Source organism: Artemia franciscana, unplaced genomic scaffold (assembly GCF_032884065.1).
Source record: "Artemia franciscana unplaced genomic scaffold, ASM3288406v1 Scaffold_1179, whole genome shotgun sequence".
NCBI classification, from domain to species: Eukaryota; Metazoa; Arthropoda; class Branchiopoda; order Anostraca; family Artemiidae; genus Artemia; species Artemia franciscana.
Window position 1 is genome coordinate 1 of NW_027062756.1, and position 139,764 is coordinate 139,764.

A 139,764-nucleotide genomic window follows, 5' to 3' on the forward strand; every position below is an offset into this window, starting at 1 on the left:
AACTTCAAAATAATGCAGCAATGCAATAACGTTGTTTTGCAACTATTATTACAATGTTTTGCGGTAATGGGAATGGTATACATAGAACCAAATGGGTCTTGCCACCAATATGTTTTATGAACTAATAAAAGATGCCATGTTTAGAGGCAAATTAGTGTAGGCTTAGCCTTTGTGTGTTCCCTTAAAAACAAAAACATCATAGATTAAATTAGGATTTATGTTTTAAGGGAAAGGTGACGCAGCATTAGCTTGTCTGATTGGGGAATTTCTGAAATAAAGCAGAAATTTAGCAAAACAGCATATTTGGAGACCACCTTTAACAAACTTGATAGTATTTTGAAGAAAAAATGATTCTTTAAACATATCATTTTGAAAGTTTCGAACTCTTTTGTGAGTAAAGCCAGCCAAACGTAGCTTAAAAAAAAAAAACATTACCCAGGCATGGTTTTACCAAAGTCCACCAATCGCAAAATTTCGAGTAGTCTTTTTGTTGTTGACATCTTTGGATCATTGATTTAGAGGTTGTTTTTATTTTAGATAGTCAAGAAAAACTAAACACGATATCTCAACAAAATAGTGAAGAAGATAAAGATAATGAAAACGACGCCACGGAAGAAGAAGAAAACGAAGGAGACGAAGAAAAGGAAAAACATAGACTCTCTTCAAAACATTCATTCTTCGCATTCAACGATCTTCCTTTAGCATGAACCTTACGATGGATCCCACAGCGTCCTGTTCGGGAAGCATTTATAAAATCTTCCAGACAAAGGTTTGGGTACCTACAACCAAAGGATGATATTCTCCGAAGATATAAGAGAAGAAGAGGCATATATCCATACGTTGAAGAGGTATTAGTTAAGTACGAGCGTTAGTGAAAACACACAAAAACAAAAAAATTTTAGAAGTGTTTTAAGTTCAATATTATATTTTTAGATTCGTGCCTATTAACCTTCTATTCAGAGAAATAAACCGACTGGTTTTCAGGGCTAGCCTCCCTCGGGAGACCAATCAAGCTGGAGGCTGCTCCTCGTAAAGCTATTCTACAAGTACTCTATGAGGGGTGTCTTCTCTTGCAGGTAGTCTAACGGTACCGTGCTTCTACCTGCTCGTCATATTATTTTAGCAAGCGACGATACTAGTCGAGATAGTTGATCAGTGGAAGGGAGATAGATGCACTTGTAGAAAACAGCCATAGGCACCACACTAAAATCTCACTTAGAGGTTGTAATGGTACCCAATCGCTGTTACAGTTTAGCCTTTACGTCTTCTGGAGGGGTGCCAACAGGGCTTTAAAGAGCCCTTGTAAAAATTGGACAGCTATATTTGACAAAAAGGCTGTACAGGACTTGCACAAACTCATCTTAGATTACTTTTGCGAAGAGTTTATCAGCCACAATATTTGTCTATATTTCACCATACGTTATTTTATTCTTCTCAATCGCTCTCTCATTATTAATATATATTAGCTCCATAAATCTTACATCGTTTTTTGTGGCCCATTACAAATCAATTTCCCCTATTTTCTTTTAAAATATTTTTTCCTTCTGTTTTTCTCTTCTTCTTGCACCTAAACTATTCTCTCTTGATTTTGTCTTGTTCACTTTACAGCTAAAACTGACCAGTTATTCTTTTAGTGTTATTGTTCATTTACTACTAAACTGGAGACAACTCTTTCTTCTCCATATGAATACCCTTTCTATGGCTATTCCTTTTGCATGCATTCAGATCCTCTTATTTTGCATCAATTTTCACTCCTCTTACTTGATTAGTTTAGCCTATTTTCTAACTTAAAGGAAAAAGTGCACACACACACTAACACGAACGCTTGGTTTGATACAGGGTGCCACCATAAATAAGAACTTTTGAACAATTCTATAAAACCAAGAGTAACGGAAGTAGTATTTAAAGTTGCGCCTTTTTCATTAGATAGATGGTCATTGGTGTCCAACATGCTATATGGAATGTATGGGAAAACTGGAATGAACGACGAGATCTTGAGATGCCAGGGTATCCCACAGAAACCAAGATCCGTTGTTAAATCGTACCCCTTTGTTGTTGTGTGGATCAAGGCTTCTCCCTCTGCTTTTTGTTTTGTATATTTATGCTAGCTACTAAAATATGCATGAAGCTCAAAGAAACAAAATCAAAAGAAATCAAAGACTTTGATTCCAAATGACACAACAGCTAAACACGCAAAAACCTGTTTTTAGGTCGCGGGTGGGGTGGGGGGGGGATTAAAGTATAAATAAACGCAACAAATAGACGAATTATGTTAAAATGTGGGACAATTTATAATTCATGTTATATTTTATATTTATAATTCATTATATTTTAGGAAGACAGGGGCCCAAAGATGTCCTTGCTCTCTTTTTTAGATCTGGCAATAATTATCACATAAAAACAAACTGTGGTAATCAAGAGGAGCTATGTTACACCCCTCTGTCTCACCTGATTGTCCCATATGAATTTGGATTAATTCAATGCATTCACTCGTTTTCAGACGTTGACTTTATGACCCAGAGTCAGTTTAGAAAAAAATTCGCTGTTACTTAGATTTTTGTTGTAAATGCTGCTAACTTCCGCGTAATTTAAAAGTGAATGTAATATTTTTATTTCCCTGCTATACGAAATAAAATTTTGCTCAGCTCAGCCTTTGAAGAGAGCTTAGCAACAACGGCAAAATTGATTCTGAGCCTGATCTCCTTTTGATTCTTTTTTTTAACTCTGAAGCTGTTACTTTATTTTGCTCAAACAATTTGGTTGCCCGAACATTCTTAAATATTTGAACTTTCAGAGAATCATCAGGTTTCTCCTAAACTGAAAAAGTTCGATCTTTGGTGACTTCCCAGTACTATAGTTTTTTCCCTATAGTTATATTATTTACATATAGTTTTCCCAGTACTCATTTGACGGGCAAAATCTATGAGTGGTTTTCAATCAGAAGTGAAAGTTCTTTTATTGTGCTCACTCATTATCACTCTTTATGTTAAAAACTTTATTTAAATGTTCCAAATTGATATTTGATTTACACTATAGGCACACCTGTCATTAAAAAAAAAAAGCAAGATTTACTAATGACGTGTGATTTTTATAAATTTTATTGTAATAAAGAAGAGAAAAGTCGAAATGACAAGATATTGGTTTCAAAGCTTGCATCAACACTAATTTTAAATATTGCCCACTAACACTGTGTTTTTATACTTTGCCAGTAAAAACTGTTGTTCTAAGCTCCAATCGCTTCTAATTTCAAGTATTGCTCCTTAAATCTTGACCGTGATTGGTCAATCATATAGTTTTACTAGGCAGCTTAATACTGATCATTTGAGAGAAATATATAGGGGATACATAATTGGTATCATACTCATGGGTAGTTTGGATTTTTATCGACTAGCATAACCATATTATGGCCGAGGTATAAAAATTTTGACAAAAAATGAGAGACGTAGACTATTTTTCGGATTATTTCAAGTAATTTCAGTCATGTTTCAGGGCAGCAAAACATCTTCAGGACGCCGTTTTTTCAACCTTCAAGAGAAAGCTAAAAAGTCTATTGCAAAACCTAATGAACCTATGGATTGGTCAGACTATTTTGGCATCGATAAAAGAGATGTCATTGATGATAATGCAAATGAGAGATTGAAACAAATCACATTTCGGTTAGCCTCAAATTCTTATTCATCAAGGAGGCACACTCGTGCCTCTATAAAGAGGCGACACACGACAATGTTAAGCGATCTTCGGTTCCAGTGGTCGCAGACGGATGGGGAGGGATGCATTTCGTAGCCCGAGCTCCAACTAAGAAACCTGCAAAATTTCATCCCCCTCCAACTTTTTCTTCATGGGGAAAATCTGGCCGAAAGTTTCGACCTGTCAACCCAAGCCCCCCTTTAACGTTGTCCGATCGGGCTGAAATTCACAAGTTAAGGTCCCCTAGGGCCCAGGAGCTTATCCGCGAAATTTCAGTTTGATCCGATAACTCCTTCCCGGTTTTCCAGAAACCACGCATAGCCACTTAAAATTCATTTACTTTTTTTTCTAGACGCCTACAGGTCACATCCGACATCGGATCTGGGTGTACGAAGACTCATTCGATGCGGAATTCTCCGAGTAAGTGCCCATGAAAGTTTCGTAGGAAAATCTTAACCCCCCGAAAGTTTCGACCCTCCAACCCCCCCACCCCTTTTAACGTTGTCCGATCGGGCTGAAATTCACAAGTTAAGGTCCCCTACGGCCCAGGAGCTTATCCGCGAAATTCTCTCCATAAGAGCCCATGTTAATTTGAAATTTTTAAAAGCTATTGAGAAGTTATATTTACACACATGCAAGTTATTAGCTCAGTTGGTAGAGCGTGAGACTTTTAATCCTCGGGTCAAGGGTTCAAGTCCCTTACGGGCGGTTTTTTTAACAACATCAAAAAATTTTGATAACACCTGGACAGCTTATCATTTGAGAGACGAGGAGTACAGGAATTATTAAATTACATCCACCATGGATTGTAGAAAAACGTACAGAAATAATATGAAAAAAACTTCGTTTTCTTAAAGAGTTAAAGAGGCTGCGTCCCAAAGTCGAACCTTAAAACGTACAGGAATTAGAAGAGGCAGTTGGGGGGCTGCCGCCCCCCAAACCCCCAGCTTTTAAAGACTCTTTTGTACAGGTTTTTTGTTTTTTTGCTAACCCCCAGCTCTTGGCTTTGGAAAGGCCCTCTTTTAATTAACAAAAAATTGAAATGAATGAATAATGGAATAACTTCGAAAAATGTTAAACACAAGAGGACAGGAGAACCATTGCGCCGAAACTAGTAATTAGTAACAATGAAGTCCCCCCCCCCAAAAAAAAAACCTGTACAAAAGAGTCTTTAAAAGCTGGGGGTTTGGGGGGCGGCAGCCCCCCAACTGCCTCTTCTAATTCCTGTACGTTTTAAGGTTCGACTTTGGGACGCAGCCTCTTTAACTCTTTAAGAAAACGAAGTTTTTTTTCATATTATTTTCAAATAAGTTGGTGCCACAGCCGCTCACATGCATACGCATTTAACACATAGGCTTGAAAAAAGTTAAATGGAACAGAAGTGTTCGCCAGTGTGTTGGCCTTAGGGGACTTAACGCTGTAACTTAATGTGTTTCGTGGGGGAAGTAATGGTTGAAAAAAATTTAGGTAGAGATCAGTTGCAACGATCTTTTTTTTGCTTAACTAAAAAAAAACTTTCTCCACAAAATAAGCTTTTCAAAGAAAAGTAAAGAACTCTGTTAAGCCAAAAATGAGCAAAAATAAAATCAAATAATCTGCCAAGCGCAAAACTACCACAAATCATCATCGACAAATAAATGAAACCCAAAAGGAACAGAAATTATAATAAATAACCGAGTCAAACTAAGAACGAGCAGAAATTAACATGAGTAGGGCTCAAAAGCCCTATGCCTTCCCAAGGCCAGAACATAATTTACACTTTACTGAAAAAGTACAAATGACCGTTTATTGTCAGTTTAGTACAAATATGCTGATATTTATTGCTTAGAATGTTAATCATACTTGATTTATGGAAATTATAAAAGTGGTGTTTTCAAAGAAAAGTAAAGAACTCTATCAAGCCAAAAATGAGCTAAAATAAAATAAAACAATCTACCAAGCACAAAACTACCACAAATCAACATCGACAAATAAATGAAACCTAAAACAAACAGAAATTTTAATAAATAACCGAGTCAAACTATGAACGAGTAGAAATTAACATGAGTAGGGCTCAAAAGCCCTATGCCTTCCCAAGGCCAGAACATAATTTACACTTTACTGAAAAAGTACAAATGGATGTCCATTGTCAGTTTAGTACAAATAAGCTGATTTTTCTTGCTTTAAAAAAACTGAAAAAAAAATCAGTTAAGTGCAAATTATGTTCTGGCCTTGGGAAGGCATAAGGGTTTTGAGCCCTACTCATGTTTATTTCTAATCGTTTTGAGTTTGACTCGGTTATTTATTGTAATTTCTGTTCGTTTTGGGTTTCGTTTATTTATCGATACTCATCTACTAGTTGTCCTAAAAAATAAAACTTGGTACAATTTGCAAAAAAATCTTGGAAAATAATGAGCTAAAGAAGAGGGCTGATCGCCCTCCAATCACTCTTGACTCTTGAAAAAGGTACTAGAACTTTGATTTGCAATCAAAATAGCTCCGTCAAAATTTCAATGATATTACTAGCCATGATACAGCAGAGCAGCGCTGCCTGTGATATTGCTTATATGTCCTATTAATTCTTACATAATCAGTTTTTTCGTTTAATTGAAACTCTTCCTGAGCATTTCAACTTTAAGCCCTTAATGTCATTAGTTACACTAACCGTAAAAGTAGTGTCAAAAGTTTACACATTGTGTCTTCTGGCTAGTTCAATATCTGTCACAACTTACCCTGAAGGGTCTAACTTAAAAATGTAAGCCGTTATTGCGATATTGCTTTGTCGCCTCATTGAAATTCTACATGATCATAGTTCGTTTTGATTTAGTTCAACTTCCGCCCAAATATTCCTTGAAAGCTTCACCTTAGTACCCTTGGCTTGTTTAGTAGTAGTAGTAGTAGCATTAGTAGCAGTATACACATGGCAGCATTTTTCAACATCCCCTTAAACACAGGATGAAATTTTTAACTTAATACCATCAACCGGTCCTGAAGCATTGCTGATACGTCCGCTTGACAACTTATGTGGGCATAGTGAGTTGCGATTTATTTCAACACAATTACAATATTGCCCAAAACTTTCGCCTTAATACCATTAGGTTTATTAGTCAAAGTAGTAGTAGCACCATTAGTTATAGTACTATAGGTACTCAACTAAATGCAATTAACCATTGGTATGATATTGTCGATTTGCTCTTTTGATAACCTGTATATTCATATATTTCTTGAAATTTTCATCTTAATGCTTTTAATTAACTATCTTAATTGTAGAAGGTGACTTACGACCCTGTTTGCAGATATTAAGCGCGGTAAGTGCTGTAACATACCGCTTGCCGATCGTTTTTTTAGTTATCGCCTTTGTTAAAGACGGGTGTCAGGAACGACTCGTAGTTATAAGCCAATTGGGCCTCATTAGAATTTATATTTGTTGTATATGTGAACCACTAACTTTGATATTGATCATGGCTTCATTGGTAGCTTGACCGTTCTTGCGTAAAAACTTATAGCCTCAACATTCAGGGTGACACTACTGGAGGCATTAAATCCAGCACCTATGGACTTGCAAGGGTTGTGAGAAAATATAAGAAATTCAGGAGAACAATTTACAACGAGATAAGCAAGAATACAAAACAAATATTTAGGAAATTCCAAAGCCTGGAAGTAATTTAGAAAAATCTGTAATAGAAATAGTTTAGAGATAGACGAAATCCAATCAGTTTCCTTCACATTTCTGTCACATACAGAATAAAAAAAAATTTGATTTCGTTATAAAAGCCATCTGTCACTCTTTACCATAACGTTTATCGTGTCTTGTTATCTTTATTCGTCCAATCTATTTTATTCTTTTTAATTGTCATGCGTATTGTGTTTTGTTTTTCGTTTAACGACTTCCATAACACGAGTTTTAATTGTATTTTTTTTTAAATAAAAAAGTTATTTATGATTGTGTAATACATATTAAATAGTTTAAACAATATTCATAACGCCGTATTTGTAAGTACAGTGTTTGAAAATGAAGCTTAGCTTTATAGTTATTCTAAAATTGAATCCTTGGTAATAATGTATATGTATAATATACATTATATGTATAATATGCATAATGTATAAGCTTTTAATTGTTTTAAAAAGCATAATTGTGGCAAAGAGTCAAACTTTAGCGTAAAGAGCGAGGGATTGCGGAGGGGACAACCCGTTTCATATATGGAGTAATTTCTGTTCGTTTTAAGTTTTAATGTCGCTCCTTACTTTCAGTTAAAAAAACTAGTTTTTTTATGTAATTTCTGAACGTTTTTGAATTAATGCATGTTTGATTTTGGCTCTCCACACATAAATTATTAAAATGAAATTTGCATATTAATTCCTTTTTTGGCTAAATGACTTCCTCTTAGTTTTGATCAGACGATTTTGAGAAATAAGGAATGGGGAAGGAGGCCCAGTTGCCATACAATTTTTCGGTTACATAAAGAGGCAACTATAAATTTTAATTTTTAACGAATCTTTTTATTAGTAAAAAATATACGTAACTTAAGAATTAACTTACGTAACAAACTTTTATATTCTTTAATTTTATTATGTATATGAGGGGGTTTGTACCCTCGTTAATACCTCGTTCTTTACACTAAATCGTGAGTTTTGTCCCAATTCTTTAAGAATGACCCCTGAATCAGAAAGGCCGTAGAATAAATAGTTGAAATTACTAAAAATACTATAGCATAAAGAGTGAGGTATTTATCTCCTCCTAAATACCTCACTCTTTATGCTAAAGTATTTTTAGAACCCCTCATATACGTAATAATCTCTGTTCGTTTTAAGTTTCAATGCTACTCTTTACTTTCAATTGAAAAAACTTTTCCATCTTTATTTTTTCATTGTTTTTTTATAGTAATTTTAGAAAATCCTTCGCCCTTTTCATTGAATTTCTGTTCCCCCATGACATATTTCTCCAAGAAAAGATCCTCCCTCATAGACCCCTCCCCTCAAACCCACCCCCACAACCAAAAAAATCCACTGAAAACGACTGTACACTTCCCAATAACCATTATTATATGTAAACACTGCTCGAAGTTTGTAACTTGAAGTCCCTCCCCCAGGGACTGTGGGGGAGTAAATCATTCCCAAAGACATAGTTATTATGGTTTTTGACTATGCGGAAAAATAACGGCTATCTCAAAATTTTGATCTGTTGACTTTGGAGAAAAACTGAGCGTGGGAGGGGGCCTAGATGCCCTCCAATTTTTTTGGTCATTAAAAAGGGCACTAGAACTTCTCATTTTCGTTAAAATGAGCCCTCTTGTGACATTCTAGGACCACTTGGTCGATACGATGACCCCTGGGAAAAAAAAAACAAAAAACAAATAAACACGCATCCGTGATTTGTCTTCTGGCAAAAAATACAAAATTCCACATTTTTGTAGATAGGAGCTTGAAAACTTTGCCGTAGGGTTCTCTGATACGCCGAATGCGCTAGTGTGATTTTCGTTAAGATTATGTGACTTTTATGGGGTGTTTTCCCCTATTTGCTAAAATAAGGCAAATTTTTTCAGGCTCCTAACTTTTGATGACAAAGACTAAATTTGATGAAACTTATATATTTAAAATCAGCATGAAAATCTGATTCTTTTGATGTATATTTTAGCATCAAAATTCCATTTTTTAGAGTTTCGTTTACTATTGAGCCGGGTCGCTCCTTACTACAGTTCGTTACCACGAACTGTTTGATATTATATCAATCCTGTCGTATCTTTTTAATATTTAAAAAAATAATTGGATTAAGACGCTTCTTGACTACTAAGGGCCCTGCGTCGGCCCTATAGTGTGTGTTACATAGGAGTTCGACCGAAGGCTCCCGTACGACCAAGCTAAAGTCAAACTGTCTTGTTTGAGAATTCATACAGTAAACACCTTTATTGGATACAATCTGGATATAATCTCATTATACAGTAAGACTCAATCGTGATTCCCTATAGAATTTTCTTAGTCAACTTTGAACTTGAAATTTTCTGAACTTGGATTATTTAGTTATTTGATCTTCCTATGGAATTTTACTGAAAATATTTCCATAATCAGAACTTGAATTATTTGACAACTAATTATTAATTGGATAAGAACCTTGTGAAAACATCTAAGTGACTGAGGTGTGATTTAATTGCATTCAAGATTCCGCATGTGCCTTACTTTAACCAAAATTGAGTAATTATTTCATTCCTTCAGTGTTGCCACTGCTTGACTCTCCCTGTCTAGTGTTGCTACTGCTTGACTCGAGTCCCAAAGCAACTATTATGATACGTCGAAACCAATAACTATTATCCCGAGTGCTGACTGCTGGTAACCACAAATTGTGTTCAATGCGTGTCAGGATGCGGCCGCTGGTACCACGCAGGCGTTAATAAATGCGCCCAAATCAGGCTAAAGGACCGTTCCGGCGAATGGTTATGCATGGATTGTCTTGCAAAAAAGAAATCCCCGTGACTCCAAAGTTACAAGCATCTCAATCCCCCACAAAAGTCTAGTGCCAAGGGACCTGTAAGAGGAAGTGGAATCGGCACCTCTTCACCACAAATTACTACGGGACCTAAAACAAACTCTGAACTACCGAAAGGGACTAAGCCGTCTGCGGTAAGTGTAGCGATTCCCAACTATGAATCCGAAACTATCCTTCTAAGTGAGAAAATTATGACCCTGGAAGCAAGTTTATCGGTATGTCAAGCAGAAAATCTAGAAATCCAGAAAAGGTACTCAACTTTTCTGTCAGAAATGAAGGAAAGAACAATCAGATAAAGTATTGACAGGTCTTTTGGAGGTTAAAGACTTTCTTATAGCCCAGCTGAAACAAGAACTATCGGTGGCTATCGAAACCCGCCTATGTGACCCTTCGCAAACCTCCCATGACCAAGTTACCCAGTCAACGCAAACAGACAAAGATATCGCTGTTGCTAACCGAAATGCACCCCTTCATAATGAAGTGCAAAACAAAACATCTAGCCGAAGCGTAGCCCAGGACTGTGCGATCTTATTAGACGAAATTAATCTTGGTGATACGTCATCAGTTATTGTAAACACACCCCCTTCGACGCTCGTAGAGAAAAGTTACACAAGAACATATGACGGTAAAACAGACAGTACCACTCGTAATTACAACATGCTTTGCCGGTTCTTTGAACCAGGGTTTTGCAGACTGAAGAAAAAGTGTCGGTTTTTGCATATATGCTTAAATTTCAGATCAAAATGTTGCAACAAAAATGATTGCAGTTTTGACCACGTAGATTTGTGTAGTGTTTTAACTTGTACCAACAGAGAATGCGTTTTCGCTCATGTCACTCCTGACTTTCGGAAAACAAGTGGGCGTATGCCAACGAGCACGCCATTATCGCTCCCTGATGGACACGCTTACCGGTGTCAGCGACAACCTTTGCTAATATTAGGCAAAAAATAGTTTCCAATCTCTGCCAAGCTTTCAATCACCAGAATTCAATCCCCAAAGCCCCCTCCCTGAATACCCCTAATCTAGTATCCCCTTTTAGTTTCCCTCCCCCTCCCATACACACTTTTTCCCCACTTTTTCCCACCATGCCCGGGCATAAACTTTTTCGAAGTTTTCAGATAGCAAGCAGAATAATCCACGCGTACTAGCTCCATGCAGAGTTTCCAAAACTTCAAATAGTGATTCAATAGTGACTTCAAATAGTGAACGCTAATATATTTTCTGCTCCTTTGTCACCGTTTCTGTCTCGTAACCATTTTGCAGCCCTTCATGATGAATCAGATAACCTAGTTATTGCATTATATAAGCCTGAAGCTTTTCTCCCGCCTAAAGAGACCTTCCCAAAACAGACAAAAGTAAACAAACATAAAGTTGTTGAAAAAGAAGTCCCTCAATCACATTTTTATTTTGTTTCTCTTAACTTTAAATTTGGAAAGTCTCAAGGTTGATAAAATGGGTGAACTTGAGGGTTATGTTCAAGTAACCGGAGGTGACATTATTACAGTTACAGAAGTACATAAACAAAGTTATGAACATCTTACAATACAAGGTTATAAGCAATTTATTAAACTAAGACATTAGAATCATCTGTTAGTAAGAAAGGTGGCGGCGTAGCGTGTTTCTTACATGAGCAGTTGGCGCCGCGGCTACTACAGACTCCCCAGATTGATGATGATGATGAAATGATTTGGACTATGATTCGACCAAAAAAGCTCCGATATCTGTAACTGGTATTGTTATTGGAGTGTTTTATTGCTCACCCAGTATGGCATGTTTCTTAAAAAAAGGCCTTTGCTGAAAAGTTAGATTTGTGTGTTGATTTTAATACTTCTAAGTAGCCGAATGTTGGAATTTGCGTTACTGCTGATAAGAACAATCTAAGAATTGAAAGCTTCCTCAGGAGTCAAGGACTCAAGCAGATAGTAAAGTTTCCGACTACTAAAGGTAATACTAAACTCGACATAATTTGCACAAATTTATCAGAATATTATATAAACCTCAAGACCTACCTCCCTTGGTGGTAGCTCTTCACCTCTTACTAAACTTACTCACCACGTACATGATAAAACGGGCCCCACTACCTTCGTATACAGTAAAATGTGTAGTTGAGAAAGTTTCCTACCGACCTCTTTCGGACAGGGGTCTCTTGGAATTTGGAAATTGGATTACATCCGAGTCCTGGGATGAGGCAGCAATTTTAGACTCCTCCGATGAAAAAGCTAAATTTCTGCAAGATAAATTAAGAAACAAATATGAAGAATGCTTTCCTGAGAAAACTTCCAAGCGGTGCAACACAGATCGTCCTCACATAACCCAAGAAATTAAATATTTGATTCAGTATAACATTCAACTAAAGAAAGAAAGGAAAATAGGAGATGCTAATATGCTCCGTAACAAAATACGTAAAATGACAAGAAAAACTGCAGCTGAGTATTACCACAAAAAATTGATAACCTTTTTGAATCATAGCCTAGCATGTGGTATAAGAAAATAAAACAAATTTGTGGAACATATATCTTTTTGTTAACTCTACAATTTAAAACATTAAAAAACTTTATCGTAAAGAGCGGGGCGTTGAGGAGGAAAAGCCCCTTTCAAATACGGAGCAATTTCTGTTCGTTTTAAGTTTTAATGTCGCTCCTTACTTTCATTTAAAAAAACTTGTTATTTTTTTGTTTAATTTCTGGACGTTTTTGAATTAATGCAAGGTTTGATCTTTACTCTCCGCACATAAATAATTGAAACAAAATTTGCATATTAATTTTTTGGGGCTAAATGGCTTTTTAATAGTTTTAATCGGAAGATTTTGAAGAAAAAAGGAGCGAGGGAGGAGGCCTAGCTGCCCACCAATTTTTTGATTACTTAAAAAGGCAACTATAACATATGATTTTTTACGAACGTTTTCATAAGTAAACAATATACGTAATTTACGAATTAAATTACGTAGCGAACTTCTATATTCGTATGTTTTTATTGCGTATATGATGGGCTCACCCCGCGTCGATACCTCGCTCTTTACATTAAAGTTTAAATTTTGTCCTAATTCCTTAAGAATGGCCCCTGAATCACAAAAGCCGCAGAATAAATAGTTGAAATTGCTAAAAATACTTTAAAGTAAAGAGCGAGGTATTACGAGGAGAAAAACCCATCATATGCGTAATAATGTCTGTTCGTTTTAAGTTTTAATGCTGCTTCTCACTTTCAGTAGAAAAAACTTTTCATATTTATTTTTTCATTGTTTTTTTAAATAATGCTAGAAAATCCTGCGCCCCCTCCATTGAAAGTCTCTTCCCCCATGAGAAGTTCCTCCATGGAAATATCCTTCCAGGTAACCCTCTCCCCTAAAATATCCCCCGCCCAAAACCGAAGAAATCCCCCTGAAAACGTCTGTACACTTCCCAGTAACCATTACTATATGTAAACACAGGTCAAAGTTTGTAACTTATAGCCCCTCCCACGGGGACTACGGGGGAGTGAGTCGTCCCCAAATACATAATTATTGGGTTTTTCGACTATGGTGAATAAAATGGCTATCTCAGAATTTTGATCCGGTGACTTTGGGGGAAAAATGAGCATGGGAGGGGGCCTAGATACCCTCCAATTTTTTGATTACTTAAAAAGGGCACTAGAATTTTTAATTTTCTTTAGAATGAGCCATTTCGTGACCTTCTAGGACCACTGAGTCGATACGATCACGCCTGGAAAAACAAAAACAAAAAAACTAATAAACACGCATCCGTGATTTGTCTTCTGGCAAAAAATGCGAAGTTCCACATTTTAATAGATAGGGGCTTGAAACTTCAACAATAAGGTTCTCTGATACACTGAATCTGATGGTGTGATTTTTGTTAAGACCGTATGACTTTTAGGGGGTTTTTCCCCCTATTTTCTAGAATGAGGCAATTTTTCTCAGGCTCGTAACTTTTGATGGGTAAGACTAATCTTAATTGAAACTTATATATTTAAAATCAGCATTAAAATGCCATTCTTTTGAAAAAACTTAAAATAAATATAAATAATTTTGTTTAGGAATTCTGGCCAATCCCCCCAGTGTAAAATTTCCCCTCAAAATTTCATCCCCGGGAAATATGCTTCACAATGGAAAGTTCTCACCGTGGAAAATCCTCCGGCAGAAAGTTCGATCCTTTACCCCAAAAAAGAATGCATACTTCCAAATAGCAGATATTATAAGTAAACAATGGGCAAAATATATATTTTCAAGACCTTTCCTCAGGCTCTGTGGGAGGTCAAATTAACTCCAAAGGAAAAGTTACTGGGTCTCTCAACTATGCTGAACAAAATGGCTATGGTATCTCTAAATTTTAATCAAATGATTTAGGGGGTGGGGCGTGGTAGGGGGCAAAGTTGCCATCCTCAAGTAAAATCACATCTTCAGGGAAAGTCCGCATTTTTGCAGATATTCTATACAGTTGCGTTCTCTAATACGCTGGATCTGATGGTGTTATTTTCATTATGGATATTTGAGATTTTATGCAGTGTTTTCCCCCTTTTTCAAAAATTAAGCAAATTTTCTCAGGCTTGTGGTGTTTGAAGAGTAACACTGGACTTAAATATCTTATATATTTGGTACCAGCATAATAAGTCAATCCTTTTGGTATGTCTGTTGTTTTTCAGAGTTTCAGTTATTATTGAGCAGGGGTGGGTCCAGGATTTTCTTTAGGGAGGCGCATAATAGGCTGCTCTGATAAACTTGAGAACAAAGAAATGCCTGCCATTTAAAGGGAACCTCGACAACTATGCATCGTCACCTCTGGAGAAAACCAAACATCAGTCGTACAACGAAATTGCGGATCTTCAACACTCTAGTCGGCTCTGTGATTACGGCGCAACAAGTAGGTAGTGGAAATGGTCGTAATCTAATCTAAAACCTGGTCAGGGTTAAAGTTCTAATAAAGCTGTTGAAATTGAAATGATATAAAAATATTGATACAAAAATAGTAAGTATATATATATATATAAGGTAACAAAATGGATGACATGACAATTACGTTATTTTGACTTGGATACTTTACATATTATTTTTATTTTTGTACAAGAAAATACATATGAGATATATAAAAAAAGCACTACTGTACATATTTAGTGGGAAAATTTAGGAATGTCAAAGAAAAAAAATGTCAAATTTTCAACATTTCTAACAGGGAAAATAATCTTTACATACAAAAAATACTAAAATAAAAACAAAAAAACATGCTATTGGGGGTTGCCGACCTTCTATTCTACCAAGCATACAGCCAAAGAAGACTTATAGACCAAAAATAAGCTTCAAACTGAACTGAAGCTGTAGTACGCTACAAACTAGCAAACCAAAAACTGAAAAAAAAAAAAACAGCTATCAAAAGCTATCAAGCATTCGAAAAAAGGGAGATAAAAACAATGCATTCATTTAACTGGTAAGATGGAGCTGACAGGTTGGTCATCCATGCATATAATATGGACGTTCCTCTTATGAGTGATAAGACCCCCCCCAAAAAAAAAGAATTAAAAGGATCAAGTCCCCTTAAAAAAAGCCCAGAACTTCACGTAAAATATTTGTTACAGTTTTACATCCCTTAAATATATTTAGTCATGATTCCAGTTATTTATGTAAATACCTTGAATGAATACTAGACACCAAATTAGTTGTCCCTCTTTCAACCTTCATTACCTGACTACTTGCATGCGATATGCAAATGTGATAAATTGAATAGAGGAATTTGAAAAACTCCACAAGCTTGACTTATACAAAAAAAGAGTTGTTTTCATCGTTGAACAATGTAATTTCCATCCCACGCGAATTAAATATGAATAGTACAATCTTAAAGCTCTGGAAAAAGATGAAATTATTTCAACTTTCTTTAGGGACGGGCGTCGTGAGCTGAAAAAGTCCCAGTTACAAAAACTTCCTATATTTCCACACTCCGATAGTTTATCCTTTTTTTTTTTACACAATTTTAGTTATTCTTCAACTCCATGGAGAGGAAAGCATGACAAGCCTAGTTCTGTCCCAAGTGGAAACACTGGAAGAAAGTATTTTCATTTTATTACTATTCATCTATTTTTTAGTCTGATTCGCAGTTATAGCTCTTAGAATAATAAACGGAGGGGAAGGGACTGTAGTGCCTCTACAAAAGAATAATTACCACCCGATGGAATTTTGTAATTCTTGAACTCAATTATTTTTATAGATTGGACATATTTCAAACAATGGGGATGGGTCCGAGTTATACAAGTGAATTTTTCCTCGCCACCGGAGAAGAAGACCTGAATGTACACTCTGTCGTACGTACCACGAGCTAAGAAGGTTTCTAGCCCGTCTACAGTCAGAGGGGGAAGGCACTATAACAGCCATAAGTTTCAATGGCGATTTCAAACTCGGTTTAGATCATGAGTGCCTCTAAAGACATCAGGATCTAAGGTCAAAGGCAATAAACAAAAGGGGGTATCTATCATTTCATATTTCAAAAAAGAACGATGAAGTAAGAAAAAATCTTGTAGCAGGTATGGCACTTGTAGGAAGGCCACAATGTTCCAGCATTTCTAGGTTATTATTATTGTATTTTGTGTTGCTGTTTGAACGTCGTCTGAACCGTCGTCTTGGGCATCGTTTGAACCGTCGTCTGAACCGTCGTCTTGGGCATGTTCAACGTTGCAAACAATACCCTGTATCATTTCCTCCTTAAAGTATAAAGATAATAAATTAACATCAAACACTTAACATTCACTTAACGCTAAATTAACATTCAAACCTTGTGATACACAGGGTTCCCACTTGGAGTACGAAACTGCTATTTTAGCACTATTTTATCGTGTGTAGCACTTTCATTTCATTGAATGTAGCACTTTAAAAAATTGACATAATAACTAATCTAAGTACAATCAAACAAATAATGCGCGTCTCGACACGCGAAAAAGAATATTTCAGTGTAGCACCGAAAATCCCTATGTAGCACGCAAATTTGGGCAATTGTAGCACTGAGTATGGTCACCCTTAAAACCTCCCATTTAATTCCTTTGGGTAAGGAGCACGTATTCTGAGAAAGACTCGTTTCTGTGTTCTCTCCTCCATAAGAAAATTCTCCGACAAATACTTACTCCAGGAACAAATTACAAGACTCTTCCTCCCTTCAAACAAGAAAATTTAACCTGCATACACCTATTGAACTTCTTTAATTTGTAAGTTTTGTAGGAAAACACTTAAGCTCTTAATTTATCTACGTCTATGGTTGTTTGGTTTGGCTCGAAAATCGTGACCGAAAATCGAAACGCACCTAGGCCCCCTCCTAGGCTCATTTTTTCCCAGTCATTGGATCAAAATTTTGAGGTAGTCATTTTGTTCAATATAGTTGAAAAACCTAATAATTATGTCTTTCAGGACGGCTTAATTCCCCAGAGTCCCCAGGGGAGGGGCTGCAAGTTACAAAATTTGACTATTGTTTACATATAGTAATGGTTATTGGGACGTTTACATAAGTTTTCATGGGGACTTTTTCACGTTCAAGGGAGTTGGGGGGAGGGGGTTAAGTGGGAGGATCTTTCTACGGAGGAATTTATCATGAGGGAAGGAAACTTCATGATGGGACTGAAGGATTTTCTAGTATTATTTAAAAAAAAACAATGAGAAAATAACTAAAAAAAAGTTTTTTCAGGTGGAAGTAAGGAGCAGCATTAGAGCCTAAAAGGAACAGAAATTATTATGTATATAAGGGGGTTCGTCTCCTCCACAATACATCACTCTTTACGTTACAGCATTTTTTTTTGTAATTTCAACTATTCATTCTACGGCATTTGTGATTCAGGGGTCATTCCTAAGGAATTGGGACCAAATTGAAGCTTTAGTGTAAAGAGCAAGGTATTGACCAGGAGGAGAACCCCCTCATATACGCGTTAAAAATACACAAATATAGAATTTTGTTACGTAAGTTACGTATATATATATTACGAATAAAAACGTTCGTATAAAAATTAGAAGTTCTAGTTGCCTTTTTAAGTAAACAAAAATTGGAGTGCAACTAGGCTTCCTCCCCCATCCCTTTTTTTTTATCAAACCGTCCGATAAAAACTATGAGAAAGTCAATAAACCAAAACAAAATTAATATACAAATTTTTCTTTTAATTGTTCATGTGCGGTGAGCCAAAATCAAAACACACATTAATTAAAAACTGTTTAGGAATTAAATAAAAAGAAAGAAAGAAGTTTTTTAACTGCAAGTAAAGAGTGACATTAAAACTTAAAACGAACAGAAACTATTCCGTATATGAAAGGGGTTGTCCCCTCCTAAACGCCTCGCTCTTTACGCCAAAGTTTTTTTTATTGTTTTAAAAAGTAGAGTCAAGGAGGCACACTCGTGCCTCTTTAAAGAGGCGACACACGACAATGTTAAGCGATCTTCGGTTCCAGTGGTCGCAGACGGATGGGGAGGGATGCATTTCGTAGCCCGAGCTCCAACTAAGAAACCTGCAAAATTTCATCCCCCTCCAACTTTTTCTTCATGGGGAAAATCTGGCCGAAAGTTTCGACCTGTCAACCCAAGCCCCCCTTTAACGTTGTCCGATCGGGCTGAAATTCACAAGTTAAGGTCCCCTAGGGCCCAGGAGCTTTTCCGAGAAATTTCAGCTTGATCCGATAACTCCTTCCCTGTTTTCCAGAAACCACGCATAGCCACTTAAAATTCATTTACTTTTTTTTTTCTAGACGCCTACAGGTCACATCCGACATCGGATCTGGGTGTACGAAGACTCATTCGATGCGGAATTCTCCGAGTAAGTGCCCATGAAAGTTTCGTAGGAAAATCTTAACCCCCCGAAAGTTTCGACCCTCCAACCCCCCCACCCCTTTTAACGTTGTCCGATCGGGCTGAAATTCACAAGTTAAGGTCCCCTACGGCCCAGGAGCTTATCCGCGAAATTTCAGCTTGATCCGATAACTCCTTCCCTGTTTTCCAGAAACCACCCATTAGCTATTTAATTAACGGATTTCTCTCCATAAGAGCCCATGTTAATTTGAAATTTTTAAAAGCTATTGAGAAGTTATATTTACACACATGCAAGTTATTAGCTCAGTTGGTAGAGCGTGAGACTTTTAATCCTCGGGTCAAGGGTTCAAGTCCCTTACGGGCGGTTTTTTTTCACAACATCAAAAAAATTTTGATAACACCTGGACAGCTTATCATTTGAGAGATAACAGAATATTAGCTTCTTATGAGCAAAAGAAACATTTCGGTCATTCTATCTATTTTTTTTTCTATTTTATACAATGATTTAAAAGCGGGGGGTTGGGGGGCGGCAGCCACCCAACTTCCTCTCCTAATTCCTCCACGAGGAGTACAGGAATTATTAAATTACATCCACCATGGATTGTAGAAAAACGTACAGAAATAATATGAAAAAAACTTCGTTTTCTTAAAGAGTTAAAGAGGCTGCGTCCCAAAGTCGAACCTTAAAACGTACAGGAATTAGAAGAGGCAGTTGGGGGGCTGCCGCCCCCCAAACCCCCAGCTTTTAAAGACTCTTTTGTACAGGTTTTTTGTTTTTTTGCTAACCCCCCGCTCTTGGCTTCGGAAAGGCCCTCTTTTAATTAACAAAAAATTGAAATGAATGAATAATGGAATAACTTCGAAAAATGTTAAACACAAGAGGACAGGAGAACCATTGCGCCGAAACTAGTAATTAGTAACAATGAAGTCCCCCCGCAAAAAAAAACTGTACAAAAGAGTCTTTAAAAGCTAGGGGTTTGGGGGGCGGCAGCCCCCCAACTGCCTCTTCTAATTCCTGTACGTTTTAAGGTTCGACTTTGGGACGCAGCCTCTTTAACTCTTTAAGAAAACGAAGTTTTTTTCATATTATTGTGAGGAAGAGTCAAACTGTCAAACCACTGCAGTTTCCAAAGAGTCAAAACCTCTGCAAGCTATACCAGACAAATAACACGCGGTTATCTTTCAGGGAATGCAGACAGGGCAAGTCAGACCCCAATAAAAACAAATTGTTTTTAAGGTTGGTTTTGAACCCATAGAAGTAATTGAATCCTAGAGGAAGGAATGTAAGAAACCGGTTAGACCGGACATTTGGGCCGGACATTCGACCTTCTGAGATAGAGAGGAGAAAAACTGCAACTCTAACAAGAAAAAAAAACACATGAAAATACTACTGTTGATTATTTATAATCAACTATAAGCATATAAAGGTTCGCTTAGAACAGAGCCCCAAATTTTCCTAGGATCCTTCGAATCAATCTTTACTCTCTCCTAATGAGTCGTAGTAAAGTGAGATGCGAGAAATATTAGGGGAATGCGAGGTTATTTTTCTGTATATTGATTCCTAGCTCAAATTTCACTTGGCTTGGATGTAGTATAAAAAAAAAATAATAATAAAAAAAAAAAATTATGCAATCAATTTCCTTTTTCTTTGCTTTTTGATTTTTCATAGAATAGCTTATTCTATGAGCTTATTAAAAGCCTCTTAAGATTTCCTGTGTAAGTTAAATCAAAACTACAACAGGCTAGCCTATATCAGACAAAAACAAAGTGCATTTTAAGCCCAAAATTTTCCCCGGATAACCTTAGATTCACTCTTTACTATCTCCTAATGAGTCATAGCAAAGTTGCATAAGAGTAATGATAGGAGGATGAGAGGGTAGAACTACCCAGCATACCTGCCATACAACTAACATGGCCATTTCCATGAACATTTCGTGCGATTCTCGCATAAAATTCATAACATCATCATGGCACGCTTCAATATCTGCAAATGTTTGCCTTGCTTGTTGCGTCTTCATTAATAACTGTAAAGAAATAAGAAATTTAACTAATGCTCAAAATGTCAGGATTGTTAGGGCCCCATTCATATATACACAGAGGGGGTGACCGACCATGGCCTTGCTCTTTAGGGAACATCAATAGCATTCTTCAGTATGATTTAGGTTGAAAAGTAAACATACTCCGACATTAGCTTGGGATGATTCTATACTAACTTTGCTGCACATATCAGAAGCAGAGGTATCAGATCGTTTCAGAAGATAGGGCTTAAAATGGAGAAATATTTCAGTCGATTTTTGTGATCTTTCTGAGCAGCGTTGCTCTTTATCTCTATCACTTCATTGGCCATGTTCCTTTTCTCTTTATTTTGTTGTTCTTTATCTCTTTCACCTTATTGGCCGTGTCCCTTTTCTCTTTATTTTAAAACCTTATCAAACAGTTCGTGGTAACTGTAGTAAGGATCCTGGCTCAATAGCAATATAAACTCTAAAAAAAAAGGAATTTTAATCCCAATAGTTACATCAAAAGAATTTATGCATTATAAATACAAGTTTAGTCTTACCCATCAAAAGTTACGAGCCTGAGAAAATTTGCATTTTATTTCAATTTGGCCCTTGTTGAGCATTGTCATTTTGGGGCAAAAAGTAGCCTTTCGTTGCAGCAAAATCTCTTCCCCTAGTCATTTTTTTTAACATGATATCTTCCTTTTTTAACAGTAACAACAGATTTAAAAATATTTAAATAAATGAACTCCAGATTTCCACAAACCACTTCCAATCAAATTATCTCTAAACAAAAAAAGAAAAAAGAAAAGGAAATAGCATCAATAAAAATTATTTGAGTTATTGTATTAAACATGGTTCTCCGTCCGGATGGATTCGTACTAACAATTTTTACTTAATACTTTTTTAGCCATGCAGATTTTACTACATAGTTTATATTATGTTCTAAAATTTCACTAAGTTATTCTGAATCAAACTAAGTTTTACAGGGAGGGGGATACACAGGGGCATTGCCCCGGACGCAGAAATTCCAGGGACGCAAAACTTCAAATAAATAGTTTTGTGATCATTTTCTAATTTCTGAAGTTTTATTAAAATAGTATATAGAACACAATAAATAAACGAAAATAGTAATTAATTAAAAAATTAATAAAATAAATTAAAAACTAAAAACAGTTAAATAATAGTATGTCCACGATTATAATTAATAATAGTTAAGTTATTAAATAATAAATAATCAATCCATAATTTGATAACTATTTTGCGAAAGTTTGACCTAATTTTTTTTTGAAAGACGGAGATGGGGGGGGGGGCTTATAAATATTTTGTTCTGAATTAAACAGTTCTGAATTGTCTATGAACGAAATCAATTTGAATGATCTTACCTCTTGAGTAAAGACGGAAGCCCCCTTCTCCAGCATGTCTTCTGATTCTTGGTCCATTGTTTGTCTTTCAACTAAAAAAAAAAAAAAAAAAAAAAAAAAAAAAAAAAAAAAAAAAAAAAAAAAAAAAAAAAAAAATCCGAGTACAAACAACAACAAATAATTTTAAGAAAAGTCAAGTTTTGATGATTTTTTAAAACAAAATATATAATTATTCTAACTGCAGACACAAATCACAAATGGGTGGGGCTACAAGTTGAAAGCCAGACACTTATACGGACTTGAAGGTTTATACTTCAATAAGAAAAAAGTAAAAATAAAATAAAAAATCTTCGACAGCAACTTTGCCTATTATAATAATCGCTATTTTCAATATACACAAAACCAGGTTTGTCTTAAACTTACTAGACTCAACAATAGCATACTCACAAGTGAACGATTCACTTTTAACAGTTTAAATTACGGAGTTAAGGTCACAAGTGATAATTTCTTCCAAAGTTGTTTTTTTTTTTTTTTTTTTAGAATAGAAAGATACTGAATTTGACGGGTGGTAAAAAAAAAACAAGATTGTTCGACTCGTAAAAAGTAACAAAACTTTGTATAAACAAAATTCAATGTGTTTAATAATTTATTTTGTAAACTTACCAACCCCCGCCAAAAAAAACAAAAACAAATCAAGGATACGGTCTTGGCCAGATATACCTTTTCAGTTGTGTGGCCCTGACTGCATTCCAACTATGGTAGCAAAAAACATTCCTCCTTCAATTATTTCTCCATTGACGAAGCTCATAGATCTTTCTTTTGAAAATAGGATTTTCCCCAGTTCTCTTAAGCGAGCTAAAGTAATTGCTTTATATAAACGTGAACCTCGAAACGATCCAGCCAATTATCGACCTATATCTTTGCTGTCTGTTTTTAGCAAAATTTTTAAAAAGACCATGCTTTCCAGTCTACTAGCTTTTCTAGAGGCTATAAATTTTTTTCATGATTTTCAGTTTGGCTTCCGAGCTAAACATTCAACAGAACATGCATGCGTAACTCTTAAATTTTTTTTACACTGGGCTTGATTCTGATTTGATTCCTACTGCTATATTCCTAGATGTCCGTAAGGCTTTTGACTCCTTAACCCATGGGATTCTTCTTTAAAGGCTATCACACATTGGTGTAAGAGGACTGGCTCGTACTTGGTTTGATTCCTATTTGTCTGGTAGAACTATCTCCGTCGATTCCCTTTCCCACTTTTCGTCTGAAGTTAAGTCTGGCGATCCTCAAAATTCTGTTCTTGGACTGATTCTGTTTTGGATTTATGTTAATGTACTTGTAGTTGCGGTTAAGAAGCAAGAACCTTCAGTTTGCTGTTGCCTATGTCATCCTGAATCTTTCAATGCAAATAAAAAAAAAAAATCTTCACTTTCGCAGGATGAGGACGCTCTCGCTGCCTTAGCTGATGACAGTACTATTTATACTCCAATACGAACTAATTGTACTTAGTCATTCACTTTTCATCAACTTAATGGTGATGCTCCCACTGCCCTACAAACTAGCCCTTCTTTCGTCACAGATAGATAGGTCTAAGCATCACCTTCGCAATCCAAGGAATATTAATATGTTTACACCATCGGCGAGGTCCGACTTTAATCCATCAACTGCTTGTCATATCGTTTGGAACAGCGAACCTGATTCAGCTAAAAAATGTTACTCGTTTGGTAGTTTCAAATGAATTTTTGAAAATTTTATTAATGTTTTGATATATCATTTTTATAAGAAAAATTTTAGAAGGGGGATGGGTGACCATAACCTAGGATAGAAATGTTTATTATAAAGGGTTTTTTTTTTACTTGCGTTCAATATTTCTACTTGTTTTCTCTAATTCAGTTTTTTTTTTAGATCTTCGAAAGGTCTCAATGCACTACGTTGAAAATATTCTTCTTTTTTTGCTTCATTTTTGTTTCTTTCCTGTTTTTTTTTGGCCATAGAGCCTTACTGGGGAGTCTATGTTGAAGTGTTTTTGTTGTAAATTTATTTGTTGAATAAATATATTGTTTAATAAATAGATTGACAAGACCTGAAGATGCACCCACGGCACCTCAAGACCAGGTTTACTGAAGAAGGATAGTGTCTTCTCTCTTGACGCTGGTACCAAGTCATCAAGAGAATTAAGTCAAGTCAAGAGGCACAAATACGAAAAAAAAAAACTTGAATCAAAATTATGAGAGATTAGGTTGAAATCACCAAGATCTAGATGGGTACAAGGTACAGGTTTGAAGGTCTACATCTCATGCCTGCGTCTGAAAAATCACCCTCCCAGCTAAATGAGGGAACATCATCAAAAATTATTTCCGAGATTTGGGAAAAACGTTTAATCCCAGTAAAATTATTGACTTTTTTGAAGAGGAGGGGAGTTTTGAGACAACAAGTATATATATATATATATACACACACATATATATATATATATATATATATATATATATATATATATATATATATATATATATATATATATATATATATATATATATATATATATATATATATATATATATATATATGTATATATATATATATATATATATTTATATATTTATATATATATATATATATATATATATATATATATATATATATATATATATATATATATATATATATATATATATATATATCATAATTGAAATATTTTCCTCTTTCTCATCTATTCAAGAGATATAGCGACTTTTGTGCTACACTCCTATTAATGAACAGCTTTTATTTTGATTGGCCTAATAAGTTTCATATCAAATCACAAGAAACGCTTCCTAGGGTATACGTCTTATTTCAAATTGTAAAATTACATTAGGCAATATTCGTCTTCGGTAAGTTCCAAGCTTTTATTGGAAAATATTAATTGTATATAAACGAGCCTTGTTGCCACTTCATCTATATACCCATGTATACAATTATTGAGCAACAGCAAAAAAAGTGCTTATTTATTGCTTGTGCAGATTTTGTCTATGAAATAAGTGACCAATATTATTTTGAGGTAGATTTTTATTGAAAACCTTAAAAAATATATCCTTTTTTAAGTAATATATGGCACAATCAGGTTGGAGGTTGATTTGCTGGAATTTTATAATGAGAAATTCATAAGTTATGAATATTATACAAAGATTTATATTATTACATATACCCTAATATAATTATATATTATATTAAATACATCTAATACAATTATTATAGATTACAAAAAATACAAAGATACACATAAAGATTTATCTCTCCACTATCATTAGTAATATTAGTGAAGAAAATCCAAATTTCAAATTAAAAGGCTAAAAAATATAAATTAATTTTCCATTAAATAATTTCAGTTGGTAACAAGTTTAGAAGGTCCAAACTTTCCTTAGACGATATTTTTCTTTGGGAGCAAAGATTTAATGATTCATGGATCCCAAAATGGACCTGCACTGCTCTATGGGAAATCCATTTGGTGACGTTTTTTTCAACGAAGTAATGCTACCTGGATTTTTGCTACGAAAAATCTGGGCGAATTTTTGCTACGACATTTTCTACGAAGTAAAGCTACCTGGATTTTTGCAATATCAATAATTTAAATTTGTTACCAAATCAATTTGATTGCCAGCCCAGCTTTGATAATTCAAAAGGCATTATGGGATAATCTTTGAGGAAAGGGGACCAAACTCGCCAAATCACTGAACCCCTCCCCCCAAATCCCCCAAAGAGAGCGAATCCAGTACGGTTACGTCAATCACGCATCAAGGACCTTTGCTTATTCTATCCACCAAGCTTCATCCCGATTACTCCACTCCAAGGGTTTTCCAGGATTTCCCCCTCCAACTCCCCCCCCAACGTCAAAAGATCTGGTCGAGATTTGAAATAAGAGCTCTGACACGTGAATTTCTTCTAAATATCAAGTTTCATTAAGATCCGATCACCTATTCGTAAGATAAAAATACCCCAATTTTCACGTTTTCAGAGAATTCAGGTTTACCCCTCCAACTCCCCCCAATGTCACAGGATATGATCGGAATTTAAGATTAGAGCTTTAAAGCACAAGATCCTTTTACATATCAAATTTCATTAAGATCTGGTCACCCTTTCGTAAGTTACAAATACCTCATTTTTCCAAATTAGCCCCCGCCCCCCAACTCCACCATAGAGACCATATCTGGTCCAGTTATGTCAGTCACGTATCTTAGACAGGTTTTTATTCTTCCCATCCAGTTTCATCCTGATCTCTCCGCTTTGACTATTTTCTAAGATTTCCGCCCCCCCCCCTTATAAATTATTTTAGATTTTAAATTATTTATAATTAGAAGGACGAGGTCCTTCTAAATATAAAGTTTCACGAAGAACGTAACATTACGTTTCACGTAAGTTAAAAAGACCTCATTTTTTCTAATTCCCCCCCCACAATAGAGCAAATCCGTTTTTTCCCACAAAGTTTCATCTCGATCCCTCCAATCAAAGCGTTTTCCGTGATTTTAGGTTCCCCACCCCCAAACTCCCCTCAATGTCACCAGATCCGGTTGGAATTTAAAATAAGAGCTTAGAGACACGATATCCTTCTAAACATCAAATTTCATTGAGATCCGATCACCCGTTCGTAAGTTGAAAATACCTCATTTTTTCTAATTTTCAGAATTAACCCCCCCCCCCAACTACCTCAAATACAGCGGATCCGTTCCAGTTATGTCAATCATGTATCTAGCACTTGTGTTTATTTTTTCCACCAAGTTTTATCCCGATCCCTCCACTGTTTTCCAAGATTTTAGGTTTCCCCCTCCCAACCCCCCTCACCAATGTCACCAGATCCGGTCGAGATTTAAAATAATAGCTCTGAGACACGATATCCTTCTAAATATCAAATTTCATATAGATCCGATCACCCGTTCGGAAGTTAAAAATACCTCATTTTTTTCTAATTTTCTGAATTAACCCCCCCCCAAGTACCACAAAAGAGAGCAGATCCTTTCCGGTTATCTGAATCATGTGTCTATGACTTGTGCTTATTTTTCCCACCAAGTTTCATCCCGATCCCTCCACTCTAAGTGCTTTCCCAGATTTTAGGTTCCCTCCTCCCAACTCCAACCCCCCAATGTCACCAGACCCGGTCAGGATTTAAAATAACAGCTCTGCGACACGATGTTCTTCAAAACATTAAATTTCATTAAGATCTGATCATCCGTTCGTAAGTAAAAATACTTCAAATTTTCTATTATTTCCGAATTAATGGGCCTCCCACTCCCCCCCCCCCCAGATGGTCGTATCGGGAAAACGACTATTTCCAATTTAATATGGTCCGGTGCCTGATACGCATGCCAAATTTCATTGTCCTAGCTTACCAGGGAGTGCCTAAAGTAGCAAAACCGGGACCGACAGACTGACATAATTTGCGATTCATATGTCACTTGGTTAATACCAAGTGCCATAAAAACAGCCCTTTAACTCTAGGACCGGTAATTTTATTTATATTTTAGCAATAGTTTATTTAGTACTGAGAAGGGGTACCTCAAATTTTTTTGGGTAAAAAGGGGTAGAGTGTCAAATTAAGTTTGAGAACCACAGCTTTAAAGAATCACCCTATTTTGTTAATTATGAACTTTTTAGTTTGTCTGGCCCGACTACTCAAGATAGATTGGGTGGTGTTACCATAGCTTTTAAAGCTCGGATAAGAGTTCATAATAAAGAACACAAGACTAAGAGCCCAAAAAAATCTAAGAAAAACCATTTAACTTCTCCCCCTTTGTGCAAGAGCTAGAGACATTTTGTTTTATTGAAGCATCTTTGGTCCAGTGGCCCACCCAAAAAAATTTCTAGATCCGCCCCTGTAGATACAGGCTTTTATTTCTTCAAGTATTCAGCTCTCGTTGCAAGGCATAAACTCCGGAAGGAAAAGAGTATTAGTAAGGCATATTTGGAAATTTGGCTGTTAATGGTGGTGGGTAGGAGGTAAAGTTTCCTAAAGTCAATTTTAACTGTTTAAAGAGGCAATATGCTGTAAGGGGAGATACATTTTTGAGAGGGCTAATGAGTATTTAAAGACTGGGATTTTAGTGTTACAGTACGATACAAATCATGAAGAGGGTGAACTGAAAGATACAAAGAGGGCAAAATATACAGTGAGGGTTCCATCCTGTGAATCAGTGAAACGCACGGGATGGGTTCCTTACGAGTCTGCAAGAGACCCCGATTCAATTTGACATATCTTTCCAATTACTAATATTAGCCGGGTTTTGAGCAAAGGTTTAAAAAATAATAACGGGAGACTTGCTACTTTTGTTCAATGTCCTTGTCTAGATTCCATACAGAATTGAAATTGAAAAATCGCTTGAGGCACTATAAACATCATGTATACCAGTCCGTGGAAACGGTTTCGGGCGAAAATGCCATCGTGCGGTTTAAAAATTCCCAAAAGTCACTCTTACAGAGCGATAAGGTGGAATTAGACATCAAGGCTATACTCATGGACGTGTGCGAGCCATCAAACTCGAATTGTGTTAAAGAACATGAAACCATTGCGGTCTCTTTTTTCCACGGGTAAAGATACTCGAGGTAAAGATTTCAAAACGCCATTTGTAGAGCTTTAGAACGGCTTAAAGCCCTATGAATCCATTGGATTTCAAGTCATCTGGGAATAATCAATCATGAGATAACGGATTTAGGTGTTGTCTACGCCTATAAATCTAGGCATTTTCAGTGGAATTATAGAAGAAAGTATAAGTGAACAATCTTGCAACTTAACTGCAGTAAAATCACAGGATTGGATTCAGTCTACATGAGACTGAAAGATCAGTACTGAGGGTGTTCTACAATAAAATTTGTAAAGAGGAGAAAACACTGAAAAACAGAAAAATCCTGATTCAAACCCATCTGTGACCTATGCTGTCAATAAAAAACTATCGGTGGAATATACAGTATTTTAGATTTTATCAAGTTATTTTGGAAAGGGAGCCAAAGTTTTGAAGATTATCAAATAGCACAGAATCAAACTTTTCAGGGTAAAGAATGTTAAGAGTGCGTTGAACTCGAATCCTTCAGAGCCGAAAGAGTCCTGTCTCCACTGTACTGTGGCAACTTGTAGTATGAATATACCATTCTGTTTACGGTATCTATGATGTGATAATATGCATAAATATTAACCTATACAACTTTGGAGCAATTAATCGTGGTTGCAGTGATAGCTAGAATCTAGTAAGAAGCAAAAACGTCCCATGGTAACAAAACAATAGCCCAAAACTCACAAAAATGTTGTTAGATCGAGACACATAGTACATAATCAGAACCTCATGGTCCGAAAACTATATAAAAGAAAATTAAAGTCCAATTGCTTCAAAAAAAAAAACAAAACAAAAAAACACAGGCTTGAAAACAAGGAAAGTGGCTGAAACCAAGATATTCAGAATTGAAAAGTATTTATTTTCCTTTTTTTCTCCACAGCTAGCGGGGTAGTGGAACATATTAGTAATCTGAATAACCGGTCATTTTAAAAGGAAACTGCTACATCTACCAGCAATCTAGTAAAAGATGAACACGGCTAATGGTAACGCAACAAAATGGCCCAAAACTTGTAAAAATGGTATCAAACCGAAATACGTAGTACATCATATAAAATTCAGAAATATTATTAGAGTTTCAACAATAATTCTACCTTTTCCATTGAAATAAAAAAAAAAATACGTGGAAATTTTAAACGTTATTTTAATTTAGTTCGCAGTTTAATAGGAAAGGGCGTTAGTCTAAGGAGTAATTCGGAAACTTCAGTACCATATATCAAACTCCAGGATGTCATCTATCGAAGCTTTAGACTTCTTTTAATTCTCAATTACCTTGTGATCATGGTTGAAATTTGTTCGCAACACATGTATTTTCTTTTTTAATTAGGAAACGGTATATTCTGGCTTCAATACCTTTAACGCCAGTACAATCCAGTCAAATTCTACATTCTTTTTATTACAGTTTGAGTAGTATTTACTTTTCACCTTCCACCATACAGTGCGATCCCAGTATAGCTTTTTCAATAGACAGATAAATTCAAATTCGGACTTTTGACTTTCCAAGTTTCGAGGAAAGGATGTATCCTCCATGGTTGCTGGTAAGTGACTGGCACAATCTTTAATCAAGATGGACAAAGACGGTCAAGTACACTCGTGTACCGCATGAGTCATCCAGACTTTTTATAAATCACTGTCAATCAATTGACTAAAGCGCAAAATAGAATTTGAGGCAGTCAATCGATTAAAGGCCTTAAATTAAAATGCCTATTGTCTAGGGCCTCCTAAAGAAGAAACGGAAAGTCACGAAATAATTCAAAATTTAATATGAGGAGACACAAAGACGGATGAAGAGAGTGATTGCATCTAATCCTTAAATAGAGAGTAATCGGCATAAAAAAGAATAACCCACAAAGTTTTTGCAGAATTTCTCGAGAATATGGTTTTGTGTTCTACCGTTAATAACTACTTTTCAATAACGCAGGGGAAAACTGAATAGCTTATTCGATGAGAGCTTATTCGATATTCTCAAGCTACTGAAAGACTTAAATAAAAAGCTACGGTATCTATTGTGATTGGCTTGGCTTTCTTTATTAAATTTAGGCTGATACCTAAAAAGCAGTTGAATTGTTTACCCAAATGGTAAAAGAGAAAAATCGTGTAGAGTCAAAAAGAAACAGAGATATGAAAACTGATAAGAACAGTAAAAGATTATTAACAATAAACAGTCAGAAGGAAACAGAGATGTGAAAAAAACTGATTCGAACAGAAAGAAAAATTATGTGAAACATTTAATACCGCTGAAATTCTTTACGATAGCAGGAGTTGAACCTGAACACCCATTTACATCGGACACGCTCACATCAAGTGTACTATCATAAGTTATCCATGCGGTGAATTTGTCTTGGACTCCTCATATTATTTTCATAAAAGAGTTATAATACACATATTCTCCCTGAAATGTCAGAATAGATGAATAATGCAATCATTTTTGATCAAACGATACTTCAGACTCACATCAGCTTCCAATAAATAACAAAATTATGTTTATCCTGCTGGGTTTCACGTCAGTTAATGAAGAAATATTATGTTCATGTGATTAGATATTGAATGGAAGGCTTATTCAATATTCACCCCGTTCAGAAACCATATTCGCTACAATATACAGGACAGTCAAAGAAGAAATGGGTTCAACCATGCCACGTAACCATAGATGAGAGTCGGCTTGCCCAATTCTCTTTCAAAAACTAAGTTAATGTATGGTGATACACTGATGTTTCGATATGTTCGTATTTGTTTTTGTATAATCTAACTCAATACATTAGCTAGCAGGCGCTTATAGTCCCTATGAGCACCGTGTTAATACGCTCAAGATCCGATTCCTCTTCAGTTTTCTAAATTCCTTGGAGTCAACCTCTACGTTCTGATTTTGATTTCAATGATAGTAAAATTTTACAATACTCTTATAATAAAACTTTATAGATAAACTTTTATAGCAAAACCTATTTTTTCAATGTAACCTTCTGTTGTAATCCCAAATATGTAAAATTCACTGGTTTAACGCTACGTATAAACATGTGATAATTTACATAATTTCAGAAAAAAAACGGAAAGCGAACATAAAAAAAGTGGAGAATCTTTGATGAAAATTCCGCCAAAACTGAGAACTCAATTAAGGGTATTTCAAGTCTGTAACAACAAAAATGCGAAAGTCCTTCTTTTTCCTCCCACCAGCGATCGCATTAAGCCAGTGGCCCAAAAATACAGGGAGATGCTCATTCGAACTGGTATTAAAACCAGGGTCCACTCCATGTAAAAAAAGAGATCATACACTAGAAAATTGAGGTTATGCCATTTTGAGGCATGAAACAAGTTTGACCCGAAGAGGGCCAAAATACTGTCAAGTGGAGACCCTTAGATTGACAATCGAAACGAAATTTCCAAAAAACAGTATTCACCTTCTCAACTTAAAAGACATTAGTTTTGCTGGATGGCGTATTTGTTCCTAACGTCTATCTAAAAGTGTTAGCCAAAACAAGCTTACTTTTGTAAAATTAATTCATCAAGATTGATTAATCCAAGTTGTATTCATATTAGTGACGGATTATTTTATTTCTAAAACGGTTACCCGTTCTTTTGCAAAGCGCAGAATATTACCGTTCTAGAGCTATTATAAAAACTAATAGGTAAACAGCAACGTTAAATATTGTCAAATGAAAATTTATTAGGTTTTTAAGTTGGTAAAGACGTTTGCATTGACTATAAATTCCATTCTGATGAGAATATTTCTCCATACTATGATGAAAAACTCTGTAAGGAGAAGTACTTTACCGTTTTAACTTCTGTAAACTCAGGTGTAGAATCATACCTCTTATGATGAGACAAAGAAGTTGTTCGGAAGCTGATAAAAACAAGTTTAGATGGACGCATTTTAACGTGGAAATATGTCATGTCTTATTATTTACATAAAATTATCTAATGCTAATGCTGCGAAGTATGCTGCGTCCGATTCACACAAGAACCATTTCGAGAAGAATCATCTACACAAGGTCTGCATGCATTTTGATTTTACTTTAAAGTCTTCCGATATTTTGCTTTTTCTGTGTCTAGGTAAGATGGAGACAGGCAGAAGCTGTTTACTTCTCGTACATTCACATCTCTTATTATGATAAGATGAAGTTGCTCAGGATCTGATAAAACAAGTTTATATGAACGTCATTTAATGATGAAATACAGCACGTCTCATTATTTAAATAAGAAAACAATCAATGATGGAATACTGATGTTGCAACGCGTTTATGCTGCATCAGATCCGTAGAGTCATCATTTTTAGGAAAAATTGCCATTTAAGCTGCTATTTAATAAATTTTCACTACCCAATTCAAAATCAATTTCCCCGTGTGTGTTCTTGTGGGATTAATTTGTACTGCCATCTTTGCACGTGATGCATTTACCAAAATCCAGAATTTGAGCAAGATCAAATGATCTTGCACTGATTCTTAGTTGAATGTTGTTATCATTGATTATAACTTAACAGACTGTAACTGTGGTTTGATATTGGTCAATTACGTATGTTACCATAAATATCCGAAATCTGGTTAATGTCGACATTCACCGGTAAATGACCGAAATTTTTTTTTCTCTGCTTGTATTCGATTTGTTTTGTGAGTCAGTTTTTTCACGTCTTAAACAGACTATGGTGGCAAAAGTTATGTTAGTTTAAAGAGCATCGCGTCAAATACGCTACTTTACATAAGTGGCAATGTGATTCCACTATTAAACTTGTAGACCTGCTTTTGGACATCAGTAGATACTAAAACAGTTCATAATTTTATTCTTAATAATATGGTTTATGTCTTGCATTTTTTAGCACATTTACACCCACTTTACCACTGCTTTGTCCGACTAGCTCTTCTTTCGTTCCCTCTTTCCAAACGTTGATAATCCATCTTCACCTCCCGTTATAATACAGCGACTCTAAAGATAAAAGGAATAAGTGTTGTTATTAAGCAAGAGAAGGATCAAGAGATAAATTTAGCAAAATGTAGCCCTCCTGCCTATTCCCCACCATCAGTTTAAAACCTTGGCTGACTACACCCTCACAATGAGGATTAAGCTCGGAATATACACTCGGATTATCAGGGTCCTGGAGTTCAAGGACCCCATAAATTGTAGAAACCTGTTTAAGTTCAACAAGCCTTAAATAAAAAGAGAAAATGGGTAGATAGTCTTGACTGAATAGCCAACAACGCACATATTCTTGCCGACTGCTGTCTATTCTTAAACACCCTGATTGCCACCAAAGCCACCTAACAAGGCACAAGAATGACAGCCGACAGCACTATTCAGTAATGGTCCAAAAAGGCTTAGCAAAATTAAAATGCAAAGTAAAGAAAGCAAAACTTAATGTAATATTGGGTAGAATAAACATTAGCCGAAGAGCCTGAGTGAGGAGAGGAATTAATATACAAAGGAAAGGGCAGATAATAAAATTATGTAATATTAGGCGGAATACACATCAGTTGTAGAACCTGAGAAAGGAGAAGGATTAATATACAAATTTAAGGACAGAAAGTAAAATTAATTCAATATCAGGCAGAATAAACATCAGTTGAAGAGCCTGAGTAAGGAGAATGATTAATATACAAATTTCAGGGAAAAAAGTAAAATTAATTCAATATCAGGCAGAATAAACATCAGTTGAAGAGCATGAGTAAGGAGAATGATTAATATACAAATTTAAGGGCAAAAAGTAAAATTAATTCAATATCAGGCAGAATAAACATCAATTGAAGAGCCTGAGTGAGGAGAGGAATTAATATACAAATTTACGGGCAGAAAGTAAAATTAATTCAATATCAGGCAGAATAAACATCAGTTGAAGAGCCTGAGTAAGGAGAATGATTAATATACAAATTTAAGGGCAAAAAGTAAAATTAATTCAATATCAGGCAGAATAAACATCAGTTGAAGAGCCTGAGTAAGGAGAATGATTAATATACAAATTTAAGGGCAGAGAGTAAAATTAATTCAATATCAGGCAGAATAAACATCAGTTGAAGACCCTGAGTAAGGAGAATGATTAATATACAAATTTAAGGGCAAAAAGTAAAATTAATTCAATATCAGGCAGAATAAACATCAGTTGAAGAGCCTGAGTGAGGAAAGGAATTAATATACAAACTTATGGGCAGAAAGTAAAATTAATTCAATATCAGGCAGAATAAACATCAGTTGAAGAGATTAAGTAAGGAGAATGATTAATATACAAATTTAAGGGCAAAAAGTAAAATTATGGATCGGTATGGATTTTCCCGTGAGTAGGAAAGGTTGGCGAAAAGTAGTCAATTCTGAAAAGCTAAATGATGATACTATGACTAGCAAGTGCCTTCCACCCAAAGCTTGGTATACACATTATTCTTCGACTTTTTCGGTGATTAACTATTACCATACATTCTGTATATACTCGCCATCTTAACCCCCTCTGCAGTAAAATCCTAGTGCAACGCCATATAGCGCTCACATCCTTTTCTCCCATAATTGATGCTGTGAAAAGTTTAAAATCTGATTCAACAGATTGGGATGGTGCTTCTAAGATCCATGTGGCAATTGATTGAACCCCCATTATATCTCACCTTCAGCTTCTTTTTCAAATGTGTCTATGTGCTTCCAGTGTACCAGGGAGTTTTCTTTGTGGCATTGTTTTGACAATTTCAAAAAGTGAAAGTCACCAATTGACTGTTTCACAGATCGACCTATTACTGTTTCTTGTACTATTAGCAAGGTTATTGAGTACATCCTTCTGCCTTTTCTGACTAAGAATATTAATGAGGGTCAAAACCAATTTGGTTTTCGGCATGGGGTGGGTTGTCAGCATGCCCATAAATTATGTTTTCTTTACTGGTTGATAATTCTTCCAAGGAAAATGGCCTTTATATGTGTGCTTTGGATCTTCCGAAAGCGTTTGATAGTGTTGTCCATAGTCACATAATGATTCTTAGGTTTCGGTGTTCAAATTCTTTTCTTCAATTAAACTGCACCAGACACTATTATAAGGATACGATGAGGAGTTAGGCAGGGTGGTGTTCTGTCCCCTACACTTTTTAAGATTTGTATTTATAGTGTGCTGACTAAGATTTCAGGTACATACCTTTCTGGTCTTGCGGATGTTTCTTATCTTGCGTATGCTGACGACATGCTTCTGATTAGCCTTTCCAAAAATGGTCTTTCCCAAATGGTCTCTACAGTTTCTGATGATTGTTCTGATATTTGCCTTTCACTTAATATAGAAAAGTGTGAGTTGATTTCCTGTAACTGAGCTAATGCTCTTCCCCTTCACTGTAATAACTTCACTATTACTCTTGTTGATGGTATCCGTTGGCTTGGTATCTCTATTGCTAACAATCTTTCTCGCTTGCGTCAGCGTACTCCTTATGATGTAAGCAAAAAGATCCAGAATGGCTATTCAAAGATTGTTGCAAACAGTGGGAAGTATAATGAACGTGCGTTGGCCAAACTTTATTCTACTTTCTGTGATCATTTTGTCCTTTTTGCTTTAGGTCTTTTCCCCCTTCTTAAGATAAGTAATTCAAAAACAATCTGGTTAAATTATTTCAAATTTTGCAAGTTTCTTCTGTATTTTCCACCTTGGACAATAAAACAGATTTTTGTTAGCAAAATTTTCAGTTCCTGATATAACATTACAGTTGGAAATTCTACAAAGAAAACTCTCGAGTACAGCTTATGAGCGCCTAACCCCACATCACCATCTTATCCGTTTTTTTTTCGTTGATTTTGTGTATTTTTGTTTTTCTCTTTGTGTTTGTTTATTTGTTCTTATTCCGCCATATTTACTTTATGTATAGTATGGGTGATATATAAATTACTATTAGTATTATTATTACAAATACTCTTGGCAGCCCTATTTCTAATATATTTTTTATCAATAATTCCCTTTCAACTCCATCAAAAACACATCTAAGGTCTAAAAACGCTACAAAAAGCTCATCTTCCTTTTTCCTAGTATATTTTCTAATTAAACTATGTAAAATAAATACTTGGTCTATTGTACTATAATTTTTTCTAAATCCTGCTTGAAACTCCACCAGTCTTTTCCCTCTTTCCAACCATTTGTCTATCCTTCTACACAAAATCTTAGAAAATAGCTTACTTGTTCCCTAATGTTATAAGCCTATAATTCTCATGTTCGTCTGTGTTTCCGCTTTTAAGAGGGGTACCACTATTGACCTTACCCACTGTTTCGTCCATAGGGAAACCTCTATCAACTTTGAAAAGATAGTCGCTATCATCAGTGTTGCCCAAACCCGTATCAACTTCCAAATTATTGCCGGTATTCCATCTGTTCCAGGTAATGATCAACCTCTCATAATTTATTAGAGATTTCCATACTTCATCTTGGGTTACAGGCTGAAAAAGCTCTTGATTTACAAAAATTCTGTAAAAGGTCTATCTGATCGTTGGTTTTCTCTGCTATGTTCCTAAGATTTACATTTTCATCTAATCCATTGTTCCCTCGCATCTCCGTTTCCTCTAAATAATCTGGTCAACTTTTAGCTAGTGGAATCCTCCTTTCTTTATTCCTACACCCTAGCGAACTTTTCACTAACTTCCAAAATTCTCTACTATAAAAAAGTAAAAGATACGGCATTAGGCTTTACAGTCCCTACCGGCGGTGCTAATCTCCGTTTCTTGGCCCTTCAGCCAGGAAGTGCAATGGGGGGTTGGGAGCCGACCACCCTGTGCTTTCGCACACCCTTCCTGTTTACCTTCCCCAGATTTCTCCAGATACCCATTTAGAGCTGGGCTCACTATGGCTAAGCTTAAAGAGTCACGCCACTGACCCACGTCCCAAACTAAACAATTGGGTACACTGGTATTCGAACCCGCGTCCTCTCAGACAAAGGATCCTGAATCCAGCGCACCAATCCACTCGGCCAGAACTTCCAAAATTCTCGACTATCGTTACCTCTAAATGCTTCTCTAATTTCTTTTACCTCCCTGATACTCAAATGACCTCTTTTTCCCCTTTATAAATCTTTTCTACTCTCTCCTCTCCATCTCATATTCCTCAATATACTTTCCAAACTCTTCCTACCCTCTATACTGCTTAAATAACATAATTAAACTATTCAATATATTTCTCCTAGTTCGACACTCGCTGTGAAAAAACTCTTCTCAGACCTCCCTCCCCCATTTGCAACCCTCTCCCCTACTGAATACACTAATTGGCTCCATATGTCTAAAGAACCTTCAACTTCCCAATCTTTTGTCAATCCCGGGCTTCTCTTCAAACTTTCTTGTTCATTTTCTTCCATTATTTTCCTTGAAATGACTTTTCCACCTTAGGAGACACATACAGCGGATTCTTCATATCTAGAGACTCTTCTTCTTTCCTATTCTCTACTGCTTTACTCTTATCTATTATCGTATTTCCCTTTTCTTTTGGTCTCCACCTTTTTTCTCTAAATTTAATTCTATCTTGGCTCTGATTGGCACATGGTCAGACCCCACCAGCGCCAGAACTTCAAAATGAACACATGAAGGCCAAAGAGACAAATCCAGCAAAATAGAATCAATCACATTAGGAGACCTCCCACTATAACAAGTAAATTCTCCGTTACTCTAATCCATTCCTATTCTCCCATTCAAAATTATCAACTTATCATTGTTACAAAATTCCAAAATCGTCCTTCCCCAATTATTATTTTTGCGAAGGTGATCTCTATTCGCCCTCTGCGGAAGAACCATATAATACCATCCCAATTTCTTCCCACTGGTACATCCGTGCAGTCATGAACAGAACAGAGCATCTCCTGTGTCGATCCAACACAAGCGTTGAAATCACCTTGAAAGCAAAAACAATCGGCAGGATACAGTTTTGAAAAGACACATTTTTCCCTCTCAAGAATTGTACAAATATCCTCTTCAGAAAATGAACTGGACTCACTTGATTTGACTTAAGTCTCCTGCCGGGTACTGCTCGGCGTAGAGAGCGACGTCTGCCTCCTCCACCCACTTTGGTCCATGGCGAGTATTTGCTCTTCACCCTGTCTGATGTTTGCCATCGTCAAGAACTCGGACAGGCTGATGGACCAACGTTTCTTCGGTCGGCCGCGAGGTCGCTTCCAACCACCTTTGATAGGGTCGGAGTCATAGATCATCTTTGCGGGTAGATGTGGTGGCATTCGAAGTAGATGCCCGAACCATCGTAAGGTTCGCTCGGCTGCTTGAATCGAAAACCAAGACTGCTTTGTGAGCTGCAGAAACTTCTCATTGCTGACGAAGTCGGACCATCGTAGGCCCTCAATCCTCCTCAGGCTCTTTGCATGAAATACGTCTATTTTCTTGAGGGTTGCAGCTGATGCTTGCCATGTCTCAGCTCCGTAAAGCATCACAGAGCCGACTAGAGCGTTGAAGATCCGCAGTTTCGTTGTGCGACTGATGTTTGGTTTTCGCACAGAATATAATATTTACTTTTGAAGAACAAACTCTAATCCAAACTAAATTACATGACGCACTTTTCAGGTTTAAAACTTTATTCTCCGCAAAAAAAATTCTTTGAGAATAGAAGAGCTTCACCTCCACGTGTTCTTCCATTTCTTGATTTTTTCCTGTGGACACCAAAAATATTCTTCTATAAATATAGGACTTTTCAACCAAGTCTCAACCACTGATATCAAGTCCCACTTCTCACTATTTAACCTCAATAAACCATGGATTTCGTCTACCGCAAACCCTTGAATGTTCCAATGCACAATATTCATAATTTTTTTTTCACCATGGCCCGCAAAGTCCTAATTCCAGTTTCCAGTTCCACCATTTTCTCTCTGATTAAACCCCAGATTTCTTGGCGCTAAATCTTGCCTTTCATAACTAAGTAAGTTTATACGGTCAGGGGAAAAGAGTCTAGTGTTCCTTCCACTATATGTCGGGTCATTAGGGCAAATAACTTCCCCATTCGACCTAATAAGAGGCTTGAATGAGAGCAGCCGGCCCTTTTTGCCGGCTACTCCGGAGTTGTTAAGGCCTGCGGCGGATGGGGTCGCCTCATATCTACAGTCGAAAATGCTATGCGCACTACTAAACGACATCTTCGAATTAGCGCTCTCCAGTGACACTTGGGAAGCACATCTCTCTCTAGCTACATTATTTGTCATTTCACTTTCTAAATTACCTCCTTGCTGTTTCCCATTACTTTATTCCCCCCACATTCTCAGGGTTCTTTAATTCTTCAGTTATGCCTATTTCAAAGATATAACGATAACATTTATTTCTAGTAATCAATTTCAAACCACATTGCTTTACGTCTAATTGATCATTGTTTTTCATTTTATCCATCTCGATTTTTAGTTGGCTTCGTGCCAACATTTCTCGTTCTGTGTACTAAGGACTAACTGATAATTTGTACTGACGTGGATAAACATTTGATTTCAATACGAAGTCTCTGGCAGATACAGTACCAAATTTTATTAAGACAGGGGGAATACCGCGGGTTATTTTAAGCGAAACACATCTCTAAAATCACTAGGGCTTATTTGTGTATTGGAATAATGGTGTTGAAAGCAGAAATCAAATCATCAAAAAGTGAATTACCTCTTCTAATTGGATCAAAGTTATATAAAATAAAGTTACAGCACTTACTATCAGCTTCAAGCCGCTGTGGTTTTGATTTTGTTAGCTCGAGTTCTCTATTTAGGCTAGCTACTTCAGACTGAATTATAGTGCTTTGCTACTTAAATTCATTCACTGATATGTTGCCATTCGCTGAGACGATATTCCCAGATCCGCACTGATCAACAGCAGACCTGTTGAGCTATTGGGTCAATTTTTTATATTTAAGCTCATTTTGTTAATCTTTGCTTGTATATCTGACAAGGTCTGGGCTTGATTCTCTGTCATTATTCCTTTCCTACTAAAAAAATTATTTTAACAAAGAAAGATACATAACTTTCTATGGGCAGCCCCACGCCCTTTCTTCCACCGTAATTCGACGTCACCCCATCTGCTATCTTATCCAATTTTTAACTAGCAAAGTCCGTATTATACAAGCTGTTAAATATCAGTCAAAATATCAACTCATTCACTACTATCTGCCAAACACAGCTTATTCCACATATGATTGAATCAGAAAATGCACTAAGTCAATATAACCAAAAACTGATTCTTCAACATGTAATTCTCTCAGCATTCAAGATTTGTTCGCAAAATGAATGCCTAGTTTGAACAGAAAACTATATTCAGATTAGAAGATTATTTGAAACTTATTAGAGTTAAATTAGAGTTACAGTTCAAAAACAAGGTTGGTCAATAAGCTAAAGACTTTGCACAGGGTAGCATATATGACATTTTTATGGAGCTTTCGTGCAGGTTATCTGAAATTTATTACAGTTAAATTAAGGTTACAGTTCAGAAACAAGGTTGCTCAATAAACTACTGACTTTGAACGGTACAGCCAATAGGACATTTTTTACGGAGCTTTCACGCAATCAAGCTCATATTGACATATGGGTCGTCCAAAAAAGTAACTGACTGATTTTATAGTATAATTTAAATCCATTTTACAAAAAAGTTAATAAGGTGAACAATTTAATCAAAATTCAAAATAAGAACAAAAAAAGACACATATTTATAAGAATGAAGTTAAAATACCAATATTAGTACCTTAGATTGATTGTTTAATTTATTACATAATATTAACTAATTAAAATCACTACCAAGATTCAACAATTAAGATAATTACCTTAGGGTTAGCACAAACGGCTCTAAAAATTTGATTTTCAAGCATATCCTGGTCTATAAGCGAAGAATAGCCTTTAAATTTCTTCTTATGTAATTGCAGCACTCGAAGACAGCCACTAGAAGAGACAAATTTTTTAAAAGCAAAAAGAAAGTTTAAGTTACGCCAGGGAAAAATTAGACGCTCTGGAACATGAAATTCTAAACTTTCGGATGATAAGAGGATAAAGTATTTTTCTACGCAATATAAAATGTTAGTAAATAGCATGAAACCACTACCACCCACACTTGGTCGTTTTTAGTTTCTATATTCTCAATATTTATCAAAAAGTGCCATTTCTAAGTAGGTTGCTCACTAAATAGTCTAGAGAATAATTAAGACAATTTCTAGTCTTTTTTTATCATCTGCAGTATATCATAAAGCGCTTTCCATGGATATATTCTTAATATGCATTCCTAAATAAATAGACTAACTGGGCAAAAACTTCGTGCTTGTGATCCTTTCTGACAGAATTTAAAGCGTAGATGGAATGTCTTTTTGATGGGATATACATTTGAGCATTCTTACATTTGAATCATAATTTTTATAAGATCATCTTACTGTGTATTGGGTAACACGTCTTCTTGACGCGCAGTATGGCAGCCAATAACAATAAAGATCCACCAGAACCACTAGTGGTACAAAGGACATCCAATTGACGTTTCAGTTGCTGCTTTTTTTTAAGGACAGGTAGCGAGCCTATTGCCCAGCCTTGCGGTAGGCAGAATCAAACCTCAGGCCCTATGTTTCCGAGCAAAGCATCAACCTGGTGTGCTAACACACGGTGGAGGCAGAGAAAGTCTGGGGTAAATCCTGAACATAACCTCCTACTTTTCACCGACCACTGCCAAGTGGCAGGAGAAGGTAAAAAAAAGAACGAGGAGGAATAAAATTATATTGTGCCTCTATATATAAATATATATATATATATATATATATATATATATATATATATATATATATATATATATATATATATATACATATATATATATATAAGTTTACGTAATTTTTCAAGTGAAAGTTACGTAATTTTGGCTAGTCATGAATAACAAGAGCTAGGGGCACATATGGCACTTGTGACGAGGTCGGCAGAGCCGAGAGCTCATATGGAAGGATTTCTAGCAAAATTCTAAGAATCAATAGATTTGATTTAAAAGGAAAATCAGAGGCTTAATGTCGGTCGGGATTTAATAAGACCTCTGAGTCACGAGGTCCTTCTAAATATCAAAATTCATTAAGATCCGATCACCCACTCGGAAGTTAAAAATACCTCAATTTTTATAATTTTTCCTCTCCCTTCAGCCCCCCCCCAGATGGTCGAATCGGGGAAAACGACTTTATCAAGTCAATTTGTGCAGCTCCCTGACGCGCCTACCAAGTTTCGTCGTCCTAGCACGTCCAGAAGCACCAAACTCGCCAAAGCACTGAACCCCACCACCTAACTCCACCAAAGAGAGCGGATCCAGTCCGGTTACGTCAATCACGTATATACGACATTTATAAGCGTTTTCCAAGATTTCCGGTCTCCCCCTCCAACTTCCCATCCCCCCCAATGTAACCAGATCTGGTCGGAGTTTGAAATATAAGCTCTGAGACATGAGTTCCATCTAAATATCAAACTTCATTAAGATTCGGTCACCCGTTCTTAAGTTAAAAATACCTAATTTTTCTCATTTTTCCAAATTAACAATCCCCAGCTCCCTCAAAGAGAACGGATACGTACCAATTAAATCAATCTCGTATCTATAACTTGTGCTTATTCTTCCCATAAAGTTTCATCCCAATCTCTCCACTCCAAGGGTTTTCCAAGATTTCCGTTTTTCCCCTCGAACCCCCTATGTCCCCGGATCCGATTCGAATTGACAATGGAGCATCTGCGACATAAGATTCTTCTATATATCAAGTTTCATAAAGATCCGATAACCCATTCGTAAGATACCTCGATTTTTACGTTTTCCAAGAATTCCGGCTTCCCCCTCCCACTCCCTTCAATGTCGACTTAATGATTTAAAATGCGAGTTCTAAGCACAAGATCCTTCTCGATATCAAATTTCATTAAGATCTGATAACCCGTTCGTAAGTTACAAATACCTAATTTCTTCTAATTTTTCCGAATTACTCCCTCCCCCAACTCCACCAAAGAGAGCGGATCCGGTCCGGTTATGTCAGTCACCAATCTTGGACTTGTGCTTATTCTTTCCACCAAGTTTCATCCTGATCTCTCCGCTTTCAGTGTTTTCCAAGATTTCCCGCCCCCCCCCCTAATGACACTGAATTCGGTCGGGATTTAAAACAAGAGATCTGAGTTTCGAGGTCCTTCTAAACATGAAATTTCATTAAGATACGATCATTCTTTTGTAAGTCAAAAATACCCCATTTTTTTATTTTTTAGAATCTACACTCCCTCCCATTTCCCCCAAAGAGAGCAGATCCGTTCCGGTTATGTCAATCCCGTATCTGGGACTTGTGCTTATTCTTTCCACCAAGTTTCATCCTGATCTCTCCGCTTTAAGCGTTTTCCAAGATTTCCAGCCCCCCCCCCCCCTGCAAATGAAACTGGATCCGGTCGGGATTTAAAACAAGAGATCTGAGTTTCGAGGTCCTTCTAAATATGAAATATCATTAAGATGCGATCACTCTTTTGTAAGTCAAAAGTACCTCATTTTTTTTATTTTTTAGACTCTACACTCCCTCCCAACTCTCCCAAAGAGAGCAGATCCGTTCCGGTTATGTCAATCCCGTATCTGGGACTTGTGCTTATTTTCACCACCAAGTTTCATCCCGATCACTCCACTCCAAGCGTTTTCCAAGATTTTAGGTTCCACCCTCCCCCAGCTTCCCCTTCACCGGATCCGGTCGGGATTTAAAATAAAAGCTCTAAGACACGATATCCTTCCAAATATCAAATTTCATTAAGATCCGATGACTCCTTCATAAGTTAAAAATACCTCATTTTTTTAATTTTTAAGACTTAACACTCCTTCCCCAACTCCCCCAAAGAGAGCAGATCCGTCCCGGTAATTTCAATCACGTATCTAAGACTTATGATTAGTTTCACCACCAGGTTTCATCCCGATCCCTCCACCCTAAGCGTTTTCCAAGATTTTATGCCCCCCGAACTCCCTCCAATGTCACCGGATCCGGTCGGAATTTAAAGTAAAAGCTCTAAGGCACGATCCTGGATCCAGTCGGAATTCAAAATAAGAGCTCTGAGACATGATATTCTTCCAAACCTAAAATCTCATTAAGATCCGATCACTCCTTCGCAAATTACAAATACCTCATTATTTCTAATTTTCATAATTAACCCCCCCCCCCCAACTCCCCCAAACAGAGCAGATCTGTTCCGGTTATGTCAATCACGTATCTAGGACTTCCGCTTATTTTTCCCACCAAGTTTCATCCCGATCCCCCGATTCTAAGCGTTTTCCAAGATTTTAGCCCCCTTCAACTCCCCCCAATGTCACCGGATCTGGTCAGGATTTAAAACAAGAGCTCTGAGACACGATATCCTTCCAAACATCAAATTTCATTAAGATCCCATAACCCGTTCGTAAGTTAAAAATACTTCATTTTTTCTAATTTTTTTTCCGAATTAACCGATCCCCCCCCCCCCTAGATGGTCAAATCGCGAAAACGAAAAAGCGAAAACGCGAGAACTATTTCCAATTTAATCTGGTCCGGTCCCTGATACGCCTGCCAAATTTCATTGTCCTAGCTTACCTGGAAGTGCCTAAAGTAGCAAAACCAGGACAGACAGACCGACAGAATTTGCGATCGCTATATGTCACTTGGTTAATACCAAGTGCCATAAAAATGAAACGACTTGAAATGTCAGGATCTGAATCGTGGTTGGATTCGGAAATGTCAGATAAAGAATTTTTAAAGGGTAAAGGCTGGCGCATTAGAAACAGGAGCAGTAGATAAAACAAACAGTAAAAAAATTCATGGCTGCTTTTCATTTTAATGCACAGTCGATTATCCTTTGGAAACAAATTCCACATTTAAGTGGTGCTTGGTATTGTACTGGACATGGGAATTTTTTTCAGGGCGCATTTTCCAATGGTCTTTGTCAAACTAGTATTTTGAAAAATAGCTCAGAATTTATAAAGAAAAGTCTTGTTTGTCATTTTGTATTAGTCATTACAATTAAAAAATAATCTTGCGAATAAACAAAATCTATAAATCAATCAAACGCTTTCACACCCAAATCTAAAAAAAAGTTAAGAAGTCGACTAGATCATGTTAAATTCTGAAAAAAAACCAATAGTCTGATTCAAAATTCGATTTCTTAATAATTATTTATTATCAATATTAACGATATTATTTTATATTTTATCTCTTTAAAGAAGCAGTAATTGCATGTTTATTAATGGATTTACACATTCTTTCTTGAAAACGGCTCCATATTTTTTTTTTGCCAAAATTGGCATTCTTGGATTTTCTAGCCTGAAAAACGATGTAGATAGGTCAGAAGTTTGACAAATTCATTAAGAGCCTAACTTTTCGGAAATTAATTTTTCTTGTGGTTCATCTTTTACTATTACAGCTAAGAAAACGCCACGAGGTTTCTTTCTGTGTTTATATATCTAAAGGCAAGGTCTTAAGAGTAAATTTGCGTTCAAAATTATGTATAAAAGAGGAAAAATGAAAATTTTCATTCATGTAAAAGTTTACTGTAAACGGCTTATAGAGCAGAAACTGGAAACAGCAAAAGTATTTCTATATTTTTTAACAAGAGATTACAACTATTCGAAAATCCAAATAAAACAAAAGTTTCAAGCTTAGTAGACAATCGGTCTTTTCAGAATTCAAATTTGTTTCAACTATTTTATCTCTTTAAACGGGTCAGATATGTTTTTGAAAAATATACCTATGAAAAACATAAGTATGAAAAATAAACCAAGAGGAAGGCCCCCGAAAAACACAACATTGTTATAAATGATAGTTCCTTGGATAAAAAGAAGTTTTTGTACAACCACCTGAACAATCAACAATATGGACCATCATGTGAGTCTAGACCAATACGGGTAGCAAAAGCAAAGGGCGTTGACATATTATTTGAAATACTGAAAATACAAAATGAAGAAGAAAGAAAAATGCGAGTAAAAGACTTGCAAAAACGAGGATCAAAACGAATTAAAAACGAAACTGAAGAAGAAAGAATTATGCGGCTATAAGGAATGCAACAATGAGAATCAGAACGTGTCCAAACGAAAGTGAAGAAAAAAGACGCTTGCGGTTTTAAGACACGTGACACCGAGAATCAGGACACGCCAAAAACAGAAGTGAAGAACAAAGACCCTTGCGGTTAGAAGACATACGACACTGAGAATCAGAAACCGTAAAAAATGAGAATGAAGAAGAAAAAAAAAATTTGGTTAGAAGAGCAGCGACGTCACAATCATCGACGCCAACAAGGTATGGCACAAAATCCAGTACAAACTAAAAAAATGTCGTAAACTATGAAAATGTTATATCTAAGCTATTGATACCCTTCAATAATGCTTGTACTCACTGTAGAGCTGTAGAGGACTGTGGAGCACTGTAGAGCTCCATTTTCCTGATGAAAGAGTAGCAAACAAAGTTAATTCATTTAGAGATCCTTGTTTGCAAGGTGAATGAATTGGTTTGCCTTTATTAGGACGTTACTTACTCACTAAACAGCGACAGTGAGAGTTAAAAGCAACAGTAAGAATGAGAACGTGTCAATTTTTTTTTTGGAAAAACTGTTATTTTTTGACATGCAATTACGAAATACATATATCACGAGTTTGAGAAAATTCATTTGGAGCTTTAATTATGGAAAAAAAATTTCATGTGCGACGTCATATTTTTGAGAGCATTTTGAAAGAGTAGATTATATTATTTCCCTTTTAGGAGTGATCATATCATTTTTATGTCCATGACGCATGCAACATTACAGAAAGAACATAGCTAAGCATAAAATTCCAAGAATAACGAATCTATTTACAGAAGACGTTTTACTCACTTTCATAATGCCTAGAGGACAAATAAATAACCTAGAATATCAAATGTGACAAGACCAATCCGAACAACTACCAATCTGAAAAAACGTCTGAAGTAATGATAAAACATTATAAAAAAAACAATGAAATACACAGTTAATACTTGCATCAACGACAATTACAAAGAGTCAAACACAAAAGTGACGGAAAAAGAAATATACGGTTAGGAGATAAGCAACAGGAAAAATTAAAACGAGTCAAAATTAAAGTGAAGAGCAAAGAAATATGCGGTTACAGGACGTGCAACAAAGAGAAGAAGAGCAAATTAAAATGAAAATGAAGAGCAAAGAAATATGCTGTTGGGCATTATTTGGTGGCAAAAACGAACGGTAATTAACTTCACCATTGGTTAGTATTTTAGAAGCACAACGAAACCTCTAGTGACTTGGTACAGTGATCATATATGATTCTAAAAAGTGGGCACTTCGGAAGAAAGAGGATTTGTTAGATATTTTCCAGAGAAATTTTCAACGGATAGTTTTGGGTAGCCATTTGAAAGAATGTGTGTCAAGCAGTAAGCTGTACGAAAAATGTGGTTCTATCCCTCTTTCTATGGCTATAATGAAGGAAAGGTTAAAAAATGAAGGATATGTTTTGAGGTTGATGGATTACGGATTGTCAAAGATCGTCCTTTTTGGCTACCTATCTAGAGCCAAACGAAAAGCAGATCATCCCCGGAGGGGGTAGAAAGAGGACATAAGAAAGGCTTTAAAGAAAATTGAAACGTCTTGGAAGGGGGTAAGGAGAGAATAGTTTGAGATGGAAGAGCAGATGACTTTATGTGGCAGTGAGTTGTTAGTTGCAGCAGTAGTAGTAGAATAAACAAAATTAAGGTTATATGATAAATGATGCTTTACAAACTAAACTAGCTTAGACTAGCGCAGGTACGCTACATAAAAAAAAATCAATATTATAAGAATAAAAACATAACAAAAACTAAGTCAAGCATCAACTACTGAGTCTAGGCGTTATTGTTAAAATTTCTGGTAAAATAAAAGACAAATTGCTGAACATATTTCTCAGTAGTGGAAACTGGGTGTACCATTAGATGCGGACAATTCTTATTCAGTTAGCGTTTTTAATGTTTTTACACCTAGATTTATTTCCGTCCTTAGAAAAAATGGATTTTGAACAGTAACTTCAAAAGAAAAGGATATACCAACCTGTGTTTTCTTTTAGATCCTCCAAGAATGAAAACATCATCACTGTCATCAAACTGAAAACTGTCGACAAGATAACATGCTTCTGGGGATGTTCTCTGAAATAAAAAAAGACTTTTCATAAGGAAAATGCTTTTTAAAGTGCCAGGAGCATCAAAATGAAAAGTATTTTCGGCCCTTATGGCACGTATTAGGTCTATCCATAACTGAGAATCTTGATTTTCAAACATTTTTCTTTTGGTTGTTTCAAAATTATGATGCTTCAGGGCAGTATCATATTATTATCAGTGTTGCCACGTAGAGCCGACAAAATATGAATGCATAATAATTTGTGAAATTTGACGACGCCTTTCTTCTGTAAGAATTCAACTCCTGAAGACAACTACACTTTAAAAACAAATCTAAACCTTTTTGAGCTATTTGATGCCGTACGATTTAGCCTATTCTTTGCAGATTTTCCGCCCTCTTGATTTAGCCTTTTTTTGCTGATTTTCGACCTACGTTTATTTATTTTAAATTAGGATAAATTTACTACAGAAAGCCACACAACTGGATATGGAGGTCTTTGCCATTGAAATTTTAGTTTCCAATTTTTCATAATATTTTTTTAGATATGTAGGGTCGTGTAAATTTCAACTTAACCAACCAAATAAATCATATTTAATCTTAGATATCCTTTACACCTTAATAATCTTTAAAATTTACGATAAAAGAAGCATCTTTAACAAAATTTTGGTACATATTTGTTATTTTAAATTATATCATGGCTATAGCAGTAGCTGCAACCTAATAAGGACCTAACCACAGCCCATAGTAACCAAAAATTAAAAACCACCTTTAGAAACAAACCGCCTAGTGAGAAAAAATTACCGTTTGACAGTAATCCAGAAATAGATATAACTAGTGTTTGGTTCATCTTAAAGATAAAAGTTTTTTTACAAAAAGAAATGTATGGTAAATTAAAAATAGCCTGAAACTCCGCAAAAATAGCCCCAGATCGAAATACAAAATGCACCATTGTGTAGTATGGCTGAAAACCTTCAATTGGGAAATTGGAGTCCCCTACCTGGAACAGCAATGTAGGAGGTAGGAGGGTAGGAGGTAGCACTGCATGGGTCTCATTTTTTTCTCTTTATACAAGGCTAGCAAGTTTGCCAGAACATCATAGAGATGTTTCATGACTCATTAAAAAAAAAATTCCCATATCTACATGCTTTTTATAAATTCCATCATTGGCGAGTACCAAATGGCACTAAAATGGCCCTTTTAGTGCCATGCCTCATGTCGAAAAGTAGGGGCTATTGGGTTACCAGAACTTCTAAGAGAGATGTTCAATGGCTCACTTGAAAGCTATTGCTCATATATACGCGTTGTTTTTTTTTATCAATTCTACCATCCGTAAGTGCCATATATCACAAAAATATATCACAAAAGTGGCAGTTTTGGTGCTACTTCTTAAATGGAAAAGCTTGGAAATATAAAACGGTACCATTGTAATCATTATGCTCCAAGATACTTTACAGGAGGTCTACAAAAAACCCTGCTGCATACTCCCTCTCCCTGTCCCCTTATTAATTTTAGCAAATCCTCTACTCACTAGCAGGCTACTGCTAGTTATTATTATATAAATATACTAGTTAATTTATTTATAAATATATTAGTTAATTTATTTATAAATATACTAGTTAAATAAATATACTATATTTATTATTTATATATATACTATAAACTATACTAGTTTATATACTAATATTATATATTAGTATATTAATATTATATAATAATATTAATAGTTAATAGTTATTAATATTATATAATAGTTTATATACTAATATTATTATTAATAGTTTATATACTAATTATTATTTATATATATATATATATATATATATATATATATATATATATATATATAGTATATTAATAAATATACTATATTAATTTATTTATAAATAAATATACTAGTTAATTTATTTGTTATTTTAGGTATAAGCCTATTCTCTAGCTTCAAAAAATTATGCCCTAACTCTTGATTCTGATTGGTCAGTCGAATCTTGTTTGTAAAACTGAACAATGTTGAGCTCGAGAAACTAAGAACAGCACAAATAATTGGGGTAAATTTTAATTCAAGAGCCGCTTAAGGTATTAAGTTGAAACTTTCAAGACATGCTGAGAGGGATGTTGAATTGAACAAAAGGCAATATATCAAAAAGCGATGTTAAGGTGAAATATTTAGAGAATGGTTAAGAGATATTAAACAAAATCAAAATACACTATGTGCATGCAGGTTGTCACAACGGATGCCAGTAATATCTCTTCTTTTTTTCAAAACTTAGAGCATTAATTTGAAATTATCAGGGTATGTTGAACTAACACATGAGGAATTTTGATTTTAGTGACTAACGCGACTATAATATGGCCCGAGCATCAATGTTACTAAAATCTACCCTAGTCCAAGGACTGTGGGGGACTAATAACCCAGAAAATGTAAAAATATACAAATGTAAATATGATTATTGTTACAAAAAAATATTTGGTTCCTTTTGAGGAGGCAACTTTAATATCTATTATAAATGACCAAACTCAATCTTTTGAAGAGGCGATTAAGATCAAGAATATATAAACATAAATTTGGCTATAAATAGAGACGCAGGAGGTATTTCCTTAAGCTCAATTTATAACAACTGAAAATCAAAAGACCCGATCAAGATTTTCGTCTAGTTTAATTTAAGACAACCTGTCCACATATCTAATGAAAATCGAAATTGCAGAAAGGCGAAGTCTATTGCGAGGCAAGAAGGCTTGTCCAATCCAACTGGTGAATTCTCTTTCATTTATTTCTGGCTATTTTTTTTTCTATTCATTATCTTTCCTCCTCTTTTTAGGTTCACTTCAAAAAGTTGATTTTTTTTTTTATGAGCACTGATAACGACTAGGAGGAGGTCCTTGTAGAAATATTTGCTTGTTTTTCGCCTTCATATTTTGCCGTAGCTGACATAATTCTCGTTTTCTCACCTATTTGATTTATTTTTCATTTATTATATCCTGTCCTTTCTTGGTTTCATACATCAATGGCTCTGGAGTGTCTTCATCCTTGAGGTATACAGAAAAAAAAGTGAACAAGAGAATGGTTCAGAAGAACAGTTGAACAAGCTCTGTTGAGAATGAAAACAAATGATAATAGGCAGATTTGATAAGCTTCAAGGCAAAAGAAAATTACACGGAAAAGGAAGCAAAGAGAAAGGATTCAAGAAAGTAAGGAGATAAAAATATGAACAGCAATAGGGATAGAGAGAGTTAGAGGTTAGAGAGATGATGATGTTACCATAAGCGCTTTTGACAATATTTCCCTTTCAAATTTGAATGAAGGCATACTCTCTTCAATGTCCCATAGCTGATATTCTTCAGACTGACAGACTACACCCAAATGGTTATAGATGGCATTGCTTCTTTTCAGCCATTTCAAAGTGTCCTGCAAAACAATGAAATAAAAATAATTTAAAAGCAACTATTAAATTCACTTTAAGTTACTACCTAGCAAATTGTCAATAGCTGTCACCCATTGATAGGGAAGCAGGATATTAACTGGCGTTCAGCCTCTATCTTTATATTAGGTAAACTTCGAAAAAAAAATATACAGACCTACTATAGGAGTGAAAACAGTTACTTTTAAATCTTAAAAAAAAAGTTGAAACCGATGCGAGTTGTAATTATCACATTTTTTATCACATAAGCCAATAATTATCACATAGCCAAGTTTATAGACTAATTACCCTTATTTTTATCAATCACCTTTAACGCTGGATCTTTCCACCTCCAGTTTTATTTGAAACTTGAAAGCCGTACTGATATTTTGGGCTAGTTTCTTTAAGGTAGCCTAGCACAAAATGAATTTAGTTGAAGAAATTAAGAAAAAAGGTACAAACCAAATAAAATTTAGCTAATTTTAAATAGTTTGTTAAATTTGTCCTTTTCAGAAATTGACGAGCTTCGTAAATGATTTCCGCCATATCTGGGAGCAGGCCTCAATTTGAGGGAGGGCATTAGCCCCTTTTCCTAGATTTTGCATATAAAATACTCCAGCTAGGCAGCCTCACTAAGACAGAAGGGCGGCAACAGCCATGTCAACCTAACCCTGGCGGACACCTAACACGAAGAAAGGGTACCCTCAGACTGGGAACCTGTCGGTTTAATATATTCCTGCGGATCAAAGCAAAGCAAAAAAAAACTGATAAAAAAAAACACACTTCTGGTTTCTACTTTCCCAGCAAGCGATAAATGGGAGATTTCAGCGACTCCAACAAAAATCAACAAGTCGACCACTTCAAACGGCGACACTTCAACGTAAAACGTCAAAAATACCACACTGTGGGGGCTAAAATGCCCGTCCAAGCCAAGACCTGAAAAAAAAGAATGGAGAACAAATACAAACTTGGCTTAACGCCGTTAATTCTGAAATCGAGCCAATCAGTAATTTACAAGGACAAGGTCACATAGAGGACAATTCATGGCTTGAAATCGCCACCCCATTAACCCGACCCCAACCTGCGGAACACAGAAACCTGCTCTATCACAGGGGTGAATGGTATGTAATGAGAAGTTTTTAGACAGCTACAAAACTGGTTTATTGGCTGCGTCCTCCTGAAACCCAGGCTCTTTACACTAAAGCTCTATAGTGTAAGAATGTCTTTGAGCTCGTTCTGATAGAATTGAGACAAAAAGTCAAACAGATGACAAAAAGTCCACATAGCCTCCACTATGACCGTGAATTATGTATATTAGACACTACTCGCAAATTGGCTTAGTAGAAAAGCTTTTAAGCATCGTTTGCTATGCTTAGATTCCCAGAATATCCCAAGTGTATGATTTGGAAATGACAAGGATGCCTAAGTAAAACAAAAGACACTATGTACATCCAAAACAAAGAAACAAATCTGAAAACAAAAAGCGGGCCAGTATGAAGGAAAAGAAAAGAAGAACAATCAAACGAATATTTCACCCGTATACAACGAGGCGTCTTCAGCATAGAGAGGCAAAAAAGCAAGAAAAACGAAAAAATAGAACCTAAAACTGAAATAATATGAATAAAACACATATAAAGCTAAAAGAGCCTAACTATAAAATCAATACTGACACATAAAATTAGCCAACTGCTTCTATGAATGCACAAAAGCGACTGGCAAAAACAAAACAATAAGTTTAAGACTTAAAATGGACTTGATCATTCTCCTGAGAAATAATCTTTGCGTTAGCATGTAATGCTGCTAATCTTGAAAAGAAGTTATGACTAAGAATACAAGAAAAAAAGAAAAGAAAGGAGTCCAAAGGACATTAGAATAAAAGTATTTTGCCAAATCATTCCGATCTTAGTTCTATTCATACTGAAAACCTGGATAATCTAAGAGTTTTTCTTCATAGAATTATATCTTCATCAGCATCACCATGCTGAAATCAGCAAAAAATGCAAATGGCTAAATTTGAGGACACTTTTCGTCTATAACAATTTGTTATTTCCCAAAGACAACTAGACAGGTGCTCCCAAAGACATCTGTTTGGAATGTATACTTCTAGCTAATTTTTTGCTGATTTTTTCACCCAGCTTTTTTAGTATTTGGCATCACTGCAACCAAAAACTGCACAATTGATAATTTTCTTACAGTAACTTGTTTTCAATAACTCGGTTTCTTGTTTGTACGCACGTATGTATTTTTTTTCACTTAAATTTTTGACCAGTCATTGAACTCTTCTGAATGTTCAATTACTTCTAAATTTTATTTGTAGCCTATATATCTTACCGTGAATGTACAAAATTGGTGAATGTCGACATTCACCTTTGAATGTCCGAAATACCTCTTTTTCTCCTTAGAATTAGTCAGCGTTGCCCGACAACATTTTCAGTTTTCTACAAGGTTTGATGGTGACATATTAGATTAAGTTTTTAACCAATTTCTGAGATTTATGACCTAATTTAAAATACCCAAACTAACCTAACTTTACCGTTTATCATCAAAGCTTGCATAAAACTGAAAAGGCTGATACGCACCATAGTCTGCTTAAGACTGAAAAACTGACTTACTATGCTAATTGAGTCAAAGCAGAGAAAATGAAATTTCGGACATTAACCAGATTTCGGACATTCACAGCAACATATTCAGTTTCGATAACAGCACAGTAATACATTAGAAATATCCCGTCTTGGATGCTCAATTGGTTATTTGTCACTGAAATTTGTGAGCAATTGTTGACTACTTCCGAACGTTCAATTGCTTCCAAATGTTATTAGTATATACATTTTCGACGACAGCGCAGCAATAAAAGAAAATCTCCCCTCTAATAGACTCCCTCCTCACCCCATTTTTGACAAGACTACATCTTAATAAACAAGATGACAGAACAAAGAAATCACATCACTCAATATTTTGCCGCTTAGATTTATGAGAGATTGTTAACCATTTCCAAATTCTATCATTACTGACACTTTCCATGACAGCGCAATAATATATCACAAATCCCTTTCCTTATATACCCTCCCTAAATTTTCAACAATAACTACATCTTAATGCACAAGATGATAGAACAAACAAAGACGTCACTTCATATTCTGTCACAAAATTTTCTGGACACTTGTTGACCTTCCAAATGTTCAATTACTTTCAAATGTTATCAGTATTACACACTTTCGATGACAGCAAAATAATACATCACAAATCTCCAGTCTTATATTCTCAATTTTTGACAAAAACTACATCTTCCTGAACAAGGTGACAGAATACGCAAATGACATCAGTTCAATGAGAGTTTAGTTGCTCCAAAATACTATCAGTGTATACACTTTCAATGACAGCACAATATTACAACAAATGACGTCATGTATGGTAGTTTATGGCCACTTCATGGATAACAAAGAAAAAGCTAATCATAAGCAGCACAATTGAGCTGCCTATACTTGACCAGGAAACTTCGCATAAAAGAAGTTGTAGGAGAAACTTCGAAAGGGGCTCATTCGATTGGAAATTGAGAGTTCTATTGTCCTAACTAATTGTCAAAAGGGATTAGAGGGGAGCCTGCCCCCCTGCCTTCATCGTTTTCCGAAAACATCAAATCAAAATTTGGAGATAGCCATTTTGTTCAGTATATTTGAAAGGTCCCGTAATTGTGGTCTTGAAGATTAAAACCTCCCCCATCAGAGCTCTCAGGGCAATGATTGCAAGTTATGCCCCGGGGTCATACAAGAATTTTACGGAAAAGGTGATCGGATAAACGTTGGAGGTCCCTCATCGGATTTGAAATTGAAAGTTCTAGTGCCCTTTTCAAAAGTTGACTGTGATTGTACGGCAATCAGCCCCCATCTCGCCCATTCTATCCCCGAGCATATTCAGTCAAACGTTTGAGATAGCCATTTTGTTAAGCATATTTGATTGGTCCAGTAATTATGTAAATAAGAATGCCCCCCTCCCCCAAGACCCTCAGGGCAATAACTATAAGTTATATTAGTTGCCCATATTAAGATTTAATGTTTTTATGGTATGAGTGATCGTAAAAACTTTGGATAGAACTCATTTGATTGTAAATTGGAATTTATAGTGTTTTTTTTTAGATTCAAAAGTGAATTGAGTGCAACAACAGCCTTTCCCAAGACCTTCAGTTTCTAAAACAAACATCCAATTGAATTTTGAGACGTCTGCTTTCATTAGCATAATTAAAAGATCTTAATTGCCCCTACCCCCAGGAAATTTACTGGAGGTCTACGCATTCATTTATAACATAAGACGAACTTTGTGATATCAGTAGATATCGTGTTAAAATGAAAAATACCAAAATAATCTTATTTTAACTCGATATATCTTTTCCAAACCAATCGAATAAATAAAACAGCACAATTAAACAACTATTTTTTTTTGTTTTACGAGCAATTGTCATTTTCATGTGAAAGCTTAATCTTAATTATGATAAACCCTTCATGTTAAATCTTAGATTTTATTATGTGGTTCAGAAATATTCGTAGAAAAGTAAAAAATAAATTATTTTCTCTCACAAAGGTTGAAAAGTTAGTTCGGGAGATTACCTGCAACGACAATTCAGAGCCCTCAAAGGACCTAATCAAAAGTTTAATACAACTCTCAAATGAAGATACTACAACTATTTGCCTTCTTTCTGCTGTGCAAAAGCGCTTAACGGACAGAAAGCGTTTCAGGCATGTAAAGAAATCTCTAGATCTAGTGAAAACCCTATTTGTATATGGCAACCAAAAATTTGCTGACTACTTCCGAGAAAAGATGTCGGTGCTGCAAGTACTTCAAAAATTTAATTATCCAAAGGATAAAGACGTGGAAAAGTCTATCCGTAGTACATCAAGATATTTAATATTTTTGCTAAAGGATCCTAACCAAATTTATAAATTAAGAAAGTTTCTGTTAATAGCTGACAAACAGCAGGAAGAAAGTCTATATGGTGCTATCGAAGAGACCGATATGCAGCTGGCTGAAGTGCTACCTAGCCATGCTTGCACCTCTACTGTCAGTGCTGAAGTTTCTTCAACATCTATTACAGAGAATGAGATCTAAACAATTATCAAAACTTATTGTATGAGAGATGCCAAAAAGCTACCTTACCCCTTGATTCATTTAGACTAACTGTCCTGTTCTTACACCATTGGGTTGCTTTGGGCAGTGTTTCCTTCCTCACTAGGTCATGACAACCGCTGATATCTATTCCGGTATCTATTGTTACAGATAGTTTTCCTTTTACACGACGTGACCGTCAGGTACTTCGGTCGTAAAACTTTGAAAGAGAGCAACTGAGTTGAGTTCATGCCAACTTATAGCCTCGTTTGTACTTTTAGTTGCGTTTGAACACTCTCTTTTGCCGTCACTAGATGTGTTGCAAAAAACAAGAAATTTCAGCTAGGTTTCCAGAAAATGGGTTATGCTGGAAACATAAACTGGAACGACAACCTCATGATAACAAGTGTAGTACGGCGGAAAAACTAAGATCCAAAGGAATTATAATCGTATCCGCAGCTACTTTTTCAAGTAATTATTACATCCTCAATTGTTCCTGATATTTTTTTGGTGTGTGACTGACCGTCAGGTGCTTTGATCTTAAAACTGCGGAAAGGAGGAGACTGAGCGGAGTTCATGAGGAAAATCAGCTAGTATTCCACAAAAGGGAGAGTTATGCTCATATTGACTTATCGTCGGGTAAAAATATGAAATATTTCTACCATCAATAAAATCAAGCATTATACTGAGCAAAATTATCAGATCCAGGCTACAAAAAACTGCAAACATGACGTCATGATAAAAAGCGTGGTAAGGCCGAAGACCTAAGATCCAAAGGTACTATTATGCTATCCGCAGCTACTTTTTGTATGCATAATCATTACATCCTCAGTTGGAGGAGGCGAATGATAGGAGGACATGAGAAAAATAAGATAACTTTCCAGAACAGGGATAGTTATGCTTATATTAACTTATCTTCTGAAAAATTCTGAAATATTTGTGCAATAAAAAGAAACAACAAATATAATATCTTCTTATATATATAAAAATAAGTTGTTTGTGTGTTGTATATTGACTGACGTCATGCATGTTTGTCGACTGACGTCATTATAAGGATTGAGCATTATGCCATCATGAAGTTAGCGGTATTATACATGACACTAACCGTAGTTCATGCCAAGCTCTGAATTTATTGGAGAATAACCAACACTGGGATAACTGCATCAGTGACGCGTGCGGAACGTCAACTCCAAGTCAAATTCGTGCATTATTTGGAATTATACTAACAACTTGCTCTCCTTCAGCTCCTACAGAGTTATGGGAAAAATATAAATCGAAAATAACCGAGGATATACTCCATCGAAAACGGTTAGAGACGTCAGATATGACTTTTGATTTTACATCAGAAATTTATAACTACACTTTAGTTATTATTGAAGATTGTGCGTATATATGGCAAACAAACCTCTTCAGGGTTTGGGAATGCCTTTACCTAATCGGAACGCTGCTGTTTCAACATGTGTAGAATTGGATCGTGAACAAAGTTACAGCACGAGTGATCTATTGTCGTATGTACAAAATAACATTTCTAAGTTAACGTCTGAGCAAGAGAACATTTACGATAAGATAATGCATTTTGTCGATAACAACGTTGGAGAAATCATCTTTTTGGATGCGCATGGAGGTACGGGTAAAACATTTGTGATAAAATTGATTCTGGCATCAATTCGATCAAAAAATGACACAGCGTTGGCAATTGCGTCGTCCGGAATAGCTACAACGTTGCTGCCTGGTGGAAGAACTGCTCATTCCGCTTTGAAATAGCCTCTGAATTTTCATTCTACAGAAACTCCCACGTGCAATATTTCCAAATCATCTGATATGGGTAAAGTATTGCAGCAATGCAAACTTATTATTTGGGACGAGTGCACAATGGCACACAAAAAATCGCTCGAGGCTCTGGATCAATCGTTGAGAGATTTGCGAGGGAATTCAAAACCCTTTGGCAGCACATTAATATTGCTTGCGAGAGATTTCAGGCAAACATTACCTATAATACCTAGATCAACCACTGCGGACGAAATGAATGCTTGCCTAAAAATTCTAATTCATGGTCACACGTAAAGACATTAAAATTAACGACAAATATGCTTGTCCGATTGCAAAACGATGACTCTGGTCTCAGATCAATTGCTGGCAATTGGAAACGGAAAGCCCCCAGTAGACTCAATTTCAGGACGTATACTACTGCCTGCTGAATTCTGTAATTTAGTGACGTCCAAAAATGAATTGGTTGAAAAAGTATTTCCGAATATTCTAATCAATTATAAAAATCAGAAATGGCTAAAAGAACGAGCGATTCTGGCAGCCAAGAATAAAGACGTCCATGAAATCAACAATATTATTTTGACCAAGATTCGAGACCAGGCAGTCCTTTACAAGTCAGTCGACACAGTTCTAGAACCAAATGAGGCGGTTAATTATCCATCGGAATTTTTAAATTCCCTGGATCTCCCAGGGTTTCATCCACACGTGCTAAAACTAAAAATAGTCGTACCAATAATATTGTTACGAAATATCAACCCACCAAAGCTTTGAAATGGCACGCGACTTGCCGTAAAAAACAAACAATGGAAAACGTAATAGAGGCAACAATCTTGACAGGGCCTTTTGAGGGTGAGGCTGTTCTTATTCCTCGCAGTCCCATGATTCCAACGGATCTGCCTTTTCAATTTAAAAGATTGCAATTCCCAATTCGACTAGCATTTGCAATCACCATCAACAAAGCTCAAGGTCAATCCTTAGAAAAATGCGGTATAGATCTTAATACAGATTGTTTTTCCCATGGACAATTGTACGTTGCATGTTCAAGGGTTGGTAAACCTGACAATCTATTTATATGCACTGACAATGGGACAGCGAAGAATGTTGTATAATCACAAGTCTTACGTAGTTAATTTGTATTGTATATGCATATCTATCTATCTATCTATCTATCTTCTATCTATATAAAAATAAGTTGTATGAATGCATGTTTGTTTGTTTGTAAAAAGAGCGTTTGCATATGACATCATTATAAGTATATAAGGCTTTGTATATGAACAGACAATGGGACAGCCAAGAATGTTGTATATTCGCAAGTTTTACGTAGTTAAAAACATATATATATCTGTCTATGTCCACAGGTGGGACACAGGGAAACAACTACAATAGCGCGTAACTAGTATGGTCTCGCCACCCCAACAGCTAGTCTATATATATAAAAATCTAGTATATTTATGAAATCTGGGTTATAAAAAAACTGGAAACAAGACGTCATGATAACAAACATGGTATAGCGGATGAACGATTATCGAAAGGAGCTATCAAGCTATCTGCAGCTACTTTTTCGAATAATTCTTACATCCTCTGTTGCTTCTGATAGTTTTTTGGTGTATGACTGATCATCAGGTACTTTGATCTTAAAAATGGAGAGGAGGCGACTGAGCGGAGTCCGTAAGAAAAATCAGCCAGGTTCCCAGAAAAGCGAGAGCTATGCTCATATTGACTTATCTTCGGGTAAAATTATGATTTCTTTGTGCCATCAATAAAATCAAGAATTATACTGAGTATAATTATCAAATCCAGGCTATAAGAAAAAAACTGGAAATATGATGTCATGATAATAAGCGTGGTACGGCCAAAGACCTAAGATCCAAAGGAGTTATCATGCTATCCGCAGCAACTTTTCCCAACAATTATTACATCCTCAGTTGTTCCTGATAATTTTTATGGCGTGTGACTGACTGCTAGGCATTTTGATCTTAAAACGTGAAGAGGAGACGACTGAGCGGAGTTTATGAGAAAAATCTGCTAGGTTTCTAGAAAAGGAAGAGTCTCATATTGAATTATCTTCGGGTAAAATTATGAAAACTTTCTGCCACCACTAAAATCAAGTATTATACTGAGCATAATTATCCGATTCAGGCAATAAAAAAAAAAACTGGAAACATGACCGTCATCATGACGGTCGAAAACCTAAAATCCAAAGTAGTTATCATGCTATCCGCAGGTACTTTTAAAATAATTATTATATCCTCAGTAGTTCCTGATAGATTTTTTTTTACTGTGTGACTGACCCTCAGGGAATTCCTTAATCTTAAAATGTGGAGAGAATGGAATTGAGCAGAGTTAATAGGAAAAATCAGATAACTTCCCAGAATAGGAGGAGCTATGCTCATATTGACTGATCTTCAGCTAAAATTCTAAAATATTGTGCCATAAATGCAACCAAATATTATATCTAGCATAATTATGAAGTCCGGGTTGTAAAAAAAAACTGAAAATATTACGTCATGGTCACAAGCATGGTAGGTATAGCCGAAAAAGGAGCTATCATATTATATGCAGATACTTTTTCGAATAATTACTACATCCTCTGATGTTCCAGATAGTTTTTGTTTGGTGTGTGACTTACGGTCAGGTACTTCGCTCTTAAAAAAGGACAGGAGACGATTGAACAAAGCTCAAAAGAAAAATTAACTAACTTTCCAGAAGAGGGTGAATTACGGTTACATTGGCTGGCCTTTGGCTAAAATTCCGAAATATTTATACCCTCGATAAAACCAAATATTATATTTAGTATAATTATGAAGTCTGAGTTAAAAAAATACGGAAACACGACGTCATGATAACAGGCGTGGTATGGCCAGAGACCGAGTGAAAAAAGGAGCAATCATGCTATCTGCAGCTACTTTTTCAAATATTCATACATCCTCTGTTATTCCCATCATCTGTTTTCGTTGTGTGACTGACTGTCCAGTACATTGATGTTAAAACTAGGAAAGGAGGCAAATGAGTTGAGCTCAAAACAGTTTATGATCGTCACTTGCGCCTTTAGTAGTGTTTGAAACATACTCTTCCCTCCAATAATTGGAGTTACTAAAGATAAAGCTAGGTTTCCACAATAGGAAACCTAAACGTCTATTGTTCCCGGTAGTTTCCTTATTGTGTGACTGATCGCCAGGCACTTTGATCTCAAAATGTGGAAAGTAGGCGAATGAGTGAAGTTTATGCCAGCCTGTAATTGTCCACTCATTGTCTACACTCACATTTTTCTACGCTAAGTTTTGAAAGGTTTGACAAACTGAACAAAATGAATAAAAAAATAAAAGAGACAAAAACTAAAGAAAAAGAAAGAAAAAAGAAAAAACTAAAAAAAAGAAAAAATTAAAAAAGAAAAAACTAAAAAATAAAAAAAATTGAAAACCTAAAAAAGAAAAAAACTAAAAAAAGAAAAAAAAAGAAAGAACTGAAAAAGGAGAAAATAAAAAGGAAAAAAAAGAAAAAACTGAGCACAATGGCAATCATTTAAAAAAAAAACTAAAAAAAGAGGTTTCAGTTCTTTTTCACTTTCTCTACCACTCCATCTTAATCAAGTACTCAATAATACTTTTTTTGAATAATAGTATTCAAAAAAATTGAGGCTCTTCCAATTTTATTAAATTGTTTAAAATGTAAAAACTGGCAATTGCACAAATAATTCAATATATTTTGACAATGGATTAAAGTAATTCGAAAACCTTAAAACAGAAACTCAAAAGTCTGAGGTTTATTAGAAATTGTTGAGCTTTACAATTAATTTACGTCAACGAAGGCGTGTCGAGGAACCACGAGAGCAACGCGAAAGTATGCCGCGAAATCACAAGAACAACGTGAAAACAGGCTTGAGGCTCAAAGAGAAATTACCGAAAAAAATCATGCCGAGGAATCACAAGAACAACGTGAAACCAGACTTACTGCTCGAGGAGATAATACCAAAAGAAAGCGGGCCGAGGAATCACAAGAACAACGTGAAAACAGGCTTGCAGCTCAAAGAGATAATGCCAAAAGAAAGCGTGCCGAGGAATCACAAGAGGAACGTCAAAATTATCGCCTGGCATTCAGGTACAGCCCAGTCGATGATTATAACTTGAGTAGACGTGTTCAAATCGGAACTATGTCTAAAATTTGTCCCTATTGCAAGGCCTTGAAATTTGATGGAGAAACAATGGGAATGTGTTGCGCCTCAGGAAAAGTTAAACTTCCTAAACTGGCTGCACAACCAGAGCCATTGAAGACTTTATGACGTTACAGACTGGGACACCGGGACACAAATGACGACCGGGACACAGGGACACAACTACAACGGGGACGCCGGAAGGGCAAAGGGGGGGGGGATATATAAATGACGACGGGGACACAGGGAATATTCGATTAGCAATCACCATCAACAAAGCTCAAGGGCAATTTTAGAAAAATGCGGTATAGACCTGAATACGGATTGTTTTCCCATGGACAATTATATGTTGCATGTTCAAGAGTCGGTAAACCTGACAATATATTTATATGCACAGACAATGGGACAGCAAAGAATGTTGTATATTCGCAAGTTTTACGTAGTTAAAGAAATTTATATATATCTATCTATATTCACAGGTGGGACACAGTGACACAACTACAATGGCGCGTGATTAATTTGGCGCGTAACGACTTACGCGCGCAGGGGGGCTTGGGTGTTGGGTGGCGCGAAGCGCCCCAACCAACTAGGTGTTCGTGTGGCGCGAAGCGCCATACCAACAGCTAGTAACAAATAAGAAAAAGCCATAGGCTTTTCATTACATTAATTTATAGAGCGAACTCTAGCCAAAAGGAACTGAACATTGTGGTTCATTCATATTATCTTCTTTATTTTAGCTAGAACTTCATTAAGAAACGAACTATAGCCCATAGTAACTGAAGTGATAAAAGGAATCATTACAGAAATGATTATTTCAATTATATTACTTAAGAAAACATCAGAAGTAAAAATATCTCATACCCTAAACTCAAGACATCTGGGTCAGCGCCAAATATCTTACCACAGGACCATGCAGGATATATTAAAATATCTTGTTAATAAAGTTTATGTTAAAGAACATATTATGGACTTAGTTAGCTGCCTGATTGTTTGCGGATCGTCTCTTACTATTGGAAACAACAAAAAGCCATAGGAGTTTTCCTGTTTGTAATCAATTTTCTTTATAAGTGATGTACATCCAGGTGTCAGCGGTAACTAGCAGCCTAGTAGGAGACGATCACGGCCCATAGTAATAACTAAAATAATCCATAACTACTAAAAATAAATATATAAGAGCGCTGAAGCTTGGCTTGTGGCAAACTCAATACAATCATCCCCATTCGAACAGTCCATTCGAATTTTCGAATTTTGCCGGGGATTTTCCTCAAAAACAACAACTAGGCGTTTGCTGTTTGAGATAAAGAATCAACCCTTGCCTATACTAACTTGTATGGGCAACTTTAAAAAAAAAAAACAGAATTTGTTCTGTATACGAGGTGCCTGCAAAAAAAGAAACAAAAAACGAAGATAATTGGAGTGTTGCCTCTAGAATAAAGCCAAATTAAAAAGGGGTAGATTAATTCCTAAAATCGAGGTTTTTCTGAGGGAAGTTAAAACTTAAATAAAAATAGTACAAATAAACCAACTAATTGTATTTCTGTGTGTTTTTAGGATTATAAAAACTAGCCTTTTGCTGAGTACACAAAACAATATGGGAGTTTTTGTACAGTAAATGCAAACTGATAAAGGACACTGTTTTACAGTAAAAAAAGAAAACTAATTGTTATTTAATATAAATACATGCAGAGCCAATTGTTTCACCAGATTTCTTTTATGTGCGTAACACGAAGGATGGATTATAAGTGGGTAGTATGAAAGTTTCATTAAAACCAAGTAATAATATAACAAAAGTATCTTTTGAAAAGTTGCTTCTCTGTTGAGTAGTACCATTTCTTGATGATTTTGCTACCTGATTCCCTATGCTTCATTCATATAACCTTCATTATTTTAGCTAAGAAGCAGCTAAAATGAGCGTCTGTATTAAATTTTATATTGAAGTCATATCGCTTAAAATTTAATATATAAAAGTTCTCTCTGACCGGGAATCAAACCCTGGTCTCCCACAAGACTGGTAGAAATTAACATGAAGGATCGATACTAGAAATGGCAATTATGCAAGTATCATCGGTACTATGGTTTTATTGATACCTTAAACCTAGTAGAGATCAAACCACAGCCTATGCTAAATTAAGTTTAACATAATGCAAGTATCTTTTAAAAATTGTTTTTTTGAGGTTTGGTGCCATACTTAACTATCTTTGCTGCCTGAGCTTCTGATGCTCGTCTCTTACTATTCCAAGTAGGAAAATCCTTCGGAATTTTTCGTTTAAAATAGTGCAAATTTGATTAAAAAGGGGGTAAACTTAATTGATTTGATGAGCGGTCCAGAACACAAATCTACTATACTATTCACGGGTTATTCTTATTTGAAATACTAAATGACCTTAGAGAGTCAGGCAGCCAACTATATCCAATATATGCGATTGTTTGTTCTTTACCAGGTTTCAGCAATCTCTACAGCCATGATCCCAATGGAAATTACACAATACCTATTTATTTTTCAGCTAACATGGGTTAGATGTTGTTCTTTATTCTAATTAAATATCATTTTCTTCATAATTATATTCAAGTGCCATTTTATAATAATGAAGAACATAACGCCGAACCTTTGTTTTTTTTTTAACAGAGACTGATTAATAAAAGGCATGTTAAGCATTGATGACCTTATCCATGTCGAAATTCCAAAACTAATTATCATACCAATCGTTTTCAATTTCGGTACTTTTTACTCCCTTGTCGCTTATCTTTTAACCTCATTTCTCTGTCTTTTTTATTTTGGATTTTCATTAGTTTAGAAAATTTGTCAATGCCCTTTACTTTAACTACCCCTATTGGTCTAGTTTTACATAATTGTCTAAGTTGTAGATTTGTTAATTGTTAGTTGGTGGGACAGAAACTTCTTTTTCTTCCAACGAATTATCATTTGAGTAAATTCTTGTTTTTAGAATCTTCTCTAATTTGACAGTCCAGGTTGTTGATAATTGCACGTTGTAAATTTAATCTATTCGGAGTTTTCTCTTGGTCTTACCACGTTTGATAGTTAGGTGGTCCAAAGAATAATCATTTTAATTCTCAAAGCTATTTGATTATTTAAGCAAGTACGATTTCTAGCGACGATTTTTACTAGCCTCAAACTTTTGGTTTTCTTTGTTATTTTATTCAGATTGACAATTAATATTTATTCATCCAAACTTGTTCGCTTTTATGATATTTTTTAAAGTTGAATTTAATGTTGTTCTTCCTATGCATGGATGCTTATGGCTAGCATATATTAGATTTACATATCATAGCTAATAGATTCTGAAATCTTGTTTCTCTTTTTAACAAATGACATGCATAAATTAGCAGAGAGCTGCGAAAATGATGTATTGCTCCCACTCTTCTCTAATTTAAAAGTTACAAAATATTTAACCTTATTAAGGATGGTAAGGTAAATTTAATGAGGATAGCAAGTGCTGGGCCTAAACCTTAATTTCTGATATCTAAAACCTCAAGTACAACCCTCCACACCATTAGGGGATAATTACTAAAGAGTAATAAATTACTAAAGGCTTCCCTAAATTATTATTGATTTTTTCCCTCCCTAGTCATTTTGTACAGAAGATTGGCTGTTGGACCCCCCCCCCTAGTAACAAATCAGAATAAAAAGTATTCCCATGGAAAAGTAAAGTGAAATTCCCACGTCCGCAAACCTTCACTGGAAGTTTAAAGCAGAAGAAAACCTATGATGTTAAAAACAGAAGAAAACCACACCTTCACCTGTGCATCACTGATATCTCCTGTATTTGGCATTACTAATGAGGCACTGAAACATCGAGGAGAGCTGTTTAAAGGCTCATAAGAATGATAACGTTTGCATGCGGACTTTTATAAATTCATCTTGATAGCATCAAAGTTAAATGCAATATTTCACAAAAAAATTGTTAAGTCCCAAAATACAGTTAAAAAACTTACAGGGGACACCTCAAAACCAAGAGTTTAGAGAAGGGCGTCTTCTTCTGAATTGTTACTTATGTCAAACACGTTGATTAAGCCATCTATGGAAGAACTAGCCATATAATTGGCGTCGTTAGGATGGAAACGAACCTAAAATTGGAGACAATACTGAATATGATAGAGTAATGTGATTTGGCACCACATTTACTTCATCGCGCAATTTTTATGATATTAGTGTTGGGTATTTTCAAGTCAAAAGGTCCAACTCTGGAGAGTTGTTTTCGGAATCAATGGGTCCACTTCTTGTAACTATAGCTATCAGTTGGACAGGTCATTTTTTATGAAACTGTTAGCACCACACCAACTAGTTACAAGACACCAACTAGCTGCACCATGCCTTTTTTCATCGCCCCACGTTGCCATAGCTAAATCCTTCATCAAAATGTGATTTCACTCTTCTGTGCATAGCTGAACCACAAAGAAGTAATTCGTTTATACTTATGACTTCTATTTTTGGGGCATAGTTGCAAAATATGTCAGTTTAAACAAACATTCTTGAACACTTTCAGATTTCTTGAGAAATAGGGATCACTCGTGCGACCCGTCTCAACAATGTTTGTCAGTTATATGGGTTACTTTTGATTGGACTGATAATTCTGACTATGTCCACAAGGCCTTTTTATCGTCCCATGTTACCACGGTTTGGTCCTCCATCAGGATTGCATTTCCGACGGAACAGAATTACGATTCTTTTGAGTTTTGCGGAAGAGCAAAGATTTATTACTTTACGTTTAAGAGTGCCATTCCTCCTAATACCTTTAGGGAATAGCTGGGTTACAGTTGGTTTACGTTAGTATACTATAAACCTTTGAGGTCAAGTATCTTTCAGCAGGGCCAAGTTCAAGGTTTTGTCTGTATTAAAGATAAGGATGGACATTTCCCCCGGGGTTTAACTTCTTCTCGGTTAAACCTACCTTATCCATCTCTATTAAGGATGCCAAGTGCAGATCCTAAACCTCATTTTTCAGGATCAAACAAGTGCCAGACCTTCAGTAGAGAGTTTGTGGTAAATTTTTTTCCTTACAACACATTAGATTAGCAAGTAATTTACTATTGTCAACTACTAAAACTAATTTTTATATTCCTAACTTGAAGAAATTTTTAAATAATTAACCGTTCTAAGGAGATTAACGACAATAGAAATAACAACAACTACCTCCTCTTGCTAGAAAATTTCAATTCAGCTGTTTTTTTTCGTTCTTTCTATTTTTGAAGTGGCTGTTTTCTATTGCTCACCAACACTTTCTACAAATAACAACAATGATTGGATCTATAACCTATAATAATAATGAACTTTTCTTATTGGTCGTTGAACCTATTCATTTTGGACCTATTTTCATTAAAATTATAATAATAATGATCTTTTATTGTTGGTCGGGACAGACCCCCCCCCCCCCGAAAAAAATGTCCAGCTCACAAAAACGTAACATAACTGCATATAAACAAATTCTGGGTGAGTTTCCTAAAATTTTGCCCCCCCCCCGCCAATAAAAAAAAATACTGGCTATTAGCGCCCATAGTTATTAAGCTAAGAGAAGAAAAAAGTGAATTTTTATAAAAAGGGGGAAAAGGTGTGTCGACCAAATTTTTACATATATAAATTGAAAAGTGTCTAAATTATTGAACCCCTTTAGTAATAAGCTTTATAGTTTAAGAACGGGCATTTAATTTAGCCAATAGAAGAGCTTTAGAATAAGCTCCTTACCTGGAGGGTATGAAGTGAGGTTAGTAGTTGGTTTTGTTTAAGCAGGGTTGTGCTGGGTTGCCAAAGGGATACTTTTAGTGCTTTTTTGACACTTTTTCACTCTGGGTGACACCGTGCCACTATTGGGTGAAAAAAGGCCACTTTTTGAAAAAAAGGACACTTTTTGGCATTTTTTCAAAATCAGTACCATATATATTTATTTTCAGTTTTCTCTTAACTGCAACTGCTTTTAATTTGTGCTTTTCATGTTCGTTTCCGTCTTAGGGATTTTTTGTATCGTATCCACACTACTTTTCTTTTCAAAAGCGCGAAAATTCAAACGTGGTGAAACATGTGACTTGGTCAAGAGAGTTTAGAAAAAGTTTTTTTGATAAAAAAAAAACTGAAGCAAGCATATTACTGCTGGTAAGTAAAAGCTTAGGGTGTTTTATGACTTGTAGTCTACAGGAGTATGCAGAAGTGCGGCCTGGATAGTAGTTATTGGCAAACTATCTGATCCTGATCTGATTTGCTGCTGCTTAATCATTTTTTGGACGAGGGTGAACCTCAGTTGATTTCCTGAATTAAGACATTAAGCTTCTGGTAAATATGCAGTTTAGGTTCACATGCATTTGAGAGGGTGGACCCTGTCCCATATGGGTACAGTCTAACCCACTAGAAAAATTCTCTGGTAACTTTCAAGAACATGTAATACTGTCATAGACTGAACATCACATCCAGTGTGCCAAGTGCTAACTAAGAAAATGTTCTTTTTGCCCAAAGTGATTAAAGGATGCAAGAACAGCAGTGAAAATTGTTTTGATTTACATGCTGTAACCTGGTGGACTGTTTAAAGCAGAAACAGAAGACTATTATTGAAACCAACCAAATCATAAGCAAATTGGCAAAATTGTACCTACCCAATCACATGCAGTGTGGTCACCCCTGGTTACCTTTTTTGTGAAACAGTCAAAGGAACCCTCTGCAGACAAGGCTTCAAAAGATAAGGCATCCAAGATTCTAGCCTACATGAAAGAACCTACAACGAAGGTATATCTGTACTTTCTGGCTTTTGTGCTTGGTAAGGTAAATACATTGAACGTACAGTTCCAGTCTGGGGACACAATGATCCATACTTTGATAATCAGCTTCAGATCGACATTGAAGCGATCATGAGATGCTTCGTGAAACTAGAAATCCTGAACAGAAGTAATGCTTTTGAGTTGCCTCTTGATCCCCAAAACTACAAAGAAGTGAAAGATGTGTTGTGTGGTCCCAACACAGAAGCTTATCTGAATGAAGAAAGAGCATCAGGGAAAGCTGTTGAACAGTTTAGGCTGACGTGCTTGGGATTCTACGTCAAACTGGTGAAGCAGATGAGAAAACGGGTTAATCATAAAGATAAGACATTACAAGCTCTCGAGTACTTAAACCCGAGAGTTGCCATGAATGGAACTGTTGAAACGATTAGTCCTTTGACCATCAGATTTAGCAAACTCCTGGGGAAAAGTCAGAGCGAGATAGAGTCTGCTAGAGACACTCTAGAAAACCAGTGGCTGAGCCTGCCAGATTCCAAAGAAGAAATGATCCTGAAGTCTGGTGGTGAAGAGCTAGTGTCCTCACCATCTTATTTATGGAAGCTCTTGTTAGATGTGAAGAATCCTGACGGCACTCTCAAATTCTTTGAACTATCAAACTTTATGCTGAACTTATGCGCGTTACCTCACTCAAGTGCTGTGGTCGAAAGACAATTTTCTCAACTAACAAACATTAAAACTAACTTGCGAAATCGGTTGGAAATAAAAACTGTGGATTCCCTCATGCATGTAAAGCAGATGGTTACTCGTAGCGCTGCGTCGGTGGATCGGTGGCAGATTCCGCCAATATTACTTAACAACTTTTCGAGGTGATACTGCAAGGCTTACGACAAGGATGAGTAAATAGAGAATGAATCTGAACCTGACCTATTTGACTGACCAATCAGAAAACCAAATAACGGAAATCAGATTGATGTAGCCGAGGTTTTTTTCTCCAAAATGGTTAACCACTAGAAATTGATTTTTTTTTTTCAAAAATGAAAGCTGAAGCTTTGAACAGATTTCTTGTACAGGAATTCTGCATTAAAGTTTAATTCTGCATTAAAGCATAAGCACGTCAGAACAAATACAATGATAAAATAAATGTTAAGGGATAAACATAGTTACAAAGTTAAATCCATTATTAAAATGTGAAACAAAATAGGGAACGAAAGAGTTTTTGTACCTCATGGTCAACAATTGGGGACACGAGTCAAGTTGGGTATTTGGAGCTCTACAAGCACTAAGTCTGGTATTAGGAAGGATTGGGGGTTTTCTTTTAAGGGGGGAAGAAAACGTCGATGATAGTTCGAACTAAGGCACTTGTGCCCAAAGTTCATGGTAAGAAAGTGACGTTGTGATTCCAATGTAGTGAGTTCAAGTCTAGCCAAACCTTCATCGTAAGTAGTATAGGACGTCCCCAGTGTAATTTTTATAGCTCTTTTTTGAATGCTTTCAATTTTGGAACATTGGGATGTGGTTAACCCAGGGTGCCAGACAGGGCAAGCATATTCAAGATAAGGTCTTATATAAGAACAATAAATTATTTTAAGGTTCTGGATTGAATTGGAGAATCGTTTGAGAAGGGAGAAATATTTAAGGAGAAAACCACCTGTTTTAAATAAGTGAAAAGAGTGAGATTTCCATTTAAGGTCATTGTCCAAGTGCACACTAAGCAGCTTAACCATATTTAAATTTGGAATACAAAGGTAATTATTGATTGGGGGTACATTTTTTTAAAAAGGAGAATAGCATTAAACTGCTTTTCGGTATGCTTAGATTGAGTTTAACATTGTCAAGGTCGTTCTTTAAGTTGTTAATGAGTGAGTCAAGTTTAACGCCCAAAGTGTTTGGGGTTTGACAAAGGTTAAGTAATGTCAATTCATCCGCAAATTTAAAAGTGTTGTCAAAATTTGGTAAAACATTGTTAAAAACAATTAAAAATACTAAAGAACCCAATTTAGTCCCTTGGGGTGCTCCACAGGAGATCGAGGTAAAACCTGATGAATATCCGTTAGGGAGGACTACACATTGCTCACGATCAGACAAAAAACTAGCTACCATACGTAAAACAAAATCTCTGACACCTAAATCCCTTGCATTATCAGTAACTGTCTGATGATCCAAGTTGTCAAAGGCTTTGCTAATATCAGCAAAAACAGCCTCAACGTAGGAACTACTTAGCTCAAGATGTTTGAAAACAGTGTCAAGTATATAACATAAACAATGAGTGGTGCTATGATTCGGCCTTAAGCCAAACTGATTTGGGTTAATTTTATCTTGAATATCGTCAAAGAGAAAATTGTAAATAAAACTTTCAAAAATTGTAGAGAAAATAGAGGTTTTTGATATTGGTCTTAAGTCGGAGGGAACTTTTGGAGTCTTGTTTTTCGGTATAGGTGACATAATAGCTCGCTTAAAACACACTGGAAAAATACCATCTACAAAACAAAAATTGCAGTTAGAGGTACACTTAAATAAGGGGCACATTTCACAATCAATTTGGTAGGGATATCACCTGGGTATACTGACTTATTTGTATCAAGATTTTCGAGTTTAAGCTGGGTCTGATGTACTTCAATCACAGGAATTTCACTCACTGCACTGTTGGCCGGCATATTTTGGAGTGGCGGGTGAGCTTTACAAGTTGAAGGAAAATAATCATTTATGATGTCCGCACTCACTGGGTCGCCATTACTATCCAGCAAAAGTAACTTAGAAGAGACCTTTCCCATGAGATCTTGATACATATGTGGAAATTCTTAGGGTTAGAATACAGTAACTTATTGAGTACGTGAGCACCGTGCTCTTTTCTTGCTTTACGGATTTCACTAATAACAATGTTTCGAAGTTTTCGAGATTCTTGGAAAAATCCTTCCTTAAAGAGTCTATCGCGTTCATTTATTAGGCACAAATTTTTTTTTGTATCTATCCATGGTTTACAAGTGGATTTGCGATTGACTTTTTTCACTGGAAAGGTGTCACAGTATAACTGGAAAAGTTCTGCTGAAAAATTAGAAGCCATTTCATCACCATTAGTAAGACATAGGATATTGGCCCAAAGATTTGGAGTTAAGTTTTACTTTGAAATTGGAAATCTTCTCGTCAATAATGGGTCTATATGAATAACTGATCAATAGTTTAGGGGGAAAGGATGATAAAGGGGTCTAAAAGATGCATAGATGGTCACTTGTCCCTAATGGAGGGGCTATTTTTGGGGCAAAGTAGTAATCTTCAATTTTGGTAAAAATCAAGTCTAGGGTTTTATCGCTGTGTGTAGGCGACTTGACAACCTGATCAAGACTAAGAGCAGCGCTAAGTCATTTTTGGTCTAGCTCATTAAAATCACCACATAATGTAATTGCAGCATAGGGGTACTTGTGGCGAATTTTGTCAGTATAAAGTTGCAGATATGCCGTCAGCTCCTTTTTAAATCCACTACGAGGAGGGTAATAAATAATACAAAAAATCATACAAGATAAGTCTTTTGGGAGGTTTTTGGGTCTGGTTCAGAGCCATAAAACTTCAGTTTTCGAGTTGTTCTCTATTTCAGAAAATGAAAGAATCCGATTTGGGAGGGTACACTTACAAAAAAAGCCACTCCTCCACCATGAGATAGAGGAATACCATCTTTATCCAATCTGGGCTTAAAATGATTAAGCCCCAGTCTGTGGGAAATGATAGACAAAATTTTGTAGAAGATCTGATATGCTACTGAAGGAAAAGAGGGAGCGAGGGCAATTAAGCCGTGTCAGCAGCGACAGACATCGTATCTGTAGTCTGCTGATGCAAATCTTTTAAGCCCTGTCTTCATTATGCTGTTTTTCGGCCGAGACGGCTGGGGCGGCTCATAGTGAAGACAGGTTTTATCGCCGTTTTCGTTTTCTTGCCGTACAGAGTAGACATTTTGGCTGAAAACGTATAAACTAAACAACACAATTTGTCATTCATCTTAGTTGTACTCCAACATTTCTTTACGTTCCTGTAAAACCACAAACGCAACACAAATGACTCAAAATTTTCTGCAGCTCCTGAAATAAGACTGCGCTTTCGAATTTTTTTGCCGAAAACGACAAAAACGAAAACTGTTGGGCTTTACTGAGTTTTCGGAAGAAGAATAACTATTACAACCAAAGGTTCGAGAGAATCAAAGAAATTGTACTAGATTCCTTTTCTTCTTGGCGTGTAAGGCGATTTGAGGTTTTAAATGGGACTTTACTTATTTGAAGAACCGCTTTGCTTTTACTTGAAAAAGAGGAACGCAAATCTGACACTGGAGGAGAAAACCATTTAAAGCCTTTTTTTGTCAACTTTTAAAGTATATTGGCTAATTTTCTAGGAGGACACTAAAAGTGTCCCTTTTTTGCTGAATTTGACACTTTAGTCCAAAAAACTTTTGGCAACCCTGGGGTTGTGTCACACGCCTGTTGATTATTTTGATGGAGCTTGTCCTAAGGAACGCAGCAAATACAACAAGAGAGCTTATCAAATGGGAATGTATAACTCTTTTAGACCTAGACTATGCACATGGTTTAACTATCTTAGATAAAAATGTTGGCGAAATAAATGAATATTTGAAGGCATTGAGATTTCTGGGGGCAACAATAATTTTGAAAATTAATTTTAAGAAAAAGGAGTCACTTATACTAGGAATAGGTGAGAGTGAAAAGGTAAAGTTTTGAAACAAGAAACCCGATCAAGTGGATAGCTTTACTTATGTAGTATTATTTACTTATTATTTAGTACTTATTTATTACTTAAAAAATACTTATATAATTACTTATATTACTTATTTATTACTTATTATTTATTATTTAGTATTATTTATTCATTGTAGTATTAATATCAAACATGGTGGATGTAGTGAATATGTAAAAAGTCAAACAGAAAAGGGGAACCTTTAACAGTTGATAAAGGTTCAGAGGAAAAGGAAGATAAGTCTGTAGACTAAGATCGGAATATTAGAAACCAGAGCAATGGCAGCGCCCAGGTAAGGCTCTGAAACGTGGACACTTCGAAATATAAAAAATATGTTATATATAAATATATTTCACTATAAATATTTTTGTCGCATATTATAAATACATTATTTATAGAAATATAGAAATTATTCTAAGTGTCTCGACTTGGTCTTCTTTAACTTGCGTTTTCGGGCTGAAAAACCTCTTCCAAACAAATTTATCAACTATGGGTTGTCTCCCCATAGTAGCATAACATTTGTAAACATGAATATATAATGAGTCAGAGGTAATAGGCTTGTGACTGTCTGTGCAGGATTTCGACTAATGTTGATAGAAGAGCATCGCCAAGTGCTGAAAACCATGCTGTGACCAAGATGGGCCCAGGATTGCCCAAAGTCTTCATTCAAATTGGAGGTCCAAGGGACTTCTTGTTGTCCAGTTCCAAGCCGGCTTAAGCACTTCAGTGTAGACTTGCGGAGATAAGTTTATCCCAATCCTGCATCGGTATCCAGGATCATTTCTTTTTCCGACGCAAACGTAATTTCAATGATTTAAAGAACATGAGAGTTGGAACTTTGAATGTTACGACCTTAAAAAACTGGCTATCGTATTGACATTTTGACTGACAAATTGAGACGATTCGAACTGAACTTATTAGGAGTTTGAGAAACTCATAGCCTAGGGGTAGGAAGCATGAAATCAGGTGAAATAGAATTTATTTACTGAAGAATGGGATACATAGACAGGGAGTAGGGCTCATGATGAAAAGGAAGCTGCTAAAACTTGTTCATGCTGGGGTGAAATTAATAATAGAATACCAATTGCTCATTTTTTTACTAAAAAGTTCAGGGTATCAGTTATAGTAGTATATGTCGTTGTTGAACCGACAGACGAAGATACTAGTGACTCAAATGAATTTTACTTACAGTTACAAGAGCAACCAGGCAGGGTCCCAGTTAGAAATACGGTGTTACTAGGAGATTTCATCGCTCAGGTCGATATAATACGATAGATGGTATCCTAGCATAGGCAAACTTGGTGAAGGAAACGAAAATATTTAAGGCTACAGACTTTTGCAATTTTGAAGGTATAACAATCAAGTTATAACCATTGCGGTGTTTGGTCATAATATTTCCCATAAATTGACAAGGTACTCGCGTGATGGTAAGACAGCAAACCTTATTGATTATGCTATATTAAACCGAAGACTGGCAGGATCACTACAAGATACTAGGGTATATAGGAGTGCTGTTATTGATGTTAAAAGTAAAGATCACCATCTGGTAGCGTCTAGGGTTAATTTACAGTGGATATTTCGTAAGGATAATAGCCTCCCGAGAAGTTATGATGTTAGTAGATTCCAGGATGAGAATTTGAGAGAAACTTTTCAGGAACAGTTGAATAATAAACATGACAATTTAAAATTTCACAATGTGAATTTAGAAAAACCATTTGTGAAGTTGTTGATGGTGTCTTAGGGAAGAAAGTTCAGGTTGCAGTTAGGAATATTAGTGAAGAAGCTTTATGTTTATCAAAGAGAACATGGGGTTTGTACAAGAATTATTTGAGTGATAGATCATACGAAAACAAAAGGAACGTAAAGAAAGTGGAGAAAAAATTTAAATATGAACTAAGGATGTGTGAAATGGAGGCCATGGATAAAATTGGAGAGGATCTGGAAGATGCAGTTAGACAGCATAATAGTAAAATATTGTACTGGCATGTTAATAAATTGAGAGGGAGTAGTCAATCTGGACTTGTCCCAGTTAAAGATAGGAACGGGGCCACAATTAGTGACAAGGAAAGAGCTAACAAGGGATGGCGGGACATGTTGAGAATGTGCTAAACCGAGATATAGCTGCAGGGAAAGATATAGAGGAAAATGAAAAAGCTTGTGATACCTTGGATGTGAAGCAAGATTTTTTTTTGTGAGGAAGCGAAAGTACTAAAAGAATTAAAAAATAATAAGGCTCTAGGTAGCAGAATAGTAAAGTCTTAGGGTGTTTTTCAAAATCAAAAAGTTTGGAAGAATAGGAAGACAAGTCTTTGGAAGAATAGGAAAGACATAATTTTGGAAGGTACAGTAAAGGCAGTGGTCAAATATGGCAACGAAGTATGGGCGCTCCGAAAAGCGGAAGCAGATTTACTAGATATTTTCAGGAGAAATAGCCTACAAATTGTTCTGGGTACCCGGCTGACTTATCGATTTCAAACAGTAGGATGTATGAATATTACACAGATGAAGGAAGACATATTACCGAGTATTGTCCTTTCCAGCCAACGGTCTACGGCAAAACGGAAAGGAAGTAGTCTTCTTCTGGGGTGGGAGGATGTCATAAAAAATATTTAAAGGAAATAGGAACTTCTTGGGAGGGTGTAAAGAGGGAGGCTTTGAATAGATAGGGATGGTGGAGGAGTGTGCATAGCTGTGCTGGCCTCAGGCAGCTCGGTGCTTTGGTGAGTTATTATTATTAGTAGTAGTAATCTAAGCGTTAAAAGTTTACCGAAGGAATTGTCTGAGGAAAATTTCAAGTTCTAAATGAAAGAAAGGCTAAGAAGACTAGGCCAAGTTTGATCGATGAAGGTTAAAAATAATTCTCTTCGGCCCTAAGTCCGAGGCATAGCGAAAAACAAGTCATCCCCAAATGAGGAGGAGGGACTCCTTAAGTCTAAAATTCTAATGCCGTATCCTTTACCTTTACCTAAATAAGGGGAGGGAGATGTCACAAAAATGATTTAAAAGAAATTAGATACATGGGTAAAGCGAGGCTTGAAACAGATTTGACTGAAGGGGGAGCGTTTTGAAGCTGTGTTACCTTCAGACGGCCTGGCACAGCAATGCGTCATTAGTAGTATTGCTACTCATTAAAGAAAGAAACAAAACTACAAATGTAGCAAAAAATATTGAATAAAATGATATTAAACCTTAGTTACATCTTCCGAGTGTGACTCCCAATAGCCTCCAAGAACTTCAGGATTTCTCACATCAAAAAATAACAAAAATGAGTCATCTCCATTTTTCTCAGTTCCCCCACATATAAATGTGTCACTGCAGTTGACATCCATAGTTGAAAAGGGTTTCCATTGATGTGGTTCAGGTCCCTCTGTATTGTCTATAATAAAGATAAATAAATAACAGGCAAATCCAATCTAAACGTTTTGAACTAGCCACAGAACCTGTCAGGCGACAGAAAAAACAACAACAGCGCGTATAATCTTACAACGATTGGAAACCTACTTGCTACTATATCTGATTACATAATACAACAATACTTGCTTCAGGTATTCTAGCATAATATCTTAAGACTTCAAATTCAGGATTGGCTAGGAGATACAGACACTTGCCAATTCTATAAAATAGGATATCTAGAGAAGATATCCTCATACTTGAAATGAAAAGGGTGCATCTTACATGTTTTTTTTCTTTTTCAAAAATGAGGTAACAAGAAGAAAATATTCTTCTTGTGAATAATTACCTTTGCATAGGTGAGATACACAAGATTAAATTTATCTCACTAGTCTATAACAAGGTCTAATAGAGCCAAATTGATTTTATATAGCAGATAAAGGAAAAAAAATCTGGAAGACAAAGAATAACAAACAAACCTGAAAAATTTATCAAAACAGAAAAATGTCATACGTACCAGCATAAAAAGTTAAGGGATTTAGAAAGAGAGACTTCGAAGGACATGATTGGGGCATGACTAGGATAAACATATTTAAGGACGTTCAAGACCATAAATATCATTTGCAAGTGTCAGCGTCGGCTGACAATTTAGAGACAATTTCCCAGCACTCATTAGCAAATTTCCCCAGCAGCCCAGGGAGCTTCAAAAACTATTTTGGCACAAATTGATAGGGGATCTTAAATATGTTAACAGCTTAAAAAACTAACGAGAGGCTACTATAAAACAAAGAAAACCCATAAACTCTTATTAACTGATTAACAAAGATCCGTATATTCAATTTACAAAAAGCATAAATAATATGCATCCTATGTCAGTAAAGATTTCTATTAAGGCGGTTAGCACAAGAGGAAACTTCCGAAGCTGTCAAATTATTTAATGAGATATCTTTTGAGCTGAACTTAAACGTTTTCAAAGCAAATATAATAGAATATTTTAGTGACTATCCTTTCCTGATCTTTAAAAAGAAAATTCTTCTGCTTTGTTCAAAAAAAAGAGAAAAAATCATGCTTTCTTATTATGTAAGTTTCATTAAATCTCAATATCTCTGTCTCCTGCACAAAACATTTATTCTGATCGTTTATCAAAGATGTACGAGTTATCGCCAGACCAATCAAATCTGAATAGTTTGGTCACAAAAACTTAAAAGGTTTATAATGTAAGATATAGGGTGATCCTTTATGGTTCTGAATGGCATCTTTTGCTCTAACTTTACCTATCAGATATTTTCAGACAAAACACGAAGATAACGCCATCTATTAAAGCTAGATAATTTAATTTACATAATTTATTCATTTATGTTCTTGAACAAACAATAATTATCTTTGGAGGAAAGGTGGATTCAAACCTAAGAATTTCCGTATTAACAACATAATAAATGTCCTGTAGTGGTGCAGTGGATTTGACCTTAGCATGGTAATACGGGACCCAGAGATCGAATCACGCTGCAGGAATGCGCTGCAGGGCCGACGCAAGGACCATAGTAGTCAAGAAGCGTCGTTAATTCTTAAATAATAACAACATAATAAATGTTATATTTTCACCACTTAATAAAGATTTTCGATCCAAACTTGAACTATCAACTTGGACGGGATTTAAACAATAATAATGGAATAAAATTTAAGATTACAAAGGGGGATTAAAAAACTACACAGAGCTTCTATAAATGAGGTAATGGCAATCGTTTTCAGGGAATCTGAAGTTTTATTGTTGACTTCTTCAAATTTTTAAAGACAGTAACATAAAGTTGTTTTTTTTAACAGAAAAACTACCAAAAAAAAGTTTTTTTTTCCACTTTTGTCTTTTGCGGACATGACTGTTTTTTAATACAGTCACAATAAATACAGTTTTAAAAAATAAAAAAACAAGATTTTTTAAATGAAAGTAAGGAGCAACATTAAAACTTAAAACGAACAGAATTTACTCCGTATATGAAAGGGGCTTTTCCTCCTCAACGCCTCGCTCTTTATGCTAAAGTTTGACTCTTTCTCTTAACTCTATTTTTAGAAGAGTAAGAAACTTTAGCGTAAAGAGCGGTAAGTTGAGGAGGAAAAGCCCCTTTCATATACGGAGTAATTTCTGTTCGTTTTAAGTTTTAATGTTGCTCCTTACTTTCATGTAAAAAAAACTTGTTTTTTTATTTAATTTTTGGACGTTTTGGAATTAATGCATGTTTTGATCTTGGCTCTCCGCACATAAATAATTAAAACGAAATTTGCATATTAATTAACTGCAATTAATCGGGAGATTTTGAGAAAAAAGGAGCGAGGGAGGAGACCTAGTTACCCTCCAATTTTTTGATTACTTAAAAAAGCAACTACAAATTTTAATTTTTTACAAACGTTTTCATTGGTAAAAAATATACGTAACTGACAAATTAATTTTCGTAACGAACTTCTATATTAGTATGTTTTTATTGCGTGTATGAAGTGGTTCAACCCTCGTCGATACCTCGCTCTTTGCCCTAAAGTTTAAATTTTGTCTCAATTCCGTAAGAATGAGCTCTAGATCACAAAGGACGTAGAATAAATACTTGAAATTACTAAAAATACTTTAGCGTAAAGAGTAAGGTATAACGAGGAGGTAAGCCCCTCATATGCGTAATAATTTTTGTTCGTTTTAAGTTTTAATGCTGCTCCTTACTTTCAGTAGAAAAAACTTTTCATACTTATTTTTTCATTGTTTTTTCAAATAATGCTAGAAAATCCTGCGCCCCCTTCATTGAAATTCTCTTCCCCCATGAAAAGTTCCTCCATGGAAATATCCTCTCACGTAACCCCTCCCCTCAAATCTCCCCCTAAACAAAAAAATACCCCTGAAAACGTCTGTACACTTCCCAGTAACCATTACTATATGTAAACACAGGTCAAAGTTTGTAACTTGCAGCCCCTCCCATGGGGACTGCGGGGGAGTAAGTCGTCCCTAAAGACATGGTTATTAGATTTTTCGACTATGGTGAATAAAATGGCTATCTCAGAATTTTGATACGGTGACTTTTTGGAGAAAATGAGCGTGGGAGGGGGCCTAGGTGCCCTCCAGTTTTTTTGGTCACTTAAAAAAGGCACTAGAACTATTAATTTCCGTTAGAATGAGCCTTCTCGCGACATTCTAGGACTACTTAGTCGATACGATCACCCCTGAAAAAAAAAAAAAAAAAAAAAAAAAAAAAAAAACAAGCATCCGTGATCTGTCTTCTGGCAAAAAATGCGAAATTCCACATTTTTGTAGATAGGAGCTTGAAACTTCTACAATAAGGTTCTCTGATACGCTGAATCTAATGGTGTGATTTTCGTTAAGATTGTATGACTTTTAGGGGGTGTTTCCCCCTATTTTCTAAAATAAGGCAAATTTTCTCAGGCTCGTAACTTTTGATGGGTATAACTGACCTTGATGAAACTTATATATTTAAAATCAGCATTAAAATGTGATTCTTTTGATGTAACTATTGGTATCAAAATTCCATTTTTTAGAGTTTCGGTTACTATTGAGCCGGGTCGCTCCTTACTACAGTTCGTTACCACGAACTGTTTGATATACAATACTTTAGGGGGCAGAATTAGCTAAAATTATTAAGGAAAATTCCATTTTGGAGTTTTCTTTCATGACTGTGTATTGTCATGATTCTTCATTCATTAAAAAAGAAGGTTTGAAATGATTTCCATCAGAAATGCTGTAGCCATTTTATAGCACAGATCTAGCCCATTTGATCATTTTTTATTCCCCAAAGTACAGTTGAAAGATGTCCATTTCAATGGCATTGATAAAGCAAGATGCATAGCAAAAACAAGGCTGATAAAGGGGTGTCCAGATTTTTTCAGAATCGGTCTAAAAGAATGGAAGCACCACCAGCCTTGATCATAGTTAAGCTGAAAATTTATTATGGATAAATTAATTGTAATAGAGAAACCATAAAAAAATAAATTCCATGAGTTTCTTGAATACCCCTTGTACTGTGTTAAAGCGGAATGAACCGCAAATGCCCAGAAATGCCGAAAACTTAGCTTTAGCTAGTAAGAATACCAAAAATTCATTACTTAAGTCTTTTGGAAAATAGAAAATCTGAAATTGTCTTCTAAATTTTTTGGCAGAAGCCGTATGGCACCTGAAAAACAGTTTTAGCTTAAAGTCAAGTGTTTTTACAAATAAAAGTACTGATCAAACTGTCTTTTAGAAATTATGGCGAAATCCCTATGGCACCTCTAAGCGGCTTTAGACCAAAGCAAGGTTTTGATGAAGAAAAACGGTTTTAGACAACTGTCCTATAAGAATTTTGGCAGAAGCCGGATGGCACTAGAAAAACAGCTTTAGACCAAAGTGAACTGTTTAAATGAAAGAAGTGCAAATTAAACTGTCTTTTATAAATTAGGGCAAAATCCCTGTGGCACAATTAAGCGGCTTTAGACCAAAGTCAAAAGTGTTGATAAAGAAAAACGGTTTTGATCAGCTGTCGTATAATAATTTTTGTAAAAGCCGCATGACACTAGAAAAAAAAAGCTGTAGACCAAAGTCAAATCTTAAAAAAACAAAACAAAAAAAAACTGATCAATCTGTCTTTTAAAAATTGTGGCAAAATCCGTGTGGCACCTTTAAGCGCTTAGGCCAAAGTCAAAAGTTTTGATAAGGAAAAACGGTTTTGATCAGCTGTCGTATAATAATTTTAGTAGAAGCCGCATGACACTAGAAAACAAGGAAGCTTTAGACCAAAGTCAAATTTTAAAAAAAACAACAAACAAAAACAAAAACTGATCAATCTGTCTTTTAAAAATTGTGGCAAAATCCCTATGGCACCTTTAAGAGGCTTAGACCAAAGTCAAAAGTTTTGATAAGGAAATACGATTTTGATCAGCTGCCGTATAATAATTTTAGTAGAAGCCACATGACACTAGAAAAAAAGCTGTAGACCTAAGTCAAATCTTCAAAAAAAGAAAAATACTGATCAATCTGTCTTTTAAAAATTATGGCAAAATTCCGGTGGCACCTCTAAACACCTTTTAATCAAAGTCAAGGGGTTTGATAAAGAAAAACGGTTTTGATCAAATGTCGTACAAAACTTTTGGCAGAATCCATGACACTAGAAAACCAGCTTTAGGCAAAATTGAACTGTTTTAATAAAAAAAGGGGGGCTGATCAAACCTCTAAACGGCTTTAGATCAAAATCATAGGTTATGATCAACTGTCGTTTTTGACAGAAACCGTATATTACTAGAAAAAAAAGCTTTAGGCCAAAGTCAACAGTTTAAATTAAAAACAAGGCTTTGATCAAACAGTCTTTTAAACATTGTGGCAGAAGCTATGTGGCATCTCAAAACGTTTTTAGAAACGGTTTTGATCAAAATGTCTTTTCAAAATTTTTAGTAGATGACATAGTACGTGAAAAATGGTTTAGACCAAAATCAACAGTTTGCTTTTGATAAATAAAACAAAATGATTTTGATAAAACTATCTTTTAAAATTTTTGTTGGGATTTCTATGGCACCCGGGAAGCAATTTTTAGATCAAAGTCAATGCTTTTGATTTAAAAAAATAAAGATTTTGATCAACAGTTTTCTAAATTTTTGGCAGAAGCAATGTGGCACCTGAAACTTTTTTTATAGATCAAAATCACCGATTCTGATAAAAAAAAAACGTTTTGTCAAACTGTCTTTTAAAAAAATAGATTTACCTACTAAATGAAAAAAGAAAAGAACTGACGTTTGAATTTATTCACACAACTGTCTTTTATTCTGATATCCCAACGTTTTATAGTCCGGTCCATAGAAGATGTATATATTAAATTTGAATCCAGTTTTGAATATCTGCAAAACAAGTTTATTAGTAGGTAGTTTGTATTAGAATATAGTTAATACATCAAAATATAGTTGGTAGTTAGTAGCGTATGGTCAGAATATGGTGTATTAGAATTTGGTTAATATAGTTAATGTAATAGAGTTTGTATTACAAGTGGTTAATATATTAAAATGTAGTTAATACAGAGTATAGTTAGTAGTTTGAGGTTTATAAGGTATAGTAAGTAGTGTATAGTGCATAGTCAGAAAATAGTGCACTAGAATATAGTTAATATAGTCAATATAGTTTGTATTAGAAATGGTTAATGTATTAAAATGTAGTTAATACAGAGTATAGTTGGTAGTGCGTAGTTTATAAGGTATAACTAGTAGTGTATAGTGCATAGTCAGAAAATAGTGCACTAGAATATAGTTAATATAGTCAATATAATACAGTTTGTATTAGAAATGACATTTAGATGATATTTTGGTTTTAAATTGTAAGGAATTCATTGATATTTCTAAATATATATATATATACATCCATCAGAGCTTACTCTTGAACCTAGTCATGGCGTTGGTCTAGAACAGTGGTTCTCAACCTTTTTTATCCATGGACCCCTTTTTTCTTCGTTTTATCTTGGTGGACCCCTTCATAGCTATTGGACATAAGAACAATTTTCTATTCTTCACTAAAATAAATTTTAAGGTTTTAATTATCAAAGAAATAGTATACGATTAAGCTTTATTTTTAAATGAAAACAAGTTTAACACAAAAGAAATATTCTACTATAATAATAATAATTATTGTTATTATTATTACTATTATTGTGATAATAACTACAATATTATATTGTTTCTTCCATGGGCAAGCAACTCAAAATCATGGAGAGTAGAGCTCCTCAGGTAGTTTAATTCACTCCAACATTATTTGTGTAAACTGAATACAAAAAGGAGTTGAAATTAAGTGTGTGATTAAAAAAAGAAGGGAAAGGCATGTTTATTTAATGAGATCCCGGTGGTTGATGCTTCTCGACGAGTTTCTTTATATTTGGTTCTATCGATGTTAATGATAGTCGAAGATCGTCCCTTTTCACAATGTCAAGTCTATTGCGAGCTTTTGATAATATTTGAGAAACACGACTAAATCCCACTTCAACAAGATAAGATAGGAAAAGCAATGACGTAGAACTACGCTTTATCCCAGAGCAAAGGGTACTTTGTAGCAACGTCGGTTGTTTTCCATATATTGTACTTTTCATCTTTGGATTTTGCACGCGTTATTTCATCGCTTTGTAATTCGATGAGGGGCTCTTGCAAAGACAATTCTATTTCGACAAGATTAACTTCGAAAGGAATTGAAACCAAAATCGGTATATCCATCCCGAGCGCTAAACCGAGTTTGCATATCTTCATGTATATTTTCCAAATATTCACCATATAATGCAAGATCTTCATCTTGCAAATCGCTGCTAACACAGGCCAAACAAGGAAACTGTTCAAATGCACGACGCCTGATATTATTCTTATACAGCTGTAGTTTTCTTAGAAAAGCAGCAATAGCACTTTTACTAGATATCAGATCTTTCCTTGGAACTGTTTATTAAGTGCATTAAGTTTTTCAAATATATCTGAAAAGTAAAACACATCATTTTTATTTGCAAGCAGTTTCGCTCCAAGTTGTGTGTCAGCAAGAAAGGAAACAATAGAATCCCAAAGTGCTATGAAACGCATAAAACAATTCCCCTTTGATAGCCATCTCACCTCTGTATGTAATACAAGCCACTCAAACTCTTCTCCGCTTTGCTTACAGAATTCACGAAAAAGGCAGTCTTGGAGAGATTTTGATTTAATATGGTTTACTACTTTTATTACAACAGAAAGGGCATCATGCAGACGTGCACTCATTTTCTTTGTAACTAAGTGTTGATGGTGTATAACACAGTGAATACAATATACTTCTAGGATTGTTTTTTTTTTTTTTTTTAATGTGCAATAAAACCTTTGTATCCGCCTGTCATAGATGGTGCACCATCAGTAGCACAAAAAATTATATTTTTAAGTGGGATATTGTTTTCCTTGAAATAAGTAGCAACTTCATTAAAAATTGTTTCACCTTTTGTGTCTATCGTAAGACTTCTAGCAAAAAGCATTTCCTCTTTGGGTCCTTCATTGTTAAATCTAACATATGCTAATAAAAGGGCCTCATTATCTCTTAAAGTTGATTCATCAAGTTGAAGGGCAAACTGTTTCACTTGCAAATGAGCTATCAATTGTTTTTCTACATCCTCTACCATTTCATCAATGCGTCGTGACACACAAGAGTTGCTTAAAGGGATGGAATTAGTAATTTCAACTGTATTTTGTTTCATAACTGAAGAAATTATAGCAGAAACTCAATCAATCAATCAATCAATTTATTAATACTAAAAGAAAAACTACTACAAAAGTAAATCAGTTAATAGGCCCAAGAAGCATTGCTTGAAATGGACCACAAACTGCGGGTGGAATTACTGTTTCACCAATATTATGGGGTTTTCCGGCCTTTACAATTATTTTACTTATTTCATATGATGCCAGGAAACCATCATTTCCTAAGATATGTTGAAAGATTATGATATTTGCTCTTGGCACTGACCAACGGGTAATAGATAAGTCATTGCAGATCTATGGTTAGGTACCGGGCATTGGGAAGGAAATATCTGCTTAAAAATAAAGATCAAAGCTCACCGCCTACTTCATGAGAGAAGTTAAAAGATTTTCACCTTCGCTTGTTCTTGCCACTGACTGATGGGTGAATATATAAGTCAAAAGAAAGTACAAAAAAATAATGAAAGAATTATTAATATATATTTTTTTCAAAATAATGTAAATTACAGTAGAAATTGAATTTTTAAAAATAAAGAGCGTTCTGAGTTGGTTTTCTTTATGGACCCCCGAAATATCATTGTGGACCCCCAATCTGTTGTGTTTTGCCTGTGGACCCCCATGAATATTACATGGACCCCTAGGGGTCCATGTGGACCCTGGTTGAGAACCACTGGTCTAGAAGATCATTTCTTAGATTTAAATATTAATATTTCGGATAATAATAAATTAAGTTTTAAAATGTATAATAAAACGGATGATTTCGATTTTGAAGTAATTAATTTCCCATTCCCTGAAAGTAATATACACTCAAATATCACATATTCGGCATTTTTCTCACAGTTACTTAGATATGCAAGGATTTATTATTTTAAAAATAGACGTAAAATCTTAAGCCAAAATTGATTTTAAGAGGTTTTTCTGCAAACAAATTAACTTGGCAATTTCAAAAATTTAGTTTTCATTATAACGAACTTTTAAATAAATACCAAAAGAATTATCTGGAAATACTTAGAGAAATCTTTGGTTAATTTTGATTTTCGTTGTTACTGAGTTTGGCGTGTCCTGAAGTTTTGACAGTGGGTCTCTGGAGGATTTTGCCTATATAGTCGTTTCAATTGGTCTTATTTTACATTCATTTCCTTGTTTTTTATCTAGGTCACATTTACATTAATAGAGAAATTTTGACATAGTGAAAAAACTTTGAATAATTGTTTGGTTTTAATATAGATTGTGAATTGGTAACTTAAATACATGAGAGCCAAAACTAAGGTAGGATAAGCTTGTTTTGGTCTTACTTGGTTGTTCTCCATTTGCTTGTTTTTTCATAAGCATATATTTTGGGGGTGATACCTAACTGGTGGATACCATAGGTAATCTATGGTAGGCACGCCACTTGCCTGGGTAGAGAATTTAAAGTGCCGAAACCTATAGGCAGGTGTGTATTCTCCTAATGAGGCCTTGTGTTAGGTTGTTGCCTCTGAATTATTTGTCTTTACTGTTTTCATTATTTGGTAAATGACGACTTATACTTATTGATGACAAGACTGCCTGTCCATGGATTAATCTTTATGGTTGATTGTGTATGGCTATGCTGTTTGACCTATGTGATTGTATGGATGAATAGGGTTAAGACCTCATTCAAGTGCTGGTCTATATTAATCACTAATGTAGGAAAACAGTCTTTCTTTTCTCTTTCTTTTTTTTTAATGTGTTTGTGCTGTTAAATTGGTGATTTCTCTTTTCATTATATATGTGTATATACATATGTATATATATACATATATATATATATATATATATATATATATATATATACAGTTTTTAATTTGGCTACTATTTTTGATTGGCCAAAATTTTTGAATCTTTATTATATTATTAGCCGTTTATAATTTGCCTACTATTCTTTATTGGCTGACAAAATTGTTATCTTTTTAGTTTTTTCATGCCAGAAAGAGACGCCAAGCTCTCTAGAAAAAGTTCAGCCCAAAATCATTCAAACATCCCCCCCACCCCACCGTAAAAAAAAAACTTAAAAAGGGGCCTAAAGTAGCAATCCCAGCCATAAGGAAAAAACGCAAGACAATACTTCATCCGCTTTCAAGGGTTGACGCGTAGGCACTTTTTAGCATTAATATTTGAGATTTCTTATATACTCAAAATGAGGACATAATTCTTGTAAGGATAGCTATAATCGGGTCTTAAATACGTTTATTTGGAGCCACTGGCGCCATAAGTAGTATGTCGGATAGAATTTCCAAACTTAACCAAAAACATTAACTAGATAAAATGATACCTCTAGGTAGAAAAACAAGAACTGATAAGGGTGCATACCTAACTTCAGTTACTACATCTCTATGGCCCTTTAAGTTCTTAATTGTTGTCAAATTGTCTGTGTTGCTTATAATCACTGAGTTGTTGGAAAGACCAACGGCAACTGAGCCAGTAATTCCAGAATACCTAAAAATCCATTATTTGTCACTAATTGCAAAGAATAGCACATTATAAAAGTGAAACTGTATAAACAGTATAATTTATTATTTCCAAAATTAGGGTAATAATCTCACTAAAAATAATAAAATGACAAATCCTTACCAAATTATCAACAGAGCTAAAGAACACATCTGACAAATTTGTATCATCTTGTAACTCTAAAGAAATTCCAGTTTACGAAGAATAAACCAAAAGTAACTTTCTTTTCGACCTTTATTCATTTAAACTTTTTAATTAAGGATACCGTTTTTGGGCCATGTGTACCTTTTTTCAATAAATGATTTGATATTCAAGGAATATAAAGTAAAAAAAAATAATAAAAATATTTCCAGAATAAACGAAATTCTGCTTCCAATTACCTACTAAATCCGGAATTAGAAAGGTCAAATTCCAAAATAAACTTAGGCCGAAATAGCCAAGAAAATAACCGATGGACTTAATGCATAAAAAGCCAATTCTCCCAGAAATTTCACATAGAAACTCCTATAAAGTAATATACTTGTCGGCACCCTTTCAATTTCTTTCACAAACGTATGCCTAAAATTGTAAGCAAAAAAGTATTTATCTCATATTTTTTATAGCAAAAGAATATATATCTTAGTCTACATTATCCAAGGTTAGGTGGTGACAATCATAAAATTCTCAAATGAGATAGCCACATATGGTTTATACATTAAATGCTTCAACATTTGACCAATATTAGCAAATTCTCCTCGTACACCAAATTTATATGTAAAATTACCAGCAATAGCATATTAAGCCAAGGATGAAAAATTAAAACCTTGTTCAGTTATGGCGAGGATGAGATAAAAACTAGGGAGAGGTGCTTTCAAGGTCGTATCCAGGAAAAATATAGAGTTTAACCCCCTCCCTCCCATAAATTTTTGTCCTACTTGTAAAATGTAACAAAAATACATATAAACAAATTTTGGATGCGTTTTCTAAAGTTTATATAATTATTAACTTTTATGCAAAATGACAAACTTAATTTTGCTATACAAATTCAAAATTTTTCATTAGAAAGTTTTCTAACACTTGCCAAAAAAAAATCAATTTTTCATTCCTTCAAATAAGCTATGAACTGTTCCATGGGATTCTTAAATTTACTATTTTGGTTGTTAAATTTATAGACACAACTAGTTGTGTTTGGTGGTTGCCCTTTCCTACCATTTCCCTTAACATAATTTTATTAATGTATTCTATTCTTTTTCTGTTTAAACATCTGTAGAGCATTGTATGGATATTTATATAGATATGAATATTTACATTTATGCTATGTGATTCCTTGTGAGAGTGTATAAAGTTCAAAATAATATCTTCAGCCGAATATTTCGGCTCAACCTCCGGGATGCTTTTTCAACGAGAAAAAAGTAACTGAAGAAAAGGAAACCAAATTAACATATCTAAAGAAAACCACAACCAAACACAAACACACAAAAAAAATACAATACACATTTTAAACACTTCCAGAACCGCAAAAACTGTATTTTTATCGTTTAAAGTTTTGTTGTTATTTTGTGTCTTGTTTTGCACTGCTTTATTAAAATCAAACCAACTTTTAAAAAGAGAGAGAGAGAGAGAGAGAGAGAGAGAGAGAGAGAGAGAGAGAGAGAGAGAGAGAGAGAGAGAGAGAGAGAGAGAGAGAGAGAGAGAGAGAGAGAGAGAGTTTAAGACTAATATAATTTAAAGATGTTCTCTAAAACTAAGACATTCATCAATTAAAACTCCTAAATAGTTTGTACAATTTGTTCTTAAAATACTCAAATCAGCAAAATTTAGTCTATCAATCCAAGGGTATGTATACCGTCCGGAAATATACCATCATAGTTAAGACTAACGAACGGATTTTATAATTTGCCATGTTTTTCAAGGCTTACCTCCCACAAGATTTAAATTGACTACGATAGTAATCAGCTTTGACTTTACGAAGTAGTGTATTTAACTGATTACTATAATTCTTTAAGTTTGTTTTATCAATTACATTATTACGAGCCGCATATATTTTGAACAAATCACTTCTTCTATTAATAGCCTTTAAAAGAGCTCGAGTAATCCATGGTTTCTTTGAACTTTTTCTACAACGAGTTGCACTTTTACGAGTACCACAATCAACCATTAAACCATTTATAATTGAATATCAATTTTGAAACCTAGTATTGATATCTAGTTCGTCACTATTTAGAAATTCAACTGCTTTTTTCTAACTTTCTTTTATAAAGATTTGGCATATTATTATAAATGGTCACTTTTTTATACCTATTTTGTGAATTTGTGTTAGGATTAGTAGCCTACCGCTACAAAATTTTTTTTATCATATTAAATTTTTTAAATTTATTATTTATTTTAAATTATTCATAAATTTTTTTATATAATTATTAACTTTTATGCAAAATGACAAACTTAATTTTGCTATACAAATTCAAAATTTTTCACTAGAAAGTTTTCTAACACTTGCCAAAAAAAAATCAATTTTTCATTCCTTCAAATAAGCTATGAACTGTTCCATGGGATTCTTAAATTTACTATTTTGGTTGTTAAATTTATAGACATAACTAGTTGTGTTTGGTGGTTACCCTTTCCTACCATTTCCCTTAACATAATTTTATTCATGTATTCTATTCTTTTACTGTTTAAACATCTGTAGAGCATTGTATGGATATTTATATAGATATGAATATTCACATTTATGCTATGTGATTCCTTGTGAGAGTGTATAAAGTTCAAAATAATATCTTCAGCCGAATATTTCGGCTCAACCTCCGGGATGCTTTTTCAACGAGAAAAAAATAACTGAAGAAAAGGAAAAAATTCCAAATTAACAAATCTAAAGAAAACCACAACCAAACACAAACACACAAAAAAAATACAACTCACATTTTAAACACTTCCAGAACCGCAAAAACTGTATTTTTATCGTTTAAAGTTTTGTTGTTATTTTGTGTCTTGTTTTGCACTGCTTTATTAAAATCAAACCAACTTTTAAAGAGAGAGAGAGAGAGAGAGAGAGAGAGAGAGAGAGAGAGAGAGAGAGAGAGAGAGAGAGAGAGAGAGAGAGTTTAAGACTAATATAATTTAAAGATGTTCTCTAAAACTAAGACATTCATCAATTAAAACTCCTAAATAGTTTGTACAATTTGTTCTTAAAATACTCAAATCAGCAAAATTTAGTCTATCAATCCAAGGGTATGTATACCGTCCGGAAATATACCATCATAGTTAAGACTAACGACGGATTTTATAATTTGCCATGTTTTTCAAGGCTTACCTCCCACAAGATTTAAATTGATTACGATAGTAATCAGCTTTGGCTTTACGAAGTAGTGTATTTAACTGATTACTATAATTCTTTTAGTTTGTTTTATCAATTACATTATTACGAGCCGCATATATTTTGAACAAATACCTTCTTCTATTAATAGCCTTTAAAAGAGCTCGAGTAATCCATGGTTTCTTTGAACTTTTTCTACAACGAGTTGCACTTTTACGAGTACCACAATCAACCATTAAACCATTTATAATTGAATATCAATTTTGAAACCTAGTATTGATATCTAGTTCGTCGCTATTTAGAAATTCAACTGCATTTTTCTAACATTCTTTTATAAAGATTTGGCATATTATTATCAATGGTCACTTTTTTATATCTATTTTGTGAATTTGTGTTAGGATTAGTAGCCTACCGCTACAAAATTTTTTTTATCGCAACACCTCAAGAAACATCTTAGCATCACATGACCGAACATTAACCTTGAAGAATTTTTTCTCCTTCTTTATCATCACAAAAGAAAACTCATGTATTTCAGACATCTGCAGACCGCCCTCACATTTTTTTTCAAAATGACTTTAGCTTCATTTAGGCTTTGACAGAGAGCATTCCACAACATAAGGTTGCTGTAATTAGCTGGATATTGAAGGGACATTAGGCGGTTTGATAAATTAGAGGTAGAATCTCTGAACAAATGAGCCTCTTCCGAGGCAACACAGAGAAGTTTCTTGAGTTCATCAATTTCGCTTTTCACGCTAGTAACTTCAGCATCAACACGATTAACTTTTGTGTTTAAACTTGTATGTCCAGATTCCATTGTTGAAATAAGACTTTCCAAAGTTTTTAATTTTCCACCAATTGACTCCAAAACTTTAGTATTATCTTTTATAATTTCTAACGTCCGAACGAAATTGTCAGCCAAAGATTTTAAAGATAATTAGCTTTCGAAAACGCTGAATTTAAACCACTTGATGCATCCAAAATATCAAACATGAAGCGATTTGATGAGAAACCAGTACTTGATGTATTTTCGTTTCTTTTCTGCTTCTTTCTTTTCCCCATATTTATATACAAATATACTAAACGCTCCTACCGGAAAAGAGTATCAATTTATTATCCAGGCCAGGCCTACACTCAATGCATTAGCCCCCCATCAAGGGCACGGCTAAAACCGCTATCTAGCAAAAAAGCTAGATCCAGGAACTCAGAAACTGTAGGCCAAGAAAGCCAAGTATAAGTGCATGAGAAACTATAGGCTAAGACGTCCAAGTTTGATCACATCAAAATACATGCATACTCATAACTGTTAATTCAGGGATATAAACAGGCTATTGATCTTTTTCTACTTTCCCTTCTTCATTCAGTTCTTTTCCCCTACTTCACCTTTCCCTGCAAATCGTCGAACATGGGGTAATTACTAATCTTGAACCTAACATTCATTTCATCACACTTTTTACGTAGGTAACTGGATTAAGCTATTACAAGTTCAAAGTCAAATTCATGGAGCATTACCCGTCAAACTAGTTCAATTCAAAGCAAAATATCCAATAAGTTGTTATCCTCCCACAATAAGTGATATTTAGGAGGGTGTGATTTAAACCCCTTCTTAAAGAAAATACCTTGTACATACTCCAAATTAATTACCAAATTTATAATGAACTATGTCCAATCCAGATATACTAATCCGATTATCCAAGTTGGATAAATACTATAACAAGATACCAGTTTTTCTCAATGATTACTTTCGGTACACAGATAAGTGTTCACGAAATGAATGCTATTTCAGAACTCAAAGTTTCTTCCCTTCTGATTACAGAAAAATTCATGAAAGCAAAAATATGGCAAAAATATGACAAACATGACACTTCAAAACAAAAATCTGATATGACTTAACACAGCTTGACAAAAAAAAACTAAAAAATATGTCTGTGAATATAAAATACTGCATAGACTTTATAGATAAACGAGCAACAAAGAATAAATCACACCAGTAAAATATTAATTCCAAACGTCATTATTGAAACCATAATTTTTAAATTGTCTGTTTCTGTAGTTAAAGATATTAAACTAAAATATAAATATTAGTTTAATCGAAACTGTTAATTAAATTTAATTTGAGAACAGTAACAAAAACTTTAATATTAACATTAATTCAAATTAAAATATAATTAATTTTTTTTTCATTATTTATACATTTTTAAACTTCATTCCACGAGCAATACAGTAGTTGTAGAAAGTGCTCTTGATCTGGCGAAGGGTTAAAGAAGGTTTATTGCCGAGTATATTTATAAGAACAAAAATGCACCATTATTTGAAGAGGGGGACCCAAAACCCTTTAATAATTACTTACTAGTTACACCCCGTCTATTTTATCAAGGGTGACAGAGAAATTTTATGCGAGTGTGGATAGCTTTTTGAAAGGGATATTTGGGGGATCTTTAAGAGAAATATAAAATTAGCAAAAGACTACATTCGTAACAAAATATTTTGTTACAAATCAGTTTGGTTTTTGAAGACATTATTCTACAGAGGATGCTATTCAGTTCCTGGCTACAATAGTTGTGATGGCCTTAATAATATATTAAAAGTTGCTTCAGTGTTTCTTGACAAAGTTAAGTCGTTTGATGTGTGTGACCACTTGACTTTATTTGAAAAAAACTGGAGAATGGTATTCACGGGAATGCACTAGATTTTTTCTAATTATATTAAGAATCGATTCCTTTTTTTGTGAAATTAGAGTTCCATCAGTAAATCACAAAGTTGAATGTGAAGTTCCACAAGTGTCCACTTTGAGATCACCATCGATTGCAGTAAATGTAAATGATCTTTATTTAGCACTTGGTGGGCTTTATACTGAAGTTGGAGCCAAAGACAACAAGATGCTAATCAAGGTTTAATTGCGTCTGCTGATACCAAATGTTTTATAATGGCAGCAAAAACAGAGAATGAATGACTAACTATGACCAGAGATAGGACGTCAAAGATCCAAAAGTGGATGAAAGTCAATCTCCTTAAGCTGATTTATATGAAATCTAAAAGGATAATATTTTTACGGATTGATAACTTATTAACCGTAGCAAAATGAACTTAATTTTGGTTCTTATGGAATTAAATGTTTATCATTTGTGAAAAATCTTGGTATAATAATGGACGAGACAAATTATATACAGTTTATATCATCGAAAATTACTTGGAATGTACAGATCCATAGAAAGTTGAAACATTTTTTTCTTAGTTAATGTATTTATATTAATATGTTTTTCTATTTAATTTACTGTTATTCAGTCTTCTACTTTCCAGATACATTTTAAGTCCTTACATGCTCTTCACAATTCGGTGCTTTTTGTTCTTATAAGTTGTGATAATTGGGCGTCAGTAAGAGATAGTAAAGCATAACTTAATATTTATCAGTTTCAGGTGTTTTCAAATTTTATATTTTACCTGTTTAAGGTCTTTCAGAATAAGTTTCTTCTTAGGTCTATTCTATTGCATAAAAATACACCAGAATGTATGATTAATATTTGAGAGTGATCAGTAAGAAATTTGCTTCTAATTAGAAAACCGGTTTGGAGGTCTACAAGGTTTGTATTCTTGATTCCCCATTTACTTCCTTTTTTTAAAAGTCCTTTCCTTGTGCTATTATTTAAGAGAGTGATAAGCCAATTTTTCATATGTCACATACAAGCCATTTTTTTGGGTGTTTGTGATTTTTTTTTTTTTCTGTTTCTTTGTTAATACCAAAATACGGTAAGCTTTATCAAGTTTCTGGGCTTTTTGTGCCTTTATATTTTTCTATCAAGCTGTTTGTGGTGAAAAGTAAAGAAGAGTATCGTTGTACAGAATAGGGTCTCAAGTAGAGCTTCTTTTTGCTTTTTTTGAATGGAGAATCTATAATTAAGTGTCTGCACCAATAATTTGGAAAAACCCGTGCACAAAACTTTTGGTAAAGTTCTTATTGCAACGAAGAAGTTTTCAATAAAATAATGGTATATAATATTACTTACCAAAAGGCATCCATTTTAGTTATAAAGTTATTCTCAAGGGATATAGCTTTCTTTGCAATGCAGTTATAAGATGTTGGAAATGCTTTATTAGCTGCTTCAATGTCCTCATCTTCTTCAGAATTGACATCAAGGATTGATAGGTCCTCCTCGTGTGGCACTTGAAGAGATATTTGTTGATTAACTTAGACTTAACTTCCCACTAAAAAGGCAACACAAAGTAAAATTAGAGGGAAACAGCTTAAGGAAACAATTATACTTCAGACAGCAGATACATCACTAGTCAAAATGATGGGGAGGAGGGTATTTTACCGACTGGTTGGTCATGTTTACAGACTGACTTTGGTGACATTACTATTAAAATTACTTAGTTTTTAGTTCTTTAAAGACTGAGACTTCTTTCAGTGATGTTTTGTCATATATTTACATCAACTTATTTTCACTAATAAAGAGAACTGAGCCAGAGCAAATAGTGGTGCTTCAAGCCAATGTTTTACCAACTGGCTTAAAACACTAGGGGTTCGTTTCTCTCCCCCTCCTACGCGACACCTCTGGCAGACAGCATTGTATATTCAAAGGTAACATTGAATGGGTTTGTTAATACATTATGTCAAATTTATCTAAAGTATGCAAGAAGAATACTTCCCCTAAATTTCAGCATAGTTCCTTTTGAAATTTCATTTACCCAGCCATATCACAGACGCTTCCAGAAGATGGTGTTGTGTAGCTGTGTCAGCTAAACTATTAAAGAATTATTTCTTAGGACCATATTTACCTCGCGGTCACTGTTACCAAATGGATTCAAATTAGATCACTCCAGCAAAATCCTTCAACGGTATTTCACTCGGCCAGTAGCACTAAGACTCTTCAAAATTATTATCATTGACATAGAGCAGAAAAGATCCAGTATGGATCCTAATTTAACTCTTAAGTGTCAATTCAGGTTATTGAGGTAAAGGTAATAATAATAACAATAAGAGAGTAACCCTAAACTTCATAAATAACAGACATTCAGAGCCGGCATAAAAGTTGGATTTATAGATCTGAAAAACCACATACTTTTATCATGGACAGTTCCTATACACAGGCCAAAAATACAAAACTCTACCTCACAAAACCAATCCAAAGGTTCTTCTAGGATAATTTAGTATATTAGGGTATAAAATAGACTTTCAACGATTCTAGCTACAATAAGGGGCAAAATAGTACTGAAGGTTGCATATGCATTTGAATGTTTAAACGAAAAAAAAATTAAAGCCTTATGGTAAAAGGCCAGTGGCTTCCAAAAGATACTGAACTAACCCTTCTAGTTTCTAAACATGCCATGTTTTATATATTGTATAACCTCATATTTTGAAATTGCTCTCCATAGTCCCCAAATGACGGTGTACGTCTCTAAACGGCTGGACGGTTATGAGCGAGGTATAAAAAATCAAAACTAGTCTACTTAAAGCATAGTTGCACTAGGTTGACACTGATTCCAAAAGATATTACATACAATTGCTTTCTGGATAGATACCCTGTCGAAACTGGGACTGAGGGGGGGGATTTTAAATAAACTTGCTTAACCCCTTTCCCCTCCTGGAGACACATTTATCAGGAGTTTGTGACAAGCTAGCTGTAAAAACCTTTCAAAAATTAACCGAAAACCGAAAAATATGTTTCAGAGATTTTCTCAGCCTCATACCTCATCTCCTTTCCTGTTTGTAAGGTTTGAGGAAATTTCCTGAAAATTGGTCATAAATTCATATTTGCAAGCATCAATTTGCAGTTCCACCCCTTTTTCTAAAAATGGGAAGGAGCCAAGAGTTCTGTATATTGACTCCTAGAGAATACATTAATGTAGAGTTCTGTCCATTCAAACTTTGCTTACTTTGACTAAGTTCTTAGAGACTCACTGTTAAGTATAGACCTTAAAGAGTAATTAATCTCACCTAAGCCGTCTGCAGCTCTTCCTTTGACTTGAGGACTAGTAAAACTTTTACTATTTTTTTTTTTATTATTATTATTATTCTAACATAGTTCCATGGTCCAAGAAAATTCGACCAAAATATTATAAGATTATGAATAGATAAATGCTAGATTGGAAAAATTCCAGTTTGGTAATTTAGGCCAGTTTGGTGATCTGGTGAAAGCGTGCTTCGCCTGTCCACGGATTTGATAGAATCTGGCAGCAGCTGCCAGTATATGGGTAACGAAATTCGGCTGTTCATCAATTAAACTACCAAGGTGCCTTTCTTCTGAAACTGACAAAATTTGCTCATGTATCCCATTTTTATCGCAATGGTGTATGTATCTTTGACATTCCCCTTCCCTTCATTTTCCAACGTTGAATTCCAAACAACTCAAATCAGTCCAGAAAACAAAACTGCTGAGATCATTTTGGAGTTCTGAAAAATCTGCACGAGTATCAAAAGCTCCAATCACATCTGAATCTTCTCTATAGAGGCATTTCTTATCTATGGTGGCATTATTTCTTTTATTGATTGTATTTATTTACAGATTATGACATGGATTTCTATTTAAATATTAAAAGACTCCTACCTTCCTCTTACCTGCCACTGTTGAATATCAACACTGCTGTGTAAGCCGAATTCGGAGATATTAAACCCCTGGATGCTGTCCAAATAAAAAATGAGACATGCCAGGACTGGCATGTCTCATTTTTGAAACTTTTAAAGCATTTTCCCAAATGTTCTTTGGTAGGCTAAGTATATTCTTCAACTGAGGTTTTTTTTTCCTACTATTCTCTTCCCAAACTTAATTAGTAATGTGGTTTTTTTCATCATGGTGGGTAATAAAACTGGATATGGATATTAAAGTAGTAGTCTAATTGTGCAGGTATACCTTCGTCATGCTGTCAAGGGTCATGTTGAACTTGTGCTCCACGACCCTTTAAGTAGAAAGCTAGAGGAAGCAAAGTCTGCACGTTTTCTCATCTGGCTGAGTGAAAAATAATAAATATTTGAAAAAAAAGGGTTTAATCTCAAACAAACCGCTACAGGCTACAAATGAATATTCACACCCCAACTAAAAAGAAAATACGTGAATTCTAAATCTTTGTCAATCCAGCTCTTTAATAAATTTAATGTTATCGTTTGTTGCTGTCTTTTTTTTTTGTTGAGGCACAAACTGTTGACCAAGTAGATACCAGAAAATGCGATGGTAATTTATGTTTTTTTTTGCTGATGAACATGAAACTAAATATTTTAAGACAATGATTTTAGCTCAAAGCTCAGAGTGAAACTTAGGCTGAGGGTGAACTAGGAGCCGTTTAAATATATTAAACTAGGCCTAAAAAGTATCAAAGCTATTAGGAAATTTGTTCTTTTCATTTGTTACCGTTGCCTTTTAGATTTCTGGCACTAACTGTTTCAGTTAGAACAGCTAGTTCTTTTGCAATTACCACAAACTCAAGTACATTTAAGCAATTCTTTTGCGAGAACATCACAGCATCAAACACTCGCCATTACTATTACAGAGAAACAGAACAGTAGGGGAAGGGAAGATAGGACAGATGTTTACCTAATTACACACGCTGCAATACTCCTTGTCTCACAAAGCAGGCAAAGGTTCCAGTCAACATTCAACATTTTTCCATGCTTGTACATGGAAACACACTTGAAGAAAATGATATTTATAAATATCAATTGCTGGTGGGAGACCTTTCTGCCTCAACATAGTTAGCAGAACTTCTTCCGTTTTTGAAGAATTTCCTGCAGAAAACCTGGTCATGTTCACTTTTGGCAGCTTTAAACAGGATAAGCATCTATAAAATAGAAAGAATGGGCTAGCAGCATTTCACTCATTATTGTCTGCTTTTTTTTCAATATAATCTCTGTTACACAGACAATACAACCTTTCCTCCATCAGTAGTCCAAAACAAGACTACTGATGAAGTTTTTACTTAAAGTTAAACATATTACTTTATAAGTTAAAATTCATTATATTTTTATCTTTCTCATCATTGACACCCGTGTTTGAAATCGTTTTCAGGTAATACCTATAGTTTCATATCTATAAGAGCTCTTGTTTGAAATTTGCACTGTGGGTGCAACAACTACAATAGTAAAAAAAAAACATAAAATACGAAATCAACTGTTTCGACTCTCTTGGTTTTATAGCATTTTTTAAGAAGAGCCCTAATTTTACTGTATTCCCATCATTGCTTATCTTATTCCTAAACGTGCATTGCTTCATTTTATTCACCTCCCCATCAGATGAATAAATACTACTTATTTCCTTCTTTAAATATTGCCATCACCTATAATAATAGTAAATCCTAGCATTTTACAGAAGTAACTGCTCCTCAACTAGCAGATTAAAAAAGGTAGTGCTATTTTAAAATTTAATGGCAGCATATAAGGGGGGGGAGAGGTTCAAATTGCAGCAATGTGACTCTTGGAAAAGGATAGGATTACTATATAGTATTTAAGCTATATCTGGCACCATTAGGTGTTACTTGGTCATGCGCTTAGAAGACCCAATGACCGCATCATAAAGCAAGTACTTCTGGCCTGTTGCCAGAATGGCGCAGGCAACCTGGCGGTCAATTATTATTAAAGAATAGGCAGGCAACTGCCAAAAACGACATCAACCCCGTTGGCGGTTTTCAAATATTTGGCTGAAAGTGGGAGAGCTGCTGGCTTCGGTTCGCTGAAGAGTTGGCACAAGATCGCGACAAATGGGAGTCAACCATATGTAGTCTTCTAGATGCCGGATGAGGCGTCCTTGTCTAGTCCTGCTACAAGTACAAGTACAAATAAGTATTATACTAGTGTTCACTTTAGAAGAGCCCACAAAAAACAAGGCAAATATTTAGTGATTGGCTATTTCTGAAAGAAACATAGTAAATTAATAAAAGCAGGAACGTATATTCTTATTTTATGATCTTTCCAAACATTGTATTTAAACTATAGTAGTAAAATCTATGAATTTACCATAGACGGGGCCCAGAATGATTTCTCCTCATTAGAAAAGGGACTAGACCACCTGTCAGGGACTTTTAGGGTTAAAAAAGAAACCAAAGTGGGAAAAGATTTTGATTGCCATTCATCATTAAAATACTCCTTTGCTTATGAATCAAAAATGGTGACTAAGTGAGCCTAAGAATCATTATAGTCACAAGCCTTGGAAGAAAATCGTTTTCCCATGAAACAGGTCAGTCATCTTTGTTTCTTCCAAAAGATACACAAGACTCCAGCTTGCAAGCTAACCCATTCACTTCAACTTTGATGCCAGTAATGGTAGACCCATGATAGTGTTGGTTCTACTGAGTTCTTGTGAATATGCTTGCAGCAATATCTACTCATTCCCAACACTGTCAAAACTTACTCCTACTGGGATCTCTTGAGCAAGCAAAATTACATCTGATAGACTTCTAGCTCTTTTCCTTTTCATGGGAACCATGAACCAAGGCCCTTTGGGAAGGCTATTAGAATAGATGGAGTGCTTCTTGATCAAGCTTTCAGCATCTGCATTGCAAAGTCTACACACGTTTACTGAGTTTCTCAGCATCTAACAGAATCTCTACCGGTTCATCTACAAAGTAAACCTGCTTATGTAATGCTAAAAATACTTAAAGAGTGCCTCCTGCATATCAATTGCTCAGCAAATAGCAGCCCAATGTCAGCCGCCTTGTTGGGACCTGCAGAGTGCAACTAGCTTATGGGACAAAATAGTTTTTCTGGCAATTCTGAAAAATTCTTGCATCATGCAGGCCAACCAAGGAAAAAGTGCCTCAAAATGACAACAAAAGGGAATGCCCCTCGCCAAATTCCTGGAGCCCTTTCATGAATGCATTTTGCACAACAAGATTACTACACATTCCAATGTTCAAAAGCTTTTTTCTTTTTCAATCTATTCATCTGCAAACATAACTTTTTATCAACATTAGGCACAAAGCTAGTATTCCAAAAGTTATCAAGTACATAGTTTTCTCTGCATTCATTGATATCCTGGGTGATAGCTTACCATGGAACATGGCTTCAAAGACATAAATGATTCCATCACATGAAGCTGCAGACATAGAAGCCTGTAAAAACTTGAATACCCAGATTTTTTGGCTTTGTATGCAGCATCTTTATCACAAAACATCTTAGCAGTTTTACTTCCATTGCTAGCTGATGGCTAATCTGATTGGGGCTGTTCCCAGGCAGATACAGGCAATCATGACTGCAGCAGATTGAAACAGATCATAGCTTGTGTCAAACTAAACATGCTGCTTCAAAGTGTAAAAGCCTCTGCAACAGCTAAGGATTTTCTAGCACTAATCCAGCAACATTAGTTTATATTTCAGCAACTCATGCCTTCTTTAGTTAACTGGGAGCAGAAAAATTGGCTCTTGCTTTTTGTCTTTGCTAAATAAACTTGGAAGACCCAAAAGACGAGTAGGTCTAAACACAGCAGTAAAGACAACGAGTACAAGATTTTTGTCATCTGGATATTACACCTATATTACTCTTCTCTTTTCACTCAACCTATTATTAGTTTAACAACTAACCTTTAAAGGGAAAGAATATATAGTTTGCACCATTTGAATGCAAGTCAAATCAAGCAATTCACACTGATATAGTTAATTTCATGTTGCTAGAGGAATTTATGCATCCTTGAATGTTACGACTATCTATCCCAGCCACCCTGTGGACCAATGTCTCTCTGTACCCTTGAACGGCACCACAATGTGACCCAGCTATCCCACCTACCATATAGGGAAATTTTGTGTGGTTATTAGCTGCCTATGTTTATAAGATTAAATAGACACTTTGGCAACAAATAAAGTTCCCACTATTTTGTTGCTTCTTCCTGAACTGTGAAGGTGTAACCAAGAGCTCAGAACAACCACATTTGTGGAGAAGCTATGTTATCTAAAGAGGGTCTCAAATATATAATACTTCAATTTTCAAAATACCATGCACCCAAATAGGGAGTTTTAGGGACTTTTGGGGGAGCTAAGGGACTTAGTGCATAAAATAGGACTTGAAAGGGACTTCAGCCCAAAATGGGACTTTTAGGGATTAATTCCAAGCTCTGCATAAGCCAGATCTTTTCTTCACCTTGAGTTATTGATAAACAAGCAACAAGAAAATTCATAGAGTACACATAATTTAGATTATATATTGGCACATTATGAGATGGAAGTAAAGTAGAATGATGTGCTTTTAGGAATGATATAGCCCAAGTAAGTATTTTAGAAATTTTTTAAGTAGTTTCTGGAGTTAGTCAAGTTCCCTTCTGGAAAAGCCAACCACTAAATCTATACCAATAATATTCAGAGTCAATCATTCAAAATCAACCACAAAAAAAAACGATAAAGTTGAAACTACAGAAACCTTTTTTAACAAAGAACCTATCATGTGTAAGGAGATTCAATCAACAGAAGAAAAAAAATATATACTATTGAGGCTTTATCCAAGACCATCATGGGAAGGGGATTGCAATGTCAGAAAAGTTACCATGATATTTGTAGAATGCATAAAATAAGAATCTAACAATTCTACTTTTGTTTGTTTACCATGTTTCCTTCAGAAGTGGCCAACTGCTGAAAATTTATAAAAAGAAAATCTACTGAAAAAATGGAAAAGGATGAAAAACTCAGCTCTAGTGACAACCAAAAACTTTATATTTTAAAAAAGCCAATAGGGTAAGACACCTAGTAATTAAACAGCTAATCACCACTTTGACAGTCAAATCTCTTTAAAATATCTGATATACCACCTAGAAATTGGACTGTTATTCTATTGAGTTTATACAAATTATCTTACTAAAAATGTGACTGGCTTTATCTTGAATGCACTGACAGCCAATCACAAATCCATTTTATAAACATCATATAATTCAAAAACATTGATTTTGTAATGTTTAAGGTGAATAAAAAAAATTACAACAATTCTGCCATGTTTTCTTCTTATTCTGTTTGGCCAGTTGAAAACTGCCATTTCACCTAAATGGCAAAAATATCAATGCCAATAGGAGAAACATGGCAGATGAAAAAATTGCTTTGAATTTACTTTTCCAAATTAATTACAACAAATCAATGGTTATGGATTATGTAACTTGGTATAAGTCTAAGGTTCTAGCCATGCATAAAGAAACATGTTAAAAAAACAATTCTAACTTCACAATATGCAGAATAATCCTAGTCAACTTTGCATGGGAGAGGGTACCTTTATCTTCACTTCTTTCACTGTTGTTAAATTTTTTTGACAAAATGCTGAAAAATTAACATGGATTTGACTCCATTTTTCTGATTCAAAATAATTTATATATATATATATATATATATATATATATATATATATATATATATATATATATATATATATATATATATATATATATATATATATATAAAAAATTCTCATTTTAATAATTTCTCACAAAAATAAGTTAATAGAAAAACACTGATAAATTAGGTTAGTTAGTCAGATGGTATTTGGGTATTGGTTTATTAAAGGTATTCATGACTTAGAGAATAGAAAAAAAGTAGAAATATGATAGAAAAACTGGAAATACAAGTAAGATAGCAAAGATAAAAATTCTCCACTGGCAAACTATGGTTAACTAGGATCAATGTACATACTATGAAGTAGCAATTTTTTTCTTATCATGTTTCCTTAAGCATGGCTAGAACCCTAAGCATATACCTGTAACTTTAAAAAGATAGTTTTTTGTACAAGCTCATTTCTGATGCAAATGAATGTTGAATTTAAATTCAGAATACAAATCTGACTATAGAGATAAGTTGAAACTTTACCCCCCCCCCCCTCCTTCAAAAATCTGCAAATATGTACCTTGAATTGGTATATATAGGGGTGGGGATAAATTTCATTTGTGATGCAAATGAATGCTGAACTTAAATTCAGAATGCAATTCTGTCTATAGAGATAAGGGTAAAATTATGACAGTTAATATAACTAACTTACCAATAAAATGAACATATCACTTCATGCCTTTTTTATGTCCTTTATGAATATAAGAATCGTTTCTACTTCAAATTAGAATCAAAGCACTTTTGAGCTCTAAAAAATGATGAATTTTCAAATTAAGTATGAGTTATTGCTTGTTTTTGACAAAATAATAGGCCTGCTACATTTTGTCAGTGCCATCTTTTATCAATTGTTTTCAAAAAATAATGCTACATTTTCTAAGTGCTATTGTGCTAAATTATTTATAATAAGGTTAGTTTAGACTATAAAGTGCTTAAATTTGAATTTGCAGTAGAAGGAATAATCATATTTGTAACAAAAGCATTAGGTGGTATGTTCACTTTATTGCTAAGTCACTAGTATGAACTGTCATAAATTTACCAAGATAAGTTTAAACTTTACCCCCCCCCCCTCACTAACGTGCAAATATATACCCTGAATTGGTATAGGTCTGTATAGGGTGAATAAAAATTTCCTTTCTGATGCAAATGCACATTAAATTTGGATTCAGGATGCAATTCTGACTATAGAGGTAAGTATTTTTCTTAATTGAACAGTATGCTAATATAAACCTTACCTAATTCTTTTTTCAAATAGATTTAATCGCAAAGAAGCAACGTCTATGACATCAGAAAGCAGAAGTCTAACCTACCTGGAAATAACTTGAATTATAAATCAGGCCTACTCTTTCATTACTTCATTCAAAACTGATTTTACAAGATTACCAAGCTGATATCCAAACTATTATTGTTTCAATAGGTTAATAAAATCAGGATAATATTTTACTTAGCCTACTTCTTTCTTAATTTTAATTCTTCGTAAATATTATTTAAATTTTAGACAGATAATCGCCCTCTATGTATTTTTACCATTAAAGATAATAGAAACCGCTATTAAGGCCCGAGAGTAATGTGAAGAGATCTTTAGAATGTTACTGTCATAATAGCTTAATACCCAGCCAAAGTGATTGCAAAATTTTGCCTTCTCTTCAAAATTCTTCTGCTCCCTCCCTCCCCAAGAGAATATAAGACCAGAATGCAACAGTGTGCTAGCCATTAAAACTGAAAGGAAGCTTGAGCAAGGCAGATATGGACAGGAATATAAGTACATAGATATATCTATAGATTCTTGAGAGGGTGTAAATCGGGACGAAACAGGAGCATCAATAGTTGTGTTGGGCTCAGGTGACTTGGTACTGAAGTGACTTGTTGGTAGTAAAAGCATAGCCATGTCTGATTTTAGTTTTTAATTATGAAACTTCGATATTATGCTTCGATTAAACTGAAATAAAAATGTGTTTGCCTAATATTTATTTTAGATCTAAAACATGAAACATTAAGATTGGCTGAGCAATTTAAATACACAAACATGCCAAAATATTTTGATAAAATGACCCATGCTGATAATTTAAATCCTATAAGTTTGTTAATCACTAAGTTTATTTATCACTTAAATTATTAAATGTCAGTAATAATTTAGTTTTAAGGATATGAGCTTTTTTAACAATTTCTTAGAAGAATTCATTATAATATATAATTGAAATATGAAATTAGCATGTGAATAAACGGTAAACAATCAAACAAAGCTAAACTAACGAAGAACCTGACTATTTTAAGTCTTCAAGGCAGTATCCAGGGGGGTAGGGGGTTTCAACTCTCCCCCGAAATATTCATCCGCCTTGTAAAAACGCAATAAAAATGAAAATAAAACACATTTTATGCTGTTTTTGAAGTTTTGTACCTTTCAGCCAGGAGTTAAACTTTTTATTTTTAATACGATGTAAAAATCCTTCACTCCTGAGCTTAGGATCTTGTGAAAAGTAGATATTTCAAACATCACACTCAAAGAGTACATCAAGCAGCTATATTATTAATATTTAATATCTTTCCAATCTTACATCTCTTATATCTCCAATCTTATATCTCTTATTTCTTGTATCTCTTCCAATCCTGGCCGAGTGGATTGGTGTGCTGGATTCAGGATCTTTTTGTCTGAGAGGGCGAGGATTCAAATCCTAGCGTCGACCCACATATAGTCTGTGTAGGGTGAATAAAAATTTCCTTTCTGATGCAAATGCACATTAAATTTGGATTCAGGATGCAATTCTGACTATAGAGGTAAGTATTTTTCTTAATTGAACAGTATGCTAATATAAACCTTACCTAATTCTTTTTTCAAATAGATTTAATCGCAAAGAAGCAACGTCTATGACATCAGAAAGCAGAAGTCTAACCTACCTGGAAATAACTTGAATTATAAATCAGGCCTACTCTTTCATTACTTCATTCAAAACTGATTTTACAAGATTACCAAGCTGATATCCAAACTATTATTGTTTCAATAGGTTAATAAAATCAGGATAATATTTTACTTAGCCTACTTCTTTCTTAATTTTAATTCTTCGTAAATATTATTTAAATTTTAGACAGATAATCGCCCTCTATGTATTTTTACCATTAAAGATAATAGAAACCGCTATAAAGGCCCGAGAGAAATGTGAAGAGATCTTTAAAATGTTACTGTCATCATAAGTGAATGCCCAGCCAAAGTGACTGCAAAATTTTGCCTTCTCTTCAAAATTCTTCTGCCTCCTCCCTCCCCAAGGAAAGATCAGACCAAAATGCAGCAATGTGTTAGCCATGAAAAGTGAAAGGAAGCTTGAGTAAAGCAGATATGGACAGGAATATAAGTAGATAGATATATCTATAGATTCTTGAGAGGGTGTAAACCGGGAGGCTTTGAATAGATTGGGACGAAGGGGGAGCATCAATAGTTGTGTTGGGCTCAGGTGACTTGGTCCTAAAGTGACTTGTTGGTAATAGAAGCATAGCCATGTCTGATTTTAGTTTTTAATTATGAAACTTTGATATTATACTTCGATTAAACTGAACTAAAAATGAATATGCCTAATATTTATTCTAGATCTAAAACATAAAACATTAAGATTGGTTGAGCAACTTAAATACACAAACATGTCAATAAATTTTAACAAAATGATCCATGCTGATAATTCAAATCCTACAAATTTATTAATCACTAAGTTTATTTATCACTTAAATTATTAAATGTCAGTAATAATTTATTTTTAAGGATATGGCATTTTTAACAATTTCTTATAAGAATTCATTATAATATATAATTGAAATATGAAATTAGCATATGAATAAACGATGAACAATCAAACAAAGCTAAACTAACAAAGAACCTGACTATTTTAAGTCTTCAAGGCAGTATCCAGGGGGGTAGGGGGTTTCAACTCTCCCCCGAAATATTCATCCGCCTTGTAAAAACGCAATAAAAATGAAAATAAAACACATTTTATGCTGTTTTTGAAGTTTTGTACCTTTCAGCCAGGAGTTAAACTTTTATTTTTAACACGATGTAAAAATCCTTCACTCCTGAGCTTAGGATCTTGTGAAAAGTAGATATTTCAAACATCACACTCAAAGACTACATCAAGGAGCTATATTATCAATATTTAATATCTTTCCAATCTTACATCTCTTATATCTCCAATCTTATATCTCTTATTTCTTGTATCTCTTCCAATCCTGGCCGAGTGGATTGGTGTGCTGGATTCAGGATCTTTTTGTCTGAGAGGGCGAGGATTCAAATCCTAGTGTACCCAATCATTTGGTTTGGGACGGGGGTCAGTGGTGTGACTCTGTAAGCTCAGCCAGAGTCGACCCAGCTCTAAATGTGTACCTGAGAAATCTGGGGAAGGTAAACAGGAAAGGTGTGCAAAAGCACAGGATGGTTGCCCCCCCCCCACATCGCACTTACTGGCTGAAGGGCTAAGAAACGGAGATCAGCACCACCAGTAGGGACTGTAAAGTCCAATGCCGTATGCCTTACTTTTTTTGTAGCAGTCCTGCTTTGAACCTCAATGGAGAGACCTAGGCACAGCGTCAAAGCAGAAAAATCAACAGTGGCTCCTTCTTGATGTCTCAGGCGGCAGATATATAACTACAGTTAAAGGAACGACTCCCATATAAAGTCATCACCAGTTTCCATGGATTTTTCAAATAGGTTTGTGAAAACTCTAAGAATTATTTGAACTCAGAACTGATTTCTGCTATATGAACATTTAGTTAGAATTTCCCTCTATGACTGATGTATAGGAAACTCTTAAGAGGAGGAGCAATGTGACAAAGGCAACAATAATTGACATAATTATTTAAAAAAAGATCAAAAAGTAAAAAATAAAGTGCCAAAAGAACCTGGGGGCAGGGGGTCTCCCTGGGTCCATTGCTGGTTCCTATATCCTTAAATCAACCTCTCTTGATGTATGGTGACAACAGACCGTAGTTTTTCGTTAATATGTGATTAGCATGGTGGAATTCAGAGACAAAGAAAGGAATTATGCTGTATAATTACTTACTACACATAATTCATACTGTAAGTATCCTGCATGGCAACATAGTGGAGGATTAGAAAATTTTCAGTAGAATATTGATTTTTTAATGAACTGATAATAGGAGGTCTAAGGGTACTGCTCCAGCTTAGTTACTGGCTTCATAGATCATAATGATTAACTCTGACAAATCAAGAGTTTACTTTGGTTAAGTGATAATTTTTCAAACATAAAGGCACATAGAAAGTGAAATCCTTCGTAATTTAATCCTATTAAATATTCAGTACAAATTAAGGTTCACAGAACTCTCAACTACTATTGCTCAGCACTGCCAATATCTTAATTCTGAAATTATTTAGATTCATAGTGAAAAACAGCTCTAATACTTACGAGGGCAGAAGGTGGGTTTTCCGGGGCAATCTCAAGAAAAGACTCCTATTCAGGGGCGTAATTTGCTACGGGGTACGGGGGTAACTGACTTGTTCAAACCTCAGTTCCATCTCCCAGCTGAAATATAGCTTCTGTAAAAAATCTTGTCCAAATTCGGATAAGCCTGCATAATTCAATTTTCGAAAGATACAGGTCAGTTTTCTACAGTATATCTTTGCCTTTATGGTAATATATGTCTTATTTTCAGTTTTCTCCGTCATTTTCACTTGGTTTGGAAAATCGGCCCCAAATTCAACTCCCCCCTATAGAATTTTGACAAAATTACACCACTTTTTGGGGTTATAAGCCCAAACAAGCTTTGCTTCGGGCCATTTGCTTGTTTTGTTTTGTTATTTATATTAATAAACCCATCTTCTTTCTCTCTCTTTCACCGATCCCATTCTTATATTTCGTAGATTTCCCTACAATGCTCTTACATTTTGTATGCAGATTAAAAGGGACTGTGGAAATGAAATCTGTTTTTTTTTTCATTTTGTATTTATTTCCTACAAAATTGAGGAGTATGTAATATATAAATGAAATCACAAAAAAACTAAATACTCGAACGAACGAAACAATATATTGATTTAAAATAGGCTTAATAACATAGCTGAATAAAATACGCAAGAAAAAAAAACAACAAAATATGCACTTTTTTTAAATTCATGAAAAAAAACAGAAATGGCCCTGTCTAAAGACAAAATTTTTGGACTTATGATAAAAAAAAATAAAAAAAACAAGTTTTTTTAACCGAAAGTTATTAAATTAAAACTTAAAACGAACAGAAAGTACCTCGTATATGAAAGGGGCTGCCTCCTCACCAACATCCCGCTCTTGACGCTAAAGTTTGACTCTTTCTCTCAACTCTTCTTTTTAAAACAGTAAAAAACTTTAGCGTAAAGAGCGGGATGTTGGTGAGGAAGCAGCCCGTTTCATATACGAAGTAATTTCTGTTCGTTTTAAGTTTTAATGTTGCTCCTTACTTTCAGTTAAAAAAACTTGTTTTTTTTTATTTAATTTCTGAACGTTTTTCAATCAATGCATGTTTTGATTTTGGCTCTCCGCAGAGGAATAATTTAGCATAACGAAAATATACTCTACGAACATATAGTTTCTGAGGCTCACTAAAAAACTGCCAAACCGGACAAAGAGAAAGGAGATGAGGTACAACTAGGGTATTATAAATTTTCGCAAGATTTAATTTATCAATGTGTTTAATATTAGATACTTTTTTGCTAAATGACTTTCTCATAATTTTGATTGAATGATTTTGAGAAAAAAGAGCGGGGAGGAAGCCTAGTTGCCCTTCGATTTTTTGGCTAATTAAGATAAAGGCAACTAGAACTTTTAATTTTTTACGAATCTTTTTTTTTAGTAAAAGATATACGTAACTTATAAATTAGCTTACGTAAAGAAGTTTTGTATTCTCATGTTTGTATTACATATATGAGGGGGTTCGCCCCCTCGTCATTACCTCGCTCTTTACACTAAAGCTTAGATTTTGTCCCAATTCATTAAGAATGACCCCTGAATCACCAAAGCCGTAAAATAAATAGTTGAAATTACTAAAAATACTTTAGCGTAAAGATCGGGGTATTAGGAGGAGGTGAGCTCCTCATATGGGTAATAATTTCCGTTCGTTTTAAGTTTTAATGCTGCTCTTCACTTCCAGCTGAAAAAAACTTTTTCATATTTCTTTTTTCATTGTTTTTTTTTAATAATGCTAGTAAATCCTGCACCCCCTTCATGGAAATTTTCTTCTACCATGACAAATTCCTCGATGGAAAGCTCCCCCAGCCTATCCCCCTATTCTCAACCCCTCCCCCCAACCAAAAAATCCTACTGAAAACGCCTACACACTTCCCAATAACCATTACTATATGTAAGCACTGGTCAAATTTTGTAACTTGTAGCCCCTCCCCCAGGGACTGTGGGGGAATAAGTCATCCCAAAGACATAGTTTTTATGGTTTTTGACTATGTTGAACAAAATGGCTATCTCAAAACTTTGATCCGTTGACTTTAGGAAAAACATGAGCGTGGGAGGGGGCCTAGATGCCCTCCAATTTTTTTGGTCACTTAAAAAGGGCAATAGAACTTTTCATTTCCGTTAGAATGAGCCCTCTTGCGACATTCTAGGACTACTTGGTCGATACGATGACCCCTGGGGAAAAAAAAAATAAAAAAAAAACAAATAAACACGCACCCGTGATTTGTCTTGTGGCAAAAAATACAAAATTCCACATTTTTCTAGATAGGAGCTTGAAACTTCTACAGTAGGGTTCTCTGAGACGCTGAATCTGATGGTGTCATTTTCGTTAAGATCCTACGACTTTTAGGGGGTGTTTCCCCTTATTTTCCTAAATTAGGCAAATTTTCTCAGGCTCGTAACTTTTGATGGGTAAGACTAAACTTGATGAAACTTATATATTTAAAATCAGCATTAAAATGCCATTCTTTTGAAAAAACTTAAAATAAATATAAATAATTTTGTCTAGATAGGAGCTTGAAACTTCTACAGTAGGGTTCTCTGAGACGCTGAATCTGATGGTGTCATTTTCGTTAAGATCCTACGACTTTTAGGGGGTGTTTCCCCCTATTTTCCTAAATAAGGCAAATTTTCTCAGGCTCGTAACTTTTGATGGGTAAGACTAAACTTGATGAAGCTTATATATTTAAAATCAGCATTAAAATGCGATTCTTTTGATGTAGCTATTGATATCAAAATTCAATTTTTTAGAGTTTTGGTTACTATTGAGCCGGATTGCTCCTTACTACAGTTCGTTACCACGAACTGTTTGATAATTCCTCTGAATCTTAGGCAATTCTAAAGGCTTTTTAAGTTTAAAAACCAATACTAATTCAGTGTTACTAAAACAAATCGGACAACTCAGTAAAAATTTGTAGTCTCGTATTTTAAAATTTCAAGAAAATGGGCAGGGTAGGGAAAATGCAGGAGGGCAACTGCATAAAAACAGAACGTAAAATATCACGACAATATGTGAATCAGCAAAATCAGCAAAAACAAGCTTAAAAATAAAGATTAAAAAGGTTTTGTAGTCAAACGGAATTGTCAAGTTTAACTAATCAGTTATAAAAGGTACTAGAAATTCCAATTTTTTAGCCATGTGAGCCCAATGAAGTTTAAACGATCACAAATTCCATACCAATGCCCTTGGGGGACAAATTCCCATCCCTTGCATCAGGGCCTCTGTTTTTATTGACAATTTTAACCAAAAGACTATCTCACAGTTTCAATCACATGTGTTTGGGGAAAGGATTTTTTTAGGGGGGGAGCTTGCTACTCCCCTTTTGACGCTGTATTTCAAAATCCAACAGAATGAGTCTCCTTTAAAGCTTATGTTACCATCCCTTCATTACAAACTTTACATGTCCCAGGGATATAAATTACAACCCTTTCCCTCTAGCTCTTGGGGTTTTTGCCAGTGCCAAAGACCTTGTGATATGATCTTCAGTCCATTTTTTTATTAAATTTTTATCCCAAAATTTCTATTGGATGTACTTTTGGATAATAAGACGTGTTAGGAAGCTTGTTGCCTTCTGATCACTTTTAACATAAAAAGGACATTATAAATTTGATTTCTAATCAAATGTTTCCCCCCTAATGTTTATAAGAACACTTCTTCAACTAAAACCTTATATGTTCATATTGAAAACTATAGTTTATAGCCCTAGCCCAGAGGGCTGTGGGGGCTCGCTATCCTCAAAGACAGAATTATTGAACCTTTGAACTATAATAAATATAATCTGATAGTCTGAACGGGTTATGTGGAACAAATTATTTTACGTTTTTTATAAAAAATTTAATAGGCTGGCCCCAGCTTGGTCCCAGGCAGACGTTCCTTTTGACTCTATTTAGTTAGACAATTAAAGATTCTGAAAAATTATTGGAGTTGCTTTCAAATAGTGATATTTAACCAAAGATAAAAAGAAGGTGGCGAAGAGTTATCAAAAAATGTCAAATTTGGATTCACGTAGTACATTCCAATCATCCCATACTGTCACAAAATTCCAGCCCAAAATTTCTTAAAAATTACCAAAAAAGACTGGTATCTCATTTTCCTTACACTTATTCTACCTTTTATTATTATCTTCCTTTTTAAATTATATTTAATAACTAGTAGTATGCTACCATATTGGTACTACAATGATATAACACTATAACTAATAGTATTACTGTAATAGCTAATAGTATAAATAAGTAGTGCTCCTTTGAAAGGTCAGGTTAGTCATTTAAGAAGCATGGGTTTAAAAAAAATTGTCTATAAAAGAAGGCCATTAATAATTTTTATTTTTTTATCTAGAAGGTAAAGATAGGTTTCTGAATTTTCAGTTTAAACCAGTGAAATGGCATCGCTTTTTTCCGAACAGTGACTAATATAATGTCGGAAAAAGTGAAAATTCATACCATTTGATTTAACCACGGAGACAGAATGCAACTACAATATTAATTCAAAATTTTTCACATTCTCAATGCCAAGCAGTCACAAGATATAGTAACGTTTCAAACAGTTCATGGTAACGAAGCGTAAGTAAGGCTCAATCGTAATAGAAACTCTAAAAAACAGAGATTTGATACCAAAAGATACATCAAATTAAACAATTCTCTATGCTGATTTTAGGTATATAAAAGTTTCATCAAGTTTAGTCTTACCCATCGAAAGTTCAGGGCCTGAGAGAATTTACCTTATTAAAAGAAAGGAAAAAAACGGAAATATGCTTTGAAAGTCGGAGAATCTTTATGAAAATCACACCAACAGATTCAGCGTATCACAAAACCCTTCTATAGTGGTTTCAAGCTCCTATCTGCAAAAATGTAACTTTATGTATTTTTTTTTTGCCAGAAAAAAGATCACGTAGTTTATGTTTGTTTATGTTTTTTTTCCTAGGGGTGATTGCAACGACCCAGTGGTCAAAGAATGATAGGAGAGGGCTCATTCAAAAAGAATTCAAAAGTTATTGTGCCCTTTTTATGTGACCGAAAAATCAGAGGGCAACTTGGCCCCCTCCCACGCTCATTTTTCTCCCAAAGTCACCTGTTACGTGGGAGGATCTTTCCATAGTGGAATATTCCATAGGGGAACAGAATTTTTCTGAATGGGTTGCTGAATTTTTCAGCATTATTTAAAACAACAATGAGAAATCAAATAAAAAAACAAGTTTTTTCCGCTGAAAGTAAGAAGCAATATTAAATATTAAAATGAACAGAAATTATTACGGATATGACAGGGTTCGTCCCCTCCTCAACACCTTGCTGTTTACCCCAAAGTATTTTTAGTAATTTAAAAAAGCTGAAAAAGAGTTGGAACGAATTTTAAGTTCTAGCGTAAAGAGCGGGGTATTGACGAGGGGGTGAACCCCTCATGTACGCAATAAAAATACATGAATACAGAAGTTTGTTTCGTAGGTTAATTCGTAAGTTACGTATATTTTCTTATAATAAAAAAGTCCGTAAATAAAATTAAAAGTTATATAGGCCATTTTAAGTAGCCAAAAATTGGAGGGCAGCTAGGCCCCTTCCCCACCGCTTTTTTCTCCAAATCGTCCTATTAAACTTTTGAGAAATCTATCTCCAAAGAATCCCTGCCTCCAAAAAATAGTTCAAGACCGATTTTTTTTTTACCTTTTTTTTGACAATGCAAGCTTTAACTCACTCGCTATAATCGGTGTAAGTACCAAGGCTAAAAATTATGTAGAAAATGTTAAATATCATCTGTTTTTGTAGAAGGTGACAGATTTTTTTTATGGCCAAGTGGTTATATTACTTGCTATTTTGTATCAATATTCTTAAATTGTTTCAACTTCAACAGATTTATTATAACTTTAATCCTCACCAGATTTTAGATTAAATTTACGACCATTTCCACTACCTACCTACGACATATAATTGTTGAGATCTACTTTAAATTTCTTTGTTCGCAAGTTTATCGGAGCAACCTATCATACGCTCTCCACTAAGAAAAATCCTGGATTCACCCTTGAAAATAGGAGACTATCAATATCAAATTGATTGTGTAACCCGAAATTTTCCAATATTGTGTTCGTGCGGAAAAAGCAATATGAGTATCATATTTTCCTCGTAATAAAAATGCACAGGATTTGTATAAAACTACATTCGAATTTTTGAATTGCAAACAAGGGAAAAGTAAGCCTACATATAAATCAAAAGGTTTAGTTCCAGTTACAGCTTCTATTCCACCTAATTGACTCTGCCGACTTCGGATCACTTAGCAAACAAGATTCTCTTTGCTAATATCCGTTTCTTAGAGGAAGTTCTACTTTGGAAGTGAATTTAACGGTGGCTTCTGATTTTTAAGGATTAATGTGTTCCTGCAAGCTGTTTACAAGAAACCACCCACAGTCAGCGAGACTGCACTTGTCCACAAAATACAAAAACAATGAAAACGCAAAAATAGGATTTATGACTTGCGGCTTAGTAGATTGTCAACCAATCTCTATTTATGAGCTTAGGATCAATTATTTATTGATTAGGACTCAACATAAGTAAGGAATATGTTGAAAATCAATGATAATATGATTTGGAGTCATAGCTCGGATATTTTATTTGAAATAACAATGTTTTTACTAGTCGTAATCAAAGGATTGTTTTCGTAACAATAAAAAGGAAAAAAATTCTCCCAAAAACTTTTCAAGGAATCCTTCGAGAAAATAGAATTTAAGTCATATTTACGAATAAATTCTTGGTAAGTCAAAGTAAGACAATATTTTTGGTATTTTCAAATTTCCAACTTGAATTACTTGAGAATTCTAACTTGAGATTCTGGTTTAATTACCATATGACATCATCCAACAGGTGTTATTATAGAATTTTTCTTTCTTCTTTGATGAAATACCAAACTCATGTTTCAGGATCATTTCAAACAATGGGAATCTTATTTGTGCTGACTCAGTCACTTCTCAGAAATATATTTTACTTGAATGATAAATTATTGGACCTTTTTTGACCTGAATTGCTTAGGATGTTATCTCAATAGAAAATGAGTGGGAGGAGGCCTTGTTACCCTTCAATTTGTTTAGTTACTTAAAAAGGCCCCTAGAACTTTAATATTATTTACAAGCGTTTTAATTAGTACCAAATATACGTAACATACAAATTAGCTTACGTAACAAAGTTCTATACTCGTATATTAGTGTTACGCATATGAGGGGGATAGCCTCTCGTCAACACCTCATACTTTACGCTAAATTTCAAATTTCGTTCCAATTCCATATGAATGGCCGAAAAATCGAAATTACCGTTTAATTAGAATAAATAGATTTTTTGAAATACTAAGAAAGCTTTAGCGTAAAAAAATGTATTGAGGAGGGGACGAAACCCCTCGTAAGTAAAATAATTTCTTTTTATTCTAATTTTAAATGTTGCTCCTTACTTCCAGTTGAAAAAACTTTTTTTTGCTTAATATTTTATTGTTTTTTTTTAAATAATGCTAGAAAATCCAGTACCCCCTTTATTGAAATTCTCTTTCCCCATGAACAATTTCTCATAGAAATATCCTCCCATGTAACCCCCACTCCGACTCCTCCACCAGAAAATAATCCTCCCCCTTAAAACGTCAGTATACTTCCAAATAATCAATACTATGTGTAAACAATGGACAAAGTTCATAGCTTGCAGCCCTTTCCCCGGAGACTGAGGGGATTAAGTCGTCCTAAAAAAACATTTTTATTAAATTTTCGACTTTGGTAAGCAAAATGGCTGTCTCAAAAATTTGATCCGGCGACTCCGGGAAAAAATGAGTCTGAGAGGGGGCCTAGTTGCCCTACAATTTTTTTCAACACTTAGAAAGGGCATTATTACTTTTGATTTGCCTTCGAATCGGCCCTCTAGTGACATTCTAGGACCACTAGGTCGATGCAATTACCCCTGGGAAAAGAAAAGAAAAAAAAAACTAAAACACGCATCCGTGATCTTTTTTCAGAAATAAATCATAAAATTTTACATTTTAAGAGATAGAAGCTTGAAACCTCTACAGTTGGTTTCTCTGATATGCCGAATCTCACGGTGTGATTTTCATTAAGATTCACTAAGACTCGACTTTTAGGGCGTGTTTCCCCCTTTTTGCCAAAATATTCAAATTGGTTTTTTTTCGTTCACTGTCTTGGGACAAAAGTCCTCACTATTCTTTCTTCTGTATTTGTATTAAGGAAAGGCAGTGTGGCCTTTGCCATTACATAGTTTACCCCCTCGTCAATACCTCACTCTTTACGCTAAAGTTTTTTTTTTGTACTTTCATAAGGGATATTTATTTAAGGTGTGTCTGCTATTATGGTGTGTACTGGCCTTAAGCTGTGTCTGCTATATATTTAGTGTGTCATTTACAAATGAACTGTAACATTATGCCAGCTGCTATGATCAACTGGCAAGACGGCCCTTAGATATAGGCCCGAAATATTCAAATAGGTTTTGTTCGTTCACTGTCTTGGAAAAAAAATCCCTGTGTCCCGGTCGTCATTTATATATCCCACCTGTGCCCCCGGCGTCCCCGTTGTAGTTGTGCCCCTGTGTCCCGGTCGTCATTTATATTCCCTGTGTCCCGGTCGTTATTTGTGTCCGGGTGTCCCAGTCTGTAATTTCTCTTTGAAGTTCCCAGTCGTCATTAATATTCCCTGTGTCCCGGTCGTCATTTGTGTCCCGGTGTCCCGGTATGTAATTTCATCAGTTGACAAACATGACGTCAGTCGACAAACAACTTTATGACGCATACAGCTCAATCCTTTTAATTTTGTCAGTCGACAAACATGACGTCAGTCGACACACAAACATGACGTCACTCGACACACACACACACACAGACAACTTATTTCTATATATATAGATATACGCATATATTTGATAAAATTCTATTTTGCCTATTAGTGTAGCGGTAAATTGAAGATAAAAAAAGTTTGAGCATCAATTATCTGTTTTACGAGTGGCTGGTTTTCATCGATGACCCAATAAGGACTATCCCAAGAAAAATGTGTTTAATCCATTCTAAAAATGTATTTTCAGAGTGACTGATAATCGTAGGTGCATTAATTACAACTATTCCAAATAAGGCGTAATAACAACAGGTAAAAATAATCTACTATAAGTAAATAAAAAAAATCAAAAAAATTAGGCATTAAGGCCTAAAAGAAATTTGCCAAAGTTATGACTTATTTAGGTAATTTTTTCACATCCGAGAATAGAAGTGTGCCAAATTTAAAAAAATTACAGCGTCTTTTTCGGAAGAAGAACTTACACGTATACAATTATTGTTCATTTAATAACATATATTTATGCTGAAATGGCAGGAATTGCCACTCGGAATCCGAATACGGTATTGATATTACCATTGTTAAAAAAATGCCTTATTCTTAAAAAAAAATCAAAATTTATTTATTTTATTTTCAAATATTTCTATAAAACGGGCTCTTATTTTATTGGAAGGGTTTAAAATTCAGCGCTCAATACAGAACTGTTCCATGTAATGTGCTTTTGTTTTTTAGAGTTTATAGTGTTTGTGTCATGATCTTAGTTTGAAACTTTTGGCTTTTCGGAAGAGAAAAAAAGACTGATAAGATTACCATGTAAAATGTTTAATTATAGGAAAGATTTTCAAATTTGATATAGAAAGCCCTGTTAGAAAACTTTTTAAAATATTTTAAAATAACATTTTGGAAAAACCCTGAACAGCCAAATTTCATAAGAAAAAACGCCTAAATCGTGAAGTAAAAAGCAAGAGCGACGACAAAAATCTGATCGTATTTCTGAATTCCTTAGACATTTGCATGGAAAACATTGAAACCTATTTAAGCAATAAACCTTTAATTTTGCAAAATTACCTTAATCCTGATGAAAAAAAGGGGTATGTTGACTTCACAATGCCACCTCCTTTGAGATTCTCGGATGTGTACGATTCTTTTTGAATGTTTTACATAATTGACCTAATTTGGCCATTCAAAAAATGTATGGTTAATGTCGATATTACCTGAACAATTGTTTAGGGTCATGAAACTATTGTTAATAGATGCATTTTGACTTTAGGAACATCTTTAATCTCTTGCAAAACTACCGCAAACTCACCGTTATGGAGTTATTCCGACCCAAACATGTTTGTATCTACACATAGAATTGGAATCATTTCCGTTTTCGTTGATCGGATATTTGAAATCGGATATTTTTTTTTTCATAGGCATGTAATTTGGGGGTGATACCTGACGCGGGGATGCCATGGATATTCTGTGGTAGCCACAACACTGTGCTGGGTAGAGAATTTAGAGTGGCGAAACCCTATATAGGCCAGTGTATTCTCCTGATGAGCCCTTATGTTGGGTGTTGCCTCTGAATTATTTGTCTATATTATTTTTTCTATTGTTTGGTAAATGACGACTTATACTTATTGACGACATGACTGCCTGTCCATGGATTATTCTTTATGGTTGATTGTGTGTGGCTGTGCTGTTTGACCTATGTGATTGTATGGATGAGTAGGGTTAAGGCCTCATTCAAGTGCTGGTCTATATTAATCACTAATTTAGGAAAACAGTCTTCCTTTTCTCCTTCTGTCTCTTTATTTTATTTATTAATTTTTTTTTTTTTTTTTTTTTTTTTTTTTTTTTTTTTTTTTTTTGTGTTTGTGCTGTAGCATTGGTGATTTCTCTTTTCATGATATATATATATATATATATATATATATATATATATATATATATATATATATATATATATATATATATATATATATATATATATATATATATATATATATATATATATATATATATATATAACCCATAACAAAAAATTGGCAGAAAGCCCAGAAAAAGACAGAGTAAAAATCAAGAAAAGAAAAAACAAAAAAGTGACAATAAAATAAAAACAAACTTTGACAACTACAAACAAGGGAAAAACAGAAATAACCAAAGATGGGAAGACTTCTGGCATTCGATAGTGAAATCACAAATGCGCTTCTCAATAACTCCAGCAGGGTTTACCAATTGATACTTTCAGCAGTGAAAGTATTCATTGTCAGCAATTGTTAGCAATGAGTCGCTGCAGACGACAAAGATATGATAAAGATTAAATAAAAAAAAAAACAAGTGTTTTTAACTCAACTCTACTTTCCATTCTCTACTTTCTCTCAACTCTACTTTTTGAAAACAGTAAAAACTTTAGCGTAAAGAGCAGGGCGTTGAAGAAGGAGCAGCCCCTTTCATATACGGGGTAATTTCTGTTCGTTTTAAGTTTTAATGTCGCTCCTTACTTTCAGTTAAAAACAGTTGTTTTTTTTATTTAATTTCTGAACGTTTTTTCGTTAATCCATGTTTTGATTTCGGCTCTGCGCAGATGAATAATTAAAACAAAATTTGAATTTTATTTTTTTGGCTAAACGGCTTTCTCATAGTTTTGATCGAACGATTTTGAGAAAAATGAGCAGGGAAGGAGGCCCAGCTGCTCTCCAATTTTTTGCTACTTAAAAAGGCAACTAGAGCTTTTAGTTTTTTACGATGGTTTTCATTAGTAAAGATATACGTAACTTACGAATTAGCTTACCTAACGAACTTCTATATTCGCAGGTATCTATTACGTATATAAGGGGGGCTTGCCGACTTGTCAATACCTCGCTCATTACACTAAAGCTTAAATTTTGTCCTAAATCCTTAAGAATGACCCCTGAATCACAAAGGCCGTAGAATAAGCAGTTGAAATTACTAAAAAATACTTTTGCGTAAAGAGTGAGAGATTAGGAGGAAATGAGCCCCTTATATGTGTAATTTTTTTTTTCGTTTTAAGTTTTACCGCTGGTCCTTACTTTCAGTTGAAAACACTTTTTCATATTTTTTTTTCATTGTTTTTTTAAATCATGCTAGAAAATCCTGCCCCCTCCCATTCATGGAAATTTTTCCTCCCCATGACAAATTCCTCCATGGAAAGTTTCCCCCACATAACCCCTCTTCTCAACCCCTCCTTCCAACCAAAAAATCCCACTGAAAACGTCTGCACACTTCCCAATAATCATTACTATGTGCAAACACTGGTCAAAGTTTTTAACTTGCAGCTTCTCCCATGGGGACTTTGGGGGAGTAAGTGGTCCTGAAAGACATAGTTATAAGGTTTTTCAACTATGCTGAATAAAATAGCTATATAAGGATTTTGATCGGACGACGTTTGGAAAAAATGAGCGTGGGAGGGGGCCTAGGTGCCCTCCAATTTGTTTGGTCACTTAGAAAGGGCGCTAGAACTTTTCATTTACATTTGAATGAGCCCTCTCGCAAAATTTTAAGACCACTGGGTCGGTACAATCACCCTTGGAAAAAAGAATTAAATAAATAAACACGCATCTGGGATTTTTGTTTTGGCAAAATATACAAAATTCTACATTCTTGTAGACAGGAGCTTGAAACTTGTACAATTAGGTTCTGTGATACGCTGAATCTGATGGTGCTATTTTCTTTAAGATTAAATTACTTTTAGAGGGGCTCCCCATTTTCAAAAATGAGGTAAATTTTCTCAGGCTCGTAACTTTTGATTGGTAAGACTAAACTTGATGATGAAACTCACATATTTAAAATCGGCATAAAAGTGCGATTCTTGAGATGTAACTCTTAATATCAGAATTCTGTTTTTTAGAGCTTTGGTTACTATTGAGCCGGTTCGCTCGTTACTACATTTCGTTACCACGAACTGTTCGAAATTACCTCTACTGGTAAGTTCGGTTTATGTTGGAAATAAAATGACAAAAAGAAGTTTTTTAACTGAAAGTAAGGAGAAAAATTAACTAACAGAAATTACTCCGTATATCAAAGGGGCTTTTCCTCCCTCAGCACCTTGCTCTTTACGCTAAAGTTTGACTCTTTTTCTCAAGTTTACTTTTTAAAACAGTAAAAAACTTTAGCGTAAGGAGCAGAGCGTTGAGAAGGGAAAAACCCTTTTAATATACAGAGTAATTTCTGCTTGTTTTGAGTTTTAATGTCGCTCCTTACTTTCAGTTAAAAAACTTGTTTTTTTTCATTTTATTTCTGAACGTTTTTGGATTAATACATTTTTTTGTGTGTGTCTTTTTTTCTGTTAATCTGTTTGCCATTCTGGCATGTCCAATGAATTGTGGGACAGAATAGAGGCAGTTCAAAAAACGTGTCTAAGAATTATTTTCAAACAGGGTAAAGGGCCTTTTATTTCCCTTCTTTGGAGAGCAAATCTAGTCACCCTTAAGGAAATGAGATTACAAATTTCCTTATTATTTTGCCAACAATATCATGCATAACCCTTGTACTACTTCTCTTTTCCCTAGTGAATATTTACCCACCCGCCACGTCAGGGGCGGATCTAGGATTTTTGTTTTTGGGGGGGGGAGGGCGGTGTACATGAAAGGTTACTCCGATAAACTTGTGGACAAAGAAATACCAGCAATTTAAAGGGAACTGCAACAATTTCTAAGTCGTGGGTAGGTAGTGGACATGGACTTTAATTTAATATAAAATCTGATGAGTTCTATTGAAATTAAAATCAATTAGAAATATTGATACAAAAAAAGTAAGTTTATAAGAACCACCTCGCCATAAAACACAATTAAAAGGTTGTTCATCCTCTACAAAAAAATAAAATATTTAATCTTTTCTGCACAATTTTTAGCATTTGCACTTCTGGCGACTATAGCGAGTTACTTAAACTTTGTATTGTCAAAAAAAAATTAGTACCATATTTTGGTATCATACATTCTTTGGAACTAATTGTTGATTAAACATTAAGTAATAGTTCGTTTGATGGTGTAGCAGGAAAAATAGAACAAAGAAATAGAAATATAATGCTTTCTTATTGTTGCTATTAGCAGCGAATTAAGTCAGAATTTTAAATCTCCCCTTCTTACGAATTAAGATTTTCGCCTCCCAGTTGGCATTTGTGGTAATACGGACAGATCCCCTTGATAAATTTAAATTTAATTAAATACTTTTTGGGGGCATGTGTCATTAATAAAAATCTAATAGAGACTGCAAAAAGTAACTGAAACCTTGTTTCAAACTTGTTTGCAAAAAGAAACAGCCTTAATAATTAAAAACTTACTAAAAACTCGACTATTAAAAACCAAATAAAAAAAATTCGTCCCTAAAAGAACCAGAGCAAGAGGTCCCAACCACAAATCTACTACTGTGTCAGGGGGAGGGCGCCCCCTGCATTCGCCACTGCCCCACGCTCTAATTCAACAAAAATCCCCCTTCTTGCCCCAACAAGAGTTTCCACTGAATGATATAGAAGAACGTTCATCCTTCACATATTTGAAATTTTAAGTTACTAACCCTCCCCTCTTATTGCTCCACTTTTAACTTGTAGTTTTAATGCTTATTTTGTAACTGCAAACTTTACAATTCTTGCAAGGTAAACTAAATTTTCATTTTGTTTAAATTTGTTTTCCTGGTTTTAATTTAAGACTTTTTATGGTTTGACATTTTTACTGATTGCAATTTTATGAGTTTAAACTGGTTTAATATTTATTACTGATTGGCATTCACCATTTTTTAAATTTTCTTGTTGACACTAAAGTGTGAATTTGGCCCTTTTGGGCTTGTGATAGCCGTTTTGTAGAAATAAATCTTGTCTTGTCTAAACCGTAATTTGAAAATAATGTGATAGATAACCCGTGAAATATGACAAGAGAAGAGCCAGAACTTGAGTACGAAGATGAGATTGCTAAAGAAATAGCGAAACAACTGCCAATTATTCTATATAAGCTTTAAATTGTTGGTAAAACCAACAACAGTGAAATTAAACCAACCTAAGTGGATACCTTCGGAGCGTTCTGTTGTTTTGGGATGAAAATATCTTTAAAAGTTATCGAACATTCTTTCTCTATAGCAGAAAAGACAATTATCAAGAATTAATAAGGTACAAGTTGTATTAATTGCAACCCAGAATAATTCCCCATCCTAATAATTTTGATAGCAGTAAATCTATGACGCAAAATGAAAGACAAAGAAAAAACTTACATGTGGCGAATCACGAGCTTTTCATAATTCTCAAAAAGGTAAGGCAGATCCACAATCCAGCGTGAGCCTTTTAGAAGGTCTGACCCCAAATTTCTTCCAGAAGTGACAACTTTCAACACAAAAGGGGAATTTGTTCCAATTCCTTTGGAACTTGATTCGTCGTGAACCGAAGCATCCGTTAAGTCTTCTAACAAATATTTTGGTAAACGCGGTCTGCCTCTAGCCCGATAATTTAATTTCAACTTTTCACGATGGGCCTGCACATTTGGCAAATGGAGCCCTCGCATATTTCTTTTTTTCCCATGTTACTGTGGTCAATAACAAGAACTATATAAGAATTTTATTAGGGCTTTGACCATTTTTATCGGGGTTCACTTACTAAGGGGTTGAATTGTTTCTTGGAAAGCCCTTGGACTTGAGACTGGTCATTTGACTGCTTTAGTATGGGTAATTTTTATTGGGGTTTATTTACCAAGGGGTTGGATTGTTTCTTGGAAAGGCCTTGGACTTGAGACTGGTCATTGACTGCTTTTGTAGTTTGCTTTGGTAGTTCTACAGCAAGACTTGGGTCTTGCTATGGAATGCCGAGTAAGAGGTAAGATAGAAAAATAACAAAGTGAAGGAAATAATAGTGAAAAAAACTTTGGCCTATCGGAAAAAATAGGCTCACACTTTGCGTTTTCACGGACAGAATGAACCAATTGGAGTAGAATTTTTCTGTTTTTTATGCATCTACTGTCCGTGAGCTGTTTTCAGTCAAAAATGAGCTGCCGTGCAAAACCAAGGCTAGCATTTTCTTTTAGCACTTCAAAGCCCTCCGGTCACAGACGATAAGTTGAATTTTTTAGATGGCAAATTCTTAGCTTTCTTGGTATTTATTTGGATCTTATGAAAATTAGGCCTTCTTATGAAAGTTAGTTTAAAGCGAAATTTGCATATTTATTTATTTGGATAAACGGCTTTCCCATAGTTTTTATCGAATGATTTTGCGAAAAAAGGAGGGGAAGGAAGCCCAGTTGCTCTCCAATTTTTTGGGCACTTAAAAAGGCAACTAGAACGTTTAGTTTTTACGAACGTTTTCATTAGTAAAATATATACGTAACTTAGGAATTAGCTTACGTAACAAACTTCTATGTTCGTATGTTTTTATTACGTATATGAGAAGGTTTGCCCACTCGTCAATACCTCGTCAATAACTCTTTGCATTAAAGCTTAAATTTTGTCCCCTGAATCACAAAGGCCGTAGAATAAATAGTTGAAATTACTAAGAATCCTTTAGCGTAAAGAGTGAGGTATTAGAAGGAAGTAAACCCCTTATATGCGTAATATTTTCTGTTCGTTTTAAGTTTTAATGCTACTCCATACTTCCAGTTGAAAAAAACTTTTTCATATTTATTTTCTCATTGTTTTTTTAAATAATACTAGAAAATGCTGCGCCCCCTTTATGGAAATCTTCTTCCCCCATGACAAATTCCTCCATGGAAAATTTCCCCCACATATCCCCCTCTTCTCAACCCCCCCTCCCCTCCCAACCAAAAACCCCCCTGAAAACATCTCTACATTTCCCAATTACCATTAATATATGCAAACACTGGTCAAAATTTGCAACTTGCAGCCCCTCCCACGGGGACTGTGGGGGAGTAAGTCGTCACCAGAGACATATTTATAAGGTATTTCGACCATGTTGAATAAAATGGCTATCTCAGAATTTTGATCCGACTATTTTGGGAAAAAAATGAGGGTGGGAGGGGGCCTAGGTGCCCTCCGATTTTGGGTCACTTAAAAAGGGCACTAGAACTTTTCATTTCCGTTCGAATGAGCCCTCTCGCAAAATTCTAAGACCACTGGGTCGATACGATTACCCCTGGAAAAAAAAACAACAAAAAACAAACAAATAAACACGCATCCGTGATTTGTCTTCTGGCAAAAAATACAAAATTCCATATTTTTGTAGATAGGATCTTGGAACTTGTACAATAGGGTTCTCTGATACGCTGAATCTGATGGTGTCATTTTCATTAAGATTCTAGGATTTTTAGGGGGTGTTTCACCCTATTTTCTAAAATAGGGCAGATTTTCTCAGGCTCGTACCTTTTGATGGGTAATTCTAAACTTGATGAAACTTATATAATTAGAATCAGCATTAAAATGCGGTTCTTTTGATGTAACTATTGGTATCAAAATTTCGTTTTAGATAGTTTTGGTTACTATTGAGCCGGGTCGCTCCTTACTACAGTTCGTTACCACGAACTGTTTGATATAATAGTTATAATATAATATAAGTTATAATATAACTTATATAATATAATATAATATAATATACGTATATAATATAACTTATATATCTATATTATATTTAGAAAATACTAAATTTAGAACACCAGACCAATAATTATTAAAGGCTATAACTACAAAGTACGACAATATCCTGTTGCGTTATGAGTTTCATTATATGTCAAAATCACCCATCATAGAACAATGGGGCGAAGATCGTAGTTGCATCTGCCGAGGCTTCATATAATCCATAAATTACTGTAACGAGCCTGAAGAAGTTCTATGTACAATAACTACATATAATGTGTCCATATCTATTTTAACCTGCTAAACCATACCCTCAAATACCATTTCAACAACTACTGACAAATCATCTCCTATCTAAGAGTTAGTGCTTGAATTTTCATATGCTGCAAGCCCACCATTTTGATAAATCATTCTATTTTTCTTAAAAATATATAACCATTAATATCAAGCAGCGAATCATTACGATCATTTAGCCAAGCCTCAGTCAATCTAATAATGTTTACCTCACTCCCATTTTCACACAACTCAGAAAAAAACCTGAAACTACTATTTAACCCTCGACAATTCAAATGCATCAACATAGGTTTCCTATGTTGATTAGGAGGAAATATATCAATGGGGATAACATACCTTGCTGGTTGCCCCAGTCTCATCATACTCACCACTTCATCACCATCCTGGAGCACCCTCCAGGTCATAAAAATTTTACCTATTTCTTTTAAGCATCGTCAACTTTCCTGAATTACTTTTCCACACCATTTTTTTTATTATGTCAGTCACCATTCCCTTTTAGCAGCACCCAACCTAGCTAAATATTACACAACAACTAAATTAAGTTAGTACCAAAAAAGGCATCCATTCTTTCAAACTCACACCAAACAACTACTAAAAACCACATCTGGTATTAGTCAGATGTTCAGATTCTTAGTAAAATGGAGAAATAAACCACTTCACTAAATCAATGGTTATTTCCACGAGGATGGAGCCAAAAATAGATTCAAATCTTATCCTTGTGGCCATAAGAAGAATTGTTTATTACCATCTCTAATAGAATGATACTAATACGGCCATTTATAAAAGAATTAATACAAGGTAGCGCTTTAGATCTAGCTTGAAAATTTTTATTAGCATGTGACGTTTACAATCAACATACAGGGACAATTTGGATAACGTAAAAAGGAGAAAAAAGCTTTTAATTGCTCCTTATAGTATTTTAAATAATAGACAAAACTCTGTTTAAATTGTACCTTTTTTTTACAATTTATAGGAGTAGGTTCCTACACAATAAATCTTGTGAAGACTATTTGACTATACCGTGTTTCTCTGTGTTTGCAAGTCTGATTTGCTCCGTTTTTTTTTTTTTTTTTTTTTTTTTTTTTTTTTTTTTTTTTTTTTTTTTTTTTTTTTTAGCAGCAATTGGCAATTAAACTTGCTACTTTTAAAATGGGTAGTTTTACTTTTTTAATTCTTCTGGCAAACGCTATATGTCGTTAGAATTTTTTGAATTTATAGAACCAATTCTACCCCCCCCCCCGACAATTACTTCCTTTCAATTTTTTGTCCTATACCGTCTTCCATGAATTAAGTTCTAAAATCAGATTGATGGTAATATTTTAGGATGTGCTCTCGTTGCAATTGGAGGTCGCAAAGACTTTGGGATTATCTACTTTTTTGAAAATATGCATCATCTTTTTGTAAGTTATTTTAGGTATCATTAAAGGTAATATTGCATCATGTAGCAATTCAACTACTTGTCAATGGCAATTTCAAACCAAATCAAAATGGGAGGAATTCTAGCGCTGATCGTTCAATTTTACATACGAAACTATAAGTTTCATTTGCTGACGCTTCTTCCAACTGATGCTGCGTTTGGTGGACCAGAAATTTGGAGAAATCGACTTAACCACATGCACTTTTCTTTTGATAGAAGCTAAAAGCAGCATGGACTATGGGATAACCTTTGAAAATGTTATTAATATGTTTTTTGTTAACAGTAACAAGGTTTTTGTTAATACTAAAATTTTTTAATTTTAACAAAAAATTCTCTTAATAGTAACGGGTTTCATTAATGCTAACCTGTTTTTTCGTAACTGTAACTAGTTTTTCCTAAAAAAAAAAGTATTTTCTTAATAGGAACAAGTTTCAAATAGTAACATATTGATATGCCATAATAAATTAATAGCGTCTTGAAAACCATGTCGCTACTTAAAATTATTTAATAGAAGTCAAAATACCTATTAACAACCTTTGTTACTAATTATTACTGTACGTTGAAATTTTGAAAAGCGCCATCTTAATTACAAAAATCCTAGATGACGTACATCTTGCCGTGTTGAATAAAACTGGAGTATCTAGTTTATTTCTTTTCTTTTTACTAACTTACCAAAGATCTGTTCAAAAGAAAAAAGTTGTCCCGGCCGTCGTGGCTGGGGTTGCCAGGACTGGAGGTTGCCTACCTTTGCTCATATCTTAGTCAGGAGGGGCCGCTGTAATTAATTTTTCCCCGATCGCCACGAACTCTTGGAATGGCTCTGCTTACCAAAACATGTTATTTTTAGTATAGTGAAAATTGGGAAAAAAGGAACTTTTACACACACTTCACATGCTAAGACGATGTCCAATGCTGTAGTTAATGGAGAATCTTAAAGGGTAGTCTTTTTCTATGAATAACTAAGAAAGGGTTTCGGACGAACAGAATTCATAGTTTATTTTATAGATACTTATAATATTCTTTTTTTCTTTTTTCTTTTTTTCATTAACTCATCTAAATTATTATTATTATTATTATTATTATTACGTATTTCAATTAAGATTTTGTTCCCTTTTTTTACAAGCATCAGGAATTAATACTAATTCTCATGTCTTCATGAGAAATTTTAATATTAATACAATCATACAGTTAGTGGTAACGTACTGAAAGGAGTGACCAGGCTCAATAGTAACCGGAAGTATAAAAAACGAGAATATTGACACCAAAGACTTACCAAAAGAATTGTATTTTTATGGTGATTTTTAATATATAAGTTTTCACTTATATATTAATGGTATATACTAATGGTATATAAGTCCTAGCTATATTCAAAAGCTATTCAAAAAGATGTCAAGCAAAATTTTTTGTACAACTGGGGTTTGTAGCAACTGGGCTTTTTCTCGTCATTCCCACGCTGAGGTTTTTCTGGAATTCAGTTGTTTTTTTCTTTGATTTCATGCAATGTGAGACATTTTGTATTTCCATTTCTACTCCATGTATCCACACTAGATTAGTACTAGCTAATGGTATATAAGTCCTAGCTATATTCAAAAGCTATTCCAAAAGACGTCATGCAAAATTTTTTGTACAACTGGGGTTTGTAGCAACTGGGCTTTTTCTCGTCATTCCTACGCTCAGGTTATCTGGAATTTAGTTGTTGTTGTTTTTTTTTGTTTTTTTTTTCATACAATGCGGGACACATTGTATTTCTATTTTTGCTCCATATATCCGTACTGGTGTATTAGTGCAAGTCCTAGCTATATTCAAAAGCTATTCCGAAAGGTGTCATGCAAAATTTTTTTTACAACTGGGGTTTGTAGCAACTAGGCTTTTTCTCGTCATTCCCACATTCAGGTTTTCTGGAATTTAGTTGTTGTTGTTGTTTTTTTTTTGTTTCATACAATGCAGGACACATTGTATTTCCATTTCTGCTCCATATATCCGTACTGGTGTATTAGTGCAAGTCCTAGCTATATTCAAAAGCTATTCCAAAAGGTTTCGTGTAAAAGTTCTTGCACAACTGGGGTTTATAGCAACTGGGATAATTCTCGTCATTCTCACGCTCAGGTTTTCTGGAATTTAGTTGTTGTTGTTTTTTTTTTATTTCATACAATGCGGGACACAATGTATTTCCATTTCTGCTCCATATATCCGTACTGGTTTATTAGTGCAAGTCGTAGCTATATTTAAAAGCTATTCCGAAAGGTGTCATGTAAACATTCTTGCACAACTGGGGTTTATAGCAACTGGGATAATTCTCGTCGTTTTCACGCTCAGGTTTTCTGGAATTCAGTTGTTTTTTTTTCTTTAATTTCATGCAATGTGAGACATTTTGTATTTCCATTTCTACTCCATGCATCCACACTGGTATATTAGTACTAGCTAATGATATATAAGTCTTTGCTATATTCAAAAGCTATTCCAAAAGATGTCATGCAAAATTGTTTGTACAACTGGGGTTTGTAGCAACTGGGCTTTTTCTCGTCATTCCCAGACTCAAGTTTTCTGGAATTTAGTTGTCGTTGTTTTTTTTTTATTTCATACAATGTGGGACACATCGTATTTCCATTTCTGCTCCATATATCCGTACTGGTGTATTAGTACAAGTCGTAGCTATATTTAAAAGCAATTCCGAAAGGTGTCATGTAAACATTCTTGGACAACTGGGGTTTATAGCAACTGGGATAATTCTCGTCATTCTCACGCTCAGGTTTTCTGGAATTCAGTTGTTTTTTTTTCTTTAATTTCATGCAATGTGAGACATTTGGTATTTCCATTTCTACTCCATGTGTCCACACTGGTATATTAGTACTAGCTAATGGTATATAAGTTCTAACAATATTCAAAAGCTATTCCAAAACATGTTATGCAAAATTTTTTGTACAACTGGGGTTTGTAGCAACTGGGCATTTTCTCGTCAATCCCACACTCAGGTTTTCTCGAATTTAGTTGTAGTTTTTTTTTTTTTTCATACAATGCGGGACACATTGTATTTCCATTTCTGCTCCATATATCCGTACTGCTGTATTAGTGCAAGTCGTAGCTATATTCAAAAGCTATTCCGAAAGGTGTCATGTAAACATTTTTGCACAACTGGGGTTTATAGCAACTGGGATAATTCTCGTCATTTTCACGCTCAGGTTTTCTAGAATTCAGTTGTTTTTTTTCTTTAATTTCATGCAATGTGAGACATTTTTTATTTCCATTTCTACTCCATGTGTCCAAACTGGTATATTAGTACTAGCTAATGGTATATAAGTTCTAACTATATTCAAAAGCTATTCCAAAAGATGTCATGCAAAATTTTTTTGTACAACTGGGGTTTGTAGCAACTGGGCTTTTTCTCTTCAATCCCAAACTCAGGTTTTCTGGAATTTAGTTGTTGTTGTTTCTTTTTTTATTTCATACAATGCGGGACACATTGTATTTTCATTTCTGCTCCATATATCCGTAGTGGTGTATTAGTGCAAGTCGTAGCTAAATTCAAAAGCTATTCCGAAAGGTGTCATGTAAACATTCTTGCACAACTGGGGTTTGTAGCAACTGGGATAATTCTCGTCACTCTCACGCTCAGGTTTTCTTGAATTCAGTTGTTTTTTTCTTTCATTTCTTGCAATGTGAGACTTTGGTATTTCCATTTCTACTGGTTTTTTTTTATGTCATACAATGCGGGAGACATTGTATTTCCATTTCTACTCCATGTGTCCACACAGGTATATTATTACTAGCTGATGGTACATAAGTCCTAGCTATATTCAAAAGCTACTCCAAAAGATGTCATGCAAAATTTTTGTACAGCTGGGGTTTGTAGCAACTGGGCTTTTTCTCGTCATTCCCACACTCAGGTTTTCTGGAATTTAGTTGTTGTTTTTTTTTTATACAATGCGGGACACATTTTATTTCTATTTCTGCTCCATATATCCGTACTGGTGTATTAGTGCAAGTCCTAGCTATATTCAAAAGCTATTCCGAAAGGTGTCATGCAAATTTTTTTGTTCAACTGGGGTTTGTAGCAACTGGGCTTTTTCTCGTCATTCCCACATTCAGGTTTTCTGGAATTTAGTTGTTGTTGTTGTTTTTTTTTATTTCATACAATGCAGGACACATTGTATTTCCATTTCTACTCCATATATCCGTAATGGTGTATTAGTGCAAGTCATAGCTATATTCAAAAGCTATTCCAAAAGGTATCGTGTAAAAATTCTTGCACAACTGGGGTTTATAGCAACTGGGATAATTCTCGTCATTCTCGCGCTCAGGTTTTCTGGAATTCAGTTGTTGTTTTTTTCTTTAATTTCATGCAATATGAGACATTTTGTATTTCCATTTCTACTCCATGTATACACACTGGTATATTAGTACTAGCTAATGCTGCATAAGTCCTAGGTATATTCAAAAGCTATTCTAAAAGATGTCATGCAAAAATTTTGTACAACTGGGGTTTGTAGCAACTGGGCTTTTTCTCGTCATTCCCAAACTCAGGTTTTCTGGAATTTAGTTGTTGCTTTTTTTTTTCATACAATGCGGGACACATCGTATTTCCATTTCTGCTCCATATATCCGTACTGGTGTATTAGTACAAGTCGTAGCAATATTTAAAAGCAATTCCGAAAGGTGTCATATAAACATTGTTGCACAACTGGGGTTTATAGCAACTGGGATAATTCTCGTCATTCTCACGCTCAGGTTTTCTGGAATTCAGTTGTTTTTTTTTTCTTTAATTTCATGCAATGTGAGACATTTTGCATTTCCATTTCTACTCCATGTGTCCACACTGGTATATTAGTACTAGCTAATGGTATATAAGTTCTAACAATATTCAAAAGCTATTCCAAAAAATGTTATGCAAAATTTTTTGTACAACTGGGGTTTGTAGCAACTGGGCTTTTTCTCGTCAATCCCACACTCAGGTTGTCTGGAATTTAGTTGTTGTTGTTTTTTTTATTTCATACAATACGGGACACATTGTATTTCCATTTCTGCTCCATATATCCGTACTGGTGTATTAGTGCAAGTCGTAGCTATATTCAAAAGCTATTCCAAAAGGTGTCATGTAAACATTCTTGCACAACTGGGGTTTATAGCAACTGGGATAATTCTCGTCATTCTCACGCTCAGGTTTTCTGGAATTCAGTTGTTTTTTTTTCTTTAATTTCATGCAATGTGAGACATTTTGTATTTCCATTTCTACTCCGTGTGTCCACACTGGTATATTAGTACTAGCTAATGGTATATAAGTTCTAACTATATTAAAAAGCTATTCCAAAAGATGTCATGTAAAATTTTTTGTACAACTGGGGTTTGTAGCAACTTGGCTTTTTCTCGTCAATCCCAAAATCAGGTTTTCTGGAATTTAGTTGTTGCTGTTTTTTTTTTCATACAATGCGGGACACATTGTATTTCCATTTCTACTCCCTGTGTCCACACAGGTATATTAGTACTAGCTGATGGTGCATAAGTCCTAGCTATATTCAAAAGCTACTCCAAAAGATGTCATGCAAAATTTATGTACAACTTGGGTTTGTAGCAACTGGGCTTTTTCTCGTCATTCCCACACTCAGGTTTTCTGGAATTTAGTTGTTGTTGTTGTTTTTTTTTTATTTCATACAATGCGGGACACGTTGTATTTCCATTTCTACTCCATATATCCGTACTGGTGTATTAGTGTAAGTCGTAGCTATATTTAAAAGCTATTCCGAAAGGTGTCATGTAAACATTCTTGCACAACTGGGGTTTATAGCAACTGGAATAATTCTCGTCATTCTCGCGCCCAGGTTTTCTGGAATTCAGTTGTTGTTTTTTTCTTTAATTTCATACAATGTGAGACATTTTGTATTTCCATTTCTACTCCATGTATCCACACTGGTATATTAGTACTAGCTAATGCTGCATAAGTCCTAGGTATATTCAAAAGCTATTCCAAAAGAGGCATGCAAAATTTTTGTACAACTGGGGTTTGTAGCAACTGGGCTTTTTTTCGTCATTCCCAAACTCAGGTTTTCTGGAATTTAGTTGTCGTTGTTTTTTTTTATTTCATACAATGCGGGACACATCGTATATCCATTTCTGCTCCATATATCCGTACTGGTGTATTAGTGCAAGTCGTAGCTATATTTAAAAGCAATTCCGAAAGGTGTCAAGTAAACATTCTTGGACAAATGGGGTTTATAGCAACTGGGATAATTCTCGTCATTCTCACGCTCAGGTTTTCTGGAATTCAGTTGTTTTTTTGTTTAATTTCATGCAATGTGAGACATTTTGTATTTCCATTTCTATTCCATGTGTCCACACTGGTATATTAGTGCTAGCTAATGGTATATAAGTTCTAACTATATTCAAAAGCTATTCCACAAAATGTTATGCAATATTTTTTGTACAACTGGGGTTTGTAGCAACTGGGCTTTTTCTCGTCAATCCCATACTCAGGTTTTTCTCGAATTTAGTTGTTGTTGTTGTTTTTTTTATTTCATACAATGCGGGACACATTGTATTTCCATTTCTGCTCCATATATCCGTACTGGTGTATTAGTGCAAGTCTGAGCTATATTCAAAAGCTATTCCGAAAGGTGTCATGTAAACATTCTTGCACAACTGGGGCTTATAGCAACTGGGATAATTCTCGTCATTCTCACACTCAGGTTTTCTAGAATTCAGTTGTTTTTTTTTCTTTAATTTCATGCAATGTGAGACATTTGTATTTCCATTTCTACTCCATGTGTCCACACTGGTATATTAGTACTAGCTAATGGTATATAAGATCTAACTATATTCAAAAGCTATTCCAAAAGATGTCATGCAAAATTTTATTTGTACAACTGGGGTTTGTAGCAACTGGGCTTTTTCTCTTCAATCCCACACTCAGGTTTTCTGGAATTTAGTTGTTGTTGTTTTTTTTTATTTCATACAATGCGGAACACATTGTATTTCCATTTCTGCTGCATATATCCGTACTGGTGTTCGTAGCTAAATTCAAAAGCTATTCCGAAAGGTGCCATGTAAATATTCTTGCACATTTGGGGTTTGTAGCAACTGGGATAATTCTCGTCATTCTCACGCTCAGGTTTTCTGGAATTCAGTTGTTTTTTTTCTTTAATTTCATGCAATATGAGACATTTGGTATTTCCATTTCTACTGTTTTTTTTTTTATTTCATACAATGCAGGACACATTGTATTTCCATTTCTACTCCATGTGTCAACACAGGTATATTAGCACTAGCTGATGGTACATAAGTCCTAGCTATATTCAAAAGCTACTCCAAAAGATGTCATGCAAAATTTTTTTACAACTGGGGTTTGTAGCAACTGGGCTTTTTCTCGTCATTCCCACACTCAGGTTTTCTGGAATTTAGTTGTTGTTTTTTTTTTTCATACAATGCGGGACACATTGTATTTCTATTTCTGCTCCATATATCCGTACTGGTGTATTAGTGCAAGTCCTAGCTATATTCAAAAGCTATTCCAAAAGGTATCGTGTAAAAATTCTTGCACAACTGGGGTTTATAGCAACTGGGATAATTCTCGTCATTCTCACGCTCAGGTTTTCTGGAATTTAGTTATTGTTGTTGTTTTTTTTATTTCTTACAATGCGGGACACGTTGTATATCCATTTCTGCTCCATATATCCGTACTGGTGTATTAGGGCAAGTCTTAGCTATATTAAAATGCTATTCCAAAAGGTATCGTGTAAAAATTCTTGCACAACTGGGGTTTATAGCAACTGGGATAATTCTCGTCATTCTTATGCTCAGGTTTTCTGGAATTTAGTTATTGTTGTTGTTTTTTTTTTATTTCTTACAATGCGGGACAAGTTGTATTTCTATTTCTGCTCCATATATCTGTACTGGTGTATTAGTGCAAGTCGTAGCTATATATAACAGCTATTCCGAAAGGTGTCATGTAAACATACTTGCACAACCGGGGTTTTAAGCAACTGGGAAAATTCTCGTCATTCTCACGCTCAGGTTTTCTGGAATTCAGTTGTTGTTTTTTTCTTTAATTTCATGCAATGTGAGACGTTTTGAATTTCTATTTCTACTCCATGTGTCCACACTGGTATATTAGTACTAGCTAATGGTATATAAGTTCTAACAATATTCAAAAGCTATGCCAAAAACTGTTATGCAAAATTTTTTGTACAACTGGGGTTTGTAGCAACTGGGCTTTTTTTCGTCATTCCCAAACTCAGGTTTTCTGGAATTTAGTTGTCGTTGTTTTTTTTTTTATTTCATACAATGCGGGACACATTGTATTTCCATTTCTGCTCCATATATCCGTACTGGTGTATTAGTGCAAGTCGTAGCTATATTTAAAAGCAATTCCGAAAGGTGTCATGTAAACATTCTTGGACAAATGGGGTTTATAGCAACTGGGATAATTCTCGTCATTCTCACGCTCAGGTTTTCTGGAATTCAGTTGTTTTTTTTGTTTAATTTCATGCAATGTGAAACATTTTGTATTTCCATTTCTATTCCATGTGTCAACACTGGTATATTAGTACTAGCTAATGGTATATAAGTTCTAACTATATTCAAAAGCTATTCCACAAAATGTTATGCAATATTTTTTGTACAACTGGGGTTTGTAGCAACTGGGCTTTTTCTCGTCAATCCCACACTCAGGTTTTTCTCGAATTTAGTTGTTGTTGTTGTTTTTTTTTATTTCATACAATGCGGGACACATTGTATTTTCATTTCTGCTCCATATATCCGTAATGGTGTATTAGTGCAAGTCTGAGCTATATTCAAAAGCTATTCCGAAAGGTGTCATGTAAACATTCTTGCACAACTGGGGTTTATAGCAACTGGGATAATTCTCGTCATTCTCACGCTCAGGTTTTCTAGAATTCAGTTGTTTTTTTTTTTTTCTTTAATTTCATGCAATGTGAGACATTTTGTATTTCCAATTCTACTCCATGTGTCCACACTGGTATATTAGTACTAGCTAATGGTATATAAGTTCTAACTATATTCAAAAGCTATTCCAAAAGATGTCATGCAAAATTTTATTTGTACAACTGGGGTTTGTAGCAACTGGGCTTTTTCTCTTCAATCCCACACTCAGGTTTTCTGGAATTTTAGTTGTTGTTGTTTTTTTTTTATTTCATACAATGCGGAACACATTGTATTTCCATTTCTGCTGCATATATCCGTACTGGTGTTCGTAGCTAAATTCAAAAGCTATTCCGAAAGGTGCCATGTAAACATTCTTGCACATTTGGGGTTTGTAGCAACTGGGATAATTCTCGTCATTCTCACGCTCAGGTTTTCTGGAATTCAGTTGTTTTTTTTTCTTTAATTTCATGCAATATGAGACATTTGGTATTTCCATTTCTACTGTTTTTTTTTTATTTCATACAATGCGGGACACATTGTATTTCCATTTCTACTCCATGTGTCAACACAGGTATATTAGTACTAGCTGATGGTACATAAGTCCTAGCTATATTCAAAAGCTACTCCAAAAGATGTCATGCAAAATTTTTGTACAACTGGGGTTTGTAGCAACTGGGCTTTTTCTCGTCATTCCCACACTCAGGTTTTCTGGAATTTAGTTGTTGTTTTTTTTTTCATACAATGCGGGACACATTGTATTTCTATTTCTGCTCCATATTTCCGTACTGGTGCATTAGTGCAAGTCCTAGCTATATTCAAAAGCTATTCCAAAAGGTATCGTGTAAAAATTCTTGCACAACTGGGGTTTATAGCAACTGGGATAATTCTCGTCATTCTCACGCTCAGGTTTTCTGGAATTTAGTTATTGTTGTTGTTTTTTTTATTTCTTACAATGCGGGACACGTTGTATATCCATTTCTGCTCCATATATCCGTACTGGTGTATTGGGGCAAGTCTTAGCTATATTCAAATGCTATTCCAAAAGGTATCGTGTAAAAATTCTTGCACAACTGGGGTTTATAGCAACTGGGATAATTCTCGTCATTCTCATGCTCAGGTTTTCTGGAATTTAGTTATTGTTGTTGTTTTTTTTTTTTATTTCTTACAATGCAGGACAAGTTGTATTTCTATTTCTGCTCCATATATCCGTACTGGTGTATTAGTGCAAGTCGTAGCTATATTTAAAAGCTATTCCGAAAGGTGTCATGTAAACATACTTGCACAACCGGGGTTTTTAGCAACTGGGATAATTCTCGTCATTCTCGCGCTCAGGTTTTCTGGAATTCAGTTGTTGTTTTTTTCTTTAATTTCATGCAATGTGAGACATATTGTATTTCCATTTCTACTCCATGTATCCACACTGGTATATTAGTACTAGCTAATGCTTCATAAGTCCTAGGTATATTCAAAAGCTATTCCAAAAGATGTCATGCAAAATTTTTGTACAACTGGGTTTGTAGCAACTGGGCTTTTTCTCGTCATTCCCAAACTCAAGTTTTCTGGAATTTAGTTGTCGTTGTTTTTTTTATTTCATACAATGTGGGACACATCGTATTTCCATTTCTGCTCCATATATCCATACTGGTGTATTAGTACAAGTCGTAGCAATATTTAAAAGCAATTCCGAAAGGTGTCATGTAAACATTCTTGCACAACTGGGGTTTATAGCAACTGAGATAATTCTCGTCATTCTCACGCTCAGGTTTTCTGGAATTCAGTTGTTTTTTTTTCTTTAATTTCATGCAATGTGAGACGTTTTGAATTTCTATTTCTACTCCATGTGTCCACACTGGTATATTAGTACTAGCTAATGGTATATAAGTTCTAACAATATTCAAAAGCTATGCCAAAAACTGTTATGCAAAATTTTTTGTACAACTGGGGTTTGTAGCAATTGGGCTTTTTCTCGTCAATCCCGCACTCAGGATTTCTGGAATTTAGTTGTTGTTGTTTGTTTTTTCTTTATTTCATACAATGCGGGACACATTGTATTTCCATTTCTGCTCCATATATCCGTACTGCTGTATTAGTGCAATTCTAGCTATATTAAAAGCTATTCCGAAAGGTGTCATGTAAACATTCTTGC

The 139,764-nt window shown here is 34.8% G+C and overlaps 2 protein-coding genes across 5 annotated transcripts; both read right to left on the reverse strand.

The window, feature by feature from the left end:
* Positions 1-16,585: 16,585 nt before the first annotated feature.
* On the reverse strand, positions 16,586-22,356 carry LOC136042367 (syntaxin-1A-like). Its single transcript, XM_065727333.1, has 3 exons — positions 22,289-22,356; positions 20,799-20,927; positions 16,586-16,825 (listed from the first exon to the last, which is right to left on the reverse strand). Exons 1-3 carry the CDS (start codon positions 22,343-22,345, stop codon positions 16,688-16,690), a joined length of 324 nt encoding a protein of 107 aa, XP_065583405.1. The 5' UTR covers positions 22,346-22,356; the 3' UTR covers positions 16,586-16,687.
* An 11,240-nt stretch (positions 22,357-33,596) lies between these two features.
* LOC136042368 (WD repeat-containing protein 89-like) lies at positions 33,597-109,825 on the reverse strand. Of its 4 annotated transcripts, none has more exons than XM_065727337.1 (9): positions 109,710-109,825; positions 96,042-96,198; positions 88,614-88,739; positions 83,839-83,942; positions 77,888-78,075; positions 52,093-52,239; positions 48,771-48,865; positions 41,540-41,654; positions 33,597-33,756 (listed from the first exon to the last, which is right to left on the reverse strand). In XM_065727337.1, the coding sequence occupies exons 2-9, from the start codon at positions 96,053-96,055 to the stop codon at positions 33,685-33,687; spliced, it is 861 nt and encodes a 286-aa protein (XP_065583409.1). In that variant the 5' UTR covers positions 96,056-96,198; positions 109,710-109,825; the 3' UTR covers positions 33,597-33,684. The 4 variants fall into 4 exon arrangements, with proteins under 4 accessions (XP_065583409.1, XP_065583406.1, XP_065583408.1 ...); XM_065727334.1 differs by lacking the exon at positions 109,710-109,825 and adding an exon at positions 105,761-105,804; XM_065727336.1 differs by lacking the exon at positions 109,710-109,825 and adding an exon at positions 105,752-105,779.
* Between the last annotated feature and the right edge of the window lie 29,939 nt (positions 109,826-139,764).

Coding starts and splice junctions, on each gene's coding strand:
- LOC136042367 (XM_065727333.1), bottom strand. CDS start 22,345: ATGGACCAAGAATCAGAAGACATGCTGGAGAAGGGGGCTTCCGTCTTT. Junction 20,928..22,288: donor CTTCCGTCTTTACTCAAGAG/GTAAGATCATTC, acceptor ATTTCTTTACAG/TTATTAATGAAGACGCAACA. Junction 16,826..20,798: donor CCATGTTAGTTGTATGGCAG/GTATGCTGGGTA, acceptor TTATACTTTAAG/GAGGAAATGATACAGGGTAT.
- LOC136042368 (XM_065727334.1), bottom strand. Junction 88,740..96,041: donor ACTAAAATGGATGCCTTTTG/GTAAGTAATATT, acceptor ATGGATTTTTAG/GTATTCTGGAATTACTGGCT. Junction 83,943..88,613: donor GATGTAGTAACTGAAGTTAG/GTATGCACCCTT, acceptor CTTGTTTTGCAG/ATATTCAAAACTGGATTCAA.